We start from the raw sequence: 140,978 nt of genomic DNA on the forward strand, positions 1-140,978 counted from the left end.
TGTTGTTAATTGAAATGCATTCCAGGTGACTACCTCATGAAGCTGGTTGAGAGAATGTCATGAGTGTGCAAGCTGTCATCAAGGCAAAGGGTGGCTACTTTGAACAATCTCAAATATAAAATATATTTTGATTTGTTTAACACTTTTTTGTTTACTATATGATCCCATTTGTGTTATTTCATAGGTTTGATGTCTTCACTATTATTCTACAATGTAGAAAAATAGTAAAAATAAAGAAAAAACATTGAATCAGTAGGTGTGTCCAAACTTTTGACTGGTACTGTATATATTATTTTTCACTGTCTACAGCTTCCTCTGACTACACCCTCTGCACCTATCCTCTTTGCCTGTCCCTCCTACTCTGTACCTGAGTGCTCAACGAAGGATCCGATTACACTACCCAAAATACTAATGTAGACAAAACTGACATGAGATCAGTGTGTAGGGGATGAGGCAGCATCAGCCAACCTGTACCTGAGCAGCAGAGAAGATGTAGAGCAGATAGTGCTGATGAAAGAGCCAACAACACTGCAGCAGTAGCTCCCCTCCACTCGTGGCAGCCATAGCAGGTTGATGACGTGTCTCCAGTTGTGATCTGTTCCGCCACACAAACAGGCTCTCCTGAAGGCTTCTCTGGATAAGAGGACCAGCATGGAGTACAGCAGAATCAACCTGTACACACACACACACACACACTATGTGGTGTTAGTATTTGTTTCAATGCAGGTTCACAGCAGCTCATACTGCAGCAGGAGTGTATTCATCATGGTAACATGGTAACTGTTTAAGAAACAAATGGAAGCAAAAAGAGCAAACGAACTAAACGGGGAGGGACCTCCCTGAAATTTGTCCTATAGAAACTCTCGTTTTCGTTGTAAAATGTGTTCTGTTTGGAGTAAACAGTTTCCCTTGCCAAACGTTTTGCAACGGAATCCGAGTAATGAATACACCCCAGGTGTAGTAAACCAGTCTTACCTGACGTTAACCACGCCAATCAGCTCTTTGGACATAAAGCGCAGCGTGAACACGTTCAGCAGAAAGGTGAGTGCACGAAACATGACCTAAAAATCATCAGGAGCATATTCAGTCACACACAAATAGACATACAAAATATATAAATGTAATCAGTGAACTGTGGAATCGAGATTGCTCTGTAGATGTCTTTCTGCCACTTTAATATTTTACGACTCAATGCCTCAGGGCATCACACACACATGAATCAAATCAACAACTGCTACACAATCTATGCATTCAGAAAAAGTAGCTACACAAGCCGGATCTTTCTTCTACAACGCACTTAAAACTGTCCTCCACACATTACTCTGAGGGAGTGGATATAAGGAATTTCAGCAAGGACACTAGATAGCTGTCATCAAGTGCAAAAATTAGTTTGACATCATAGCTAAATATAATAACTACATTACCTGAAGCAAGACATTGTATGATGCGAGAGTAGAGGCATTTTCCAGCACATCTTGGGAACTCATCTTGCAGTTAACTAGTCCTCCTCCTTACTTGCCTGTATGATGAGGTTTCTCCTGAAAGTGGACCGTGAAAAGGGTCATAATCAAAGATATGGACAGTTCAAATCTGTAGCATTTTTAGTGCCATTGGTCTTTTCTGGTGGCGGGTTTGAACATATCTGACAACAGCTAGTTAGAGAGATTTCTGCTTCATGCACCCAACATCTGTATACATGGAACGTCATTACGTCGATTTCACTACATAAGGCAGTTAACTTATATCGTCAAAAATGTATGAAAACAATTGCATTTTTTATTTTTTTTATTTAAGGATAGGGGTAAGCATAAGGTTAGAAGTGTGGTAAGGTTTAAAATCACATTTTAAGAAGATACATTTTAGAAATAGGCAGGTTTAGTTTTTTATATATATTTTTTGTATATTATAAAGAAATTCCAAATATATAAAATAGAAAAACAAACAGAGTATTCAACAGAGTATACACACATTAGAAACAACAGTCAAGGGAATAAAGTCAATACATTTTATAAAGACCTTGTAAAAATTACAAACATTCAAAGTTTTTATTTATTTTATGTTATGAAAGAAGAAATTGTGTTTATATATTGTTAAATTTCATTCTCAAAAATAACAAACAGAGGCTTTTGACGCTTACATTTTACATTTGTGAATATGGAATTTAGCTAAAATAACAATGACTTGGATTCAAAAGAAAGGCTTTGCATAGACTTTGCTTTACATTGTAAAACAAAATATCACATTTTTAAGGAGAAGAGAAAAATTACATGTGTATATATCTAAAAGAAATTTACAGATACTGTATCTTGCCACAGCTTTTGGGTATAAGAGCAAAGCCAAACTAAATGTAAAAAAGTCTCCGGTTGTTCATTATTGAAGGTACAATAAATATGAATGTATTTTTCTAACTTTTCAAGATCATGTTTAGTAGGGTAGCACTTGTCGACTAATTTATATGAAACGTATGCCATCTTATTAGTTATAAAGAAACTACTGAGAGAGACAAAAAAAAAAAAAATCCTAAAAGCCCATTCCAGAAAGACATGACATATGGGACTGAAACAATATTACATTAAAATAAGGCGTGTATTTTCCTAACGTTGTTAAAAACAGGAGAGAAACATATCTTGCCAGCTGGTGAGTCAGCTCGATCAAGAGATGGTAAAGAAGAGAGCATAGATTTGGATACATCCTTCAAAAGTTAAATAACTACAGAGGGGATTGCATAAAAAACTACAGTAAATTCATTTGGAGTTATCAGTATCTTATGAAAAGCTAAACAATTTGACATAATAAAAGAAAACACCTTAATCATTGATCAAACAGTTGACTCACCAATAGGAGATTGTTTAGGAACCATTTATCAAAAAACAGGGACTTGCCTTTGTATAAAATGCCTGAATCTATTATTCCAGATAAAATATCTGTATGGAGAAAAATTGTGCTTGTAGATCAAAGACCATGCTAAAAGGGATTGTTATGGAAATTAGATGAATTATTCGGGATTTTTTCAATATTGTAATTACACATTAGGAACATTTTGAGGCCACCTAAAGGAGAAAAAACATATCGAGAGATACAATTCCATATACAGCTAGCATTCTTCAGGAATTGCTTAATCCAATTAATCTTGAGTGCTATTCAAAGTGGGAAAATCAAGTAAATTATGACCAACCCTCTTCATAATCACAGATGTCTTGATATAATGTGTCCTGTTCTTCCATACAAGATTAAAAGGCACATTATCAATGTTCTTGCTTATCTGATTTTCGACATGCAGCATACGTGAGCCTGGAAATACCCTCAGCCTTTGTGAGCAATATTCTACCATTCAGAGATAAATCCCTTTGTAACCAATGATTGAGTTTATTTTCAGATTTAGGCGGGTTTACGACTTTGTGGCTGTGGTAACTAGTAACGACCAATATCTATGTTGAAGACCCATTACGTCGCCAGAACGATGTGTACATTATGCAAGTGGCCCGTTAGGTGGCATCGTCACTCCAATATTGATTTTTAGACACAAGAACTAAATCAGAAATGAAGGTAAATTCTCATGGGAATTTAATTTAGATTCAACAATTTGCAGAAAGCAAAGGTATTTGATTGGTTAATCTTGCTAATAGGCAATTTCTTGATAAATTCACTGAGAGTGTGGTTTATAAAACATCACTGTGTTTTGTATGTTCATCACAGAGTGAGTAACACTTGACAAGTGACTAAAGACACTGGGAGTTGATGATTTTTTATTAAGATGTAAAATGGAGACAGTAAAAAAAGCTAATCCTTAGCGCACCAATAATATACGCAACAACAATATACATATAGATCTATATACAGAATCTTGCTAAGTACCACTCAAATAAAGACATTCATATAGCATCATACACAATAAGCACTTATTCACTTACACCAAATCTGTCCCTGTCCCAGATGACGCTACATGGAATGGCAGGGATACCTGTAGTTGCTCAGTCTGAACTTGGTCTTGTTATGGCAAACACAGACCACAACTCCCTCGTACTTGGCTAGTAGATGCAAGGGCTCCCCATGCAGTGACAAACTGAACTTTGATTCAGTTAATCTTTCAAGAGTACGTGACACACATTCAGAGGTTGTTGAGATTGAGAGGTGGTTGGTGTTGGTATGAGGTCTTTATGCATGCAAACAGCTCATTCACACAAAACCCTCTGCATTGACATTTCCATTTCCTCACACACACACACACACACACACACACACACACACACACACACACACACACACAACCATTAAAATATAAGGCCCCTAGTACACCTGGACACTAGCATGCACACAATAACACCTATCTGTACAACAGAGGCCAATTCCTGTATAAGTTTAACTCTTATCATTTCACTAAGTAAGTACCCGAAGAGGAAACTTGTGTTTCTATTACAGTCACAAATACTGAACGTAGAACAGCTCACTCAAGTTGAAGGTTTGATCACATGAATGAAGACACCTTGACAAAGTGACCCTAAAACAGTAGTAATGTAATCCTGGCTTCACCTTTCCCCTATGACCCCAGTGATGTCACTGAGAACTAAGAGCATGGGGATTGGCTGAGAGACCCCTCCGTCACTTTTCCAAGAGGTGCTCCATCTCTGGGTTGATGAAGGAGAAGCCAGCGAAAGCTGATTGGTCCATGGAATCCATGAAGTTCTTGTCACCATGGGAGAGGCGGGGCTTCTCACTGAGGAACTCCCTGTCAAAGTTGCTGCAGTCATTTGGGGCTTTCTGTGATTGGCAGAAGAGATATGCCAATCAGAAGAGAGGATACATGATAGATGGAGACAGTAAGTGATGATTCAAATAATAAACAGCACATGCCGGATTTCTACAGAGCATTCAGTAGTTGAATTACTGTAGATCTTTGACTTGATACACGAATGGCTGTCAGTGACAGCCTCTTCTCCCCTTTGAAACTACCCCAAATATGTTATATTGTGGTAGGTCTATTACAACTGTCCTATATCATCACTATAAAACCTCATGTCTAGACCGTACCACTTTGGGTCTGAAGGGGGGTTCCACCTCCCTTTTCTCGAGGGCAGACCAGCTGATGGTTTTGAAGAAGGGGTGAACACGGATGTTACCCACGATGCCTAGCCTGCGAGTGGAGTCTCTCTCAAACAGCTGCAGGGGCGGAGGAGAGAAACACAGTGAGAAAGGGATAAAAACACACAAAGGAGGAGAGAAACAAATTCAGCGGCAGAATTGGGACACTGTATGGGGGGGGCATACAGACCCTCTCCATCAGGTCCTTGGCCTCCTTGGTGATCCAGCGAGGGTAGTGGGGCGTGTCTGTACGGATAGACTCAAACAGCTCGTCCTCATCATCACCATGGAAGGGGGACTGGCCAATCAGCATCTCGTATAGCAGCACTCCAAACGACCACCAGTCCACAGAGAAGGAGTACTTCTGACCCAGCAGGATCTAAAAGTGACAGGAAGACACAGTGAGTGATATCATCATAGTGAGACCCTCACAGTGATAGTTTTTCAAATAATACCCTATTCCCTATTAAGTGCACTACTCTGGCTCTGGTCAAAAGCAGGGTACTAAATAAGGAATAGGAATAGTTTGAGATAACGCATCCATGTATATGTCTGTGTTCCATACCTCTGGAGCGATGTAGTCAGGAGTCCCACAGAAGGTTGTAGCCTGGTTCTCCCCAAACACGTTCTCCTTACACATGCCAAAGTCTGCTATCTTTACGTGACCACTATGATCCAACATCACATTGTCCAACTTCAGGTCTCTGAGGGCAGAGAGACAAAACAAGTAAGGGAGAGTAGGAGGAAAGATAGGATGGGAAGAAAGGTGTGGTGGGGAAAGGGTGAGAGGTTGACTAGAGTTATGACAGCTAATAATCACATACTCACTGTCCCACAATGTGACACTATCACTATATCAATCCTTGGTGGAGGGGCTCTGGCCATTCTCTTTCATCTGTATGGTAATGTGATTGAGTGAGTGGTTAGTGAGTGTACATTAGAGTGCCGATGATGGTGTTTGTGACTTACCTGTAAATGATCCCTTTGGAGTGCAGAAACTGAAGGCCACAGATGATCTCAGCAGAGTAGAACCTGGAGGGAGGGAGAGAAGAAAGGAGGGAGGAAAAATAAATCTAAACATCACTACACAGTCTAGAGGTCCAGCTAGCTGGCAGCAGAGTACTACTCTATCTCTCCATCTCCCTATTGAGTTGGCCCCTGAACAATGCTGTCTGTCCCTGAGGACTCCAGTCCAGTGTGTAGCTAGCTGCATTACTGAAGATGCCATTTGTATAGAGTGGTACACAGAGGAGGCAGCTGAACAATGGCTGCATACTGTAAGGATGAATGAAACCTGAGAGATGCTCTTGGCCCAGTGGCCCCAGCCTAGCCACAGCTAAAGGATTAGCCGATCTCTGACCTGCTTTTCTTTTCACCTCTGGGGTGGAGGAACTGATTGGGCCTTGATATGGATGGAGAGATTAGGATTAAGAGACTGATTGATTGACAGGAAGTGGATTTTGTGCAGACAGGTTTCTCCCTTGACTCTCACAATCACTAACAAGTACACAGCAAATTGGCCAGTGTTACTTAGTGTTGATTTTTCAGTGTAACATTCTAGTGTTGATTCAGGAGTTACATTAACTCTCTAAGAGTGAAATTAACACTAGTGGTTTTAAAAAAAAAACAGTGTTGGTGTTAATAACATGTGTTGAGTGTGAGATTGTGATTGAGTCAGTTTTACTTTGTGGAGAGTAAAACATTCCCATCAAAACCATGCTCATCATTTTCAGATTTCCCAGCATACTGTAGTAGAGCTGTCACGTTCGTTCTAAAGATGAGTTCCACATGTTTTTAATAAAACCGAAACTCAGCAAAACAAAACAAACAAGCACAAACGAAACGTGAAGCTATACGAATAATGCAGACAGGCAACTAAACATAGAACAGATCCCACACCAGAAAGTAGGAAAAAGGCCTGCCTAAATATGATCCCCAATCAGAGACAACGATAAACAGCTGTCTCTGATTGGGAACCATATCACGCCAACATAGACATACAAAAAACCCTAGACATACAAAAACCTAGAGTACACACCCTGACCTAACCAAAATATATAGAAAACAGAGATATCTAAGGTCAGGGCGTGACAGCAGCTCAATTTTTTAAAGATTGGATATTAAAAACACAAAAAAACACAGTGAATACTACAATAAAGTCTTAAAAAACACAACAGTGAATACTATAGTATTTATACCATAGTATACTAAATCAAATCAAATCCAACTTTATTTCTCACATACACATGGTTAGCAGATATTATTGCGACTGTAGCGATTCCCCAACAACTATCTAATACACACAAATCTAGGGGTGAATGAGAATATGTACATGTAAGAATATGGATGAGAGATGGCCAAGCGGCATAGGCAAGGTGCAGTAGATGGTATAAAATACAGTATATAAACGTCCCTTTTTCAGGACCCTGTCTTTCAAAGATAATTTGTAAAAATCCAAATAACTTCACAGATCTTCATTGTAAAGGGTTTAAACACTGTTTCCCATGCTTGTTCAATGAACCGTAAACAATTAATGAACATGCACCTGTGGAACGGTCGTTAAGACTCTAACAGCTTACAGACGGTAGGCAATTAAGGTCACAGTTATGAAAACTTAGGACAATAAAGAGGCCTTTCTACTGACTCTGAAAAACACCAAAAGAAAGATGCCCAGGGTCCCTGCTCATCTGCGTGAACGTGCCTTAGGCATGCTGCAAGGAGGCATGAGGACTGCAGATGTGGCCAGAGCAATAAATTCCAATGTCTGTACTGTGAGACGCCTAAGACAGCGCTACAGGGAGACAGGATGGACAGCTGATCGTCCTCGCAGTGGCAGACCACATGTAACAACACCTGCACAGGATCAGTACATCCGAACATCACACCTGTGGGACAGGTACAGGATGGCAACAACTGCCCGAGTTACACCAGTAAAACACAATCCCTCCATCAGTGCTCAAACAGTCCGCAATAGGCTGAGAGAGGCTGGACTGAGGGCTTGTAGGCCTGTTGTAAGGCAGGTCCTCACCAGACATCACCGGCAACAACGTCGCCTATGGGCACAAACCGACCCTCGCTGAACCAGACAGGACTGGCAAAAAGTGCTCTTCACAGACGAGTCGTGGTTTTGTCTGTCTCACCAGGGGTGATGGTCGGATTCGCGTTTATCGTCGAAGGAATGAGCGTTACACCGAGGCCTCTACTCTGGAGCGGGATCGATTTGGAGGTGGAGGGTCCGTCATGGTCTGGGGCGGTGTGTCACAGCATCATTGGACTGAGCTTGTTGTCGTTGCAGGCAATCTCAACGCTGTGCGTTACAGGGAAGACATGTGGTACCCTTCCTGCAGGCTCATCCTGACATGACCCTCCAGCATGACAATGCCACCAGCCATACTGCTCGTTCTGTGTGTGATTTCCTGCAAGACAGGAATGTCAGTGTTCTGCCATGGCCAGCAAAGAGCCCGGATCTCAATCCCATTGAGCACGTCTGAGACCTGTTGGATTGGAGGGTGAGGGCTAGGGCCATTCCCCCCAGAAATATCCGGGAACTTGCAGGTGCCTTGGTGGAAGAGTGGGGTAACATCTCACAGCAAGAACTGGCAAATCTGGTGGTCCATGAGGAGGAGATGCACTGTAGTACTTAATGCAGCTGGTGGCCACACCAGATACTGACTGTTACTTTTGATTTTGACACCCCCTTTGTTCAGGGACACATTATTCAATTTCTGTTAGTCACATGTCTGTTGTTGAATCTTGTTATGTGTAAATATTTGTATGAACATGTTAAGTTTGCTGAAAATAAATGCAGTTGACAGTGAGAGGACTTTTTTTTTTTACTGAGTTTACATGTGATATGAGTCATGTAAGATATGTAAACATTATTAAAGTGGCATTATTTAGAGTGCATTGTATAAAGTGACTAGTGATCCATTTATTGAAGTGGCCAATGATACATATGCATGTAGACACGCACGCGCGCACACACACACTGTGTCTGAGGGAACAGCACAATACATGCCAAATGGTGAAGAGGCAACTCTTTTTAAGAAACAGTGTGTATTTACTGTAATGTCTTAAGTGTGATTTAGTCATGGCCCACTGTGTCTGTGCCACTGGGTTAAGAGGTTAGGGTCAGTCAGTGAATACAGGTTCATTATGTTCTGAGATAGTGAAACTCATTGGAAACTCAGCAGTTTACCAATCTGTCCAAGAAACCAAACCAAGACTCCATTCTGCGATGCCAGCTTGTGTGGTGTGCAAACAAACACACGCACAATTGGTTAATGATTAATACAGCGAGAGGGTGAATATCTCTCTCTCTCTCTGAAACTGTCTAGCCCATGCTGGATCAACCGTGTCGAAGTGAATGCCTCCTCATCTCACCTGTCCTGAGCACAGAGGCTATACAGGCTCCCGAGGACTGAACATCTCCATAATCCCAAACTGAGCACCAGTTAGTTTAACATCCAGTTTCAGATACACACTCAGAAGAGCTCAACATTAACGAGACTCTGTACCTCCTCTGTGTTTGACCTCACTCAAACTATCTGAATCTATACACTATCAGTGTTTCTGACAGGTGAAACTCACGTTGCCCTGTAGAGGTCAAAGCGTCCCTTCTCCTGAATATGGAACATCAGGTCTCCTCCATTCAGATACTCCATGACAAAGAACAAGTGTTCCTGTGGACAACACGCTCAACGTCAGGCATCATAACACATAATGTATAGTCCCCAGTACAGTAGTAGTGTAATAAGCTATGAAAGCGAGTTTGTTATGCGTTTATATCACTTCTTATTGGAGACAGCTTTTGTAGACACTTATCTTTTGCTAATGCTAATCAGAAAAAAAACAACGGCTAATCTTTCTGTTGTGTTTTTGCTTCTCTTCAGCACATCACATTGCTATATGTTGCTGTAATAGCCAGATTGACACACAGTAAGAGGACCAAGGAGTGTGTGTAGGGCTAGAGTCCGTACCTTGGACTGGAAGGTGGAGTAGAGGTGTGTGAGGAAGGGGTTGTCCCAGGCCAGGGCCAGGACTCTCTTCTCCACCATGGTACACTCCACATCATCATCCATCAGAACCACGTCTTTCTTCAGAGCCTTCACCGCAAACCACTCCCCCTGACCTTTCAACTCTGCCAGCAGGACCTGGGGAGAGAAGGGTGGGGGACAGTAAGGGGAATAACATGAGAGGAAAATAACAGAATAAAGGAAAGAAGAGAAGAAGACAAGAGAAAACAAAAGAAGAGGGGTGAACCTGATTTAAATATTATATTGGTGGTAATATCGTCCCATAAAGTCTGTTGTGTCTACTGGTGTCCAGTATGTGAACTGTGCTGCTCTAGGATCCTGACTGTCTGCTGTACCAGGCTTACCTTGCCAAAGCTGCCCTTGCCCAGGACCTTGTGAAAAACAAAGTTGTCTACGTTGATGCGTGTCAGGTGGGTGAGGCGAGATGCGGGGTGAGGGCTTGAGCCCTCCCACAGCCTGGCATAGGAGGGGCCGTCTGGGGAACCCACACAGGTCATTCATTATAAAGTCATCATCCCAATCGTCATTATCATCATCATTATTATAATTAACATTACCCCTTATGGAAAAAACACACAAATTTCACAAGTGATCATGTGGAGTGTTCAAAAACACGTTTTCACATGTTAAATCGTGTTTTTTCTGTAAGGGTATATATAAAAACATATTTGTCTTCAAACAATTTACACCAACTTGATTTCAGTGAATTTAACATCACACATCATCATCAAATATGTTCATAAAATCAAACACACACTGACCATCCAGACCACCAATGGAGTTCCTAATGACTTCCTCATAGACCCCTATATCTGGGTCAGGTAGGGTTGGGTCTGAGCGCCGAGAGGAGGATTTCTGAAAAACATACAGGCGACAGATGGAGAGAGAAAATGTTTACAAAAGGGTGATGAGAGGGAGAAGCAAATAAAAACACTTTCCTTTTCACCACTGACACAGCAAAGTCTTCAGTCTTAAATCAACACTAACCATGTTTCCATCCAACTTTTCTACGCGAGTGAAGTCTGATGGAAACGGTACATTTTCCAAGCCAGCCAAAAGGCCGATGGACACAATCTCTACTTCTCTCTCTCTTCATGTCTCTCTACCCCTACCTCCCACTATCGCGCTCACAGAACCGGCACCAGCCCACAACCAGGAACCAGCCACCACCACAAGAGGGAGGAGGGGGGGGCTAAACATCAGACCTTCACCCAGAGCGATCGGACAACAGGCGAATGCCATCACTGACCCCTGGATCTAGGGCTCCCTTGTGTGCCTGCTTGCTCCTCAGGTTGTCATTCCTCCCCTCTGCAGATCCAGCACCAGTCCCAGCACCAATCCAGAACCAATTGGCCAGTCCCAGCACCAGACGAGGAGGGACCAAACACCAGACCTTCAACAGGAGCGAGCGGACCACAGGGGAGTGACACAATTGACCTCTGGGTCTCGGGCAACCTTCCATGGCTGCTTGCTCCTCAGATTGTTGTTTGAATTGTTTATTATTTTGAATTTGATTTGACATTTTAACATGTAATGAATTTTGAAATAACCAAATAAATGGACCTACAATGTAACTAGTTACAGCTCTGGTTTCTCTTTATTATGCCCATCCCTGTGTGGTGGGGATGTCCTGGGGTTGTATCCCTCTCTCTACCATCTTTTTCTATCTGTCTCGCTTGTATTTGATTTGGCAGTGGCTTTACCGCAGCTGGTGCTGTTCCCCTAGTCCATGATCACTCAACACCCCGGAAGCACTTGAGTGGGTTGAGTCACTGATGTGATCTTCCTGTTTGGGTTGGCGCCCCCCCTTGGGTTGTGCCGTGGCGGAGATCTTTGTGGGCTATACTCGGCCGTGTCTCAGGATGGTAAGTTGGTGGTTGAAGATATCCCTCTAGTGGTGTGGGGGCTGTGCTTTGGCAAAGTGGGTGGGGTTATATCCTTCCTGTTTGGCCCTGTCCGGGGGTATCATCGGATGGGGCCACAGTGTCTCCTGACCCCTCCTGTCTCAGCCTCCAGTATTTATGCTGCAGTAGTTTGTGTCGGAGGGCTAGGGTCAGTTTGTTATATCTGGAGTACTTCTCCTGTCTTATCCGGTGTCCTGTGTGAATTTAAGTATGCTCTCTCTAATTCTCTCTTTCTTTCTCTCTCTCTGAGAACCTGAGCCCTATGACCATGCCTCAGGACTACCTGGCATGATGACTCCTTGCTGTCCCCAGTCCACCTGGCCGTGCTGCTGCTCCAGTTTCAACTGTTCTGCCTGTGATTATTATTATTTGACCATGCTGGTCATTTATGAACATTTGAACATCTTGGCCATGTTCTGTTATAATCTCCACCCGGCACAGCCAGAAGAGGACTGGCCTACCCCTCTTAGCCTGGTTTCTCTCTAGGTTTCTTCCTAGGTTTTGGCCTTTCTAGGGAGTTTTTCCTAGCCACCGTGCTTCTACACCTGCATTGCTTGCTGTTTGGAGTTTTAGGCTGGGTTTCTGTACAGCACTTTGAGATATCAGCTGATGTACGAAGGGCTATATAAATACATTTGATTTGATTTGAAGGAAAGGTAACAATGTCTGGACTGGGGCACGAAAATGGCTGGTCCAGTTAAGACCAGATCAAATGGAGTGGGCGGAGTCCAACACCTCCCCAGAACCATCACACTTGGGAACAACAGGTGCTCTGTCCACTACTACAGCATGCCCAAGCTATGCAGGAACTGTGGCCAACTGGGCCATCTGGCCGCAACCTGCACAGCCATCATCTGTAAGATCTGTAAAGACATCCATCCCACCTCAGACTGTATCTCAACACGCCGCTGCAACCTGTGCTGGAAAAGGGGCCACTTCCTACACTGGCAGGGAAAGGGCCATCACCACCAACCCCAACCCCACTAACCCAAATCTCAACCCCAACACCCCACCCGTCCACTAGACAACAACTCCTGAATCAACACTAGAAATGTTACACTGAAAAATCAACACTAGGTAACACTGGCCAATTTGCTGTACCAAACTTGATCTGGACATTTCTGACAAGTAATACCTCTCTTATGGTATGCAATGACTAACATGACAAGAGGAACTGATGATGCGCTAACCAATTTCGAAATTGCACCTTGTGCATTCTACTATTTCAACTCTCAAGCATGGCTGGCCTTTGGATGTACACATAGAGCTAACATTAATAATATGCATGTCAATCTCTCCTGGCTCAAAGTGGAGGAGAGAATGACTTCCTTACTACTTGTATTTGTGAGTGCTATTGATATGTTGAATGCACCAAGCTATCTGTTTAAACTACTGGCACACAGCTCGGACACCCATGCATAACCCACAAGAAATGCCACAAGAGGTCTCTTCACAGTCCCCAAGTCCAGAACAGACTATGGGAGGCGCACAGTACTACATAGAGCCATGACTACATGGAGCTCTATTCCACATCAAGTAACTGATGCCAGCAGTAAAATCAGATAAAAAAACAGATACAAGTACACCTTATGGAACAGCGGGGACTCTGAAGCAACACAAAGATAGACACATGCATACAAACAATAACATACGCAATAAACACACCCTTACACATAGATTTAGTGTTATATATAAGTGGTAGTAGAGTAGAGGCCTGAGGGCACACACTTAATATGTTGAGCAATCTGTTATGAATGTATTGTAATGTTTTTAATATGTATAACTGCCCCAATGTTGCTGGACCCCAGGAAGAGTAGATGCTGCCTTGGCAGAAGCTAACGGGGATCCATAATAAATACAAACAATTCTTATACTGCCAGAAAGATTCAAATCAAATCTCACCTTTCTGGTAAAAAAATGTATACATCGGTGATGTGCAGTCACTTTTGAGGACACAAGCTCAATTACACAGTACAAACATGATAAAAATATGAAAATATGAAAAATCATGTATGACTTTTTTCCTTTTGAAAAAAGTACGGGAATAGGGCTTTAAATTATTTAAATAATTGAAATGATTTCTAAATATACTAACAATCTAATTCTAATTGACTTACTATAATATTTCACCTGTCTTATAACTGTAAAATAAATATGATCATACTTAGTGACAGTACAAAATTGGCACCATTTCATATAACTGACGACAGCGCATTTTCTGTCCATCGTCCTCTGAGCAACGCAGAGACGCCATTCAAATGCCTGCTGACTCATTGCAACTTCAGCTTTAAGCACACATTGATTTTGGCTGTCTGTAACCAAGAGAAAGTGGTCTTGTTCAATTCCACAAAATTATTTTGTATTTTTACATGTTGAGAGCTCTAAATCCATCTGAGAACATCACAGCGAGATGACTGCTTTTGCTTGCAAGAACGTACGTCCACATACACGGGACACACAGACCACATGCCTGCACGCTTGCACATACACACAACAAACTCTCTCACTTACCTGGCTGACTTGAGTAAGCGCTTCAGCTAGTAGTTTCTGGTTGATTCCACAAAGGTTGGCCACTTTATCCTGACACTTATGATGCACATTCATGGCACAATCTACAAGAGAATAGAAAGAGTTACAGTATACTGTATAGGTAAATACAATGACAACACAAACACAACAGACACAGCACACACACAGCTCCTTACCTTCACACTTGAGGCCCTGTTTGACCAGGCCCCACAGCAGACTGCCACAGTGGTCACAGAAGGTGGGACTCATGTAGTTGTGGTTCTTGAAGCGGTGTGGCATGTCAATCTTAAAGCGCTCCTTCTGGAACTGTGATGGACACACACACAACTCATCAACACCCAGATCCATCGGTACCAACTGGGGGCAAAACACCCGCCTGCGAGGGTACCTCATGGCCCTGCGCACCTGTCTCATCATCCCCATTTCTCTTCCTCTCTCTGTCTCTCTCTCTCCTGCCATGCTCTCTCCCCCTCTCCTTTTGTTTTGCATCCCGTGGTGTGATGCTTCCTGTAGTAGTGTCCGTGGGGTTCCTTAGAAGGCCACAGACTGACAGACACACTTTCTCTTGGTCTCCTCTCCTGCTCTATCTCTAGTCTACAGATGGCCTTATTTAAGCCCCTCTCTCACTCAGAACATGCCCCTTCTCACCACTCCTCAGGTGTGAGTGAATGCAGAATCCCTCACTTTTGAATGTAACTAAGCTCAGTTATCTGTGCTCTTTTGTCCACTCTATTGATTAATATTGACTGGAATGTGAGGGGACCTCATCCGATTGGTTGCAGGTCTGATTGATGCCTGCTAGTTTGGACTCTGACCCTATGACACTTCGACAGCTAATGGCATCACAGCTACACACTAAAAACAAATGGTTCTATATAGTTACAAATAATGGTTATTTGGCTGTAACCATAGCAGAACACATTTTGGTGCTATATGGAACCTTTTGTTGAAGGTTCTATAAAGAAACATGTTTAAGTTTCTAAATATAATCTGTATGGAGCTATAAAGAACCCTTTCCTAATGTTCTATAAAACAGGGTTTCCTAAACTCGGTCCTGGGCCCCCCTTGGTGCACATTTTTGTTTTTGCCTGTGCACTACACAGCTGATTCAAATAATTAACTAATCATCAAGCTTTGATTATTTGAATCAGCTGTGTAATGTGAGGGCAAAAAAAACGAAAAGTGCACCAAGGGGGGGCCCAGGACCGAGTTTAGGAAACCCTGCTATGGTTACAACCCTTTTTGGGGTTATATAGAACCCTTTTTTTATGGAGAATGGTTCTACAAAGAACCTTTCTCAATCTCAAAGATTATTTGTAGAACCAGAGAGTTTATTTATTTATGTTGGTGTAATAGCCATATCATATTGTAAAAAATCCATAGATGTTATTATTGTGTTTATTAACAAATTGAATCAGGTGTGCTAACTCTGGAACGGCTGGGGGTCCCTGAGGAGATCATTGAGAACTACTGACTTCTCAATTGACACAAGGCCATACGTGAGTCTTTTACAAGACACAGTAACTGACCATAGTCATATACACTGAGTATACCAAACATTAGGAACACCTCCCTAATATTGAGTTATATCCCCCCTTTTGCCCTCTGTACACCCTCATGGTGTCGAAAACATTCCAAATGGATGTTGGCTGGATGTCCTTTGGGTGGTGGACCATTTTTGAAACACACAGGAAAATGTTGAGCATGAAAACCCCAGCCGCGTTGCAGTTCTTGACAAAAACCTGTGCACCTGGCACCGACCCCTCCTGTCTCAGCCTCCAGTATTTATGCTGCAATAGTGTATGTGTCGGGGGGCTAGGATTAGTCTGTTGTATCTTGAGTATTTCTCATGTCTTATCCGGTGTCCTGTGTAAATTTAAGTATGCTCCCTCTAATTCTCTCTCTCTGAGAACCTGAGCCCTAGGACCATGCCTCAGGACTACCTGGCATGATAACTCCTTGCTGTCCCCAGTCCACCTGGTCATGCTGCTGCTCCAGTTTCAACTGTTCTGCCTGCGGCTATGGAACCCTGACCTGTTCACCAGACGTGCTACCTTGTCCCGGACCTGCTGATTTGGACTCTCTCTCTACCGCACCTGCTGTCTCTAACTCTGAATGATCGGCTATGAAAAGCCAACTGATATTTACCACTGAGGTGCTGACCTGTTGCACCCTCTACAACCACTGTGATTATTATTATCTGACCCTGCTGGTCATCTATGAACATATGAACATCTTGGCCATGTTCTGTTATAATCTCCACCCGGCACAGCCACAAGAGAATTGGCCACCCCTCAGAGCCTGGTTCCTCTCTAGGTTTCTTCTTAGATTCCTGACTTTCTAGGGAGTTTTTCCTAGCCACCGTGCTTCTACACCTGCATTGCTGCTGCTTGGGGTTTAAGCTGGGTTTCTGTACAGCACTTTGTGACATTGGCTGATGTAAAAAGGGCTTCATAAATACATTTGATTGATTAAAATTTGATTACAACCATACCCCATTCAAAGGGACTTACATTTCTTTATTTTTTCCCATTCACTCTCTGAATGGCACACACACGCAATCCATGTCTCAACTGTCTCAAGGCTTAAAAATCCATCTTTAACCTGTCTTCTCCCTTTCATCTACACTGAAATAGATTTACCAAGTGACATCAATAAGGGATCATAGCTTTCACCTGGTCAGTCTATGTCATGGAAAGAGCAGGTGTAGTTAACGTTTTGTATAATCAGTGAATAACATGTAATAGCCTAACTAAACAGATTAGATAAACTGGAATGATACTCACACTCACGGTTGCAGGGAGAGGGAGAAAACTCCACGTTGGACTGACACAGGACAAGTAAATAAGGAAATGTCCTAATCAATGAATGAATAAGTAGTCCCAACGTACCACAGTCTCCCGGCTGTTGGCGGCCGTGCCCGTACACCTGCCAATGATCTTGTCGATGCATTTCTTGTGGATGGCTGCATTGCATTCTGGGAGAGAAGGGATATGGAGTATATTGATGGCAGGTGAGCACCGTTCATACAGGCAGATATGAAAGTCACTGGTAGTGCTGTATAGTCTGCCCTGCAGTGTGGGAGTGGTCATAACTACAGTGTTTATAATGTGTATCTATGATGTTGTGTGCAGTGGTTTGTATAGCAGTAGGTTGTCCATGTTATTGTACACTTACGTCTGCACTTGTAGCCTTGCTTGTTGAGGCCCCTGTAGAATACAAAGGTATAGGAGTGAGAGACTATGGAGGGCCAGTGAAGATGATGATCACCTAATGATTAGGTGTTGTGCTGATGATGAAAGGAGATAAAGTGAGAATGGAGTACATACTGTACAGTCACAACCAAAATTATTGGCAGCCTTGATAAAGACGAGCAAAGAAGATTGTATAAAATAAAGAACATAAATACTGAGCTATTTTGTATGCAAAAAATATGGGGAAATTATATTATTTCATACTAATACAATTGCTCGGAGAAAAAACTTTTTTTAGTCATAAAATAAAATCTAAAAAAAAGATACTTGGCAGAATTATTGGCAGCCCTAACGATTCTCATGAATAAAATCGAACAAAATTGAATCTGCATTAACATTCAGCTTTGTTTGAAGTGAATTTCTGCTTAAGGAACTGTTTGTGGCCTTTCAGGGCTTCCTGTTTCACTGGGGTTAAAGAAGTTGGTCCACTTGTCATCCATCACCATGGGGATAGGCAAAGAACTCGCTAATGAAAAGAGACAAATGGTTTTTGACTTTCATAAAATCAGGCAATGTGTACAAAAAAAACAGACTGAAAAAAACAAACAAATATACAGCTTACCACTATTAGGGAAACAATGAAGAAGTTTATAACCACTGAAACAGTGGATTACTTGCCTGGAAGTGGACCCACGTGTATCTCGTCCCCACGCACAGTGAGGAAGATGGTTTGGGAGGCAAAGAAAAGAGCAATGGCAACAGTTGGAGAATTACAGAACTTGGTCACATCCTGGGGTTGCCAAGTCTCCAAATCTAGAATTAGACGCCACCTCCATGCCAATAGACTATTTGGAAAGGTTGCCATAGAAAAGCCTTTATTGAGAGAAACCAACAAATGTAAACGCCTAGAGTTTGGTAAACGCCATTGGCACTTGGATTAGAACCAGGTGCTATGGTCAGATGAGACACAAATAGAGCTCTTTGGCCACACACACCAGTGGTGGGTTTGGCCTTGAAAGAAGGATGCATATGCAGAAAATAACTGCATGCCTACTGTAAAATATGGTATATTGATGTTATGGGGCTGTTTTGCTTCCACATGAGGCTGTTTTGCTTCCACTGGTCATGGGGCCTTGTTGGGCAGTCCATATGCGCAGACCGAAGAATATCAAGGATCTGGAAAGATGCTGTATGGAGGAATGGACTAACATCCCTCCCAATGTGTTCTTCAATCCCATAAAACATTATAGAACAAGGCTAAGTGCCGCTATTTTTGCTAGGGGAGGGTGCACAAAGTATTGAAAACAGGGGTGCCAATAATTTTGATAGCCATCTTTTTCTCAGAGCAGTTGTATTAGTATTTTTTGGAGCATACAATACAGCTCAGTATTTGTATGCTGTTGATTTTATACACTCTTAGAAAAAAAAGGTGCTATCTACAACCTACTGTAAAAGAGTGAACCCTTTGAAGTGCCCTTTTGGTTTCTACATAGAACCCTTTCCACATTGGGTTCCATATGAAACCCAAAAGGGTTCTACTTGGAACCAAAAAGGGTTCTCCTATGGAGACAAGAAGTCTTTTGGAAGCCTTTTTTTCTAAGAGTGTACAGTATGTTTTGCTAATCTTTATCAAGGTTGCCAATAATTGTGGTTGTGACTGTAGCTGACAGTTGAGCACTGTTTATACAGCAGCAAACGGAGACTCTGTCACCGTCTCTACAGACACCACCTATTCTAGTAGAACACAACACACTACAGCACTTGAAAATAAATTACTAGCAGTGTAAGCGGTGCTGATTTTGCAAATACACTGCTAAATGTTGTGCTGGTATTTCCACACAATGCAGGATTTCTGACCCACTTCCTTAGCCACCAACCCTAAGTCTAAAGTTAGATAGATAGGACACCTGCATTGCTTGCTGTTTGGGGTTTTAGGCTGGGTTTCTGTACAGCACTTTGAGATATCAGCTGATGTACGAAGGGCTATATAAATACATTTGATTTGATTTGAGATAGGAGGAGATTACTAAGACATTATCTAATATTATCTCCCCACTCAGTCTCTCAGCATGAAGTAGACCGACCAAGACGTTGCCACTTAAATTAGATGAATGGAACCGATATTAAAATGGGTAAATATTGAATCACTTCTGTTAGCAAAAAGCGAACAGATAATAGGAGTAAGAGCCAGATGGCTGGACAGACTGAATAACTGACCAGACAAACTCTCTGCAGACGGAGCAGAAGGTGGGCTGTCTGAAGAAGGTGGCGATGAACTCGTGACATTTGACCTCGTGGATCTTGGCCTGTTTGATGGCTCCTCGCCTGCGGTTTATGGTGGGCCCCCCTTCCTCCTCCTTCGTGGGCAGCTTGCCCTCTATGGGTGACAGGGAGAGAAGTGTCAGTGAAGCGCTACAATTTAGAAACATGAATGTAACGTTAGGAACAGTAGGGACAACATTTGGAGTGCCTGGTCCACTGTTAGTATGAGAAAACAGGCAAAACCTTATATAGGAAAGCCAAGAATAGAGAACTATGTTTAGAAAACCGGGATTCATATACAAGACCTGTACATGACTGCAAGAATGTGTGTGCTGTGCTGTCTGCTCTGTCTGTATTCAAGAAGTAAGTGCAGTGAACAGATGAGAACCAAGGGAACAGACAGAAGGCTTCAGTGTGACAAACATCACATAAAAGATACATTCAAAACAGGCCAGGTAGGAAGGGAAAAGTGGAGGATGAGAAGAAGAGAGGTGGGCTTTGTCTCCTGACTCTCACCTGTATCAGTTGCTCCCTCCAAGAAGAACTGCACTGCCATCATCACCTTCCCTGAGGGCTGCAGGTCCACCTGAACACAAACAATCTGTAAATTAGACACATAATTCAGGCAGGAAGGTAGAGAATCCGACTGCAGACCTCCTACCCAAAATTCAGCACGGCCGTTGCCCTTTTTGCAGCGCTCGGCAAGGACGGACACGCCCACTGTGACCTCGGCCAATGGCTCCTCGGCAGTCTTCATCAGCAGCACCTGCAAGACACGCCCCTCGTAGATGTGGGCGTCGAAGCTGGCCTTCCAGGCTGGGAACATGGTGGGCTTCCTCTGAACCAGGGTCTTACCACGCTCTGGAGAGAAGGAGGGAAAGAGGGGGAAGGAGAGAGAAAGGTTAGATAAAGGTTAAAAAGATAAGATAAGAGACTGATTTTTCATACTCTTGTGTAACAATCAAAAAATTTGCACATCTGTACCACACTGGTTACAGGTTACAATGTGATTCTATGGGACAATGGAACTAAAATAGTCCTACTATAACACAGTAATAACTACAGTAATAGTCAGATTCTCACCGGTGGTGAGGGCCTCCTTCATCTTGATGGCACAGAAGGGGGGATCAGAAGGGGCCAGCGGAGACAGCACACCCAGGTCGTAGGAGTTGAAGGCAATCCGCAAGAAGGGCGCCATGGTGATGTGTCACTGGGCCACCTGTTCAAAGACATGGCCAAGCAGAATGTAACCACGGCAACATATTTGCAGTGACATGTCCGTCACTCAGCCTCCTGTTCATACGCACATGACAGCCGTGATTCAGTAACATCACCATCTGTTATGAGGGGTATGCACACACGCACGCAGGCACGCGCATGCAAACACACACATCCACCAGCATCAGTCACATGCTACTAATGTGGATAATTGTTTCATTCATTGTTTCATGAGTCAAAAGTTTGGACACACCTACTCATTTGAGGGTTTTTCTTTATTTTACAATTTTCTACATTGTAAAATAATAGTGAAGACATCAAAACTATGAAATAACACATATAGAATCATGTAGTTACCAAAAAAAGTGTTAAAGAAATCAAAATATATTTTATAGTTGAGATTCTTCAAAGTAGCCACCCTTTGCCTTGATGACAGCTTTGCACACTCTTGGCATTCTCTCAACCAGCTTCATGTGGTGTGCTTTGATAAAAGTTAATTTGTGGAATTTCTTTCCTTCTTAATGCGTTTGAGCGAATCAATTGTGTTTTGACAAGGTAGGGGTGGTATACAGAGTATAGCCCTATTTGGTAAAAGTGTCACAACCTGATCCGTTTCAACCGTCCTTGTGCTTGTCTCCACCCCCCCAGGTGCCGCCCATCTTCCCCATTATTCCCTGTATATTTATACCTGTGTTTTCTGTCTGTCTGTGCCAGTTTGTCTTGTTTGTCAAGTGAACCAGCGTTTTTTCTCCTAGCTCAAGTCAATCCAGCTGTTTTATTGCAGCCTGTTTTTCTCGTCCTCATGGTTCTGACCCTTGCCTGTCCTGGCTCTGAGCCCGCCTGCCTGACCATTCTGCCTGCCCTTGACCTCGAGCCTGCCTGCTGCCCTGTATCGTTTTGGACTCTGACCTGGTTATGAACTCTCGCCTGTCCTGGCTCTGAGCCCGCCTGCCTGACCATTCTGCCTGCCCTTGACCTCGAGCCTGCCTGCTGCCCTGTATCGTTTTGGACTCTGACCTGGTTATGAACTCTCGCCTGTCCTGGCTCTGAGCCCGCCTGCCTGACCATTCTGCCTGCCCTTGACCTCGAGCCTGCCTGCTGCCCTGTATCGTTTTGGACTCTGACCTGGTTATGAACTCTCGCCTGTCCTGGCTCTGAGCCCGCCTGCCTGACCATTCTGCCTGCCCCTGACCTCGAGCCTGCCTGCTGCCCTGTATCGTTTTGGACTCTGACCTGGTTATGAACTCTCGCCTGTCCTGGCTCTGAGCCCGCCTGCCTGACCATTCTGCCTGCCCCTGACCTCGAGCCTGCCTGCTGCCCTGTATCGTTTTGGACTCTGACCTGGTTATGAACTCTCGCCTGTCCTGGCTCTGAGCCCGCCTGCCTGACCATTCTGCTTGCCCCTGACCTCGAGCCTGCCTGCTGCCCTGTATCGTTTTGGACTCTGACCTGGTTATGAACTCTCGCCTGTCCTGGCTCTGAGCCCGCCTGTCTGCTGCCCTGTATCGTTTTGGACTCTGACCTGGTTATGAACTCTCGCCTGTCCCCAACCTGCCTTTTGCCTACTCCTTGGATTATAATAAATACCAGAGCTCAAACCATCTGCCTCCCGTGTCTACATCTGGGTCTCGCCTTGTGTCGTTATAAAAGACCAAGTCCATATGATGGCAAGCTAAAATAAGCAAAGGAAAATGACCATCATTACTTTAAGACATGAAGGTCAAAAAAAAAAAAGTCGGGAAAATTTCAAGAACTTTGAAAGTTTCTTCAAGTGCAGTTGCAAAAACCACCAAAGCACTATGATGAAACTGACTCTCATGAGGACCGCCACAGGAAAGACCCAGAGTTACCTCTGCTGCAGAGGATAAGTTCATTACAGTTAACCGTCTCTCACAACGACCACCACAGGAAAGGAAGACCCAGAGTTACCTCTGCTGCAGAGGATAAGTCATCAGAGTTACCAGCCTCAGAAATTGCAGCCCAAATAAATGCATCACAGAGTTCAAGTAACAGACACATCTCAACATCAACTGTTCAAAGGAGACTGTGTGAATCAGGCCTTCATGGTCAAATTGCTGCAAAGAAACCACTACTCAAGGCCATCAATAAGAAGAGACTTGCTTGGGCCAAGAAACACGAGCAATGGACATTAGACCGGTGGAGATCTGTCCTTTGGTCTGATGAGACCAAATTGGAGATTTTTTGTTCCAACTATCGTGTCTCTGTGAGACACAGAGTAGGTGAATGGATGATCAGCTCATGTGTGGTTCCCACTGTGAAGCATGGGGGAGGAGGTGTGATGGTTGGGGATGCTTTGCTGGTGACACCGTCAGTGATTTATTTAGAATTCAAGGCACACTTAACCAGCATGGTTATCAGAGCATTCTACAGCGATACGCCATCCCATCTGGTTTGTGCTTAGTGGGACTATCATATGTTTTTCAACAGGACAATGACCCAAAACACATCCTCAGATTGTGTAAGGGCTATTTGACCAAGTAGAGTGATGGAGTGCTGCATCATATGACCTGGCCTCCACAATCATCTGACCTCAACCCAATTGAGATGGTTTGGGATGAGTTGGACCGCAGAGGGAAAGAAAAATAGCCAACAAGTGCTGAGGATATGTGGGAACTCCTTCAAGACAGTTGGAAAAGCATTCCAGGTGAAGCTGGTTGAGAGAATGCCAAGAGTGTGCAAAGCTGTCATCAAGGAAAAGGGTGGCTACTTTGAAGAATCTCAAATATAAAATATATTTTGATTTGTTGAACACTCTTTTGGTTACTACATGATTCCATATGTGATATTTCAGTTTGATCTATTCACTATTATTCTGCAATGTAGAAAATAAACAAAAATAAAGGACCCTTGAATGAGTAGGTGTGTCCAAACTTTTGACTGGTACTGTATGTATCCATATGTGTGTATATTACAGGAGGCTGGTGAGGGGAGGACGGCACATAGTAATGTCTGGAATGGAGTCAATGGAATGGCATCAAACACATAGAGCTATTCATTTTACAGTAATGGTTCTATGTATTAACAGTTAACAAGTTATAAATGGTTAATAGTGAATAACAAAGTTCATTTAACTCAACTATGGAAAGAAAATGTATCTGCTTTATCTAGGATGGGAAATCTTAAGTAGATTTTGTGTTCTTAGCGAAGGTAAAACTATGTATTTACTCTTATGTGTTTGATACCATTCCATTAATTCCATTCCAGCCATCACTATGAGCCCGTCCTCCCCAATTAAGGTGCAACCAGCCACCCGTGGTGCAACCAGCCACTATTTATGTGAGTGAGTATATTTGTGTGTGTGTGTGAGTGCGTATGTGGGATAGTGTGTGTGTGCGTGCGTGTGTCAGTGAGTGTGCGTGCGTGCGTGAGTGAGTGAGTGAGTCTAGTTAGCGAGTGAGAGTATGGGTGTGTATGAGAAATAAAGATATTCTGAGTCACCTTAACAAACAGAAACTCTTTCTGTGACATAGGCCTAAACCTACGAATGAGAAACGGAGCTGAGTCAACGCCCTTCTCACATATCTCACATCCACTTGACTTTAACCTTACCTTAGGTTCAACTTAAACTCTGATGGTTCAATCTCACATTAGAAGAACCCTAATCCAAACCAACACACACACATAGCCTACAATAGGAACACAGAAAACATGGCATTTAAGCACTTCGGTCAAGAACAGCTTCATTTATAATTTTGTCAGTGAGAATGTGTGTATGGTGTGAAATGATAGTAGCAGGTGTTGAAGAATGTGTGTGTGTGATCTCTGTGATTCTCTCTGAGTGTACTGTAGCTCTGGTACTGAAGGTATTTCCCTGCATCCTGGGAGGGAGCAAGTCTCAACAAGTCCAAAGTCTAAAGAGGGCTCCTCAACAACATTCCTGTGTTTCTGTTCCCCAGCTTTACACCACCACCCATACACGTCAAAAATATGTCAGAAGACAAAGAAATGATGGCAAAAACAAGGAAAGAAAAAAGAGAAAAAGTAAGAGAGGACAGAAAAATGACAGACAGAGGAATGACATTCAGCATGTATTAAAGCAGGAGTCGATGTGTTCAAGCTTTGAGCTGTGATGATTCCGGGTGTTGATCAATAATAAACTGTGTGTGTGTGTGTGTGTGTGTGTTACCAGGCAATCAGATATTGGTGCCAGCCGCACCAATGTATCGGAAGGAAACACCGTTCAACTGACGACCAAGGTCAACCTGCAAGTGCCCGGCCTGCCACAAGGAGTCACTAGAGCGCGATGAGCCAAGTAAACCCCCCTCCCCGGCCAAACCCTCCCCTAACCTGGACGACACTGGGACAATTGTGCACCGCCCTATAGGACTCCCGATCACGGCCAGTTATGATACAGCCTGGGATCAAACCCAGGTCTGTAGTGACACCTCTAGCACTGTGATGCAGTGCCTTAGACCGCTGTGCCACTCAGAAGGCCCGATCATTTTTTAAAACATGAAATGCTCTATGCATTATGTGGATTGAATGCTGCAACAACACAGAATAAAACAATGAATAAAAGTCCCATGATGGTAGTTACCATTACTGCTTATCACTTATTAACCATCACTTATTGACATGACTTTATTTTAATAAAATATTTCAGTTGTTGTGCATATTACATTTGTTTTATTTGCTGACTTTATTATTTCATTCCAAGTCATCTCATCTCATCTCATCTCATCATCTCATCTCTGTACACCTGCTGTCTATGCTGTCTGACAAAATCACTATTTTATTAGTTATTCAAAGTAAATAAAGCATACTTTTATGACTGTTGAAAACCTACCAGCAATCACTTAGATCATGTATTTTCAGGTAGAGATACCCCACGAAGAAACTGCTCTGTACATCAGTAGCATGTGAGTGAGGGGTGAGCGTGTGTAAACTGCTCTGTACATCAGTAGCATGTGAGTGATGGGTGAGCGTGTGTAAACTACTCTGTACATCAGTAGCATGTGAGTGATGGGTGAGCGTGTGTAAACTGCTCTGTACATCAGTAGCATGTGAGTGAGGGGTGAGCGTGTGTAAACTGCTCTGTACATCAGTAGCATGTGAGTGAGGGGTGAGCGTGTGTAAACTGCTCTGTACATCAGTAGAATGTGAGTGATGGGTGAGCGTGTGTAAACTGCTCTGTACATCAGTAGCATGTGAGTGATGGGTGAGCGTGTGTAAACTGCTCTGTACATCAGTAGCATGTGAGTGATGGGTGAGCGTGTGTAAACTGCTCTGTACATCAGTAGCATGTGAGTGATGGGTGAGCGTGTGTAAACTGCTCTGCACATCAGTAGCATGTGAGTGATGGGTGAGCGTGTGTAAACTGCTCTGTACATCAGTAGCATGTGAGTGATGGGTGAGCGTGTGTAAACTGCTCTGTACATCAGTAGCATGTGAGTGATGGGTGAGCGTGTGTAAACTGCTCTGTACATCAGTAGCATGTGAGTGATGGGTGAGCGTGTGTAAACTGCTCTGTACATCAGTAGCATGTGAGTGATGGGTGAGCGTGTGTAAACTGCTCTGTACATCAGTAGCATGTGAGTGATGGGTGAGCGTGTGTAAACTGCTCTGTACATCAGTAGCATGTGAGTGATGGGTGAGCGTGTGTAAACTGCTCTGTACATCAGTAGCATGTGAGTGATGGGTGAGCGTGTGTAAACTGCTCTGTACATCAGTAGCATGTGAGTGAGGGGTGAGCGTGTGTAAACTGCTCTGTACATCAGTAGCATGTGAGTGATGGGTGAGCGTGTGTAAACTACTCTGTACATCAGTAGCATGTGAGTGATGGGTGAGCGTGTGTAAACTGCTCTGCTATGTATCCTCTTGATCGCACATCCTTCTGTCTCTTACGTAGCAGGAGTAAAATAAACTCAGACCGTACAAGTAGACGCAAAATGGATTATGGTCATTGTAGTTAATTCTGATGTTTTCTGCGCTAAACTATGTAAAACATTGGCCTGTTGGAAACTACAACTCACTACTATATCACACAGTTCTGGCATGATCTAATTTATCTCCAGAAAAGGTGCAGCGCAGTGTGCACATTGAGCTCACATTAAAAAAACGAACTAAATGGAATTCAAATAGGTTGGTCAATTAGTTGTTTAAAAAACTAAAAATAACTGATATTTCGGTTAATCGCTCAGCACTATAATCTTGTCCACCAGCCGGTTCTCTCTCTCTCTCTGTATGTGGTAGCAATGAGCCTGGCTGTGAGCTCATATTCCTTTCCATATCGCTTTCTTTCTTCCTCCTCTCCCATCGCCTGTGTCCACTGTCCACCTCCCTCTCCAAACACTTTGTTTGTTTATAGTATGACAATCTAGTGAATCACAGCAACTGTGTTGAATAAACATATGCATATTGTCCCAATGCAGTCATGCATTCACACATCATCCCCTTCTGACTCACAGACAGCTGACTGACAGCACCTCAGACAATGACATCACACAGCTGTGCTACAGTACACTGGCCATCATTAGCCTGGCAAACTGTGGCAGAGCTTTTTGGTAAATGACTAGCGCAGACTGGAAACATGTAAGTTACTAGTCAGCCATGGGTAGCCAGGTGTATTTACAAGGCTGTAGAGGATTCTATTACAGCACACAACGAAACTGTGATAAATAAGCATCACACATCCTATCAAATCACGTGGGTCTTAAAGCTGGACTCATTAGCAGTGAAACTGCCATGTCCATTTGCGATATCACAACAAAGACAGTTCTTCCCCATTGGACATCATTGCACATGTGGGAAAACAGAGTTTATATTCCATTTTTGTTTTACCAATATGCTGGATGCTCCTTTCCTCCTTCCATAAACAAAACAAAAACAGTAACAAATGCGCCTGGGGCGACCATTGGCGCTGTTTCACCTAATGTGGATTCCAGCTTTAAACCGAACACTAATAGTGTGTCTGCTTGCGTGCGTGCGTGCGTGCGTGCGTGCGTGAGCGCATGTGTGGGCGGAGTGTGAAACTGTGTGTTAGTCCAAACTTTTATGTAGAGAATACAGATCTGGACAGGGAAGTGAAGCATCATTGCATCATCACCCTGTGGAGATCAAACAACGCAACAACGGTAGACTCATGCTAGTAGACATGCAAGCACACACACCATACACAGAGACAAACACTTATTATAGCTGAGAGACCGTCACACAAGCTTAAATAACCCCTCTGACACACACACACACACACACTAGTGAGACAGCAGTCCTGGAACAAGCTCATACGATCTATGGCAGTCATGGTTATTTCTTTCACAGCAGACCACTTCTAGTAGACCCTGCAGGAGACAAGACCTGTAGTAGACTGTAGAGGACCTGGACTCTAATCTCCTCCTTCGTAACTCAAGGCTACTGGGCCAGTAGTGTACTGTACAATTTTCACTTGGGACATGTCCCCCCACATTCTGAAATTGCATTTGTCCCCCCCCCACATTCTGAAATTGCATTTGTCCCCCCCCCCCCCAGTTTTATCATTAAAATGTGATCCAAAACGAAGCCAGGGTGTGCTTTAGGACCATGCGGACGCCTCAGAGCGGTCTGGTAGGCTGTTTGGAGTGTTCATCTGACCTGATAAAAATATATATATGTCCCCGTCCACCTTTTGTGTTACCATCTATAGTGCAATTGATCCTATAAAGTTGAAGTCTGTCACCAAACCAACGGGCGAGAACAAATACTTATGATCTAACAGAGAGACCGAGATGAAGGGAGAGAGGGAGAGATGGATGAACGGAGAGCGAGCGGTAATGACTACAGGCCTTCTTACACAGACTCATAACTCAAAATCTAATGGGGCCATTCAAAGTGACCACTATTCAGCCTGTTAATCTATGACATAACATCTCCAGTGCAGTCACAGCCAAAGCCATGCAGCTAGTGAGCTGAACAATGTTCCAGTCGGGGTATGATCTTCTGATTGTTGAGCAGCGCAAATAAACACGCACGCACACTCACACAATGGGCAACACTCCAGGCAATGAAAGTGAAGCGTATGGATAAAGCTGATCACCCTCTGTGATGGAGGCTGCAACACGATGATCAGTCCAGTCTTTATAGTGGGACACAACGGAATAAGATATTAAAGAGTCCATTTACTCCATGCACCGGAACACACACACACACACGCACACACACACACACACACACACACACACTTCCTTTTGAGAAGAATGAGATCAGTGTCTTCAACATCATCATCTGATCAGTTCAAGTTGGTCAACAGCTGGGTGTGCAGAGATCATGTCTCCTTCTTGTTTCATCTTTGCACTGTTAGTTGGATGTGAATGTGCTTCACCAAATCCAGTAGGCATTGTGATTGGGCCCAGTGGTGACTCACAATGCAACATGAAAGGGGGATTCCCTTAGCAAGCAAACCTGCATACAAAAGGGCCCCGGGGGACCAAAGTTTCACAGTCAAGTACCTTTCATTTCAACAGTTATTAGCCAACAACAAACATGCAGAATTGGTCATGAAATGTAAAGTAATTGGGAAATGAATTGAACAGTGTTGATAAGTGGATGCCTTTAAAACGGTTTCTCCATCAATGCCTTCTCACTGGGCACAGACATCAATTCAACGTGTCGTGATCTTGAGAAACTCCAGAGCGCTTTGGAAGCAAGGTAGGCTATTATGTACAGTATCATCACTCTTTTCTACAAATAGAAAATAATAGTTTCTTGATGTCTCATAATTGAGAAAAGTCTGGATTTCAATGACAGTCTGTTCATAAAAAGACCCCGGCGTTTACAGTTTAGAAACATTTGAAGTATTCGTCAAGGCCAACGTTCTCTTGAAGGATTCATTCGTCTCTTGCACGTCATGAAACTGTAGGTTACTGTGTAATTTTTTTTATCTGGAATGTGGCGCATGTCAGTGCCCGCCATAAACAACAGATAACATTACAGTTGTAGGCTAGTACTCGAAATACTAGTACGCTATTCACGCAAGTGCAACTACTAGTAAAAAGTATAAAAGCTATTTAAGCATTCAATAATCAACCCTGAAAAACTTCTCAAACTAGGTTGCAAAACGCAACAAAACCGAAAAAAGTTACAAAAATATATTTCCTCAATTGGCCGAATGACCGAAAGTCATTTTCCGTTGACTTACCTCGTCTTGCAAACGTGTGGATTATTTCTTGTTTCGTGAGTTTTCTTGTTCTTGTCTTCCCTTCAGTTTCTCGTCTGTGATTCCGTCGATCGAGGAAGTAAGCTACTGCTCGCTTGCTCTCAGGCTTCTCCGCAGACTGTAGCGAAGTGACGTCGACCATACACACACACGCACGCACACACACACGCACGCACTATACTGCACTGCACTGCGGATGCAGAAGTCTTTGCGGCAACCCAGAATACACGGGTCCATGTCCTCTTTTGGTTTCACTGATTATTGGTCATCTCCTGACTCCTGTGTGACATTGATCCATTGTATAGGCATCATAAAACATTTATGCCAATTGGTGATAATAATGAATTGCCCTCTTTTAACTCCAAGTTCTTCAACTCTTAGCTTTACAACAGTGCTTAGTCAAGTCTGCCTCCACTTCCCTATTGAATTCTACAGTTTTTTATACCGTGACTTTTTTAAGCCTTTCTCAATATTGGCAGCGCTGTGAGTATGTCTGTCCTAGATCGCTGTATGCGGGATGAGTATGTCTGTTCCAGATCGCTGTATGGGGGACCGTTATGGAAAAAAACACTTTTCACATGTGACATTTCCACATGTTTTGCACAGGTGAAATAATCTAAAACAATGTGTTTTTCGAAAACTTCACATGTGATGATATTTCACATGAAGTTTCACATGTGATCGCATAACCTTTCACAAGTGAATTACACATTTTCACATGAAATTTCCCAGGTGATGCCTTGCAATCAAATATAGTTGTTATGATACACACACAGTGCTTTTTTAATTTATTTTTTTACATATTTGACACACTTTGAATATGTTTACAGTAATAACTATTTAACATGTCCTTACCTGGGATTTGAACTCACAAATGCTTGGAACACTGCATTCCAATCATCCTGCTATCCCACCATGTCTATTACTGATTTCACCTTTATTCCTACACTTTTGGACTTCAAAGTACATCCCAGCTTTGATAAAAAAATACACTCAAGAAAAAGTATTATTTATCATAGGGATTCAGGTGTAACATTAAAGCAGACAAATATGCACCACCAACATTATACAGCTAGACAGAAAACACTCAAATTGAGGAAATAAATCAATGTAAGTGCAGAGATGTATTGAATGCGTATACATACTTTGTGGCACAGCAGAAAGGTCAGTGTACCTCACATCCAGAAGATTTGAGTTCAAATTCCAGGTGGGGTCATACTTTAGCTGAATAGCGATAACACATGAAACATGAAAATAACCTCCAGGCTGTGTAAGGGCTATTTGACCAAGAAGGAGAGTGATGGAGTGCTGCATCAGATGACCTGGGCACCACAATCACCCGACCTCAACCCAATTCAGATGGTTTGGGATGAGTGGGACTGCAGAGTGAAAGAAAAGCAGCCAACAAGTGCTCGGCATATATCGGAACTCCTTCATGACGACTGGAAAAGCATTCCAGGTGAAGCTGGTTGATAGAAAGCCAAGAGTGTGCAAAGCTGTCATCAATGCAAAGGGTAGCTACTTCGAAGAATCTGAAATATTATTTATATTTTATTTGTTTAACCCTTTTTTGGTTACTACATGATTCCATGTGTATTATTTCATAGTTTTGATGTCTTCACTATTATTCTACAATGTAGAAAATAGTGAAAATAAAGAAAACCCCTGGAATGAGTAGGTGTGTCCAAACTTTTAACTGGTACTGTACATGTGCGGAGAATCTAGCATAATAGTAAAATGTTCTACCCATCACATTCAATTTAATGCTCGACTCGTAACCATTTGGGAGGTGGAAATTTACTAGTTGTGAAGTCGTAAATACTAGTTGGATGCATTCATGTGCTTTGAACTTGTTGAGAAATGCTGATTGCCTAATGGCCAACAAGCTGCATTAACCATCTGCGCCGGTGTAGTACCTCGTGGAGTGGGAGGGGTACGGTCCGGAGGAGAGATGCTGGGTTCCGGTGGAGGATGTGTTGGACCCGTCAATGCTGCGGGAGTTCCATCGTCTCCGTCCGGATCGCCCTGCGCCTCGCCCTCCGGGTCGTCCCCGAGGCCGGCGTTGGCGCGCTGCTGGAGCCGCGCGTCAAGGAGGGGTACTGTCACGACTTCCGCCGAAGTCGGGTCCTCTACTTGTTTGGCGGGACTTGGCGGTCGCCGTCGCCGGTCTTCTAGCCATCGTCGATCCACTTTTCATTTTCCATGTGTTTTGTCTTGTTTTTCCTCACACCTGGTTTCAATTCCCTCAATTACTTGTTGTGTACTTAACCCTCTGTTCCCCCCATGTCTTTGTGTGGGATTGTTTATTGTAGTGCTTGTACACGTTCCCCGTGAGCGCACAACGGGTTATTTTTGTGCCCATGTATCTTGTTGTTCTGGATGCCGTTGGTTTTGCTAAATAAATCTCCGGTTATCACCCAGTTCTGCTCTCCTGCGCCTGACTTCTCTGCCACCAATTACGCACCACGCTACACCAGGTGTCTTATAGAATGTGAAAAAAGTATTGCACAGTCCTGACAACTCACTTAACTATTCCTGAGATTTTCACTTACTAGAAACAATTTGAATACCAAACTCACAAACATTATAATAATTACTGTACACACACTTCTTTTCAAATTTCCATAGAATGTGCTAAGTTTGACAGCCATTTCGTTAAGTACCAGGAAGATAAAGTGGCCAAGGTCTCTCCCCCACACATGTGATATCATTGAAAAGCCCAGAACAACATGACTTAATACAGTGGCTTGTATGGCCTCTGAGGTACGGACCAAGAACTGATGTCCACTACAGAGGACAACAATGAATTGCTGAGTATTACAATGACAAACTAAATATTGTATGGCTGTTTTGTAGTACTTTAACAAGGCTGCAGAACTGACAGTTTTGTGTTTATGAAAATAATGCAGCAGAGTACATTAACTTGAATGACACACCAAGAGACAAAAAGTGTTAGCTAAAAGCTACATCTCCAAAAAGCTACACCTGCAATCTTCTGCCGCTGCTACAGTATGCTGCCAATCAGCAGGTGATGTGCATGTTGTCAACAGAAGAGCCAGTGAAGGTACAGTAGGTTACTGACAAGGATTGTTAGTAGCAGTGTGTGTCTTGTAGGTTACTGGCAATGTTTTGCCAGTATTAATGTGAATTTTACACTGACTTACTAGGTAAGAAATGACAAATTCACAGAAAAGAATTGCCATTAATTTACTTACAAAGTTTGCAGAAGAGGCAGTATCAAAATAAGTGCATAATTTGCATCGCCATAACCAACTGCTACAACACTTCCACTGACGGTTGGCACAAATGCACATTTATTTGACCATGCCCCGAAATATGCTAATGTTCCCTACTAGTATATTTCCCCCACTTACAGTTAAAGTCAGAAGTTTACATACACCTTAGCCAAATGCATTTAAACTCAGTTTTTCACAATTCCTGACATTTAATCCTAGTAAAAATTCCCTGTCTTAGGTCAGTTAGGATCACCACTTTATTTTAAGAATGTGAAATGTCAGAATAACAGTAGATAATGATTTATTTCAGCTTTCATTTCTTTCATCACATTCCCAGTGGGTCAGAAGTTTACAGACACTCAATGTATTTGGTAGCATTGCTTTTAAATTGTTTAACTTGGGTCAAATGTTTTGGGTAGCATTCCACAAGCTTCCCACAATAAGTTGGGTGAATTTTGGCCCATTCCTCCTGACAAAGCTGGTGTAACTGAAACAGGTTTGTAGGCCTCTTTGCTCGCACACACTTTTTCAGTTCTGCCCACACATTTTCCATAGGATTGAGGTCAGGGCTTTGTGATGGCCACACCAATACCATGACTATGCTGTCCTTAAGCCATTTTGCCACAAATTTGGAAGTATGCATGATGCTGCCACCCCTGTGCTTCACGGTTGGGATGGTGTTCTTTGGCTTGCAAGCCTCCCCCTTTTCCTCCAAACATAACGATGGTCATTATGGCCAACCAGTTCTATTTTTGTTTCATCAGACCAGAGGACATTTCTCTAAAAAGTACAATCTTTGTCCCCATGTGCAGTTGCAAACCGTAGTCTGGCTTTTTTTATGGCAGTTTTGGAGCAGTGGCTTCTTCCTTGCTGAGCGGCCTTTCAGGTTATGTCGATATAGGACTTGTTTTACTGTGGATATAGATACTTTTGTAGCTGTTTCCTCCAGTATCTTCACAAGGTCCTTTGCTGTTGTTCTGGGATTGATTTGCAGTTTTCGCACCAAAGTATGTTCATCTCTAGGAGACAGAATGCGTCTCCTTCCAGAGCCGTATGACGGCTATGTGGTCCCATGGTGTTTATACTTGCATACTATTGTTTGTACAGATGAACATGGTACCTTCAGGCATTTGGAAATTGCTCCCAAGGATGAACCAGACTTGTGGAGGTCTACAATTTTTTTTCTGAGGTCTTTGCTGATTTCTTTTGATTTTCCCACGATGTCAAGCAAAGGCACTGAGTTTGACAGTAGGCCTTGAAATACGTCCACAGGTTCACCTCCAATTGACTCAAATGATGTCAATGAGCCTATTAGACGCTTCTAAAGCCATGACATCATTTTCTGGAATTTTCCAAGCTGTTTAAAGGCACAGTCAACTTAGTGTATGTATCACACTGGAATTGTGATACAGTAAACTATAAGTGAAATAATATGTCTGTAAACAACTGTTGGAAAAATGACTTGTGTCATGCACAAAGTAGATGCCCTAACCGACTTGCCAAAATTATAGTTTGTTAACATCTAACTGTGAAGTGGTTGAAAAACTAGTTTTAACAACTCCAACCTAAGTGTATGTAAACTTTCGACTTCAAATGTATATTTCAAAGCGCACTATGCCCACAATGCCCCATAAAGGTAAAGCAAAAACATGTTTTATTTATTTTTGCAAATATATTAAAATTAAAAAAACTTCAATATCACATTTACATAAGTATTCAGACCCTTTGTTGAAGCCCTTTTGGCAGTTATTACAGCCTCAAGTCTAATTGGGAATGACTCTACAAGCTTGGAACACCTGTATTTGGGGAGTTTATCCCATTATTCTCTGCAGATCCTCCTTAGCTCTGTCAGTTTGGATGGGGAGCGTTGCTGCACAGCTATTTTCAGGTCTCTCCAGAGATCGGGTTCAAGTCCAGGCTCTGGCTGGGCCACTTAAGGACATTCAGGGACTTTTCCCAAAGCCACTCCTGCGTTGTCTTTGCCGTGTCCCTATCACTGAAAAACATCCCCACAGCACCTCCCTGACCAAGACCCTTCTCACCCATTTGCTCAGTTTGGCTGGACGGCCAGCTCTGGGGAGGAAGAGTCTTGGTGGTTCCAAACTTCTTCCATTTAAGAATGATAGAGACCACTGCGTTCTTGGGAACTTTCAATGCTGCAAACACGTCCCTCGACACAATCCTGTCTCGGAGCTCTATGGACAATTCCTTTAACTGCATGGCTTGGTTTTTGCTCTGACATGCACCGTCAACTGTGGGATGTTATATGGACAGGTGTGTGCCTTTCCAAATCATGTACAATCAATTGAGTTGCAGAAACATCTCAATGATGATCAATGGAAACAGGATGCACCTGAGCTCAATTTTGAGTCTCATAGCAAAGGGTCTGAAAACTTACTGTACGTAAATAAGGTATTTATGTTTGTTATTTTTAATACATTTGCAAACATTAAAAATGTTGAGATTTTGCATCTCCATGTTGTCACATGTATTTCACACGAGATCGTGTTTTCACATGTTCACCTGTTGTCACATGTAGTTTCACGGTATCACATGTTGAGATTTTGCATCCCCATGTTGTCACATGTATTTCACATTAATTTCACATGAGATCATGTGCTTACATGTGCTAGCATGTCACGTGTAGTGTTATGTTATCACATTTACTTCACATTGAATCACATGAGATCACACAAGATCACGTGTAGATAATCTGAAATTCGGGTGTTTTTTCTGTGTGGGAAAAAGACCTGGGCTGAGTTTTACATAAAGTCCTGGTGTGTGTGGGTTTGGATCACGCGGCTCGGCTGCGGGGGTAGTCTGGCTTGGGCAGAACTCTGAGGATGTGGAGGTGGTAGAGTTGGCTGCTGCTGAGGCTACCACTGTACCTCAGGCTAAACTGGCACCAAAACTGTAAATGGTTGAACATCATCCAATGTTTAGGCTTCAAGTGCAGATACTCCCCACACTCATGTGCGCACACGCAATGCAGTAGCAAGTGCACACACAGACGCATGCACGTAGACACACACACACACACACACATCATTAACTACTAAAGACCATCACAGAGATTAGCGCGCAGTATTTCGGCAGTATAAATATGTCTATTATCCCTACATAGAGGCTTAATTATAGATGGATTAATTAAACTGTGTGTGTGTGGGGGGGTCCCCTGCTGTAAGATGAGACCTCTGTGGGACAGGGAGGTACAGGTATGTGTCACTGCTCTACTCCAATCATGATTACATAACAGGGAGATCCTGACTCATGACAGAACTGGGGAATTCCTCACCTTACACAACTCTGTGGGTGTGTGGAACTCAGCTTCTGACTCTGACTCTGGGGTGCAGAACATGGAGGTAAATTTAGCATGTGGAGATTACATTGAGCGATGGCTTCCTGATGGATCTGGCTCCACACAGCTGACTCCCCCAGCTCTGCACTGACATACATGGCTCTAATTCTCTAATAGGTCACAGCTAGCTCGAGGTCACAGAGGCGGAGGTAAATGGCACCATATTCATTTTTAGGGCACTTCTTTTGACCAGAGCCCATATAGCTCTGTTCAAAGGTAGTGCACTATATAGGGACTAGGGTTACATTTGGGACATAAGCATGGTTACTGGGAACAATCACACCCAGAGGGTCCATGATGTACTTTCTGACTCCTCTGCCTCTGACTCGTGGCACTACTATCTCTTCTATAGTATTTATACCGAGTCTCTTGGGTAAGTTAATGAGAGTCGCTCTGTGGTAATGTGATCAGTGATTCATTGTTTGATTAAATTGACTGGAGAGGAAACCCTGTCATAGTGGTGCGCGTAATGACCCTTTGCGTTGTTATGAAAGCCCAGCCATTCAATTCCTAATGCTAATGACACCCAGCCAATAGGATACTTACGTAAATCCCCACAGGGACAGTTAATACCACCCAGCACCACTACAGACAGACATAGCATGAGTCTCAAATGACAATCTATTCTCTATATAGTGGACTACTTTTGAACAGATCCCTATGAGCCCTGGTCAAAAGTAGTGCACTCGGGAATAGGGTGCCATCTGGGTCACAACCATAGACACAGGCGCCTGTCCTCAGAGCTGGGCTTTAAACGTAATGTGTGTTTGTGTGCATATCGGGGGTGTTTGATGAAAGCTGAAGACAAGTATATTTGATCTAACTTATCTGATCTTTAGTGGTTTCCCTCAGCGCTGCTCGCATGTTTAGAGTTCTCTCTCTGCAGACTAACATTGCTGAAACAGAGTATGGAAACCATAACACACTCCATGTATAGATAACACAGGGCCGGGGGGTTGAGGGGCTTATTTTCTTCCTATTTGTCTGTTTGTTTCAGGGAGGGAGAGAGGGGGGATTCTAAAAGTGGACTGGTGAAAGGATGGCGGAATGGAGGGAGAGGAAGAGGTGTGACTTGTCAGTGTGGGCTGCATGTAGAGTCACTAAAGTGGGACATACAGCTTGTCCCTCTCTTCTTCCACCCTCCTCTACCTCTCCTCCCCTCTCCTGTTCTCCTCTCTCTCTCCACTGCATTGCGGACGAACACGGGACAAGGTGCAGACCCAGAAATGTCAAGCTAATGTCATGAGGATGTATTTGCTCTTTTTTTCTCAATCTCTTTCTTTCCTCTCTTTCTCTTTCACAGCTCCAGTTCTATGACTCTTTAAGTCTCTGTAAATGGGTTAAACCACCTCCTACATCCCCACTGGTGATGCTTTCTCTTTTTGAACATAAAGCAGCAGAAAAAAACACATTTGGGTAATACTTGACAGGAAGATGAGGGTGTATATGGTAACCAATGGCAATATGAGTTTCAGAACTGCATTTGAAGCTAGTGCACAGACACACACGGCTCTTTCGCCTCTCTGATGAGTGCCTTAGAAAGCTTATCCTTGCTATCATGTGTGTGTCAACGTGAATTTGGCCATGAGTTCACACAAGGCAGCTCTCACTTTGTCATCCTCTAAGGTCAGAAGGAATATGTTTACTTCCTTATAGATATTTGAGCAATCTTTAACAGTTTGCTGTGCATTTGAGAGACAATAGCCTGAGAGACAATTAGAGCCGAGGGCAGCGGACTTTATTGAGCTGTTCTATTCTGTGGCATTGATGAGTCGCATGCTTCGCTCTCTGTGCCTCATGCCTGGGGCATGTGTGTGTGTGTGTGTGTGTTTGGGTTATGACGCTGCTACAGTACCATCCCACTATAACAGCGTATCCTCCCACCCCCGACCTCCATCCTAAAACAAGCAGTGTACTCAACACTCAGTCAGTGTCAGTAATGAGGACACAGAGAAAAACTAAGATGACTACAGATGTAGAATCTTAATTTGATCACTATTTTGCTACTGAGAATTTTCCTGCGCCTTACATCAATTCACAAAAAACCCTCACTAACACAAAAATATTTTCTGCAGAAACAGGATTTGAACATTTAGTCCATAATGTTGCTTGATTGATGGTTAACAGTCAAGGATGGTCAGATAAATGCACTTTTAACAATATTGCACTTTTCATGTAACCTAATTTTGGCCAGCTAACCATCAATCAAGCAACATTATGGACTAAATGTTCAAATCCTGTTTCTGCAGACAATATTTTATATTATTTTGCTGCGACAATACAAATTAAGAGCCTACATCTGTATTAGAACTGACCTCCCTCTTCTCTCTTTTTAGGTCTCACTTCTCCACCCCACTACTTCTTACTTGTACAGACATCACAATTGTTATATCACCTTGTTTATTATTGCCCTGTCCCGTCTCTATTGTGATGATCACTAATCTCTCACATTCAGTGTTTCCTTTGAGACAGTTTGGGCGCATGGAATACAAAAATTGCATTTTTGGTATTGATACAATATAGACTAAAGAACAGATGGCCAATAGGGGCCAGAATTAGAATACTGAAGGTATTATAGGCTGATAAAGAAAACAAAAACAGTCAAGGATGGTCAGATAAATGTCATATTATTACCTGGCACTTCCCTCTTTGATCATGTACATGCCTGCCTCATGATTGATACATCTGCTGAGCAAATGATCAGTACTGTGAATAATAACTGAAGTACAGTAACAGCATCAACAGTAGCTATTAGCACAACCTAGTTGCTAATGAAGTGTTTACCAAAACCCCCAAGCCGGATAATAGGAACAGGAGCAGCAGGTACCAGGGGAGGGGTTTGTATCTAGAGAGGGAAGAACTGGAGCAAATGAATGGTCATTAGTCAAAAAGAGTAGGAATCACTGGAGTGGTATGCAGTATGAGTAGAGCATGGAGTTTTTCTTGCTCAGATCTGGAAAAACCCCTGGCCCTATGTAATAGGTATGAGTAAGTATGATGAAACCTGCATGAACTAAAGAGGACCTCACCAACAGCCTTACAACTGAGAAACAGGATACGTTGTGAAACAGAAAGAGAGATAGACAAAAAATAATGAGGAAGAGTTGAAATAATGTGGGGATACTGTTGAAGAAAGTAACGAGAAAGAGAGGGACCCTGGGAGAGGGAAAGAAGGAGAGCACTGGATGATGAAGGATGCAGCCTATATAGAACAAGGTGTCTGCAACTTTCAGTTACCCCAGAAAACAAACTTTCCCCCCTCACTATTCTGGGTCAGGAAGCCTCAAGGGAGAGGTAAGGAACAGAGCAGTGCTGCCATTTCTCCTGCCCTACTCTCCTATACTGCATACTGCTGCCTGTCTGTCTGTATCACCCAGGCCCTGCTGCTCGCTCTGCTGAAGCCCTCACAGTGATCTGAAACCAGATACATTGCACTTCTGCTTTATTAGTGCAGTTACAGTTATACACAGACACAGTTGAAATACGTGTGGGAGTATAAATAGCCCACAGAGACTTTAGTTTATTTTTGAGTCTTTTGTTTGGGCATGCCTTTTGTATTTTTCCTTTTTGTACATATTTATGTTCTCATCATCTTCTGAACAAATAATAATCCACTTGGACAACCAAGAGTTGAAGAGAGACAGAGCTGGTCCTGGACCACAGTAAGGTTGCCGTCTCCCTGAGCACATGTACAGTACATTCAGGTGAACAGCACACTATTCTCATGCTTAAGTTCAAAGTCAGAATGCGCACAGGGAGAAATAGTTGTATATTATCTTTTTTTGCACACTTTTAGTTATTTTACTACTGTAATGTCAATGTCTCTCCCGAGCCCGTACGGGAGTTGTAGCGACGAGACAAGATAGTAGCTACTAAACAATTGGATACCACGAAATTGGGGAGAAAAAGGTGTAAAATAAAAATAAATAAAAAATAAAAATGACTGAAGATTTTGGGAACTTTGGTAAATTACCAGTAGCTTTGCAACCCTAGCACAGGGTAATTAGAAGAAATCACACAAACTGACACATGCAAAGGATATCCGACCTTAGTCACTTTAGTTGTCTGAGAAACCCCCACGGTTTGAAATAAATAACTCATCCAGTACAAAGTCCACTACAGTAGTTATGGCTAATAGCAGGGTTTCACATCAGGGAAACCACTCTCATTATAAAGCTGAGCTGTGGCTTGATACAAATAGGAATTTGACATGTTATGTAACTTAATGTTGAAGTCTCTTTTTTGTCATTGATCTGATATAACTGATATATCCATGGTTAGCTAACTCCAGGCACTGGGCTTAGTGAGTTTGGCACAGGTCGACCAAGACACAGGATTAAAGAATAACATTTAGGAGAAGAGTGCACTTACATTCCACTTTCAGTTCCATTCTCATATCAGTGCAAATAAAGCAAAACAATATTTGCCTATCAAAATCTACATGTATTTACATGAACTAGTTGCTGTATGCAAGGCCATTTCAGAAAATACAGTACATGACAAAAATGCATAGCAAAGAAACACACTAAATGCAAAAAAAACAAGACAAATCATTTAATCACAATGTTGTTTTTAAGGTTAGTTTCAGGACTGTTCGTTTCAGGACTGAAGCCCAGCTGAGCATTCTATGCAATGCAGTCTAAACACACACGTATAAAAAAAGGTGTTATCTAGAACCTAAAAGGGTTCTTCGACTGTCCCCATAGGAGAACACTTTGAAGAACCCTTTTTGGTTCCAGGCAGAACCCTTTTGGTTCCATGTAGGACCCTTTTCACAGAGAGTTCTTCATGTAACCCAAGAGGGTTCTACTTGGAGCCCAAAAAGGTTAAACCTGGAACCAAAAAGGGTTCTCTTATAGGGACAGCCAAAGAACCCTTTTAGAACCCTTTTTTTCTAAGAGTGTAGGTGCTGATTAAGATTTTGTCTGAAGTGCATTACTGTGGCTTGGAAACAACATTTCAAAAGGAGGCAAATGATTAGTAGGAAAAGCTTTTGTCATCATTGTGATGTCACCAGATTGACTTGAGATGCAGTATAACTTTAGCTAGCTAGGTAAAATTGGGGGGAGAGCACTGACATTTTTGCTAGCTAACATTAGCATTTCTAGCTATTTCTGAGGGACCATGTCCATGTTACGTCAGCCCTGTGTCCCCTCGGCCCTATGTTCCCACAGCCCTATGCTCCATGTCCCTATGTTCCCTGGGCCCTATGTTCCCTGGGCCCTATGTTCCCTGGGCCCTATGTTCCCTGGGCCCTATGTTCCCTGGGCCCTATGTTCCCTGGGCCCTATGTTCCCTGGGCCCTATGTTCCCTGGGCCCTATGTTCCCTGGGCCCTATGTTCCCTGGGCCCTATGTTCCCACAGCCCTATGTTCCCACAGCCCTATGTTCCCACAGCCCTATGGGGGGGGGGGGGGGGGGGGGGGGGGGGTTGTATGCCTACCACTTTGAAGATGCAAAATATTTTTTCTTGTGAAACAAACAAGAAATAACACAAAAAATATTGGCACATCTAGCCACTGGTGCACAACTGAGCAAAAGGACAAGTACATTAGAGTGTCTAGTTTGAGAAACAGACTAATCACAAGTCCTCAACTGGCAGCTTCATTAAATAGTACCCGCAAAACTCCAGTCTCAACATCAACAGTGAAGAGGCGACTCCAGTATGCTGGCCTCCTAGGCAGAGTTCCTCTGTCCAGTGTCTGTGTTATTTTGCCCATCTTAATATTTGATTTTTATTGGCCAGTCTGCGATATGGCTTTTTCTTTGCAACTCAACTAGTCGAAAGAAGGCCAGCTTTATTGCTTCTTTAATCAGAACAACAGTTTTCAGCTGTGCTAACATAATTGCAAAAGGGTTTTCTAATGATCAATTAGCCTTTTAAAATGATAAACTCAGATTAGCTAACACAACGTGCCATTGGAACACAGGAGTGATGGTTGCTGATAATGGGCCTCTGTACGCCTATGTAGATATTCCACAAAAAAATCAGCCGTTTCTAGCTACAATAGTTATTTACAACATTAGTAAGGTCTACACTGTATTTCTGATCAATTTGATGTTATTTTAATGGACAAAAACTGTGCTTTTCTTTAAAAAAAACAAGGACATTTCTAAGTGACACTAAACTTTTGAACAGAAGTGCATTTCAGTTACTTTTGAGTATTTTGTGTAATTTGTATTCCACTGGCCTTAACTACAAAGAAATGTATTTTGCAATAAGTTACACAATTTCAAAATACAAAATACTTTTCTACACCATTTTTTATAGCGACTCACACTTCTGTGGGCTCCTATCACCCCAAATGTACTGCATTTGTATCAGAAGTGTGATGGCACTATGGTGTGATAAAAATGTCTGCTAAATGACCAAAATGTTATGTGAAAATGAACACTTACAAATCACACTGGGTATTTGATTAAAATAGAAATGCATTTATGCCAATTGTGATTGAAATTGGTTTAGTGGGTACTGAGGGAACATAGGACTGAGGGAACACAGGGCCCAGGGAACATAGGGCTGAGGGAACACAGGGCCCAGGGAACATAGGGCTGAGGAAACATAGGGCTGGGGGAATATAGGGCTCTGGGAACATAGGTTGAGGGATCATATGGCCCAGGGAACATAGGGCTGAGGGAACAAACTTTTCTAGCTCAAGGCAACATTGCCATCTCTCTAAAGTAAACTTGACGACATCATAATGATGGCAAAGTTGTTTTCTACGAATTATTTGTATACTTTAGCAATGTCATCGTATTTCCAGGCTTCTATAGCGTAATTTTCATGAAACAGTCATTAGCCCTCGTTCAGAAAGACTGACCATTAACCATCAGTCGGACATCAATATGCTGCGAGATCTAACAACGATGATAATATCAGCAACAACCGAATGAGGTGCCATCCATGAATAGTCATCCTTTGAGCAGAACCTGTGCTTTAAAATGTCAGGCATTAAGGTACGTGAAGCTGGCTAAGTCGAGTGCAGGAAAGTGTTCTGATAAAATAAAGACATTGAGAATTCATTCAGTAAGTAGTGCCATATTGGTTTAGAAAGGCTGTCTTGCACTGTGAACATGACAGCACATATTGGGTCTAATGGGAGGGGGGTGAATGAACCCACCATCTCAAACCTTGGTGGATGACGTAATAATACATCTCCATACATCTCCATGTATTATTACATCATCCACCAAGGTTTGAGATGGTGGGTTCATTCACCCCCCTCCCATTAGACCCAATATGTGCTGTCATGTTCACAGTGCAAGACAGCCTTTCTAAACCAATATGGCACACAACCTTTATGCTTCTGACATCACATTAAAACAACGGTCACGTTGGCATGTGGTCAACGTGTATTAATAACAGATTCAGCATTTTCATAACCTCTGGATGTAGGTTACACCCTAGTAGTACATGCAGTTTAATAACATTTACTGTTACTGTTCACTGAAAAAAATCTAGTTGTTTCAACTAATTATTATTAAGTAACACAGCCTTTTCTTCTGTTTACTCAACTGTTTGTGTTATCTGAACAACTACAAAAATTGTTGGCCCAAACTTAGCTCCAACTTGTGAAAACTTAGGCAAAAATTCAGTCAATTTAAATGTAAATTATTATTTGGGCATCTTAACTAAAAAAAAGCTGGGCAACTGGTTACACACAGAGACAGTGCTTTTAACATGCAATGTTTTCAACTTACAAATTTGACACGTTGACATCATTATCTACCATGCATGTTCATTTATACAGAAATTATTCATATAGCAGATGCTCTTATCCAGAGCAATTATGGTTAAGTGCCTTGATTTAGGGCACATTGACAGATTTTTCAACTAGTAGGCTCGGTGATTTAAACCAGTGACCTTTCGGTTACTGGCCCAACGCTCTCAACTGCTAGGCTACCTGCCATCCCCACGTCCCCATTATTCAACATGTGCTCACCTGGGATTTGAACGCACAACCTTTTGGCTCATGGCATTCCAATCTTCCTGCTACACCACCATGTCTGTGTCAGTTCTCAGTTAATTTGACTATTCTCTCATCATTGATTTGATTTACTTGTTTCAGCCATTTGATGGTTTTCTGTCTGGTTGTTTAATGTTGGTGGGCAATATTACTCTGTTTTAATGTTACTCCTTAATCCAGCGTTTCCCAAACTCGATCCTCTGGACCCCAAGGGGTGCACGTTTTGTTTTTTGTCCTAACACTACACAGCTGATTCAAATGATCAAAGCTTGATGATTAGTTGATTACTTGAATCAGCTGTGTAGTGCCAGGGTGAAAGCCAAAACGTGCACCCCTTGGGGTCCCGAGGAGTGAGTTTAGGAAACCCCGACTTAATCACTATGATAAATCAAATATTTTTTCTTGAGTGTACTTTTAATAGAGCTGAGATTTACTTTGAGGTGCAAAGTGTAGCAATGCAGGTGAAATCAGTCATTGACACAGACATGGTGGCTCAGCGTGCACTAAGAGGTTGTGTCTTCAAATCACAGGTGAGGACATTTTCAATACTGCAAGGGCTCTCCAGAGGGTGGTGCACAACGCATCACCGGGGGCCCACTGCTTGCCCTCCATGACACCTACAGCACCCGATGTCACAGGAAGGCCAACAAGATCATCAAGGACATCAACCACCCGAGCCACTGCCTGTTCACACCACTATCAACCAGAAGGCGAGGTCAGTACAGGTGCATCAAAGCTGGGACCGAGAGACTGAAAAACAGCTTCTATCTCAAGGCCATCAGACTGCTAAACAGCAATCAGGAACTCAGAGAGGCTGCTGCCCACATTGAGACCCAATCACTGGACATTTTAATAAATGGATCACTAGTCACAATGCCACTTTAATAATGTTTACATATCTTGGATGACTCATATCACATGTATATACTGTATTTTATACCATCTACTGCACCATGTCTATTCCCCTCGGCCATCGCTCATCCATATACTTATATGTACATATTCTCATTCACCCCTTTAGATTTGTGTGTATTAGGTAGTTGTTGGGAATTGTTAGATTACTTGTTAGATATTACTGCACTGTCGGAACTAGAAGCACAAGCATTTCGCTACACTCGCATTAACATCTGCTAACCATATGTATGTGATCAATAAAGTGTTATTTTATTTGATATGAATTCCTGTATATATGAACATGCAAAATGTAATCAAGTTTGTGCCCCCCAAAAAATTGGGTTCAGGTAACACTCTGCCCGAAAAGTCTGTGGAAACTGTTATTTAATAATAACTAGTTGAAACAACTACATTGTTTTTACAGTGTTCTTAATTCAAATAAAATAAGATATCCCCAAAAAATATGAATGTAATTTTCATTCCATTTGTATAAGTAATCCAGAGTGGTTAATGCCATGAAACACTGGAGGGAGAGTCATAGGTAGCCTTGGTGGAATTTTCCAGAAGGGTACGTATCTGGGACAGTTTCTCTCTTGGCTCTAGGCATCACACCTGCTGTAGCAGCGGGATGGGGACGTTGGAAGATGACAAAGTAGGTGAGCGTGTCCCCTCCTTTAAGAACACCATGTCTTGTTCTCTCCTCTCCCAGTCCACACAGTAAGACACAACCGTCACAGCTGACTAAAGGCAAAATGAGCATCTTCCTCCTCTTCCCTTTTTGTTTTACATTCAGGCATTCTGAGGGATGGCTATGTGTAGTAGGAGAGTGGCAGCGAGGACTCCAGGGTAAGTCTGAAAGGTGAGTTATAGGGCGCGTTCCTCTGTCCAGGCGTTGCTGACGCCTGCCAGATCTTATAACGCCTGGATAGGTATTTTACGTATCAGCCAACCACATCATATGTTATAGAAATCTGTCCGTCGATGACACAGTCAATGACGTGGCACGCAATCATTGGTTGATACATGCAACGTCTGAGCAGTGGAACGCAACCACAGTCTCGACAAACCACCCAAGATGGCCACTGCTATAAAACTGTGGCTTCCTCCATGGCATTCACCCATCTGGATAGAGAAGAAAGTGCTGACTGTAATAACATTGTAATAACAATATGATTGTTGTGTTGATGCTGTTGTCAATGTGAGTCACACTTATGAGGTTACTGAATGAGGCCTGTAACTGGGGCCAGGAGTTCTACCTCACTAAGTAAAAGGATAAAGGCTATAACTTGGGCCCATAGTTTCTCCTGGTCAGATCATGTGGTCATAAAAGGTGCAGTGCAGAGCTCACCTCTCAGCAGTGTGGTTGTTCTCGGCCTTAAAGGTGTAGTACAGGGTCTTCTTGTGGTACAGCTCAAAGACGTTGGTTGTCTCCTCTCCCCCTGGCCTGTCAGGCAGCTTCACTGTGAAGCCCAACAGAGGCAAACTCTCAGACGCTACCTTCTCCTGAAGAGAGAGAGAGAGAGAGGTGAAGAGAGGGAGAGAGAGAGGGGGGAGAGAGAGACAGAGAGTAATACAGACAGAAAGAGACCAGCATAGTCTTCAGGGTGTAGTTTGTGGGGGTTTTGTGTAGGGGTGTAAGTAACGGCTTGCCAAATCCATGGTTCGGTACGTATTGCTGTTTTGGGGTCATGGTTTCGGTACAAAATGAAATGCCAACAGTTACTGTAGTTAATTGTTGATGACTTAATCAAATACAAAGTGTTGGTATTCCTGATTCCATATATGATCATGAGTCATATAATGTCTGATGAGAGTACAATCAGGAACATCAATACTTTGTATTTTCTTAAATGAAAACACAAGATTACTCAACAACACAAAAATAAAAAAACAATATGCATGTGAAATCAATATGTAAACATGGCTCAGACATTGTATAGGCCTATGCTATAATGTTTTCTTACAAAGAGAAAAAGATTAGTACTTGTGTGACTCTCATAAAGGGGGCATGTCTCTAGCGCGATAATTCTCATTTACCACTCCGGGGTAATGTGATGGGCTGTCACTGTTATACATCTTCTTCAGGATTGGTGGGTCCCCTGCAGGACGGTAGAGCTAACGTAGGCTAATGCGATTAGCATGAGGTTGTAAGTAACAAGAACATTTCCCAGGACATAGACATTTCTGATATTGGCAGAAAGCTTAAATTCTTGTTAATCTAAATGCACTGTCCAATTTACAGTAGCTATTACAGTGAAATAATACCATGCTATTGTTTGAGGAGAGTGCACAGTTTTGAACATGAAAAGTTATTAATACACAAATTAGGCACATTTGGGCAGTCTTGATACAACATTTTTAACAGAAATGCAATGTTTCATTGGATCAGTCTGAAACTTTGCACATACACTGCTGCTATCTAGTGGCCAAAATATAAATTTCACCTGGGCTGGAATAATAGATAAAGGTCTGTCTCTTGCATTTTTGATGGTACAAAAAAAATACAAAAAAACTTTTTTCTCTTAGATCTTTTACCAGATCTAATGTGTTTTATTCTCCTACATTCCTTTCACATTTCCACAAAATTCAAAGTGTTTCCTTTCAAATTGTACCAAGAATATGCATTCCTTGCTTCAGGGCCTGAGGTACAGCCAGTTAGATTTGGGTATGTCATTTAAGCGAAAATATAAAAAAAGGGGTTGATCCTTAACTTCATAAGAAGATGTTTTAATTAAGTAGCTCTCTATAGCCCTGGAGGTTCATCCATCTGTAGCAAGCGCAACACATGGTGCATTGGCCAATTCACTGGCAACTTCGACTTTAGCTTGCTTATATAGAGCGGGTACTACCTGTTTGCTGAAATTGGTGCAAGAGAGCTAATTTCGTAACGTGGCTTGAATACTTTCATGAGGCGCTGGACACTGGCGTAACGCAATTTCTCTGGACCCTACCCTTTTCCTAAAATACAAAATTGAATGTGTCAGCCAGACAGCTACTCACAAAGTATAGACTACCGATCGCTGTCCATGGTGCTGAAATTGCGACGTCTATGTAGCTGCCTATCGAATCGACGATAGGCTTTCTGTTGTGCCAGGGCATATAGCCTATAGCTTTGCTTCAGCTAATGGATAAATGTTTATTGCCACATTTTCTCATGTTAAGCCTAACATTTCACGAAGCTATACACGGTGTCGCAATACTGACATTTAGACTGCTGGCTGGCGGTAACAATGTAATTACAGTAATTTAAGTTGTAAATTCAAATAATGCAGATTGCAAAATGTATTTTTGATGCATAATCTACCAATCGATTTAAAAATTACATATACAACTGTCCTGTATAGGCTACCTAAACCTGCATGACATGAGTCCTCCTCATGCTTTCTCCCAGCTTGTGTAACATTATAGCTTCCGTCGCTCTCCTTGCCCCTACCTGGGCTCGAACCAGGGACCCTCGGCACACACTTTGGGCAGCCTAGTGGTTAGACCGTTGGACTAGCAGGCGAAAGGTTGCAAGTTCAAATCCCTGAGCTGATAAGGTACAAATCTGTCGTTCTTCCCCTGAACAGGCAGTTAACCCACTGTTCCTAGGCAGTCATTGAAAATAAGAATTTGTTCTTAACTGACTTGCCTAGTTAAATAAAGGTAAAATAAATCTAAAAAACATCAACAACGGACACCCACGAAGCATCACGCCACAAAAGCTGCAGCCCTTGCAGAGCAAGGGGAACAACTACTTCAAGGTCTCAGAGCGATTGACGTCACCGATTGAAACGCTATTAGCGCGCACCACCACTAACTATCTAGCCATTTCACATCGGTAACACTTGGAAAGAAAGTTGTTGTGAATAAAACCAGTCTATTAATGAAAGTAGTTAATAGTAATAGTACAGTAATAGTACAGTCAGTCCACCCTCAAAACACTAGCTTACTAGGGATTGTTTCCTTATGCAGTGTATCCTTTAGCTATACAGTATTTAACTGGTATTTATACACTTTTTATAAAAAATACAAATAGCCTAACAATTCTCCTGAAGTATTCCTAGCTGCCTCTCTCTGACTGTCTCTTTTTCTCTTTCTTTCTTGAAAAGAGAAAGTAGCTACAGTATGCTACTGCATTGCCTTGAATGTTCGTGTGCAAACCACGGCCTGTAGGCGTAGGTTGCAGCCCGACTATTTTCTATACTAAGTATTGACAACACAGACAGTCTTTCCTGAGACATTGTATATTAAATGTCCATTGTGCTGCACACAATTTAAACTATACCAGAGATAAGGGACTGCTGATATTGCAACCACACAACTCAAACGCTGGTTCACCAGTATGAACGAAATTGTGATTTTTTTTGTTTGAGCCCTCAAGAACTGTTGCCCGCTAAAGATGATAATCTGTTTGCATCTGCCTATGTATTGGCTGTCCAGCAGCCAGACGACATGTCCCCAGAGCTTCTATTACAGTTAATCTCTTTCCGTAACATGCTAAGGCCGGCAATTAAGGAGAATGAGAGGCTCAGTTAAAGTGAGAGAACTACCTAAGAAGCATTATGACCAATGATAGGCGCATGGGCCCCTCAGGGGTGGGGGGCAGCCGCCGCCCCTCACCCCTCCCTTGCGTCCAGTGTGCTAGTAGTGCTGAAACCCCCTATTCTCAACCAAAGAGAATGGGCGCATATCTGCGGATAAAAACATACCTATCTCTCTTGTAATTTCTTTGGTCAGAATCAGTTGAGAGGGGCTGCTTGAATGCAGAGTGAAGAGAAAATGTTATGTTGATGTTTTTTTTGCGTTTCCGTCTGGATCCGGTGGTAGGAATACTGAGGTGATGTCGGCATAAATGTGTCAACATCTTTCAGGTGTTGGTAGCTGCATAGGCTATTCTCGTTGAGCAGTGTCAACATAATCTCTCTGTCCATCGCTGTTGTAATTTACTGGGAGGCCAAAATGTTCCCAAACTGTAGATTTAAACGATGATGGATCCTCCTGGTTTATTAACCCCACCACTCTCCATCGTACAGAACTAGTTCCCGGCTCCACCTCACAAAAGGATCGTTTGAAATGCGGCAATAAATATTAGAATTTTGATTACAAAGTGCGCATAGGCTCTAATTTTTTTTTTTCAGATCAGATTAACAGCAGTTTAGCCTAGGGTTTTATTTTTTAAATATATTGTTTTATGTATTCATTCGGGTTCACAGTGCGGACCGAACTGACGTCCCCATACCGAACAGTTCGTTACAAATACAATTACAGTTACACACCTAGTTTTGTGAATACAAGTACAGTTACACCCCTAGTTTTGTGAATGCATGTACCATAGTCCCCTAGTTTTGTGAATGCATGTACCATAGTCCCCTAGTTTTGTGAATACATGTACCATAGTCCCCTAGTTTTGTGAATACATGTACCATAGTCCCATAGCTTTGTGAATACATGTACCATAGTCCCCTAGTTTTGTGAATACATGTACCATAGTCCCCTAGTTTTGTGAATACATGCACCATAGTCCCCTAGCTTTGTGAATACATGTACCATAGTCCCCTAGTTTTGTGAATACATGTACCATAGTCCCCTAGCTTTGTGAATACATTTACCATAGTCCCCTAGTTTTGTGAATACATGTACCATAGTCCCCTAGTTTTGTGAATACATGTACCATAGTCCCCTAGCTTTGTGAATACATTTACCATAGTCCCCTAGTTTTGTGAATACATGTACCATAGTCCCCTAGTTTTGTGAATACATGTACCATAGTCCCCTAGCTTTGTGAATACATTTACCATAGTCCCCTAGTTTTGTGAATACATGTACCATAGTCCCCTAGTTTTGTGAATACATGTACCATAGTCCCCTAGTTTTGTGAATACATGTACCATAGTCCCCTAGTTTTGTGAATACATGTACCATAGTCCCCTAGTTTTGTGAATACATGTACCATAGTCCCCTAGTTTTGTGAATACATGTACCATAGTCCCCTAGTTTTGTGAATACATGTACCATAGTCCCCTAGTTTTGTGAATACATGTACCATAGTCCCCTAGTTTTGTGAATACATGTACCATAGTCCCCTAGTTTTGTGAATACATGTACCATAGTCCCCTAGTTTTGTGAATACATGTACCATAGTCCCCTAGTTTTGTGAATACATGTACCATAGTCCCCTAGTTTTGTGAATACATGTACCATAGTCCCCTAGTTTTGTGAATACATGTACCATAGTCCCCTAGTTTTGTGAATACATTTACCATAGTCCCCTAGTTTTGTGAATACATGTACCATAGTCCCCTAGTTTTGTGAATACATGTACCATAGTCCCCTAGTTTTGTGAATACATGTACCATAGTCCCCTAGTTTTGTGAATACATGTACCATAGTCCCCTAGTTTTGTGAATACATGTACCATAGTCCCCTAGTTTTGTGAATACATGTACCATAGTCCCCTAGTTTTGTGAATACATGTACCATAGTCCCCTAGTTTTGTGAATACATGTACCATAGTCCCCTAGTTTTGTGGGCATTCAGAAACTAAGAAAGTGGAGCTATACTAGAGAAACTCAATGCTCTTTCTCCATCTGAGTTGGGTATGTGTAAGTTACAGATTTACAGGGAGCGGTGTTGTAGGGGTGAGGTGTGTGTGAGGGTTCAGGTTTAAGGGGAGCGTGTGTTCCCCCTCACCTCGCGGGCCTGGTAGGTGTAAAGCACCTTGTCTTTGAGTTGGAACCACAACCTCTTCCAGTTCCTCTTGCTCCTCTTACTGCGCTGTAGAGTACCACTCATAGAGCCCTCCTCTGACACACTCGCCTGGAGACAACACAGGAACAGCCATTAGTTAGATACATAACAGTGCACAGCGAAAAGTATACTGCGACTTACTCAGTACAACCAAGGTGCATGAATTGAAGACCAAAATTATTGATATTTTTGCTGAATTTTCTATAATAATTTTCTACAATGATAGATTCTTACAATGATCTTATAATTCTAACATCGTAATTTGGGTCCAATAATAAAGGAGTACTTTTCAAATGGATAACAGTACAGGACTGAGTAATGCAGCTACAGCAGGATGTGGACAATGGTTTTCGCAATGTCAATGTCAACAACCAATTCCCTGCTCATTTGGTAGAATAGGAGTGGTGTGTGTGTGTGGATACCTGGCTCAGAGATGCGGTGCCCTTGCGGTGTCTCCACAGGCTGGGAGGGTGAATGTTCTGGAAGACGGCAGAGAGAGGGCGGCCGGAGCGGCGGTTAGAACGAGGACTGTCAGTACCACTCGCCCCAGACACATCTCCTACGGTGGCAGAGAACACCTTAATACTGGACTCACACACATTCAATGTGCTCCAGTAGTCAAGAGGGGCATGTACAGTATAGTACAGTACAGTGCAGTACAGTATAGTACAGTACAGTACAGTACAGTACAGTGCAGTACAGTACAATATGGTATAGTACAGTATAGTACAACACATTATAGTATAGTACAGTACAGTATAGTACAATACAAAACAGTAAAAGGCAGGAGGCGTAGTGTACCTCTCTTCTTGAGCTCGCTGTAACAGTGGTCACACACTTTGGCCATGTGGTCCTTCAGGTACTTCAGAGGGTATCTGTTCCTGGAGCAGCTCCGACACACAATCTGAGTAGAGCAAGACCAAGACCAGGACACGTCAGAACACTAAACACACACAGGTCAGACCATAGACTACCATACCATCCAGCCACATCATACTGCACAAAACTATGCCTCTAATTAACATAGCCATTCCTTTAAAACATTTTCATTCCATGTGTGTGTGTGTGTGAGAGAGACTCACCCTCCCGCAGGCGTGGCAGTGGTGTCTGCGCAGTGTGAGGCTGAAGTCTGAGGTGCAATTCATACACATCATCACATGGGATACAGGCACCAGAGTAGGAGCCTTCTCCCCCAGGGACAGCCACAGACGCTCTCTGGCCTGGGAAAGAGAAAGGACAATATAGTTTCAACATGCGGCTACCACACTAGACTTCACAGTCACACTGAGGAGACAGGCTGCAATGCTATGTAACTTTAGAAAATGTATGAGTATTGGTTTGCTATTGTCATTGAGTGGGGAGCATAACTATGTTATTGCTAAAATGACATTTAATGTAGGCACCGTCTCCCAGTCAAAGTCGTCCTTACCTCTCCAGAGCAGCTGCTGAAAGTTCCAGGTCCTCTGGCGTGGTCAGACACTGTCCGACTCAGAGTGTGGAACCAGTCCTCTCTCTCACTACAGGAGCTGCACAGGGACACACAGAGCACAGGTCATTAAGCCCTCTTACTGTACGTAGTCTCATTTACCAGTAATGTCCCACTGGGCACAGATGTCAATTCAACATCTATTCTACAGTACGTTGATTCAACGTAATGTTACTGAAATGACGTGGAAACTTTGATTCAACCAGTGTGTGTCCAGTGGGGTGTTTGACTATCTTACTTTTAGAGGTATAAATGGCCCGGAGTGGTCTAGATACGTGGTCAGAAAAATAACACTGACACTACTTGTAAAAGAGCCTAGAAGCCTGGCACAAGAGACATCACTATACTTCATTCACTGTTGAGACTGTAAAATTGGTGACCACGAGAACTGTGAACCCCAATCATTATTCCAACCAAGGTGTATGTATTAGTGTGACGCACCTGGCTGCCAAGGTGATGGAGATGTCTGCTCCCTCAATCCTCAGAGCGTTCTGCACATCCTCTATGATGGGTTTACTGACCTGGAACATCAATCATCAACAGCACATGACATAGACTGATGAGGAATCAGTGAGAGAGAGGACAGATAGGTTTAAAAAGGGAAGCGAGAATGAGAGGATGGTGTGAGAGAGAAAGAGAGAGAGAGAGAGAGAGAGAGAGAGAGAGAGAGAGAGAGAGAGAGAGAGAGGGAGAGGATGGTGAGTGGCAAAGTGAGAAGTTAGGGAGGGACAAAGAATAAGTGAGAGGGAGTGAAAAAGATAGAGACAAAGTTCAAGAGATGGGGGCGAGAGGGGAAAAAATGTGAGTGAGGGGAATGAGTGATGGGGAGGGGGACTCTGACCTTCATCCCAGTCAGTAGGAGGGTGTTCTTCAGTCTGTATTTCCCGTCCTGCTGAGGGTAGGTGTACAGCAGCACATCATTCATCTGTTAACACACAAACACACTCATTATTCACTGACAAGCCTCAGAATCAAGCATACTTTCATGTTTTATTCTCAAAGCCAATGAACAAGATAATACTAAAACATTCCACTGATTCAGCTGTTGGACAGAACAAGTGCACAGAGAAATTAAACCATGTGAAATGCATACATGGACTTATTCTCAGTACTAAAATCCTTTTGACATTATGCCTGCATGCTAACTGACCACACGATGGCGGTCTAAACTAAGAGGAAACTATCAGTTCTTTTAGGAGGAATCGGGCTGTTTTAGTGATCATCATTTCATCAGATTTGATCACGTTTGTCAAGACGTTGACCAATGTTGGTTACCGCCTTTCAAAATGTGTTGCATTAAGGGTATATACATTTTTCCACTCGCGACTACAGGTCGACTGCATGACCTTTACAACAACCATGTGATCAAAGTTCATAATCTTTCAACTGCAGTCAACTGGACATTTCTGCAGTTTCTCCTCACCAACTGCAACTTGAAGTAGGAACTGAAGGATTGTGGGACACTACCTTCTTCTGTTTTTTTGGACTCAAAAGGCACTACATGCTCATAAATGGTTGATGTCGCCACCTGTCATTGGTTATTAGCAATGCATGTTTACTGTTTTGGTTGGATGACTATTTAGAGCTTAAATACATCTTCATCCTTACAATCTATGTACATAGACCTACATGTGATCCACATTTCTAACATAAATAAATGAAATATTAATGAGCAAGTTGCCCAGACACCAGTCGTGGGGTTAATACCAAATACATTAGACTGCTTGGCTTATCACTTTTCATAGTGTTTACCCAGTAATTATGTGAACTGATGTACATGTAGTCTAATCATTTTCATAGTGTTTACCCAGTATGTGAACTGATGTACACATTGTCTAATCCTTCTCATAGTGTTCACCCAGTAATTTATGTGAACTGATGTACACATTGTCTAATCCTTCTCATAGTGTTCACTCAGTAATTTATGTGAACTGATGTACATGTAGTCTAATCCTTTTCATAGTGTTTACCCAGTAATTTATGTGAACTGATGTACATGTAGTCTAATCCTTTTCATAGTGTTTACCCAGTAATTTATGTGAACTGATGTACATGTAGTCTAATCCTTTTCATAGTGTTTACCCAGTCATTTATGTGAACTGATGTACATGTAGTCTAATCCTTTTCATAGTGTTTACCCAGTAATTTATGTGAACTGATGTACATGTAGTCTAATCCTTTTCATAGTGTTTACCCAGTAATTTATGTGAACTGATGTACATGTAGTCTAATCCTTTTCATAGTGTTTACCCAGTAATTTATGTGAACTGATGTACATGTAATCTAATCCTTCTCAGTGTTTACCCAGTAATTTATGTGAACTGATGTACATGTAGTCTAATCCTTTTCATAGTGTTTACCCAGTAATTTATGTGAACTGATGTACGTGTAGTCTAATCCTTTTCATAGTGTTTACCCAGTCATTTATGTGAACTGATGTACATGTAGTCTAATCCTTTTCATAGTGTTTACCCAGTCATTTATGTGAACTGATGTACATGTAGTCTAATCCTTTTCATAGTGTTTACCCAGTAATTTATGTGAACTGATGTACATGTAGTCTAATCCTTTTCATAGTGTTTACCCAGTCATTTATGTGAACTGATGTACATGTAGTCTAATCCTTTTCATAGTGTTTACCCAGTCATTTATGTGAACTGATGTACATGTAGTCTAATCCTTTTCATAGTGTTTACCCAGTAATTTATGTGAACTGATGTACATGTAGTCTAATCCTTTTCATAGTGTTTACCCAGTAATTTATGTGAACTGATGTACATGTAGTCTAATCCTTTTCATAGTGTTTACCCAGTAATTTATGTGAACTGATGTACGTGTAGTCTAATCCTTTTCATAGTGTTTACCCAGTAATTTATGTGAACTGATGTACGTGTAGTCTAATCCTTTTCATAGTGTTTACCCAGTAATTTATGTGAACTGATGTACATGTAGTCTAATCCTTTTCATAGTGTTTACCCAGTAACTTATGTGAACTGGTATATATGTATTGTGTTATCTTTTTCTGTACAGTGAGTGTTTTGTCCTTCATGTGATTTAATCAAATTCTGTTATTTACATGCTTAATGACAAAAGCAACATACAAGTTGAGAATTAGGGGAAAGGGTGATACCTAGTCAGTTGTACAGCTGAATGCCTTCAACTGAAATGTGTCTTCCACATTTAACCCAACCCCTCTGAATCAGAGAGGTGCGGGGGGCTGCTTTAATCGACATCCACGTCTTCAGTGCCTGGGGAACATAGGGTTAACTGCCTTGCTCAGGGACAGAACAACGTTTGTACATTGTCAGCTCAGGGATTCGATCCAGCAAACGTTTGGTTACTGGCCCAATGCTCTAACCACTAGGCTACCTGCCAAAAGGCTGTTTTTGCAGCATATGGATAATGTGATGCTGACATGCAAACATTTACCATACAGTAAGAATCTTGGTGGACTCCATTTAATCACATCCTCCCCACAGAAAGTTTTGGAGGTTTCATTTCGAGGGTGTGGCCTATGCGTTTCTGGGCCTGCTTTTCAGGCTCTCCCGATTGCCCCACACCTTTTGTATGGTGGTGGAGGCGACTTTGGCACCGATGCGGTGCCAAGTGATCAGAGTATTGACCTTTCTGGATGATTGGCTGGTCGTAGCGGAGTCGAGGGAACAGGTGGAGCTCCACACTGCCACGCTACTTTCTCATATTCTGGGGTTCATAGTGAGCCAAAAGAAAATGAGTTTGACTCCAGCTCAGTGCGTTCAGTTTCTGGATCATGTTGTGGACTCGGTTCTGAATCATGCATCTGGCTCCATCTGCCACGGTTTCAACTGGGGCACTCAGTGCCGTTTCGCTTGTGCCTGTGTTTATTGGGTCTGATGGCCCCTATGATAGCTGTGGTGCCTCTTGGACTTCTGTTGATACGTCTGTTTCAGCTCTGGGTGATTGCTACACATCTGGACGCATCGCGCCACTGCCATTGGTTGCTCAAGGTATCCTCCTCGTGCCTAAGGGCATTGACTACTTGGACGGACCATCGACTGCTATTGCAGGGAGTTCTTATAGGCCGGATAGCGTCCCGAAGGATGATCATGACAGACGCATCCTTACTGGGATGTGGAGCACCATGTGTGGTTTACTCGGGAAAGGGGTTTTGGTCAACAGCACAAAGGGCTCTGCATATCAATTACCTAAAGCTACTGACAGGTTTGCTAGCGCTGAAGCGTGTACTTCCGATGTTGGAGGGCCAGCATGTGTTGATAAGGTCCGGCAACAGGACAGCGGTGATGTACACCTGGCCTATTATCTGCTCGTATGGAGCAGCGCACATTTCCTCTCGGGCAGGGCAAGTATCTTTCTGGATTTCTCAACGTGGGTGCGGTTCTACTTTCCAGGGGGTCCTATCTCTACGGAGAGGAGAGTTCAGTTCGGCAGGCCCGACGTAGATCTTTACGCATCACGAGAAAATGAGCATTGTTGTCTATTCCTCTCAATGAGGGATATGGGCACTCCGTTAGGAACGAATGCTTTGGTGGCCTCGGCCCCTTATCAGCGGCCTGGGACCCTGCTCTATGTGTTTCCTCCAGGGGACCTGATTCCGGCCACCATGCAGAGGGTCCGTTAGGAGGGTCTGTTGTTGATTCTGGTGGCACCCCGTTGGCACAGACAACCCTGGTTCCCAGAGATCATACGTCTGTTGGGCGGGAACCCACGGAGGGTTCCGTGTCATCGGAATCTATTGTCCCAGGCACACGGGAAAGTTTGGCACCCACGAACGCAGATATGGGATCTGTGGTTTTGGCCCCTGAAGGTTGAATTTGACGGCTAGGGGTTTACCTTCGAACGTGAATACAACTATACAGTCGTCACGTGCACCCTCTACAAGAGGCTATACAAAACATAAGAACACCTTCTCTTTCCATAATATAGACTGACAAGGTGAATCCAGGTGAAAGCTATGATCCCTTATTGATGTCACTTGTTAAATCCACTTCAATCAGTGTAGATGAAGGGGAGGAGACAGGTTAAATAAGTATTTTTAAGCCTTGATGAGATTGAGACATGGATTGTGTATGTGTGACATCCAGAGGGTGAATGGGCAAGACCAGAAATGTAAGTGCCTCCGAATGGGGTATGGTAGTAAGTGCCAGTTGCACCAGTTTGTATCAAGAACTGCAACACTGCTGGGTTTTTCACACTCAACAGTTTCCTGTGTGTATCAAGAATGGTCCTCCACCCAAAGGACATCCAGCCAACTTGACACAACTATGTGAAGCATTGGAGTCAACATGGGCCAGCATCCCTGTAGAATGCTTTCGACACCTTGTAGAGTCCATGCCTCGATGAATTGATTGACGGCTCTACCCCGAGGTGTCATCCTCTGCTGGTGCGGCTCCTGAAAGGCGTGACTCAGCTCAGAACAGTGTCTAAGCCTATGGCACCGACCTGGACACTTCAGGTGAATATGATTGGCAGTTGACTCCCCATAATATGTTATACCTCGTTCCCTCATTCAGAGAAGTGTAGTTATATTCAGAACTGTACGTTTTTCTGATCGCATGACATGTGCCCTACTCATCATTCCACTGAGACCCTGAGCACACCCTAACTTCACTTCCTTGACAAAGCGAGAGTACTCTGTTGTAGAAAAACATTAAATGGACGATTATAGTTGTGTATGTCATCATGAGTGGATTGACAGCCTATAGCTTCAGTGTTTATTCTTACATGTTTAAGGGATTTCCCACAAGCAGTTCCTACAGCTTTTCCTATAAGATTTGAAATTAAGTTTTATCCTGTTGGATAATATTTCCAAATATGATTGAGTAAATCGCCTTAAATCCCTCTAGTTTGACAACAGTGACTTATTAAACATAAAAGTTGACTAATACTGGGGTATAAATAGATGTGAATAAAGGTCATTGGTCATTCGAGGATAGGCATCATTTTGGATTAGCTTTTCATTTTCAGATTATGTTTGTCTTTCTTTAAAGCTAGAATCCGCAGTTTAAACAATAACAAAGCCAACACCATGTCTCTGTTGGTAAAAGGTCATCGGCCTGGGGAAATGTGCCCACTCTCAAATTCAAAGACAGAGCTGTGGGTGCAACGACTGACCATCCATGATATCAAAATGATTTGAGGATATAATGTTTGTTTACATTTACTTTGTTTACAAACATTGGAGTAAAACAAGCGTATATTTTGGGTTCTGGTGGCAATAGGTATACAACTTTAATTTATATGTCCAAAATGTATGTAGCAACTGCAGATTGACCCTTTAACTCTCTAACTATTCTTTCTATCTTTGTTTACCGCCACTGAGAGGGCTGGACATTTGAAAAAAGATCGAAATCCCCTTTTATCCTGTAATTATATGTCATAGTAAACCATTCCTTGTTTTATGCTCTTTCTCTTCTGCTCACATCCCTCTCTCTCACTCTGAGATGGCACAGTCAGAGTGTTCTGTTGGCATGGTTACAGAGGGGGCGTGCGCTGCCAGGCTGCTAAAGAATGGCCTGTCTGAAGTCGTTACTCTATTTAGAGTCGTTACTCTGTCTTTATAAATTACACCCCCCCCCATCCTCCTCCTCATCCTCCTCTCCTACCCCAGATAGGTGACCCATACTACCCTATCATGAGTGTAGATGTAGGGTTGCTTAGGATGCATGTGTTCTTTTTTAGAAAGATGACAGTATCTAGGTGGGGGCAGTAATGAGTAATGATACACATTTTGATTAACATGGTGTGGTAAAACAATAGTAGGACATCCATGTGAACATCTACTGATCTACATACTAAGTATTACACATTTCTATCTTCCTCTATTTCTTAAAGACAGTTATGATTGGACGAACTAACAAAAAGAGGTTTAAATAGTGGAGTTTTCTCCAGGTCTAGTGTGTGTGGCTGTATCAGCAGTGTTGAACAGAAAAACTACCAGGTTTAGTGTGTATGGCTGTATCAGCATTGTTCAAATGAACGAGTATCTGGTCTAGGGGGTATGTGTGTGTGTGGGTGTATGAGGAGTGTTCCTGAGGTTCCCTGTCCCCTCAGTAAAGAGCAGTTCAGGAAGCGCCCATTCAGAAACATCCTGCCAGGAAACTGCTCTCTCAATAGCAGGGTCTGGGAGGACCAGGCCATAGATATAGTGCAAACAGAACAGAACTGCTGCTTCTCCCTTTCACATTTACATGGCAGAAGATGGTGCATAGTTGTGTAGTCATAATGACAAGTGAGATGACCATGTTAAAATTAGAGCAAATTGTGATTGACAATTCTGTTAAACAATGGTATTTTTAGCCTAAAAACCCCATTGCTTGTTCTGTCAGTTGTATATCTATAGGTTTGTGCTGGTGAGTGTCCTACCCTCCCACCAAAAGGAAGTGACATTTACCAGAAACAGGTGGCGTGGCTGTCTGAACTTCCTGCTGACCTTCATCAGAGTGCCCTCCTTCACAAACACCTGAGAACAACACACACACACACACACACACACACACACAGGGTCAGACATAGGGTTACAAAATTCCTGGTCGAAGGAATCCCCGAACTCATAGAAAATAAGCAGGAAATCCAGAATCCTCCAACCAGAATTTCTGGAAAACCAGGGAATTTAATAAACATGTATTTATTTATTTTTAGAGAATTTTATAACCCTAGTTAGACAAAGTAGATTACATAGCAATTGGGGGCAGTCAGTGGGAAGTATTCGGCAGTTTTAACATTGAATCAAGAAAGTTGGAGAGAGGGCTTTTAAAGAGTCCTTTAAGAGTGTGTGCCTGCTCTACTCCACCCCACCTAGACACAAAGAGAGGGCCAGGGGATTCCCAGCTGACTGGTTATATAAAGGGCGACACGGGTGGGATGGAGAGGTGGAGGGTGCCCGGAGCCCTGGGTAGAAACAATGGTGTTATCAGGCAGGACGGAGCTCACCCTGCCAGGCTGGAGCAGATCCCTCTGGCCTCGAACACTGTACTCTATGTTGACCAGACGCAACAGGTTCTCCTGAGAGAGAGGGAGAGAGAGAGAGAGAGAGCTTGTATGAGAGATTATGCCAACATTCCATGTTAAACAATAACAATAACTAAAAGATAAAACGTTGTGCATCCCACAACACTGACTGTACACGCTAACACACACACAGGCAGAAAGGCAGGCATATAGGCAGATAGACAGACAGACAGGCAGGCATATAGACAGATAGACAGGCATGCAGGCAGGCAGGCAGGCAGGCAGGCAGGCAGGCAGGCAGGCAGGCAGGCAGGCAGGCAGGCAGGCAGGCAGGCAGACAGGCAGACAGGCAGACAGGCAGACAGGCAGACAGGCAGACAGACAGGCAGGCAGGCAGGAATGTACGCAAGCACTCACGCACACATAATGTACACACACCATGTTGGAGGAACTGTCACAAACACTCGTCTTCGCACTTGAAACTCACCCCATGTTTCAAACTGTCATTGGCTTGATCCGCAACGTCTGATACTATCACCAGTGCGGCTGAGAGAGAGGAGACAGTGAAAATAGAAAAGTAAAGGGGTGTTAAAACAAAAATCAAAACGTACAGAGAACCAGAGAGGGACAGAGACCATTCTCATCTTTCATGACCAGTACATGTTCCACCCTTTTATCTAAGAAAATGTAGCCTATTTCAGAACAAAGTAGCCATTTTCATTCGCGATAGCAATACATTAAAACATACATTTATTTTGCAAGCTCCAACATCCCTTTTGAAAACATTGACAAAATGCACTCATTCATTAACACAAATGTATCCTATAGAACGGAGGTGCAGTCTGGTAAAAAAAACTGAAAGAATCTCCATAATAACGGACGAATCCACTGACACACAAGACTATATTTTGTAGGAGAGCTGGATGTAGACAAATTGTTCTGGCTGATACAGTATATTTGCAGGCAGTGTATTATTCAACAATGTCAGTACAACAAGGGGGAAATTGTGATGTAGATATTTGGGGGGACGAGGGGTGTTTTCAGGGGTATATGGAGGGGTATTTTAACCAAAAATATTTTGTATTATTATTATTAAGGGGGGGAGGGGATGGGGGGGGACAGCTAACTTCCTTGATTTCACAACATTTGCTTTATAAAAAAATGAGTCAGAATTTATTTTCTGCAATTCTACACATTTTGCCATGGGGCAGAGAGAAAAACGTGCAATTCATGTCATGCTATTCTTCATATTTTGCCATGAGGATGAGAAAACATTTTGCAGTTTCAAAGCTAATTTCCTGTTACTCTACAAATTGTTCCATGAGGCTGAGAGAACATTTTGTTTTAAAGTAACTGTCCAGTGAAAATCTCACTTTTAAAAGTTCATATTCTGTTAACTCATCCAAATAATGTTGTTGACTCATCCTATACTGGTATTTGTGGCCAAAGCATAAATTGGAGAAAAAAACAACAAAACAATCACCTCAAACTTGTATCTCGAACAGACCATTTAAAAAATGCTTGATATTTCCTCATAGAGGATGATGTCATCCTCCTGAGGAGGATGAGCTGGCCAATCAGTGTTCTACTCGCATTAATATTTTTTATGACCGGTATATACCCATACCATTCTGATGTTGGGGTACGCCCACACCATTCCAACACAGAAAAGCTGCTTTTTAACATAATTAAGGAAAACTATTTCACTCATATTGTAATTAATTATCGGTCATATTTAATAGAAATCTGGAAACACTGGACACTTAATACATTTTCATATATTTTTTACCCTTTTTTCATGATATCCAATTTGTAGTTACAGTCTTGTCCCCTCGCTGCAACTCCTGTATGGACTCGGGAGAGGTGAAGGTTGAGAGCCATGTGTCCTCCGAAACACGATCCTGCCAAGCCCCACTGCTTCTTGACACCCTGCTCGCTTAACCTGGAAGCCAGCCGCACCAATGTCTCGGACGAAACACCTTACAACTGGCGACCATGTCAGCGTGCATGCGTTGCTAGAGCACGATGGGACAAGGACATCCCGGCTGGCCAAACCTTCCCCTAACCCGGACAATGCTGGGCCAATTGTGCGCCGCCTCATGGGTCTCCTGGTCGCGGACAGCAGCGACAGAGCCAGGGATCGAACCCGGTTGTCTAGTGACGCCTTAGACCGCTGCGCCACTCGGGAGGCATTGGACACATACTTTAAAGTTAAACTTTGGCCAAAAACGCAACAATAACTTTCAACTTTATAACTGATCAATGCACCATCATACCAGGTCATTTAATGTTAAAAAAATGTATGAATAAGATACTTGACTACAGAAGTACCATTTCCTACCAATCTCTACAGCTTCTGTCCAAAAACAAATAATGTGGAATGACGTCAACACATACTGGAGGAGTTACTGGCTAGCTACAATTGGCTAGTTTAGTTAACAAACTAGCTACGTCGGTCATGGCGCGCATGACCAGAATGACACATCGATGAACCACCAAAGGCACACCCCATTTTTGTATGAAAATTGAGAAAGAGGATAAGTTGGACCCTTTTTTGTGCCCAATGTCGACCGTTAAAGCTAATTTCCTGCAATTCTACACATTTTGCCATTGCTTATGATGTGTTCATATGCTATCTGGGGGGGGGCATATTTTTAAAGAAAGTATTGAGGGGATGAATCGACCTGTTCTGAATATATCCTCTGTGGCAATTTCGCCTATGTGAGTACCTGTACTTTTACAAATGCTTTGTGAAGGTGGAGAAGCATTTCTCTCCAAATACTGTGGTCTTAACAGAATTGTTAACAGAACAGCCCACTCCTGTACTCCATGTTCACCCATGACTGCATGGCCACACACGCCTTCAACTCAATCATCAAGTTTGCAGACCATACAACAGTAGTAGGCCTCATTAACAACAATGACGAGACAGCCTACAGGGGGAGGTGAGAGCCAGGAAAATAACCTCTCACCCAACGTCAACAAAACAAAGGAGCTTATCAGGGACTTCAGGAAATGGCAGGGGGAGCACCCCCCTATCCACATCGAGGGGACGGCAGTGGAGAAGGTGGAAAGCTTCAAGTTCCTCGGCGTACACATCACTGACGCACTGAAATGGTCCACCCACACAGACAGTGTGGTGAAGAAGGCGCAACAGCGCCTCTTCAACCTCAGGAGGCTGAAGAAATTTAGATTGGCAGCTAAAACCCTCAAACTCTTTTACAGATGCACAATTGAGAGCATTCTGTCAGGCTGTATCACCGCCTGGTACGGCAACTGCACCGCCTGCTACCGCAGGGCTCTCCAGAGGGTGGTGCGGTCTGCATAAAGCATCACTGTGGGAAAACTACCTGCCCTCCATGACAACTATAGCACCCGATGTCACAGGAAGGCCAAAAAGATCATCAAGGACAACAACCATCTGAGCCACTGCCTGTTCACCCCGGTATCATCCATAAGGCAAGGTCAGTACAGGTGAATCAAAGCTGGGACCGAGAAACTGAAAAACAGGTTCTATCTCAAGGCCATCAGACTAGACTGTTAAATAGCCATCACTAGTACATTAGAGGCTGCTGCCCTATATACATAGACTTGAAATCACTGGCCACTTTAATAATGGAAGACTTGTCAATTTAATAATGTTTACATATTTTTCATTACTCATCTCATATGTATATACTGTATTCTTTTCCATTCTACTGTATCTTAGTCTATGCCGCTCTGACATTGCTCATCCAAATATTTATATATTTTTAATTCCATTCCTTTACTTTAGATTTGTGTTTATTATTGTGAAATATTTTTCACATCGTATTCGTTAGAAAATCAAAATTGTCTTGGGCCTTCTTCTGAGACACCGTAATGTGTTATTATTTCAGATGGCTGTCTATCCTGTCTTTCCGTTTATAATCTAATGCTAAATTGCAGGTTTTGCAGAATATATTATTGTAAAATGCTTACTTACAAGCTCTTAACAATGCAGTTAGAGTTATAGATAGAGTTAGAGTTAATACAAGATTTACTACATAAACTATAGTAAAACATGAAAATCACAAGGTACAAAAGAAATGTACATAACAATAACAAGGATACATACAGGGGGTACCGGTACCGAGTCAATATGCGGGGGTACAGGTTAATCGAGGTCATTTGTAAAGGGACTATGCATAGATAATAAACAGCGAGTAGCAGCAGTGTCAAAACAAAAGGAGGGGGGTTCAATGTAAATAGTCCGGTGGCCATTTGATTAGTTTAATTGTTCAGCAGTCTTATAGCTTGGGGGTAGAAGCTGTTAAGGAGTCTTTTGGTCCGAGACTTGGCGCTCCAGTACTGCCTGCCGTGCAGTAGCAGAGAGAACAGTCTATGACTTAGCTGACTGGAGTCTTTGACACTTTTTTGGGCCTTCCTCTGACACCAACTTATATAGGTCCTGGATGTCAGGAAGCTTGGCCCCAGTGATGTATTGGGCCATACGCACTACCATCTGTAGCGCCGCCATACCAGGCAATAATACAACCGGTCAGGATGATCTCGATGTTGCAGCAGTAGAACTTTTTGAGGATCTGGGGACCCATGGCAAATCTTTTCAGTCTCCTGAGGGGAAAAAGGTGTTGTTGTGCCCTCTTCACAACTGGCTTGGTGTGTTCGGACCATGATCATTTGTTGGTGATGTGGACAACAAGGAACATAAAACTCTATAAACAGTTTACTGGTAGCATTCACCTACGGTAGTAACACACTTGAGAAAGTCCACAGAATTGAAAAGTAATGAATTAAACAACCATGTCTCTGTCACTAACAAATACAGTCATGGGTGGTAACTTTACAATTCACTTTAAAAGGCAATTAGATTGGGGGCGTGGCTTACTGGGGGCGTGGCTTTCAACTAATTATTTTTGGCCACCCGTGAGTGGAAGTGTTGTAGCAGTTTATGTGGTCTTTGGTTGTGTTAATTAAATACTGAGTATGTCTGCTGCTAATTATGATGCCTTTGTAAATCTTTCATAAAAACTAATTTGCAAACGGCAAACTAAATGTTGTTGTGTTGTCCTTATTCCAACACTGAAATACTGACCTTGGGGTGTAATAATAAAAAATACTATATGAGATGTTATTGCACAACACTGAAAGTGTTAATTTCCTTAACACTGATAAAGTGTAACAGTGTGGACCTGATTTAACACTGGAGAATTTGCTGTGCACAGACACACACAGACCAGAGGGGCCAAAGATAGCACAGTAGCTACCCACTCGTGAATTACATATACAGTACACAGAGACAAGACAGCCAAAATGTCTCCCTAGTGACTTACCCACACACAAAGAAAAACATAGGGTAAAATGGCTCCCCTGTGAGTTACTCAAAATGCCAAATGAGCCCAAATAAATCCCTTATAAACACATACAAACAGAGCCGACATGGCCCTCTTGTGAATAATGCAATACAGACTAAGGAGGTATTATAAACTGGGTGGTTCAAGCCCTGGATGGTGATTGGCTGACAGCCGTGGTATATCAGACCGTATACCACGGGTATGACAAAACATGTATTTTTACTGCTCTAATTACTTTTGTAACCAGTTTATAATAGCAATAAGGCACCTCAGGGTTTGTGGTTTATGGCCAATATACCACAGCTAATGGCTGTATCCATGTACTCTGCGTTGCGTCATGCATAAGAACATGCCATGGTATATTGGCCATATACCACACCTCCTCGGGACGTATTGCTTAACTATACCATGGCTAGTGCTTATAGCAGAGCTCCACTGTACCTTGTGTATCTTCGTATTCTTTGGAGTCTGGGGAGAGGTTGTTCAGGTAATCTGGAGGATGAGGAAAACAAACAGCAGCAATTGAGAAAAGATACATGGCAATTGATTGAACCACAGTAAGATGAGACAGAAAGAGATCATTTTCATCATATACAATTTTTATGTATAAATGTTTTGATATACAGTACCGGTCAAAAGTTTGGACACACCTACTCATTCAAGGGTTTTTCTTATTTCTTTATATTTTCTACATTGTAGAATAATAGGGAAGACATCAACACTATGAAATAACACATTTGGAATCATGTAGTACCAATAAAAGTGTTAAACAAATCAAAATACATTTTATATTTGAGATTCTTCAAAGCAGCCACCCTTGGCCTTGATGACAGCTTTGCACACTCTTGGCATTCTTTTATCCAGCTTCACCTGGAATGCTTTTCCAACAATCTTGAAGGAGTTCCCACATATGCTGAGCACTTGTTGGCTGCTTTTTCTTCACTCTGCGATCCAACTCATCCCAAACTATCTCAACTGGGTTGAGGTCGGGTGATTATGGAGGCCAGGTCATCTGATGCAGTACTCCATCACTATCCTTCTTGGTCACATAGCCTTTACACAGTCTGGAGGTGTGTTTTGGGTCATTGTCCTGTTGAAAAACAAATTATAGTCTCACTAAGCTCAAACCAGATGGGATGGCGTATCGCTGAATGCAGAATGCTGTGGTTGAGATGTGTCTGTTACTTTAACTCTGGGAAGCATTTATTTGGACTGCAATCTGAGGTGCAATTAACTCTAATGACCTTATCCTCTGCAGCATAGGTAACTCTGGGTCTTCCTTTCCTTTGGCGATCCTCCTGAGAGCCAGTTTCATCGTAGCGCTTGATGGTTTTTGCGACTACACTTGAAGAAACTTGAAAAGTTCTTGACATTTTCCGGATTGACTGACCTTCACGTCTTGAAGTAATGATGGACTGTAATTTCTCTTTGCATATTTAATCTCAATTATAACATTTACTTTGATTTGTTTAATACTTTTTTGGTTACTACATAATTCCATATGTGTTATTTTATAGTTGTGATGTCTTCACTATTATTCTACAATGTAGAAATTAGAAAAAATAAAGAAAAACCCTGGAATGAGTAGGTGTGTCCAAACTTTTGACTGGTACAGTACATAATCAAAAATGATTGACACGCGCACGCACACACTTACCATTGAGGAGCATGCAGTATTGAGCCACCCGTACGATGACCTGCAGAAGCTGGTGTTTGAGAGAGACATTGTCTCCTGCCGGACTCTGCTGCTGGGAAAAACAGACAGACATGTTACTGATAGCCTACACATAACACAAAGCTATTTCCTATATCCATATCTTTCCAAAAATTCTTCATTGTTACAGTAAGAGAAAGGTTGACCAAATTATGAGCTTTTGCACCGACAGATGAGTAGACAGACAGAGAAAATAAAAAGAAAGGGAGAAAATGAGCGGGTGGCAGGAGGATAGACCTGTGTAAATTGCACTCCACACTCTTAAAAGTGAAGGTGCCTTTGAAGAACCTTTTGGGTTGCCATACCGGCGGAACCTATCCATTTTAAAAAGGTTCCTTGTACTACCCCTCTGAAAAGAATGCTAGAGGAAACACTGTGTAAAGGTTCAAACCTTTCTGTGATGGGAGGTGTTCAATGTTGAACCTTTTTACAGGCATGAACAGTCAAAATCATGAAATGTAATGATATTTGGATGAAACCAGATCAAAGTATGATGACCAAAGTATGAAAAATGACTGACTGTTGCTTCTACATAATGTTTCTGGTCCCCTTCCGCATGTCAAACACGTGGATTCAGGAGGCGGGATTGTTAAGGGGATAGGGTGAGGTAACCCTAACTCAAAAATGTGAATACACCAATGGTAACATGATATTCTCTTACCCAATTCAAATAAGTACCACCTTGTAACCAACATCAGAGAAGGCGTGTTTGCAGAGGGGTGGGGCTTATATAGCTAGATCGCTACTCTACTGGTGCCAAAATATGTCTGTAGGGTGTCAGAAAATATAATTAAAAGCTTACCCTATTCATTTATGGCAAAGATACTTATATTTCCCATTTCATCTGTGTTTGGTGTTAGCTAGTTACAGGTTAGCTAGATCTCCAGCCAGCATGGAACAAAAGGGGAGGAGGGTCATTCAAAACTCTGACGGAGTTGTCAGGTCAACACAACCGTCAGTGATGTGAACCACATCCGAAGACACATACCAAACAGGAGATATATTATATTTAAAAAAAATACATAATTGATGAAATTTCAATGTTCTTTGAGTTGCTTTGTGTATTGCCAAACTTGCTTGAGACTATTTTACTGCAACACTGCTCACTACATCCAAGTTTATTGACATAGGCATCTCAAAGTGCTGTCAGTCAAGGTGAGCTCATGAATAAAAGCTCCCCGCCCACTAAGCCTGTCTTTTCAAACTTCCTGGCACTTAGCAATGAGAGAAAAAGTACTTTTCACAAAAACACAATGGGTGATATTTTAGTCAAAAGGCTATTTACAGTTGAAGTCGGAAGTTTACATACACCTTAGCCAAATACATTTAAACTCAGTTTTTCACAATTCCTGACATTTAATCGTAGTAGAAATTCCCTGTCTTAGGTCAGTTAGGATCACCACTTTATTTTAAGAATGTGAAATGTCAGAATAATAGTAGAGAGAAGGATTTATTTCAGCTTTTATTTCTGTCATCACATTCCCAGTGGGTCAGAATGTAACGGTTTTCTTTAGGTGAAAGAGAGTCGGACCAAAATGCAGCGTGGTATTCTTGATACATGTTTAATGACGACGAAAAAAACAAAAACGTAACGTGAAAATCTATACAGTCTATTTGGTGCAAACAAACACAGAGACAGGAACAATCACCCATGAAACACTCAAAGAATATGGCTGCCTAAATATGGTTCCCAATCAGAGACAACGATAAACACCTGCCTCTGATTGAGAACCACCAGACAGCCATAGACTATGCAAGAAAACCCCACTAAGCCACAATCCCAAAACCTACGAAAAACCCCAAGACAAAACACACCACATAATAAACTCATGTCACACCCTGGCCTAACCAAAATAATAAAGAAAACACAGAATACTAAGACCAGGGTGTGACACAGAAGTTTACATACACTCAATTAGTATTTGGTAGCATTGCCTTTAAATTGTTTAACTTGGGTCAAACGTTTTGGGTAGCCTTCCACAAGCTTCCCACAATATGTTGGGTGAAGTTTGGCCCATTCCTCCAGACAGAGCTGGTGTAACTGAGTCAGGTTTGTAGGCCTCCTTGCTCGCACATGCTTTTTCAGTTCTGTGCAAACGTTTTATAGGATGAGGTCAGGGCTTTATGATGGCCTCTCCAATACCTTGACTTTTTTGTCCTTAAGCCATTTTCCACAACTTTGGAAGTATGCTTGGGGTCATTGTCCATTTGGAAGACCTTTAACTTCCTGACTGATGTCTTGAGATGTTGCTTCAACATATCCACATAATTTTCCTCCTTCATGATGCCATCTATTTTGTGAAGTGCACCAGTCCCTCCTGCAGCAAAGCACCCCCACAACATGATGCTGCCACCCCCGTGCTTCACGGTTGGGATGGTGTTCTTTGGCTTGCAAGCCTCCCCCTTTTTCCTCCAAACATAACGTTTGTCATTATGGCCAACAGTTCTATTTTTGTTTCATCAAACCAGAGGATATTTCTCAAAAAAGTACAATCTTTGTCCCCATGTGCAGTTGCAAAACGTAATCTGGCTTTTTTATGGAGGTTTTGGAGCAGTGGCTTCTTCCTTGCTGAGTGGCCTTTAAGGTTATGTCGATATAGGATTTGTTTTACTGTGGATATAGATACGTTGTACCTGTTTCCTCCAGCATCTTCACATGGTCCTTTGCTGTTCTGGTATTCACCTCTAGGAGACAGAATGCGTCTCCTTGCTGAGCGGTATGACGGCTGCGTGGTCCCATGGTGTTTATACGTGCGTACTATTGCTTGTACAGATGAACGCGGTACCTTCAGGCATTTGGAAATTGCCCCAAGGATGAACCAGACTTGTGGGGGTCTACAATATTCTTTGCTGATTTCTTTTGATTTTCCCACGATGTCAAGCAAAGAGGCACTGAGTTTGAAAGTAGGCCTTGAAATACATCCACAGGTACACCTCCAATTGACTCAAATTATGTCAATTAGCCTATAAGAAGCTTCTACAGCCATGACATCATTTTCTGGAATTTTCCAAGCTGTTTAAAGGCACAGTCAACTTAGTGTATGTAAACTTCTGATCCACTGGAATTGTGATACAGTGAATTATAAGTGAAATAATCTGTCTGTAAACAATTGTTGGAAAAATCACTTGTGTCATGCACAAAGTAGATGTCCTAACCGACTTGCCAAAACTATAGTTTGTTTACAAGAAATGTGTGGAGTGGTTGAAAAACGAGTTTTAATGACTCCAACATAAGTGTATGTAAACTTCCAACTTCAACTGTTCGGGACCTTTAATAATATATTGTAGAGGTGGCAGCCTATCAGACGGGAGGTGTGGCAGAGTTATTTTAGGTCATTCCTGTTTATCATGTTCAGTTGGTACACTGCAAATTAAAATGTTCCTTGAATATTTATGCATATTAAACATTCTAATATAATATTGACATTGCTGCGTACATACAGTAATAAAGTGTTAACTAATCCAACTTTGGGATTTGATTAGGCACTTTAAGAACTCATACGCCTCTGATACCTTCATTGAAGATACTAGCAATAGTTCCTTGAGGAACTCTAGGGATTCCTTGATGATCACCAGGTTTCCTCAAGTCACCACTAATTCTAAGAGTTTCAGAAGAATTACAAGTCACTTATGTGACAAGCCAGTGCCAATATCTCAACATAGTGCTGGTCAGCACTTATAGTCCCTACAGTGCCCTCCAGAAACATCCCTATACACTTGCACTTTTACACACACAAACAAGCATGTACACACACATACACACACACACATCCATGATCACACTTCCCCCCACATACAGCATGGGTCACAAATCAATGCCAAAGTCCTGGCAGAGCAATATGTTGATTTGATAGGGGAGTTTTAAAGACTGACCATCTGCTAATTAGCTTTTCTTATCTTCTTCACCAGCAGCTAGACAACAGCAATGCAACCAAAGACAAACACCCTACTGTACAGTAACATAGACCATATCAGCTCTCTCTCTCTCTCTCTCTCTCTCTCTCTGTCTCTCTGTCTCTGTGCATGCTGGGAGTTTTGGAGTTTGAGTGTTTGGTGTGGAGGGCTCTGTCCTAACTATCTTTCTTGATTCTGTCCTTGGTCTTTTCTTTCAATTTTATTTTCTATGGTGGAGGGCTAATGCATGATTTGTTTTAGCGGTATCCACAGTCTTTTTCAAAGTTAGGGTGGACGAGGACAGAGTTAGTTTCCTGAGGTTTGAAAGGTGTGGTGTGCGCGATGGCTTCTCACCCGGGCGTGGAGGAGACGCTGTCTATACGGCATGGATTCAGGTGTGTTCCTGAGAATGGAGTTAAAGTGCAGGAGGTTCTGCTTGCAGTTTGTGAACAGGTAGGAGCTGATTTTATACATTCCGCTTCTAGAATGAACAAAGCTGTGGTTGTGTTCATGAAAAGAGCACATTTGGTTGGTAGGCTAATTGCTAGTGGAATATTTGTAAGGGGTGTGTTGGTGCCAATTTGACCTCTTTCTACCCCTTTGACAAGGGTGGTAGTTGCAAATTTGCCTCAGTTTATTAAGGATGATCAAATCAGGAAAGAGCTGAGTCATTTTGGTAAGTTTGCTAGCGTTTTTCGTGTACTGTCGGCAGGTTTTCAGGCAGATGTCGTTAAGCACATGGTTTCGTTCAGTGAGACAAGTGTTTATGTTTCTGAATAACAATGAGCAACAGCTAAATGTGCATTTTAAAGTGTGGCTCTACGCAGGGTTTGCTAGCACAGATAGTCTACAGTGTTTTGAGTGTGGGGATTTGGGGCATAAGAGCTTTGCGTGCCCACATAAAGGCCATAGACAAGGTGAGGGCACAAGCGCCAGTGGGGGAAATCGAGGTCAACGTGCAGGGGGCAATGAGATGCGGACAGCAGAGGCTGGGCCTAGTCATGCCAGGGATGGTGGTGTAGATGAAGCTGGGCCTAGTCAGGCTAGAGATGGTGGTGTAGATGAGACTGGGTCTAGTCATGCTATGGATGGTGGTGTTGCGGAGGCTGGGTCTAGTCATGCTATGGATGGTGGTGTAGATGAGACTGGGTCTAGTCATGCTATGGATGGTGGTGTTGCGGAGGCTGGGTCTAGTCATGCTATGGATGGTGGTGTAGATGAGGCGGGGTCTAGCCATGCTATGGATGGTGGTGTAGATGAGGCTGGGTCTAGTCATGCTATGGATGGTGGTGTAGATGAGACTGGGTCTAGTCATGCTATGGATGGTGGTGTTGCGGAGGCTGGGTCTAGTCATGCTATGGATGGTGGTGTAGATGAGGCGGGGTCTAGTCATGTTATGGATGGTGGTGTAGCGGAGTCTGGGTCTAGTCAGGCTAGAGATGGTGGTGTAGATGAGACTGGGTCTAGTCATGCTATGGATGGTGGTGTTGCGGAGGCTGGGTCTAGTCATGCTATGGATGGTGGTGTAGATGAGGCGGGGTCTAGTCATGTTATGGATGGTGGTGTAGCGGAGTCTGGGTCTAGTCATGCTATGGAGGGTTGTGTAGATGAGGCTGGGTCTAGTCAGGTTATGCTAGTGGATGAGGAGAGTATAGTAGGGAAGTGTAAGAGACTAGGGGGGAGGAGGAGGGTGTCAAGCGGAAAAGGAAAAAGGAAGTGGTCTAAGGCACCATGGAACCTTTGCCTGTTGCTGGGGGGGAGGCCCTGACCAGAGAGGAAGGGCAGGTGGTCAGGATGGGAGATGAGGAGGAAAGTGAGTCTGAGGAAGAGGATGATGAGGAGTTATTTTTTTCAGACTCCTCTTCAATGGGTCCGGAGCTGACAGCTAGTCAAGTAGAAGGGTCAAAGTTCACATTGAAGGAACTGACAAGGTTCCTGAATGAGACCAAGGGGAAAAAAGTTAATATTGAGGCTTTTTTTCAGATCCGAGAAAGTTTGTAAGATCAGCACAACATGCTATGAAAAATGAGGGGCATGGTGTCCTCTCACCCAGGAAATGATTTAGGTTGAGGAAGTGGGTCACAACAGTGCATAAGGGTCTACCTTCAGACACTGTTTAGATGTATAGTTTCTTTCTGGCACGGGGGCTTTTTGAGCTTTGCTATTGGTTTCTTTCTTTGCTGGCTTTTCTCCCACTTATTATGGAGACTCTTTGGGTAGGATCGCTTAATATAAATGGTGCCAGAGATGCGGGAAAGAGGAGTGTGTTGGGTATATATTTAAAACAAAAATAAGTACAGGTTGTTTCTGCAGGAGACGCATGTATTGAATAAAGTCAATTAGGGGCTCTAGTGGAAAAGGGTAAGTGTGTTGAGCCATGGGACAAATTTTAGTGCAGGGGTGGCAGTCCTTTTTGTACCGTGTCTGTCTGTAAAAATTTGCTCCTCAAAGGTGGTGTGTAGGGGTAGGCTGCTTGTTGAAAAAGCAGAAATTAACAACATGGGTTTTGTCTTTACAAATGTGTATGAGCCTAACACAGGGAGAGAGAGGGGGGTTCTATTTGGGTGTCTTAGACAGGAACTGTCACAGTTAGCACCTGAGGAGCTGGTGGTCGGCGGGGACTGGAACTGTACAATGGATTTTACGAAAGACAGAAATGGGGAAGAGCCTCATTCAGTGTCAGTGGGGGTGTTAACTTCTTATGTCTGCAGGGGCAGTATGGAGTATCTTGGATGAAAGGTGCCCAGAGGTGCCCAGAGTCAACGGCCTGCTCCTCAGTCTCAATTGCTAATATATGCATATTATTATTATTATTGGATAGAACGCACTGTGAAGTTTCTAAAACTGTTTGAATGATGTCTGTGAGTATAACAGAACTCATATGGCAGGCAAAAACCTGAGAAGAAATCCAAACAGGAAGTGGAAAATCTGAGGTTGGTCGATTTTCAACCCAGACCCTATTGAATACACAGTGGGATAAAAGGCATGGATTTCTTTACGATGCATTACAGCCACAAAGGAGATGCCGCTGCGAAATTCGAGGCATTATCAAGTGCTGGTCAAATTGTGAATGAGAGACTATTGGAGTGTGTACAGCCTGTGCAACAAAAAAAAACAAAGAAGAGCTCATGCCTTTCAAATCATTATTAGAGTCTCATCATGCAGCCTTACAATGTATTAAACATCAAAACATATAGCACAATGTTTGTTGAACAACTAAAGTTACATTAATAACTATAAATTACCCATATAGGAGTACCTATTTATAACTGCTCAACACAGAATAGCTGCATGTGCCACTCCCTCAAATCGTTTGGAGAAAATATTTACATTTTATTAAGCTTTGTTCAATTGTATTCTTCAAACTATAGAAAAATAAAAAAGAATGCCACGGAATTCAGAGCAAAACTTGTCTGCTAAATGAACTAGTGTAGCCCACTAGTTTTTTTTAAATAGACTACATTTTCTTCATATCCTGTTTCTTTACTTACTTACTTACTTACTTACTGACTGTATTGTCCCCATGGGGAAATTTTGTTGCAGTGTCATGTACACGTTTAAAGTGGCGTTTAAATACAAAACAAAATTGACAATACAACTTTCATAACAGTTACGCACCAATAAAAATAATAATAGTAAGAAATAAGAAATAAAACATTACATAAAAAATAAGAAAAGACTAGCCTGCTGGCCTTACGGAGTCAATGGGAACATTCCCCGAGCTATTTAGGAGGGATATCACACCTGGCACAAATGATTGTCTCGTTCTGTTTTTCCTGCTGAGGGGTGCCCATACCTGCGCCCAGAGAGGAGTAATTCAAAGTCCAGGCACAGGGGGTGACTTGGGTCTAAAATGATTTTGTGAGCCTTACGGAGGGCCCTGACCTTAAAGATCTTATCCAGGCCTGTCGGTTTGACTCCAAGTACCTTGCTTGCTGTGGTAATAATCCTTCTCAGCATGTTTCTCTGGCTGACAGTGGCATTGCCAAACCAATTTTAGACCTGTCTAAAATAAATAATGGATTTATTGTGAAGATGTAGGCTATATTACATGGATTTATTAGACTTTTTAAAATGTAGATGTTCCAAAGGTCTGCATAAGTGGCTTGTAAGCTATGTGTGGAAGCCAGGAATTGCAAAATGTGTTTATGTTAATTAACGGTCCATTACCGTGAGAAACACAGTTATTTGATTTGATTCGATATTTGCTTGACAATCACTGGCTGACAAAATGTCTTGACTGCCACAGCCCTAGGCTTGTACACAGAGAAGTGCACCACCCAAGTGTCCCAACTCTCTGGATAAGTAGTGTTTCTCTCCTGGATGTGGACAGTCACCATGTGAATCTATATGTCAGCTCAGTCCTTCATATCACTGCAGGTCAAGAAGGTGAGTCCTACAGTGTGTTTACATTCACCAAGATCACATTTTCAGATCTGTCTATTTGTTTGTCAGTATTTCAGAAACAACATAACCATAGACGAGGTTCAACCATTAGGTTAACTGGTTAATTGTAATAGCTTAAAATGTAAGTTTGATCATTAGCGTAAATTTGTTATGAATAAAACAAACTATGGTGTATATTGTACATTCAAAACAAATCCCGAATGTTCATAAGAAAACTACATCTAAGGTTTACGTGCTCTGTGTCTCTATAGGCTGTATTCTGTCAGGCACTTCCTCTTCTCTGAAGGAGATCAATGCCTACCCAGGACAGTCTGTGCTCCTGGACTGACCCCCGTGCTAAACCTCCCAGATTCACATGAACTAAATTCAGAAGTGAACCCAGAGTATTCTCTACAGAGACGGAGTGAAGCTGTTTACTGAGAACCTCTTTGTCCTCCTCTTACACCTCACTGAGGAGGATCAGGGTTGGGACAGGTGTCAAATCAGTGACCGAATACAGAAACATCAGCCTTACTGTTAAAGGTAAGACATTTGATTCTGATCTACCATCTTTTCAACATTCCATTGTAGTCATCTCATTTAGGAGAATACATTTTATACAAACTCCTCATGAAAGTCAGGACATTATGATTACAAAACACTGCTGCAGATTACATGAATTTACACAAACATACAGACAGTAGCATTGTATGTAGCCTGCTAGAACAACCAGTGTCTTCATAAACGCGTATCCCAAAGTGTATATGTTTGAATGGCATTCAAATATATTGCATCTAGAAAGTGCACACCTACTTACTATAACAGTGCCTCTGTATAAGTGCTATAAACAGTTTTGACTTGACTTTGACATCTGACCTCATATTGGCGGACGATTGCTGAGAAGGCGGGCGAGGTCCGGCAGCTTTCGTCCAGCAGGCTCATGCTGCGGTCGTAGTGGCCAATGTAAGTCGTAAAGACCACAAACTCTGACTTCCTGGATAGGATGACATCGGCAATCCTCTGGCTCTCCTCCCTGAAGGAAGAGAAAGAATGGGATGAAGACAAAAAAACAGGGAGTGAAATGATGGAGTGCACACTAGACACTGGGCTCAGTATGCAGCAGACACATTACTAAATTGTTAATAAATTGTTAACCAAATAGTTACCTGGACTATCTGCATTGACCCTCGTTGCCATAACTCTTTTGACTCATCACATATGCTGCTGCTACTGTTTATTATCTATCCTGTTGCCTAGTCACTTTACCCCTACCTACATGTACAGTTTACATATCTACCTAAATTACCTTGTACCTACGCAAATCGACTCTGTACTGGTATCCTGTGTATATAGCCAAGTTATCGTTACTTATTGTGTATTTATTCCTTGTGCTAATATTTTTCTATATTTTTGTCTCTGCATTGTTGCGAAGGCCCATAAGTAAGCATTTCACTGTTAGTTTACGCATGTGACATACAACATTTGATTTGTCAGCCCTTGAGTTGTGTATATGTCAGCTGAGGCTCCTCTAGTGGAGGTGGACTAAAGTAGCCAGCATACTACTTTAATACATATAACACTAGTCACTTTAATAATGTCACTTTAATAATATTTACATATCTTACATTACTAATTTCAAAATTGCCTGATACTTGGTGGAATTCATTATGCCATCAATCTTAACCAGTGCCCCTGGACCTCTGGAATTAAAACAGCCCCAAAACATCACTGACCACCCTCCATATTTCACCGTGGGTATGAGGTGCCTCTCCTTGTATGCATCTCAGTTTCGACACCAAACATGCCGATGCTGTATCTGACCAAAACTTTTAATTTTGGTCTCATCTGACCAGAACACCTTCTTCCAGTCATATTTTAAATGACGTTTGGCAAACTCCAAGCACTTGCGTCTGTGTCTTGTGGTCAGAAAGGGCTTTCTTCTGGCAACCCTTCCAAAGAGCCTGTGGTTGTGGAGGTGGCATCTGATGGTGCTTTTTGAAACCTGGTGACCCCAAGACGCCACCAAGGCCTGCAATTCTTTCACAGTGATTCTTGGGGATTTTGTTGCTTCTCTCACCATCCTCCTCCCTATCCTGGGGGGCAAAATGCATTTGCGTCCTCTACCCATGAGGTTTTCAACTGTTCCATATCTTTAGCATTTTTTTATATTTGCCCTGACAGTGCTCTATGGTATATTCAATCGGTTGTGGATCTTCTTGTAGCCATTACCAGATTTATGAAGGTCTACGACCATCTGTCTCTTTTGAAATGCCAGTTCTTTTGTTTTCTTCATGGTGTTGGATGACAGTGGGATATTGTGTGTGGGTTACCTCATTTTTATACCCTAGTGAAACAGGAAGTGATGTAATGTCTCAATATAGTTCCTTAAGACTTAGATAAACTTAAATAAGTGGAATTTAATTTGTGGTTTAATTTTGGTAGATGTTATTTCCAATCATCTTTAAGTGTGCCATTAATTGTGAAACCTTGATTTGGAGGACATTGATTTTTAATTAAATCAATCAATTATTTTGGTTGATTCCATTGAAACATTAATAAAGTATCGTATTTCTCACATGTTGGTATTTTGAGTTTATCTCTATATTTATTTTGTTTATATTTGTTTAACTTCTTTGGGGTAGGGGGCAGTATTGGGTAGCTTGGATGAAATACGAGCCCAAATTAAGCTGCCTGCTACTCAGCCGTAAAAGCTAGAATATGCATATAATTAGTAAATTCGGATAGAAAACACTCTGAAGTTACTAAAACTGTTTGAATGATGTCTGTGATTATAACAGAACTCATATGGCAGGCAAAAACCTGAGTAAAAATCCAACCCGGAAGGTTGGTAGTTTTTGAACTCAGCCCCTATTGAAGAGACCGTGGGATATTAGTTATGTTTCACTTCCCAAGGCTTCCACTAGATGTCAACAGTATTTAGAAACCGTTTTGAGGATTCTACTATAAAGGAAGGCGTTGAGTGAGTGGTCTGGCAGAGTGCCACAGCCTCGGTCTGGCGCGCTCACGTGAAAGGTAGCTACGTTCCACTTAATTTGTACAGACAAAGGAATTGTCCGGTTGAAGCATTAATTAAGTTTTATGTTAAAAACATCCTAAAGATTGATTCCATACTTAGTTTGGCATGAACTTTTCGTCCGACGTTCGGCGCGACCTGAACGCGCTTTTGGATTTGTTTACCAAATGCCCTAACAAAAGAAGATATTTGGACATAACTGATGGACATTATCGAACAAATCAAACATTTATGGTGGAACTGGGATTCCTGGGAGTGCATTCTGATGAAGATCATCAAATGTAAGTGAATATTTAAAATGCTATTTCTGAGTAATGTTGACTACCCAATATGGCGGGTATCTTTTTGGCTGCTTTGTTGTCTAAAGGCTGTACTCAGATTATTGCATGGTTTGCTTTCTCCGTAAAGTTAAAAATAAATCTGACGCAGCGGTTGCATTAAGGAGAAATGTATCTAAAGTTCCATGTATAATAGTCGTATCTTGTTATCGTATCAATGTTAATTAAGAGTTTTTCTGTAATTTGATGGGGCTCTAAGTGTCATGTTCTGACCTTAGTTCCTTTTTTATGTCTTTATGTTAGGTTAGTCAGGGCGTGAGTTGGGGTGGGTAGTCTATGTTATTTTTTCTAGGTTGTTATATTTCTATGTGTTTGGCCTAGTATGGTTCTCAATCAGAGGCAGGTGTCGTTCGTTGTCTCTGATTGAGAATCATACTTAGGTAGCCTGTTTTCCCCATTTTGGTTGTGGGTGTTTAATTTCTGTTTAGTGTCTGTTCACCTGGCAGAACTGTTTCGTTTCTCTTCGTTATTATTTTGTGTAGTGTTCAGTTTGTTCAATTAAAACATGACGAACACTTACCACGCTGAATTTTGGTCCTCCTCTCCTTCCACCAATGAGAAGCGTTACACTAAGCTAAATCACCGCATGTTTTAGAACTACTGAACGTAACGCGCCAATGTAAACTCTGATTTTTTTATATGAATATGAACTTTATCAAACAAAACATACATGTATTGTGTAACATGAAGTCCTATGAGTGTCATCTGATGAATATCATCAAAGGTTAGTGATTCATTTTATCTTTATTTCTGCTTTTTGTGACTCCTCTCTTTGGCTGGAAAATGGCTGTATTTTTCTGTGGCTTGGTGGTGACCTAACATAATCTTTTGTGGTGATTTCACTGTAAATCCTTTTTGAAATCAGACACTGGCTGGATTAATGAGAATTGTATCTTTAAAATGGTGTAAGATACTTGTATGCTTGAGGAATTTTAATTATGAGATTTTTTTTGTTTTGAATTTGGTGCCCTGCACTTTCACTGGCTGTTGCGGGAACCCCAGTCCTAGACCGGTTAAGCATTATTTGTGCATTGCCAGTCAGGGGTGCCAGTAATTTTGTAGCCTATATATATATATATATATATATTATATATATACTGTATTCTATACTATCTACTGTATCTTAGTCTATGCCGCTCTGACATTGCTCATCCATATATGTATATACTCTTAATTCCATTACTTTACTTAGATTTGTGTGTATTAGGTATTTGTTGCAAAATTGTTAGATATTACTTGTAAGATATTGCTGCACTGTCGGAACTAAAAGCCAAAGCATTTTGCTACATCTGCAATAACATCTGCTGAACACATGTATGTGAGCAATACAATTTGATTTGATTTGTGTATATGGTGTGCAGTCAATATCTCACCACTGTCGGATGCGATTCTCTAACTCGGTGAGGATTCTGCGGTGCAGAGTGTAAACATCGGGCAGCTCGTTGAGGATCTCTCTCAGCCGCTCCTCCTCCAGCACAGGATCCCCCTCATCCCCTACTGCAGCCCCCACCGCCTCCCTGAAGTCCTGACACAGAGACAAAGATGATTTCACCATATGGGTTATTAATAAACTGTACATGATACACACTCAACGTATGAATTCGACAAGTGCTTCCAGTCCTGGCTGGACGACTCCTCCATTCACATAACTAAAATGATAACTTCCAATTCAGTGAGCATTCTGTCTGTCTGTGTTATGATGTCTATTTTTAGACTGACTATAAATGACTGCATGAAGTAGCCAGTTAGCATATAATGTACAGAGCACAGAACATTAGATTATCTCTATACGCCATGAGAAGTAAGTAGGATTTCTACGGTATGTTTACCAGCTTCCCTATGTACAGTATAGTACAGCACCCTGTCAATGACTGGGAGAGGGGCATTACCACATTCTGTGATGGAATTTTCATTACATCTTACAATTACGTCTCATTGATCACAACAATTGTTCTCAACCAGTATTTTAGAAATAATACAGTGTAAAATTGCTGTGTCATTCCATTAACCACGTTGGAATGTTGAATCAGTCCCAAGGCAAGAGCTGACCTACTTTTTAAAGCGCCATACCAATCCAAGCCTGGTTTCTCAGGAAAGAGGTGACAGACAAGGCCTTGTGATGTAATGCAGCGAGAAGTGAACCGAGATGAACTTTGACCACAGAAGGGTTGCCTTCCCTTGCCTTCTCTCAGAAATGTGCAATGAACCACTTACTCTCCCCCAAAATAGGATAGGCTTCTCTGCTGCTGAAAACACTTCTACACAGCTAATGCAGACAGTGCTGTTCTCCAGTCTGTAGGTACCCCTCCATTACATAATTCAAAGCCATCCCAATGATTCTATCTTGTCTGAGTGATTCACACGATTTGACGTCACCACAGACAAAAAATGTTATGTCTGCCAAGATCTGAACATGCTTTTGCTTGTGTACCTATTACTGTACCAACCATATCACTTTATACAACGGATGGGTCTAATCCTATCATTGAAGAACCAGATAAAACATTTTAGCAGACATGTCATATGAGGGTGGTGGACATCTCATGGATATGGGAGAGTCATAGCATGAATACATAGTTATTGTATACATAGTTATTGTATACATTACATATATAGAATGTGTGAACATGTAGGCTGAGAAAACTTTTAATATATGAACACACATGAAGCAAGTACTTTGTACTTTGAGGTGTTATGCCTTTTTAGGGCTTTTAGGCTCCAACTCCTCTCCTAATGTACCAAAAGTCTGTGGGTTATGTCATTGTAAATACATTGGAGAAAGACTGCCACTTAAACACTGTGTTCAATGTCATGACTGTCCTGTGAGGATTCAAATGGGTCAGATCAGCTTGGCAATGGATGACAGTAACCAGTCCTTCTCTCACCCACAAAAGAGGGGGGGGGGGGAACTGGGCCAGTTTGACAGCTCACACTCTGTCATAAATTAAAGGAGAGGAGATCCAGATAGATCTCCCTCCAAAATCCACCAAGGAATGTGCTTTGTTAACAGACTTTTTCCCACTAAACAATATTTCTAACAAAAGAACGTGGGGAATGGTCAGAGATGATCTATAGAAAACTAATGTCAAATTGTTATGTATTTTGTCATGTTATTCAAAAGGTTATAAAGGAAATACTGTAACTTAAATTATATACACTACATGTATGAAGTCTCCATACTTAACGTTGTATAAGAAATATGAAAAATTATGAAAATACTTCTGTTAAGATAGGAATGTGATTTTAGGAGCCATAAGATAATTTGTCTCCTAAATCTTTGAATAGCATGTAGCCACACCCTGAGTGAGGTCAGAGAGCGTGTCAGCCAGACGGAGCCATCCCCTTCAGCCAGAGTGCATAAAAGGATTTGTGGAGAAATTAACAGTAGACCAGGAAATGTGAAGTGGTAGTTAAACTTTTGAAATGGTTGGAACTTTGAACCTCAACACGAGGTGAAGAAAATAAACTCACCTCCCAGACCAGAAAGGTGTGTATAGAGCTGCAGCTCACGTCCAGAGTGGTTTGAACCTTGAATATCAACACCCGGAAGCGGAGAGAAGCTCACCTTCCAAACAATCACTGGTACGGCTGATTAGCCATCCTACCATCCTACTACTCTTGTCAAATCATTGTATCCTACTACTCTCATCGCCAATGGGAACTGTCTACACAGCTGGCTACCCTATCTTCCATGGAGCATCTTCCAGAGTGAACAACAGTAGAAGATGGGAAAGGGGAGACCACTTTCGGACAATCAGAGCTATACAAGCGTGTCGCTGAAAGGCCAACAACCTTGCTGGGGAGGGTGGGTTCTGACAGTGATAAACGGTGAGCGAAGGCATACACACATAAATACGTTCATGATTTCTAATTCTAAAGAGGTGGCGGTTCTTGTGCAAAGTACACGATTATTGTGAGAATAGTTTCTAAAATGTATAAATGATGTGTCTCACTTTATTTTTCTCTCTCTCTCCCTCTCCATGTTGTTTTGTAAAAAGCCACCATATTGTGTCAGTCCACTAGGGACTTTTTCTCATGTATTGAGTGTGTAAGTTTATTCTGTGTTATTATTTAGTTAGCTATAAAATAAATAATTAAACCAATTTGTGTAGTATTGAATTCATAAGTAAGGCTGGGGTTTTTGCAGATCCAAGAAGGTTATGACTGTTCAGAATGACGATATGATAAGAGGTTATCATTAATACGTTGACTGCTTTATGGATGTGATAGGTAAAGACCTTTAGAGTTTAAATCGGGAGATGGTAACTCTTTAAACAACTTCTCTCATGGTGCCCCAAATTCCTAATGAGTTAATTGTTACATTGTTAATTTAATCGGGTAACAATTAAACATAGTTGATTCGATAAATATAAGTAATCAGATTAATGAAAGTAAAGTCACATTAGTTTGTAATACCTTCAAAATTGAATTAAAGTACAGTGGTTGGTGGGGCTCTACTTGGGGAAAGTGGTTCACAGAGAGACAAAAGTGAGATGAGTGGAGGCACCACACATACTTCAGGGAAGTGTCTGATGCCCTCTCAGCCACCTTCACCCTCAGATAGAGCCCCATCTCCACTCTCACCAATGACCACCATTGGCTATAATGGCAAACAAGGAATAATAATGACTCGACACCCTCTCCTAATTTGTCCAGAACTCTTATTCATTTTACAGCAGGTTTGCAAGTCACAAAAATAAATACAAGTACATTGTATTATAGATACATCCTTCCTTCCCTCTCTCCCAAGCCAAGTTTCCAACTGTTATCTATTCACAACAACCCACGTCTATGACGGTGAAATGCCTGTTTACCGTTCTATCTGAGAAATCACTGCACATCCACTGTCCCATCAGCCCAGCCAGGCAATTCATAAACTGGATCTCCACTGTAAAAAGCATCTAGACATTATTTCCCCTTGCTTCTAGCCTAGCATTGGGATTGCAAGAGAGGGGATTGGTATAAACCTTGTTGTCTGCCTCTCCGATCCATCTCCTGTATCTTTCTCCTACCAACTCATAACTCAACGCCCAATGACAGGGAGCTTTCCTGGAGCAGAGTTTGCTACATGAAGGTGAGAGGAAATCTAATCCATCTAGAAATACATGTCTGGTTCAGAGACGTCTTCATTACCTACCTCCTGGAGAAGCTTGAGGGCTTTCACATGTCTGCAGAGAGAGAATTGAGGCACTGTCAGGTTTACATGTGCAGATGAATGTAAAAATGCATTCATTTACAGGTTATTAAGGTGAAACAACAAGGTGAAAAGGACATAACAATGTTACAGAGTAAAAGAGTTACAATGATGCTGATTAGTAGTGTTATATGTGATACTCAGGTCACTCACAATCTCTCAGTGTCCACCAGCTCTTTGGCAATGTAGAAGGCTCTGGATCGACCGTCGGTCTGTAAAGAACAACATTATCAGTAACAAATCTCTATGGAATAGCAAACATAATATAATAACAATATCTTGGTTTTGAAAACTTACCCGTCTGTCATATGTGTTATCTGCTCCTCCCTCCTCCTCCTCAGAGGTTTGTTCTTTGTCCTCCTCCTCCACTGTCCCGCCCCCAGCCTCAACCTCTGACCCGCCAGGTGAACCAACAGCTATGGCGCACACGGTGTAGGCTTCTGTATAGGCACTGAGAGGACAGGACCAGATGAGAGCATCCGTATAGAGATGTAGGATCTTAATTTGATCACCCTGTTGCAGGTGAACTTTCCTACATGTAAAACATGTAGTGTATTTGAGGTTAAAAAAAGGTTTCTGAAGTTTGTAATTTCCACTCTAAATTTCAGACTTGATTTTCTCTTACGAAAAATGTATCGTCAGTTATAATACACATAATAATCCACATTTCCCGTTGCTGCAGGATTATTTTCCTGCTGTAGCAATCTGGCTCAAATTAAGATCCTACTGTAGTGTAGTTCACACATACATGTCAACTAATACACATTCAAACATTAAAATATGTATGTTAACAAACACACACACCATACAGTGACAGTTTTGTCAGTGCAGTTTTCTGAAATCTGGCAAATGATGAGGGTGAGCCAGTGAAGGAAGGAATGAGAGGAGAGAGAGGAGAGACAATAAACCCATCAAATATATTACTAAACCAAAGGACATTTACAGAGAGGCATTATGAAGCTGTAACTCATCTGATGGGCAGTGGATCTAATTCATAAAATCCCAAACTCTGATCATTAGCAAGATAAAAATAAAAAAAACAACATAAAAACCATCCTGAGATTAATATGAAGGTGGGAGACAGAGTGAGACAGCTTGTCTTCAGCTAGGATCCATTTTCAAACCAACACAGAGAGGGCTGGTAACGCTTTTTTATAGGAAATGAAGAGGAACATGCCTGATGAATGGAAAGGAGGATTAATCAACCCCAGAGTGATCTCTCATAGGTCACGGTGTCAGGCCTTCTGCCATTTTCAAACCAACACAGAGAGGGCTGGAAACGCTTTTTTATAGGAAATGAAGAGGAACATGCCTGATGAATGGAAAGGAGGATTAATCAACCCCAGAGTGATCTCTCATAGGTCACGGTGTCAGGCCTTCTGCCATTTTCAAACCAACACAGAGAGGGCTGGTAACGCTTTTTTATAGGAAATGAAGAGGAACATGTCTGATCAATGGAAAGGAGGATTAATCAACCCCAGAGTGATCTCTCATAGGTCACGGTGTCAGGCCTTCTGCCATGATGAATGGCTAATACAACTCAACGTTTCTCAGGGAAACAAATTAAAAACCATTCAGGAAGAGAACAATGACATTGTTAGAGACATTTTTCAAGATTCTATCTGCCCATTCCAATGTACAGTATGGCATTTCCATCAGGAATGTCTTTATCTACAGACCACAACATGAAGTATTATCTTTATACAGCATTGACAGTACATTTACACTGAGTGTACAAAACATAAGGACTCCCTGCTATTTCCATTACATAGACTGACCAGGTGAATCCAGGTGAAAGCTATGATCCCTTATTGATGTCACTTGTTAAATCCACTTCAATCAGTGTAGATGAAGGGGAGGAGACAGGCTAAAGAAAGATTTTGAAGCCTTGAGACAATTGAGACACGGATTGTGTATATGTGCCATTCAGAGGGTGAATGGGCAAGACTGTTGTAATAATAGCAGGTTATATGGAGGAACATCAGACATATGGAGAGCGACAACGTGATATTATGAGAAGAGATGAGAGGTCTTTTTAGTGTGGGGAAAGACCACCAATAAACCTAGAGTGCCTCCAGCGGCACAGCCATACCCAGGCCATGGACCAGCATCAATGGGATGGGATGCAGTTAATAGTGGTGTCCTCGACTAAATCGGAACAAAGGTACCGATTGAATCAGTTCCCAGTTTTCAGCTTCCAAATCATTTCCAACCAAAAACACATCTTAATCTCTGCATGTTACAACTTTGTCCCTTAACCATGGAAATAGCATCCGGTCTCTGCAGCCTCTGTGCTATAATGTTTTATTACAGGCAAAGAACAAATCTACAGTGGCGAATTACAAAAGGGGATAACAAATTATACTTCCCCGCTTCCCCAGGCTCTTTGTGAGCTTATTTGTTTGACCTGCTGATAGTGGAAGGGTGAGTATCCACTGGTCAGTGACCTCAAATATACTGAAGGACTTGGTTTCTCGGATAGTAATTATTCTAGTGGCGAAATTAGTAAAGATACCTGTAAAGAAGGCTGGAGTAACAAATAATTGTGCCTCAGTATGTTAAGTGAGATCCACCGTAGATTATTTCACATTGAAAATCACAGTAGCAGGGGGGTTTAGAAACCATCACACCTACTCAATGCTATCACAAGAGGTGTACCCGGCGCTTGACTGTTTCTGCGTTCAACACCACAAACAAGTCAAGACCTGTATGTACTGTAAAGCCCTTTAAAGTCCTCCACCCCTTCTCCGGCATTTCCCGTAAACAGAGAAATGGACGCTCAAAGGCAGGACACTTCCTCCCCAGGGATGACCTGACAATGACCTCACAGGCCCCACACCCAGGCCTTCCTGTAGCCAACACCTAGCCTATGGGCAGGGTTCCTGACCACTGCTGACCAACCTCTAGCCAACACCTACAGGCAGAGCCCCTGACCACTGTTGACCAACCTCAAGTTTCAAATTCAAGTTTTATTAGTGGTATGTACGGGATACACATGGTTTACACCGTCCAAAGAAATGCTTACTTGCTGGTTCCTTCTCGATAAATGCAACAACAATAAGAAATAATAAAAGATAAGAATACGAACATACAGTAAACGGCTCAGTAGAATATAATAAACATTTTAGCATATGTACAATATAGGAACATTTACACATGTTTTGGGGAAGGAGAAATTAGGGGGGCAAGTGTTTCAATTGTGCAGTATTTAGCAATCATAATAATATTCTGGTAGCAGCAGTTGTGATGTGTATGTAGCATGAATGTGTGTGTGTGTGTGTGTGTGTGAGTGAGTGAGTGAGTGAGTGAGTGAGTGAGTGAGTGAGTGAGTGAGTGAGTGAGAGTACATGTGTGGTCAGCCCAGTTCAAGTGTTCAGCAGTCTGATGGCTTGTAGATATAAACGTTCTCTGAGCCTGTTGGTATCAGACCTCATGCTCTGATATCATCAGCCCGATGGTAAGGGAGTGAACAGCTCGTGGCTGGGGTGTGTGGTGTACTTGACGATGCTGCGGGCTTTCCTCGGGCACCGTTTGGAGTAGATGTCCTGGATGGGTGGGAGCACGGTCCATGTACTGGGCAGTCTTCACCAACCGCTAGAGGCCCTTGCTGTCGTGGACGGAGCAATTCCTGTACTAGGCCGTGATGCAACTGGTCAGGAGGACGCTCTCAATGGTGCAGCAGTAGTATTTGGAGAGGAATTATTCAGCCACCTTAGGAAGTAGAGATGCTGTTGCACCCTCTTGACAAGTGTGGTGGTGTTGTTGGTCCATGTCAAGTCCTCGGGGAACAGAACAGAAAACTGTAAAATAACAAATTATTTGAGGAACAGAACCCAAACCAAAAATGTAAATATTATGTTCTGTTTGATTTTTTTTTTAAAGCATGGGAACCGATTATCAACGTACTTTCACGTTTTTTTATAGTCCCGCAAAAATAGCTTTTTTTTTATTCAAACCTGTGTAGAACATTATTTTGCCAGTCTACCATAAAGAACTGATTGGTGGAGGGCTGCAGAGATGGTTGTCCTTCTGGAAGTTTCTTCCATCTCCACAAAGGAGCTCTGTCAGAGTGACCATCGGGTTCTTGGTCACCTCCCTGACCAAGGTCCTTCTCCCCCGATTGCTTAGTTTGGCTGGACGACCAGCTGTAGGAAGAGTCTTGGTGGTTCCAAACTTCTTCAATTTAAGAATGATGGAGGCCACTGTGTTGTTGGGGACCTTCAATGCTGCAGAAATGTTTTGGTGCCCTTCCACAGATCTGTGCCTCGACACAATCCTCTCTGAGTTCTACGGAAAATTCCTTCGACCTCATGGCTTTGTTTTTGCTCTGACATGACCTGTCAACTGTGGGACCTTATATATATATAGACAGGTGTGTGCCTTTCCAAATCCTGTCCAATCAATTGAATTTATCACAGGTGGACTCCAATCAAGTTGTAGAAACATCTCAATGATGATCAATGGAAACAGGATGCACCTGAGCTCAATTTTGAGTCTCATAGGAAAGGGTCTGAATACTTATGTAAATAAGGTATTTTTGTTTTTTATATTTAAAACATTTGCTAAAATAAAAAAATTACTGTTTTCGCTTGGTTATTATGGGGAATTGTGTGTAGATTGCTGAAGGGAAAAAAACAACTTAATCCATTTTAGAATTAGGCTGTAATGTAACAAAATGTGGAAATGTCAAGGGGCCTGAATACTTTCTGAAGGACATAAAAAAGCTTTTTTTTTAAACCAGGAAATCAGCTCCAAGTGATTTTAATATAAGAAATCTGTTCCAAAGTATTCCCACGCATAATAAAGGGGCAAGAGGTGACCGTATACAAATGTAAGCAAGGTTTGAAATGATTATGTTTTAGTCAAACATTATATTCGGCTTCTTGCGGTCAATTTGCAGTCTACAAATTATTTGTCATTATGGTCCGGCCCCCCGACCATCCACTCAAGAAAAAATCGGCCTGTGGCTGAATCTAGTCGATGATCCCTGTCCTACTGTCACGTTCTGACCTTTATTTCCTTTGTTTTGTCATTATTTAGTATGGTCAGGGCGTGAGTTGGGGTGGGCAGTCTATGTTTGTTTTTCTATGATTTGGGTATTTCTATGTTTCGGCCTAGTATGGTTCTCAATCAGAGGCAGGTGTCATTAGTTGTCTCTGATTGAGAATCATACTTAGGTAGCCTGGGTTTCACTGTGTGTTTGTGGGTGATTGTTCCTGTCTTTGTGTTTGTGGCACCAGATAGGACTGTTTTGGTTTTTTCACGTTTCTTGTTTTGTAGAGTGTTGTACTTTCATCTTTATTAAAGATGCACAAAACTAACCACGCTGCATTTTGGTCCGCCAAAAGGACACCCCAAAACACTATGAACAGCATCAGCTCTAGGAAAGTGTTAATTTAAGTCTGAATTTGCAACACCCTTGGTGTTAGGGACTCAACACTCTTGGGGTGTTAGTTTATCAACACTGAAAGTGTTAGTTTAACACTATTTCGGTGGGTCATATTATACACACTAAAAAAGTGTTCAATTGAACAATGTGGGTATTAACATTTGCAGTGCACCAATATGTCACCTTAATGCTGGGGTGTCAAACAAATTTTGCACCAAATTTTGCATCCGGTCTTCAACGAGGTCCAGAGGGCTGCACTGATTTTTGGACACTGTCAAGAAACTGTATGACAGCTGGACACTGTCAAGAAACTGTATGAATATAGGTCCATTATAATATCTACACAGTTTCCATTTGGTTTTAGTCATTTTTAAGTATATTGATTTTTTTACTCAAACCACCTGCAGGCCGGATTGGACCCCCTTGAGGACCGGATCGCATGTTTGACACCCCTGCGTTAATGTGAACTGAACATCTTTTGGATGCTTGTGATGCAACAACATGCAACAGCATCACCAATTCAGAGGATTGAGAGTCCTGTGTATCAAAACACCCTTGTGTTTAACTCCCATACACCTCCAGAATAGTAAACATGGCTACTATACTGCATTGCTGAGGGCAACACATCATAGAGCTAACAGAATACTGAGATTGCATCTCCCAATCTTCTTTCTGATTACCTGCCTGGAAGGAAGAGTGATGAGTCCAAAATGTTCTGAAAATTAATCATCCGGGGAGGTCTGTATAATACCTTAGGTAGCCATCCAAAGCAAACTATGACCTGCCAAAATGAATTGATATATGCATTCCTCAATGATGAACTAATTCCTACTGTATGTGACTGAACCTGTAAGCACAACTTCCAAGCAGTCTCCACCAGTCCTGCGGCCCCACGGTCTCCTTTATGTCATGTGCAATATGATGACTATAATGCTTAATGAAGATTATAGGGATAGGGTTGTGTGTATGTGTGTGTGTGTGTGTGTGTGTGTGTGTGTGTGTGTGTGTGTGTGTGTGTGTGTGTGTGTGTGTGTGTGTGTGTGTGTGTGTGTGTGTGTGTGTGTGTGTGTGTGTGTGTGTGTGTGTGGTGTGTGTGTGTGTGTGTGACTGACCACTGTGTGGTCAAGGCAGCAAGGGACCCTCCCTTAGGAACAGTTCTAAATCCCTTATCCCTAGGGATAACACACACAACGGGGACACAGTAATCAAAAAGACTAGTGCTCTGTATAAGAGGTGGCAGGGATCACTAATATTACAACCGGGAGCATCTATCTACTTCAGTGGTTCACTCTCATACAGTACACACATAACCCACCATACATTAAAAAAATGAATGTTACAAGTGTGTTGTATGTTACATGAATATTACAAGTGTGTTACCAGTGCAAACTATACACCTTGAGATCTAAGGCAGATGTAAAAGTTAACTCAAATTTACCCATACCTTTCAGGCTCTTGCTCAGGCGACTGAGCTTTTCTCTCAAACCCAGGGAAGCTACTCATATCCACGTAACCATCAGTGTCATTGGCAGAGGACAGCACCCGACTCGTGTGGTCAAAGAACTCTGCAAAGGTCCCAGGTCGTACAGGCCTCCGGGAAGGGATCTGGATGTTCTCATAGTCGGAGCTGAGGGTCTGGGCAGGGATATTCTCGTAGTCTGACATGTCAGTGTTGGGAAAGGAGATGGAGCGGGGCTTGGTCAGAGGGAGGGGGGTGTAGGGGGCGCGGGAGCGGTCCTCAAAGGACTCCACCCGTGCCACACTGCGGTTGAGGAAGGCCACGGAACCCCCTTTTCTCTTCCCATCCTTATAGAACAGAAAGGTGGAGGGGGAGTCCGGAGAGCGCTGGGGCTTACTGACCATCCGGGACTTGAGTTGCGGGGAGCTGCCTGTGCTGCGCCTCTCTAAATCAAGGACCCTGGCAGGGCCGTGGTGGCTGGACTCAGGGGAGGACCTGGAGGAGGACACATTGACGTCCACCAGCAGCTTGCTCTCTGTCTTCCTCCTGAACTTCAGCATCAGGAAGCGCTTGAAGGAGGACTTCTTCTTTTTCTGCCTGTCTGGGGAGTCCCCCTCGATGAACAGGGATGGAGAGCTCTTGGTGATGGGCTTCTTGGTGATGTATGCTAGCTCAAAGGGAGGAGGGATGTCCACCATTGAAGTAGGGGTGGACAGGCCGCTGGAGGGCAGGGGACTTTGCTGGGTGAAGCTTCCAGAAGAGCCCATAACACAGGGCAGGGAGAGGCTGTCCTCCCTCCTTTCCCCTGGGGAACTCTGGCCCTCCCTGTACACACACAGGGGCAGGTCCCGTCCCTCCATGGAGAAGGAGCGGGGGTACAGGAGAAAGCGATGTTGTTTGGATGAGCTCTTGGCCCAGGTTGAGTTTAACATGGGACTGCTGCTCAGCGCGGGTCCGCTCCGGTCCAATTCCACCTCGCAGTAGTTCTGAAGGTGGAACTCGGAGCCCGCCTCCTCAGGAACCGTATCAGGCACGTAACCAGGCACTTTCCCTGACAACGACCGGGACCTGGTCACAATGGATTTTCTGTCAAAAGGCAGGAAATTCTCCCCCTCTGAGTCCAGGCCTGCCTCTTCGTAGACATGCTCATCACTAAGGTTACCTTCTATGTCAGTTGTCTCATCCAGGTAGGGAATGATGTGGCCCTCAAGGTCCTCCTCATCCCTGAACACATCAGAGTCATCTGGGGAGCGCAGCTGGCTGTCAGAGAAAGATGAGGCCTGGGAGGTGTCTGTGTCCGCTGGCACAGAGATGGACACCAGCCTGAAACGGGGCTGGTTGTTACTCTGGTTCAAGAAAGCCTCCACCCTCTGGACTACAGGCATCCTTCTCTGACATGAACCTGTCATGTTCTCCCTGTCGTCATCATCGTCGTCATCGTCATCTCCTATCTCGACGTAGTCCTCAGAAGAGACACACTCAATATGACCCATGTCCTCACACAGGGAGTCATCGTCACCTATGGCTGCGTACTCACTGGGCTCCGTGGTCTCTGTTGTGACCAGCGAAGATTCTTCCGGTGTGCTCTCACTCTCTGCTGATCCGTCACCTTTGCCCTCTGCAGGGCTCTGCTCTGGATCCACAATGTCCTCAGTTGAGATGTAGTAGGGTTCCAGGCTAGGGTCAACTGCTTCCTCCTCTGTGTTGAAAAGTTGTTTTGCTTTATGTTTGCTGTGTTGGCGCTCACCCTCTTCCATACTGTACTGAACAGTCATGGGCTCTTCATCAATTATGGAATATGGTTGATACCTTTGTGTTCTCTCCTCCGAGGGACCAATGACATCATATCCAAAGTCCTCCTGTAGGACATTGGTAGGACTACCAGGGTAAGGTGAGGATTCCTCTACTTCCCCTTCATCCTCCTCCTTGAAGGATGAAGGCTCTTGGGTAACAAGGTCCTCCTCTACGTTGTCTTTGACGAGGAGATCTATGTGTTCCTCAGAGAGAGATTCTGTTTCTGTATCTGCTGTGGTTTCAGCTGCTTCTTCTTCTGCTTCTTCTTCCTCTATTTGGTGCTCTTCCTCCACATTCTCCTTGTTTTCTTTCCCAGGCCAAGTTTCACAGAAGTAGCATGCTGCCTCCTCCTCCTCAATGCTGGTGATAGAGAAGCCATCTGTGTCGGCCAGCGCCTCGCCAGCATAGCAGCCCTCTGTGTCAATCTCATCAGTGATGTCCGTGTCGATTATCTCCACCGAGTCCCCTGAATAAATTGTGAATCCAGCATCACTGACCACCAGTGTGTCCAGAGAATCCACCTCCTCTGCTTGAACATTGTCAGTTAACCTCCAGTCCTCCTCTTTCTCCTGAATCATCTCCTCCTCCTTCTCCGGTTCCATCTGCTCTTCATAACCATTCTCAGGATCGTTGACCCCTGAACTGAGAGAGTATGAGTCATACTGAGGTTCCACTGGCTCCTCCTCCTCTAGCCCCTTCCCTCCACTCAGACAGTCCTCTGGCTTGTTCTCCTCGTCCAGGTCCTCGTCTGAGGACAGCAGGTCCCCGTTGGTGCAACCCTCCTGGGCGTTGTTGTAGAGTAGGGAGGAGTCGCGCTCCTCAGGGTCATGTGGTACTGTGGGTTTGGGGGCGATGGGAGGTTTGGGGCCCCTGGCTAAGGAACAGGGCCGGGACATGAGGGGGGAAGGAAGCTTGAAGGTGAGGTGACTCACAAGTTTTGGTTTAGGAGCAAGAGGAGGCTTCTTAAAATCTGAAAACAAAACAAAAGACATCATCATGAGCTACTACTAGATATATCCAAACAAGATAATGGATTATTCAAAATTTACAGGGGGGGGGGAAATTGTGAGGTTAGCAGTCTGCACAAAAAACAAATGTTATCGTTAAACTCAAATTCTGATTAAACTGATTCCTAAAAAAAAACATTGTTTATGGATTTTGTTTTTTAAATGGTATTATATGTATTAATGATATTATGAATTTAAACGGAGGAGTTACGTCACATATGCAGTTAGTGAAAATATATGGGAATATCTCCTCAATCTAAACTTACAACCAATTGATTGCAGCACTACCACAAAAAATGGAGGAGGCAAGTGGATAAGGGAGAAGGTAAGGAACTTATCTGCCTGCCATATATTACACATACAAATTGGCTGAAAGGAACTGGCATAAATATAAAAATATACCAGTTTCATCTGAGGACAACAATGTTGACAGCTGTGCCATACAGGTTGCAAGGTAAATAGGATATTTTTGATGTACCAATTCCATGGCACATGGTTTTGAACCGGTACAAAATAATACCCTTGACTCAACAATTACAGTTTTTCACAATTCCTGACATTTAATCCTAGTAATAATTCCCTGTCTTAGGTCAGTTAGGATCACCACTTAATTTTAAGAATGTGAAATGTCAGAATAATAGTTGAGAGAATGATTTATTGCAGCTTTTATTTCTTTCATCACATTCGGTAGCATTGCCTTTAATTGTTTAACTTGGGTCAAACGTTTCAGGTAGCCTTCCACAAGCTTCCCACAATAAGTTGGGTGAATTTTGGCCCATTCCTCCTGACAGAGCTGGTGTACCTGAGTCAGGTTTGTAGGCCTCCTTAATCAAACATGCTATTTCAGTTCTGCCCACACATTTTCTGAAGGTTTGATGTCAGGGCTTTGTGGTGGCCACTCCAATACCTTGACTTTGTTGTCCTTAAGCCATTTTGCCACAACTTTGGAAGTATGTTTGGGGTCATTGTCCATTTGGAAGACCCATTTGCGACCAAGCTTTATCTTCCTGACTGATGTCTTGAGATGTTGCTTCAACATATCCACATAATTTCCCTTCCTCATGACGCCATCTATTTTGTGAAGTGCACCAGTTCCTCCTGCAGCAAAGCACCCCCACAACATGATTATGCCACCCCCCTGATTCACGGTTGGGATGGTGTTCTTTGGCTTGCAAGCATCCCCAAACATAACGTTCCTCCAAACATAACGATGGTCATTATGGCCAAACAGTTCTATTTTTGTTTCATCAGACCAGAGAACATTTCTCCAAAGTACGTAGTCTCCGTAGTCTGGCTTCTTATTGAGGTTTTTGAGCAGTGACTTCTTCCTTGCTGAACGGCCTTTCAGGTTTTGTCGATATAGGACTCGTTTTACTGTGGATGTAGATACTTTTGTACCTGTTTCCTCCAGCATCTTCACAAGGTCCTTTGCTGTTATTCTGGGATTGATTTGTACTTTTCCACCAAAGTACGTTCATCTCTAGGAGACAGAATGCATCATCTTCCTGAGCGGTATGACGGCTGCGTGTTCCCACGGTGTTTATACTTGTGTACTATTGTTTGTACAGATGAACATGGTACCTTCAGGCGTTTGGAAATTTCTCCCAAGGATGAACCAGACTTGTGAAGGTCAAAATTTTTTGGCTGATTTCTTTTGATTTTCCCATGATGTCAAGCAAAGAGGCACTATGTTTGAAGGTAGGCCTTGAAATACATCCACAGGTACACCTCCAATTGACTCAAATTAAGTCAATTAGCCTATCAGAAGCTTCTAAAGCCATGACATCATTTTCTGGAATTTTCCAAGCTGTTTAAAGACACAGTCGACTTAGTGTATGTAAACTTCTGACCCACTGGATCTGTAATACAGTGAATTATAAGTGAAATAATCTGTCTGTAAACAATTGTTGGAAAAATGACTTGTGTCATGTACAAAGTAGATGTCCCAACCGACTTGCCAAAACTATAGTTTCTTAACAAGAAATTTGTGGTGTGGTTGAAAAATGAGTTTTAATGACTCCAACCTAAGTGTATGTAAACTTCCGACTTTAAAGCACACAATACACACAATGCCCCATAAAGATAAACTGTACGTATTGTGCATTAAATAACATATGCGCAGAACATAATCCGGATCCGTAACTTGAGAAAGAAGTTTCCAGAGGGGCTTCAAATGGGGGTTCCCTAAAGTCTACTGATTACAATGATAAACAATATGACATTCTGTATTTTGTCAATTTCAAGCAATGTGACAAGAAACCTTACTTAATTCCATGTACTTAGAATGTTGAAAATTTAACAATGGACATGAAACCATTCCAATAGAATTCTACCATTTTCAATAGGATGTATAGGACGTAATACTTAGGCTAAGATTACTTATTTTTCAAGCACTGTTCTAGTACGTGCTATCATTCTAATCCACAGATATCATACAGTTTTACGTTTATATTTTACCTTAAAGTACTCTTTTTATGCACTATGGTTTTTGAATTCTCTTACTTTGTAAACAACTTAAAGTTTTGGAAAATAAAACCCCTAATATTTTCACCCCTACATAGTTGTCTTTCATTGCCTCCTTGTTCATCCCCTTCATATGGCGGGAGCGGTGGGGTGGTCAGTAGAGGGCAATGAGTAGAGGTTAAAGGACTTTTTTTCTCTTAACCAAAAACCAAGATGACCAACAAAGGACAAGCCAGGGTGACGACCACTGAATATCCAGGAGAAGACTGTTGCAGGACTGTTTATAAAAGCAATAAGGCAACTCAGGGGTTGGTGGTATATGGCCATTATACCACAGCTAAGGGCTATATCCAGGCACTCCATGTTGCGCATAAGAACAGCCTTTAGCCATAGCATATTGGCCATATACCACACCTCTGGCCTCATTGCTTAATTGTACAGCAGCTGATGAAACTAACACTGTAAAAGTGTGAAAAAATGTGATCAGTGGAATTTCCTGATAGTTGCTAGTTGAAAATACAATCTAGTATTAGAATGTACCAGAGACTACCAAAATAGAGCATGTTCGACAAAACAAAAATCTTAACCACCCCACACTGGCTTCCCAGATGCAAATATACTTTTGTAGGATAGCCAGAGGCAAAGTCATTATCTGCCAGGTGATTGGCTGAGCCTTCTTGGGTGTGTGACATCACTCCGAGCCCTTACCAAAACACAAAAGACATTGCAGACAATTTATCTTGCCTCGAATCTAAAACCAGTAGTAACCAACAACTTTCAGGACAGTTATCTTAAAATTAAAATACATATCTAATATTCCCGCATGCCAATAACATTGTCGCAAAGGAGGGCTTGCTAGCTAGCTACAAGGTTTGAGGTACCTCAGCCGTTTTCTTATGAAACAGTTCAGCTAGTGACGCTGGCTAGCTAACCTTAGCTAGATTGCGTCTAGACTTGGGAGCTCATGGTCATGTCTAGATGGGATGCAGCTTTTGTCAAATTGCCGTAAAAAAATGTTGCTTATTTGCTAACCTTAACCTTTTTCCTAAACTAATAATACTACTATCTTAATTATCCTAACCTGCTACGTAAGTTCTCCTAAACCTGCTACGAAAAGTCAATTTTGACAAAAGCTGTATCCCTTTTAGACCATACCGTCGCTCATGGACACATCATAGGCTTCAGGAGCCAGCTGCAGATGTGATTCCACCATGGGCAACAATAACTGGCTACTAGTTTGTTTTTAGACAAATATATTCAACTCATAGCTAGTTTATCCAGTGACCACTGCATTTAGAAGATTAGCTACCGACTGAAATGTAGCTAGCTAGCATGCTGGCTCACACTGGCCATGCAGTAGCCAACTAGCTAGCTAACAGTTAGCTTATCGTGGACACCAAACGACAACACTAGCTAGACTTGGGAGCTCATGGGCACACGGGCTACAATAGTAAACTAGTTAAAGATGATAACACCATGGGAAACAATAATTGGCTAGTTTGTTTTCAGACAAATATGTTCAAGTCATAGTTAGTTTATCCACTGACCACCACATTTAGGATACCTAAATGACTTAAATGTAGCTAGCTAGCTCACTGGCCAGGCAGTGGCCATTACTATCCAATAAATTGTGGATTTCGTATTCTTTGATACATTTGGGATAACATCAAGCAACAGACAGTTTGTGTAAATATAAAAATAAGGATTAGTGGACTCCTCTTATGAATGATCGAACAGTGAAACTAAAATAGATTGGTGAGGCTTTCATTTATTTCCCAATGAATTAAGCTGAAGGTAGGTTTCTCACGTCATTCGGTTCTTACTGTCTCAACCAATCACCCAAAATAACTTATGAATATTAATTACTTTGCCTCCGGCTATCCTACGAATGTAAATTTCGCTTCCCAGACTGCTTCCAATCATTAAAATGTTCCTTACTGAAAGGGGCAATCTGCAGTTGCTACATCCATTTTTGGTTTTCTAAATGAATTAATAAATGCCTCATAAGCTAAGTTCAACAGTCGTACCCCATCAGAACCCAAAATATAAGCTTGTTTTACTCCAAATGTTTGTAAACAAAGTAAATATAAACAAACACTGTATAGGCTCAAACATAGTTAAAACTATCATTTTCATCGCATGGATGTTCAGGCCTTCATCCATAGCTCAGTCTATGAATTTGAGAGTGGTTACATTTTTCCAGCCCCATCCCTCAGCTTTTAACCCGAAACAGGGGCAGAGAGGACCCTGCGTTATCATTTCAACTGCGGATTGTCCCCTTAAATTAGTGTACCAAGTTTGATCATTTTATCACAAAATGCATGATTATTTCCCCTATCCGCTGGACTAGGGCACCTGGGAAGCGTATTGGCAGTGAATACTTTGCTTAGAGGGACACAAGTTAACACTGAAGGATTTACTAAAGGATTTCCCCAAGTCACTTTCTGCAACTCACCGGAGAGAAGCCCCTCTCATAGACTGTTTTTGCTCCTTTGAAGTTGTGAGTTTCAAGGGACAAAAAAACTAAAGACAAAATAAAACATTTGACAGCATAACTGGTCAAACAGGACACAGAAGGACATTACATAAGGACATTACATTACATTTATATGATCCAGTGGAGGCTGCTGGGGGAAGGACGGCTCATAATGGCTGGAACGAAGTAAATGGAATGGCATCATGGAAACCATGTGTTTGATGTATTTGAAACCATTCCACCAACTCCGCACCAGCCATTACCATGAGCCCGTCCTCCCCAATTCAGGTGCCACCAGCCTCCTGTGATAAGATCTCCTCAACATAACCTGAGGAAAACAGCACCCCTGGCTGTACCTTGAAGAACCAATCAGATTCTCAACAAAGCAGCAATGTGACAAGCATCATACAGGCTTACTTAGTCCTTGTAAACTGTCCCCATAATTACAACAGAACAATGCCATTGAAAAACTTATCACAAATCTATAATGCGCATTATCAAAAGAATATCTGGTGTCTATAAATTCATAATCACTCATGTGTTTCGATATTAGATAAATCGATTATCCTATATATTAGATATATTTTTAGACCACCAACAGTCATTTCCCTTAACACTACATCATAGAAAGCCTAACTACTGCACTGTAGTTGTTCACAGTTTCAGATATAGACTAAAGACCTAGTGACTCTTTTCACACTTGGGATTTCAATGATTGAAATAATAAGATTGGAATTGCATTACCAGTTCTATATCTAAACAACAATTTGACCTCTATTTGGCTAGCCAACCACGCCTATAGGTTATCCCAGTCTGTGGCATTATGATCCCAGGTCTTGTCAACTTCCACAAATTGTAGGCAGCACAAGTCCGTCCCCCTCCCTTCACACAGAGTCCCTTTCCCGTTTTGTTATGGGTAGGACACATTCTTACAGTCCTTTTTTTATCGGGATAAAACAACTCAGACAATGCAGCGTTTTATTATGAAATGAACAAATGTTGTCAAGACCTAGGGCCTATTTGATTAGAAGGCTACATTTGTTCAAATCGAAGTGCTCTCATACCTGTATCCATTTTCAGGAACCATCCGCGCGAGCATCCGAACCATTTATCGTTCATTAATCCTTGTGAGAAAGCAACATCTATATTCCAGACCACACGTATTCCGAGAAACAGAAAGGAAAGCTATTCAGAGACCAGAAAGGTAAAACAATAACCTCAGTTTTATGTCATTTTTATTGTGTCAAGTTACTTTCCAGCTGTAGCGGTCCTCGACTGGTGGCGCGTGCATATGTGGTGAGAGTCGCGACTGAACATATGCTGGAGACTGGGAACTGAGCGCAGGAGGAGTTCCCTGGCGTTTCCTGAGGAGGAACCCACTGGTCACAAACTGGTTGAATCAACGTTGTTTCAACGTAATTTGTCAACGTATTGTGACATGGAATCTACGTGGAAAATGCATTGGATATTAATGGCAACTGTTGTTTTGAGGGTGAAATCATGGTAACCTAATTTTAACATAGACAAACCTTATATAAATTGTTGAATTTGTACCTTTAAAACAACATCAAATCTTTAACATTATATCCACAATCATAAAAATAAACAATAAATTGGACAGCACCTTCCACTGGAGAATGTATCTATGTGCAGCTCCACTTTGGTCTCCATCCAGGGTTTTAATCAATCCCTGTTTAGCTATGATATTACCAATGTGATATCATACAAATTATTGTTGAGAGTTCTCCACCAGTCTTGGGGAGATAGTCAGCAGGTAGCTGACTAGTGGTGTATTCAGCAGCCCTATGGTCTGGGAGTAGAATCTAATCTATAATCTATTGGCCAGATTTACATTTTTTTCCCTATACTGCCTGCATCTGATTGATGCAAACAAGGAAAACAGGCCATGGCTTGGATGGCTCATCCCTACTATGGGGTCCCTGATGATCTTCTTGGCCTTCCTGCAACACCTGGTATTGTATTTGTCCTGGAGGGCAGGCAGTGTGCATCCAATGGTGCATTTGGGTGAGCGTACCACCCTCTGTAGTGCCTTGCCTAGTGCCTTTGAAATGCAACAGTTGTATTGGAAGTGGTTGGCAATCGAATGCTGTGTGTGGTTGTCTATGTGGGTGATTGAGTGAGAAAGACACAGAGCCGAACCAATCAGTGAAGAAGCACAGCCCTTCATTATCGACTCATCATGCAGACAACGTATAGATATTCTTTCCAGACTCTGAAGTCAGGAGGACTTTGAGTTATGTGTTAGCCAGACTAGTGTGACTGTAAGCTAACTTACAATTATAAAGTATTTATTGAATCCTGGCAGCTCAGAGACATCCAGCTAAAAACAGAATGTGTGGGATCCCAGAGACTGCTGCTATTTGGACATGATTTCCTGCCCATACATCTGAAGTCTGATTGGAGGACAGAAGTCCCTTAAAACGTTTCTGCATAACAGGAAATTGCACTCCCTGTTTCCTGCACAACGAGGCTCCACTTCCTTAGCAACTGATGGACAAAACTGGCACATTTTAACCCATTGGAGAGTTGAAACTTAAAAACATGAGGTAACATATTTTGTCTCCTAAAGTAGTCACCTGATGATAGGATACACCAAAAATGGTTTATTTTCCATTACAACAATGAAATAACGTGTTTTCCTATTGTGGTACAAACTGATATACAGTACCTATTAACCACATTCAGCAGTTTCATAATTATACCATCTCTTTTAACTGCAGCTATTTTGATCCATGTGTACTGAACTGACTTTACCTCACTCTGTATCTCTCAGGGGTAAAGAGTGTGACACATGGACTTGCAAGCGTGTGAGCGCATGCACACACACACACACACACACACACACACGCACACACACACACGTTCGGCTGTAGAGGTAATCCCACTCTCTACTCACTGTTACTTGCGGTTCAGAGAGAGGCTAAGCCTGCACAGAAGGCATTGCTGGGTTCTGCCCAGGGCCACCAAAGGGAAATGCCAGGATTACAGCGTTCCCAACAACCATTCCCCCCTGCTGTGACATTGCACATGACTGGATATTGGATAAACTGCCTTTGCCTGAGAAAGGGCCAGGGTGCGCCATCTTTCCTCTCTCTCTTTCTTTCTCTCTCTCTCTCTCTCTCTCTGGTTCATTTGGTTCATTTTCTTTCCCTAATGTGTTAAACTGTGGAATAACGCAGGGCAACTGCCTTGGGCCACTTCTTTACTTAATATATACCAACGACCTTCCCTATGCCTTGGTTGAAACTCAAGCTACTATATTTGCAGATGATACTACAATTTATGCAGCAAGACAATCAGTACAGCAGGCTTTACAAGGAGATTTGGAGAATATCAGGAAGTGGGTTTGCCAAAACAAACTTGTTTTAAACACCAAGAAAACCAAAGTTATGTTGGTCTGTTCAACTCGGAAAAGGCCAAAACAGCATGGGATACAATTAAGTATGGGAGGAGTACAAATTGAAGAAGTGGCAGAAACCAAACTATTGGGAGTGCAGCTAGACAACTGCTTATCATGGTCGTCTCAAATAACTAATCTATGTAAGTTAAAAAAAATATTAAAACAGCATGCATAATCAGGATAGCTAAATATTTACCAGGAAAAATTATTCAGAAAATAACACAAGCATTAATTGAGAGTCAGGTGAACTGCTGTTCGGTGGTCTGGGGAAATGCATCATCTAGTGAAGTTAGGAGGCTGCAGAATGCACAGAATAAAGCAGCAAGGATTGTTTTAAGGCGGAGATAAGGTTCTTCTGTTGCAGTCATGCGCAGTGTTCTTGGTTGGTTATCAATCGACAAGATAATTGAAAAAAACATGCTTATTTTATTTTATAATATACATCATTTAAAATGGCCAAGTTCTATTCACAACGTTATTCAGTTGGTAAGAGACAGACATTCCGTAAATACTAGGAATAGATTGTCCACCATCTATGCGTTATCCAGACAGAAAAGAGAAATAGGCAAAAGAACATTTCGATTTAGAGCAATAAAGAAATGTAATAAATTAACTGAGCAAACTAGAAACCTTTCAATATATACATTTAAACATTATTTTAAAACAATTTAAATATAGTATATAGAAATGTTGTGGGACTATAGTAGATGAAGAATCAATATTTTTTAGATTGAGTATTTATTGGGATATTATGCTAGTATATTATGCATGTTTGTAGTAGTGTGTTATATGTGAAAGTGTGTTTGTATTATAAATTGTATTTTAATGTTTAAGGACTCTTGGAAGATTAGTCCAAATGGGGACTAAAAGAGATCCAAATCAAATCTCTCTCTCTCTCTCTCTCTCTCTCTCTCTCTCTCTCTCTCTCTCACACACAACACTGAAAGGTAAAAAAAAAAATCTGGCCACATCACAGCCGGCCTGGGGACTTCTGCAGATATAATTCAACATGCAAAATACATAAATAAGTCCCATTGCTGGCAGCATTACAAGACGAGAGACATCAGGGCACAGCAGAAAAAATACATTAGACCTGACTGGTAAATGAAAAAAGATCTCAAGCCCAGTCGAGTGCTCCCAGCCTCAAACTAGAGGAGGCACCAGCCCTGGGTTCCACTAAGTTAGACCTGGCCAAAATATGTCACCCACACTGATCCTCTAACACATTAACTAAAACATCCTTGAGTGCCCAATGACCAAAACCTCCCAACTGTATATCTGCAGAATTCTCCTGTTTGTACTTTTGAATCAGGAGTACCGTGCATGCACAGACAACCAGTCCACATAATATGAAGCGAATCTGGGCATGACACCTCTGTTTTCAACAGTCCCCCAACCGAGGCTAAGCATAGTGTTACTAGCAGAACAGATTGTTCTGCTCATTTAAAAACATTACATGTTGTTACCTTTGACCCGTTTTGTTGGTCCAATAAGTATGTTTTTATATTGACTCAATGAAGGGCAGGGAGGTGGGCTCAGAGAGCAGACCTGCTCTGTGGCGTGAGAGAATAATGACGGATCTCCTGATAAACAAGGGGCTGCAGATGTGGAGCATGAAAACATGTTTTGGGCTCATACAAAAACACACACAGACAGACAGACACACACACACAGCCATCCCTGCCTCCAGAAGGGAAACGGATCTGAAAGAGGGAAAACAGGCCACTAAGTCCAATGCTGCTGATCTCAGGGCTGGAGCACAACCCTCTCACAGAGACGGATGTGAAGTGTTCTGGTCAACATGCCAGCTCCACAAACTAGTCTGAGGCCAGTGTTGTGGAACACCTCTGCTGTTACAGAGCAGGTTGTTGGTGGTGTTCTGTGTGCAGCCAGCTGTGGTGTTACTGCTGGGGTGTTCTGTGTGCAGACAGCTGTGGTGTTACAGAGCAGGTTGTTGGGGTGTTCTGTGTGCAGACAGCTGTGGTGTTACAGAGCAGGTTGTTGGGGTGTTCTGTGTGCAGCCAGCTGTGCTGTTACAGAGCAGGTTGTTGGGGTGTTCTGTGTGCAGCCAGCTGTGGTGTTACAGAGCAGGTTGTTGGGGTGTTCTGTGTGCAGCCAGCTGTGGTGTTACAGAGCAGGTTGTTGGGGTGTTCTGTGTGCAGCCAGCTGTGGTGTTACAGAGCAGGTTGTTGGGGTGTTCTGTGTGCAGCCAGCTGTGGTGTTACAGAGCAGGTTGATGGGGTGTTCTGTGTGCAGCCAGCTGTGGTGTTAAGAGCAGGTTGTTAGTGGTGTTCTGTGTGCAGCCAGCTGTGGTGTTACAGAGCAGGTTGTTGGGGTGTTCTGTGTGCAGCCAGCTGTGGTGTTACAGAGCAGGTTGTTGTGGTGTTCTGTGTGCAGCCAGCTGTGGTGTTACAGAGCAGGTTGTTGGGGTGTTCTGTGTGCAGCCAGCTGTGGTGTTACAGAGCAGGTTGTTGGGGTGTTCTGTGTGCAGTCAGCTGTGGTGTTACAGAGCAGGTTGTTGGGGTGTTCTGTGTGCAGCCAGCTGTGGTGTTACAGAGCAGGTTGTTGGGGTGTTCTGTGTGCAGCCAGCTGTGGTGTTACAGAGCAGGTTGTTGGGGTGTTCTGTGTGCAGCCAGCTGTGGTGTTACAGAGCAGGTTGTTGGGGTGTTATGTGTGCAGCCAGCTGTGGTGTTACAGAGCAGGTTGTTGGGGTGTTCTGTGTGCAGCCAGCTGTGGTGTTACAGAGCAGGTTGTTGGGGTGTTCTGTGTGCAGCCAGCTGTGGTGTTACAGAGCAGGTTGTTGGGGTGTTCTGTGTGCAGCCAGCTGTGGTGTTACAGAGCAGGTTGTTGGGGTGTTATGTGTGCAGCCAGCTGTGGTGTTACAGAGCAGGTTGTTGGGGTGTTCTGTGTGCAGCCAGCTGTGGTGTTACAGAGCAGGTTGTTGGGGTGTTCTGTGTGCAGCCAGCTGTGGTGTTACAGAGCAGGTTGTTGGGGTGTTCTGTGTGCAGCCAGCTGTGGTGTTAAGAGCAGGTTGTTGGGGTGTTATGTGTGCAGCCAGCTGTGGTGTTACAGAGCAGGTTGTTGGGGTGTTCTGTGTGCAGCCAGCTGTGGTGTTACAGAGCAGGTTGTTGGTGGTGTTCTGTGTGCAGCCAGCTGTGGTGTTACAGAGCAGGTTGTTGGGGTGTTCTGTGTGCAGCCAGCTGTGGTGTTACAGAGCAGGTTGTTGGGGTGTTCTGTGTGCAGCCAGCTGTGGTGTTACAGAGCAGGTTGTTGGGGTGTTCTGTGTGCAGCCAGCTGTGGTGTTACAGAGCAGGTAGTTGGGGTGTTCTGTTTGCAGCCAGCTGTGGTGTTACAGAGCAGGTTGTTGGGGTGTTCTGTGTGCAGCCAGCTGTGGTGTTACAGAGCAGGTTGTTGGGGTGTTCTGTGTGCAGCCAGCTGTGCTGTTACAGAGCAGGTTGTTGGGGTGTTCTGTGTGCAGCCAGCTGTGGTGTTACAGAGCAGGTAGTTGGGGTGTTCTGTGTGCAGTCAGCTGTGGTGTTACAGAGCAGGTTGTTGGGGTGTTCTGTGTGCAGCCAGCTGTGGTGTTACAGAGCAGGTTGTTGGGGTGTTCTGTGTGCAGCCAGCTGTGGTGTTACAGAGCAGGTTGTTGGGGTGTTCTGTGTGCAGCCAGCTGTGGTGTTACAGAGCAGGTTGTTGGGGTGTTATGTGTGCAGCCAGCTGTGGTGTTACAGAGCAGGTTGTTGGGGTGTTATGTGTGCAGCCAGCTGTGGTGTTACAGAGCAGGTTGTTGGGGTGTTCTGTGTGCAGCCAGCTGTGGTGTTACAGAGCAGGTTGTTGGTGGTGTTCTGTGTGCAGCCAGCTGTGGTGTTACAGAGCAGGTTGTTGGGGTGTTCTGTGTGCAGCCAGCTGTGGTGTTACAGAGCAGGTTGTTGGGGTGTTCTGTGTGCAGCCAGCTGTGGTGTTACAGAGCAGGTTGTTGGGGTGTTCTGTGTGCAGCCAGCTGTGGTGTTACAGAGCAGGTAGTTGGGGTGTTCTGTTTGCAGCCAGCTGTGGTGTTACAGAGCAGGTTGTTGGGGTGTTCTGTGTGCAGCCAGCTGTGGTGTTACAGAGCAGGTTGTTGGGGTGTTCTGTGTGCAGCCAGCTGTGGTGTTACAGAGCAGGTAGTTGGGGTGTTCTGTTTGCAGCCAGCTGTGGTGTTACAGAGCAGGTTGTTGGGGTGTTCTGTGTGCAGCCAGCTGTGGTGTTACAGAGCAGGTTGTTGGGGTGTTCTGTGTGCAGCCAGCTGTGCTGTTACAGAGCAGGTTGTTGGGGTGTTCTGTGTGCAGCCAGCTGTGGTGTTACAGAGCAGGTTGTTGGGGTGTTCTGTGTGCAGTCAGCTGTGGTGTTACAGAGCAGGTTGTTGGGGTGTTCTGTGTGCAGCCAGCTGTGGTGTTACAGAGCAGGTTGTTGGGGTGTTCTGTGTGCAGCCAGCTGTGGTGTTACAGAGCAGGTTGTTGGGGTGTTCTGTGTGCAGCCAGCTGTGGTGTTACAGAGCAGGTTGTTGGGGTGTTATGTGTGCAGCCAGCTGTGGTGTTACAGAGCAGGTTGTTGGGGTGTTATGTGTGCAGCCAGCTGTGGTGTTACAGAGCAGGTTGTTGGGGTGTTCTGTGTGCAGCCAGCTGTGGTGTTACAGAGCAGGTTGTTGGTGGTGTTCTGTGTGCAGCCAGCTGTGGTGTTACAGAGCAGGTTGTTGGGGTGTTCTGTGTGCAGCCAGCTGTGGTGTTACAGAGCAGGTTGTTGGGGTGTTCTGTGTGCAGCCAGCTGTGGTGTTACAGAGCAGGTTGTTGGGGTGTTCTGTGTGCAGCCAGCTGTGGTGTTACAGAGCAGGTAGTTGGGGTGTTCTGTTTGCAGCCAGCTGTGGTGTTACAGAGCAGGTTGTTGGGGTGTTCTGTGTGCAGCCAGCTGTGGTGTTACAGAGCAGGTAGTTGGGGTGTTCTGTTTGCAGCCAGCTGTGGTGTTACAGAGCAGGTTGTTGAGGTGGGAGGAGCAGAGTGATTAATGGACAGACCTATTCAATCTGGCTGCTACACCACATACAGTGATTAGGTACACCTGCAAATCAGCATCTAGAATCAGGGAGTAAGGAAAAGACTGTGTGAGAGAGAGACAGACAGAGAGAGGGGGGGGGGGGGAGATAGAGTGGAGGACAGCTCTTGAACCCCATCAATAAAACTGCCCTTTATTACAAAGCCTTGTTCTCCTGGTAGTAATGGAAGGGACCTACTGACCCCACCAAATGGCATGTATTTGTCCACAATATGTTACCAGGGGATTTTAACATTACATTGATGGTTTTGAGTTGTTCTCTTTCAGAGCAGGAAATACTTACAATGAACCAGCCTTATAGAACAATCACGTGGGGTGATTTTACAATAATCACCCTCTTGTAGGAACAGGTGTTATTTAGAGCCACTGAAAAACAATGAGAGCACAGTCCAACCAAGAGCCAGCAAAATCACTCCTTCACAGTTGGATTTCAGGCCATGCATCGAAGAGGCATATGAGCACGATGCTTGGTGTTCTGGCTTAGCTTAATCATACTATGCACAATGGTCTGATGCTGAAGTTTTCCAGAGCTAAAATGTATGATAAAGTGGGGGAATCCCTCCACTGTGTGTGTGTGTGTGTGTGTGTGTGTCTCCCTCAGCACTACACTCCATTGGCTGTCTGTCTCCTGTCTGCATCACGCCATATTTTTTATAATTATTAATTATTTAACTAGGCAAGTCAGTTATTTTCAATGACGGCCTAGGATCAGTGGGTTAACTGCCTGTTCAGGGGCAGAACGACAGATTTGTACCTTGTCAGCTCAGGGATTTGAACTTGCAACCTTTCAGTTACTTGGCCAATGCTCTAACCACTAGGCTAGAAGAGGGAGAGGGTGCGCACTTCTTCTTTCTCCTGCTCTGAGAGAAAACAATAACAATGTGTCTTTAAAAAAGAACTCCCTCTTGATATACTCTTTCCTGTGACTCTTTTCACATCTATCAGAAAAAAATGGCCAAGGATTGAGGGAGGGTACGGATTCCAAACCTGTAAACATATCTTCTTTCTCTCTTCTTTCTCTTTTCATCTGAACCAATAGCATTTGTACGTGTGATAGTTCTGGCCAGAGCAGTAATGTATTGGGTCCCTCAGTCTATGATATTACAGATTCATTTCTAAATATGACAAGTGTCACAAAGGAGTGCTGGTTATAAAAGAAAGATAACAACAAGTCATCATTTACAGCGCTAACATCAAACTACTTCTGTTAAAAACCCAAGTAGTTGATGTGGATTACACCAGCCGTGATTCAACAGTAACTGTTTTGCAGGTGGGGACAAAAGTGTGTCAAGGGGTTGAAGTGTGTTCCTGTAAATACACTTTTATCTGTCATCATATCTATTGTGTGAGCCTGGGAGTCTATTCAAATGTTTTCCCACTGGGCCACGCTGACCATAAAATACAGTCACACTTTCGCAGTATTGAAAATGACAGAAAATATTTATGTAACAATGTAAGCAAACACTCATGCTCACGCATAAATACAGACACCCACGCAAACTGAATGAAAACATGTTTGTTCTACTTGAACTGTGCTCTTGGCTGGCACAGCTATGCTGAGTGTAGCATGGATGTCTGTCCTGTCAGCTTTACAGTGGGAATAGAAATGGTAGGATGGATGTCTGTCCTGTCAGCTTTACAGTGGGAATAGAAATGGTAGCATGGATGTCTGTCCTGTCAGCTTTACAGTGGGAATAGAAATGGTAGCATAGATATCTGTCCTGTCAGCTTTACAGGGGGAATAGAAATGGTAGCATGGATGTCTGTCCTGTCAGCTTTTACAGTGGGAATAGAAATGGTAGCATGGATGTCTGTCCTGTCAGCTTTACAGTGGGAATAGAAGTGGTAGCATGGATGTCTGTCCTGTCAGCTTTACAGTGGGAATAGAAATGGTAGGATGGATGTCTGTCCTGTCAGGTTTACAGTGGGAATAGAAATGGTAGCATGGATGTCTGTCCTGTCAGCTTTACAGTGGGAATAGAAATGGTAGGATGGATGTCTGTCCTGTCAGGTTTACAGTGGGAATAGAAATGGTAGGATGGATGTCTGTCCTGTCAGGTTTACAGTGGGAATAGAAATGGTAGGATGGATGTCTGTCCTGTCAGGTTTACAGTGGGAATAGAAATGGTAGGATGGATGTCTGTCCTGTCAGCAGTGGGGAGAGTAAAGAGGTGCTGACTGAACTTCTAGTCGTGTCATGGTGGGCTAAATATAATTTCACATCACATCACGGGAAAATAAGGAAGAAAACACAGCTGGGTTGTTGTTGTTGTACTTCTGTAATACCTTCCTGACCTTCGTACAATGACCATGGGACATTCCCTTGCTCTCTTTCCTCTCTTTCTCTCTGGATTTTTCAGCAAATATGTTTTTTTAATGTTCTGATTAAGCTACTGGTGAGAAAAACAGCTGCCTCAGAATAGTTTTTGATGAATAGAACTTTATTGAATTACAGTGGACCCACTGACACATGGGAAAAAGGTATCAGGATGAGGTATCTTATCACAGATAAGAACAACACTTGATTTGAAGGGTCTTTGTTAAAGAAACAAGAAACCTAACAGAGACAATTTCTTGATCTATTAACATTGCTTACCCTCATAAATGACGATTATGGTGAAAACATACACATATGTCTGTCAGGCGCATTCTTCGAATTGCAAATTAATGTTATTTTAAAGCTGTTTAAAAACATTCCTGCACTAAATCGTGGAAGGCAAACAAAATAGCATCAGGACAAGTAAAGTACTAAAATAGCAACCACAAAACAGCATGGTGTGCATGCAATTTCAACCCCTGAACAATAAACAATGGACTAAGAAAGGTCAAACTGTCTCTCTGTGTGTGTGTGTGTGGGGAGGGGGGGGGGGGGGGTGTTACGGTTGTAGCTGCTTGTCCTTGGAATGGTTTCAGTACTGGACCTGTCCTCTCATAAGTGTTGTACTGGACCTGTCCTCTCATAAGTGTTGTACAGGACCTGTCCTCTCATAAGTGTTGTACTGGACCTGTCCTCTCATAAGTGTTGTACTGGACCTGTCCTCTCATAAGTGTTGTACTGGACCTGTCCTCTCATAAGTGTTGTACTGGACCTGTCCTCTCATAAGTGTTGTACTGGACCTCTCATATCATAAGTGTTGTACTGGACCTGTCCTCTCATATCATAAGTGTTGTACTGGACCTGTCCTCTCATAAGTGTTGTACAGGACCTGTCCTCTCATAAGTGTTGTACTGGACCTGTCCTCTCATAAGTGTTGCACTGGACCTGTCCTCTCATAAGTGTTGTACTGGACCTGTCCTCTCATAAGTGTTGTACTGGACCTCTCATATCATAAGTGTTGTACTGGACCTGTCCTCTCATAAGTGTTGTACAGGACCTGTCCTCTCATATGTGTTGTACTGGACCTGTCCTCTCATAAGTGTTGTACAGGACCTGTCCTCTCATAAGTGTTGTACTGGACCTGTCCTCTCATAAGTGTTGTACAGGACCTGTCCTCTCATATCATAAGTGTTGTACTGGACCTGTCCTCTCATAAGTGTTGTACAGGACATGTCCTCTCATAAGTGTTGTACTGGACCTGTCCTCTCATAAGTGTTGTACTGGACCTGTCCTCTCATAAGTGTTGTACTGGACCTGTCCTCTCATAAGTGTTGTACTGGACCTGTCCTCTCATAAGTGTTGTACAGGACCTGTCCTCTCATAAGTGTTGTACTGGACCTGTCCTCTCATAAGTGTTGTACAGGACCTGTCCTCTCATATCATAAGTGTTGTACTGGACCTGTCCTCTCATAAGTGTTGTACAGGACATGTCCTCTCATAAGTGTTGTACTGGACCTGTCCTCTCATAAGTGTTGTACTGGACCTGTCCTCTCATAAGTGTTGTACTGGACCTGTCCTCTCATAAGTGTTGTACTGGACCTGTCCTCTCATAAGTGTTGTACAGGACCTGTCCTCTCATAAGTGTTGTACTGGACCTGTCCTCTCATAAGTGTTGTACAGGACCTGTCCTCTCATATCATAAGTGTTGTACTGGACCTGTCCTCTCATAAGTGTTGTACAGGACATGTCCTCTCATAAGTGTTGTACTGGACCTGTCCTCTCATAAGTGTTGTACTGGACCTGTCCTCTCATAAGTGTTGTACTGGACCTGTCCTCTCATAAGTGTTGTACTGGACCTGTCCTCTCATAAGTGTTGTACTGGACCTGTCCTCTCATAAGTGTTGTACTGGACCTGTCCTCTCATAAGTGTTGTACAGGACCTGTCCTCTCATAAGTGTTGTACTGGACCTGTCCTCTCATAAGTGTTGTACTGGACCTGTGGTGCTTGGTTGAGTGATGAGCCTTCACCGGCACCATCAACTCTCAACACACACAACAATTATCCCTGGTTAAAATACTAATTACATTTGCAGGTGAGACTATGGTAAAGGTTCTGCTTTAGAACACGAGGCCCTGGATCTTGTGACTAGGGTCATAACCTGGCCTTGAGTATGATCTTCACAAGGGCCATCACTTTTAAGTAATTCATCACAATTGATTTAAGTGCCAACTCTTCATTTACACAATATGGCCTCTGACTTGAGCATGCTGTTGTGAGCAGCGGCCAATAAAACTGCAGGGGATTAACCTGAGCTAACCTTTCATCACATGTGTATGTGCATGTACGTGTGTGTGTGTGTGTGTGTGTGTATGAGTGCGTGCACGTGCATCTGAGTCTGTGTGCGTGTGTGTTTGGGATGCAGAGAGGTGGAGAAGTGCACCGGACAGTTATCACGCTGAAGTAATGGATGTCCAATCCAGGCGATAATCAGAATCCCAGCAGCTCCATAAGGACTATAGAGCCCAGCCTTCAAGTACAGCAGAGCGGCCAAAAGCAGTGGACAGGTGGGATTGATCCTGGCATATTCATGAAGTGAGTTCTACAAATTCTTTATCTCCAACGGAGGACACCATGGGGTTAGTTCCACCGGTAGCCTATAGACTGTTTTCCCATAGAGACCACAGAGACAAGATAATCAAACAGACTTTTAAATGCATTCATAGGCTTCCCTCACTGGCTTTATCACTGGAGGAGATAACCCCGTTGCCATGCTCACCAGAGTCGTAGAATGCCATGACAGTGGTCTATGTTGGTAAGCCTAGAGAAATTGAGATCAATTGTGGTATGGGTCAGCTAGTGTGCTTCCTGGGTTAATTGAATCAGAGATGCCCTCTGTGCCAAGCGGAGGAGAACTCAGTACATTGGCAGATTATCTGCTGTTTCCAACCATTTACTCATTAGTTATCAACTTCACTTCACCATGAATGGCACCCAACCCAGTATAAGGAAAGTACTATTTCCATTTAAACTTCCTGCCATCAAATGCTTAAACTGTTTTAGGTTGGTTCTGTCAGTGACATTCAGGTGGTTTTGACAATGAAAGGGAGATAGAGAGATAAGAGCAGCAGGGAGTCCCAGTCAGTCTTGGTGCAACTGTTCATTATCATTATATTTGGTTGTTTGTTTCATAGAGAAACCATTAATCTCCCCCTGAAAGACACATTGAGACGCAAACCACATTAAAACTGCTTTAGGACTTCACAATCAATATTGGTTTTGGGCCTGTAGGAGCCACATCATCACTGCCATGAGGTGTTAGTCACGGATCCTCCTTATCTGCACCTCATTTGGGATTCTCCCTGGGAAAACCGTGTTGGAATGCCTTAATAAAGCCATGCAGGCTGGGAATAAAGAGCAGGTCGATATCTGGGCTCCCATCCATCTGCCTGAGAGGGGAGCAACATGAGAGAGTGCCACTGTCTGGCATCTACATTGAGTATACCAAACATTAGGAGCACCTTCCAAATATTGAGTTGCTTAAAAATCTTTCTTTAGCCTGTCTCCTCCCCTTCATCTACACTGATTGAAGTGGATTTAACAAGTGACATCAATAAGGGATCATAGCTTCACCTGGATTCACCTGGCCAGTCTGTCATAAAGAAGTACTCCGTGTATGTCACCATTAGACTAAACTCTGCTTTTATTTGTAGCACTAAATCTACATTAAACACAAACTCCGTCATTTGAGTCATGTCATTGGTGCAATTGAACATTCATCTATCAGTATTTGTCTTAAGTGCTTTTCACAGTACTGAGCCGAGCTGAGCCAAACCAAGCTGGCCTGGTTACACATCCACCATATCTGCTGGAAGTGTGCCCAAAAAGACAATTGTTTAAAAAGAAAATATCCAAGCCAGCACAGTTTGGTTTGGGTCGGCCCTGTAGTGTAAAAAGGATAATAGACCCTCCAGAATAGCCTAGCTGTTCAGGGTGCCATAAACATTCTAAGGTATCAGCAAGCCCAAAACAGTATACTAAAACTTTCTTTAATCACACTCTAATGTTGTTGCAACATCAAATCCCTCATGTCATCTCAACACAGCTCATGTCTCCTCAACCAAGGTCTTAGCCTCTCCAGAAACACCAGCTGGCAGAGAGAGAGAGAGATCGCGCACTGATGGTTTTCTTCTTCTTCCCTCAACCCCTCCTCCTCTCTTTCTCTTTTCCTTTTTCCTTTTACGTCAGCAGAATTTACGAGTCCATTACGAGCGTGCGTGCTGTACGAGCGTGCGTGCTGTACGAGCGTGCGTGCTGTGCCCACAGCGCTCAGCACTCTGCTAATCTCTTTATCTGCCAGCGTGAGGAACAGGCCACGAAGGACGACAGATACACCACCTGGAAGACAAACGGCCTGTCGACTTCCCATTTCAGCTGAACACAGAAGTATACAAACGCTCTTTCTGCAATTTGTTACATCTCAGTTTAAACACCTTAACTGCTCTCTTTTGGATAGATTTCCAGGTACTTAGGGGATCAATTGAAACCAGTTTGTATTCTTGGAATCGTCCTTACCGTATCATCCACGAGGGCAGGATCTCATTTGTGGGCAACAAAGGTTTAAAAGGGCTAAATTACTAACTTTTCCTTGCAAAGCCACAGTATAGGACCTGAAGGTCCTAGGCTAGTGCCTTGGTTGGGGAAGCCTGCTCCTCCTCACCACACAGAGGGAACAACAGAACCAGTGAGGAGAAATAAAACACTAGGAAATGTTTATCAAACTGTGAAGGCATTATTTACTACATGAATCCAGCAGCCTCACACTGTGAGTTGTATCATAGCCAAATGGATTCATCACATTATCCACAGGGCCTCTTTTCTCTTTGTCTCTCTGTCTCGCTCTGATCCATCTGCTACTGGGATGTACTGGGGAGACACCGCTGCAGATCTGCCATCAGCCCTACTGGTGCCAGCCTGCATTACATATGCTGATTTTAGGCTGCTCTACACAGCCAGGTCACCCATGGTACAAGTCATTATTCAACGTCCATTCATGTCTGAGGACGTTGGCAGATGAAACTGTCCACTAGGGGCAACAGTGAGCGATGTTGCCTTCAGGTAGGTTTCAATTTAGCTAGGGTGTTGTGGACGGGATGGCGGATGGGCGTAAGCATCTGTCTCTGGTGCCAAAGGTTGCATCTCTGAATCCATCTGCCTCTGGTGCCAAAGGTTGCATCTCTGAATCCATCTGCCTCTGGTGCCAAAGGTTGCATCTCTGAATCCATCTGCCTCTGGTGCCAAAGGTTGCATCTCTGAATCCATCTGCCTCTGCTGCCAAAGGTTGCATCTCTGAATCCATCTGCCTCTGATGCCAAAGGTTGCATCTCTGAATCCATCTGCCTCTGGTGCCAAAGGTTGCATGTTCAAATCTAGCAATAGAAAGTTGTTTTTAAGATTTTTACCTTAATCATTTGGAGTTAATACCGAACCTAAAGATTTCGGAGTTAATGGCTAAACTTAACCCTAACCTTAAAACGTTTGGAGTTAATGCCTAAACTTAACCTTAAACACTTTGAAATTTGACATTTGAGAAACATGGATAAACGTCTAATTCTGAGGTGATACTGTGAGAGCTAGTTGGCTTTACACAACACAGCAGGAGAGTATTTTTACGGTGAGCCTCCATACTGGCTGGAGAGTCACAGCGGTTGTGGGAGAATTAGCCTGTGTTGCGCTTTCTAACTCATTATGACTCTCTGTGCGGTGATGGAGGGACAGATCCTTAAGGTCTGGACCGCCTGCTGAACCAGTTATTAGAGGCCATGCAGTATGAACTGGGCACACCACGCCATTTCAACGCGGATAATGGGTAAATATTTCGAGACGTTGATCAATGATATTTCAACCTATACTCACACACACAGCCAAAAGGTAGTTGAATTTCCAATGTGCTATCCTTATGCTTTCAACCATCTACAGGCACAACCATATTCAAATGGGAAAAAAACGTCGGATTTTTGGTTTAGTTGTCACCCAAATGTCTATCACTGGGCTTTCAAAATATTTAAAAGCACAGCAAAGTTCAAATGAGAATACAATGTCAGATATTTTGTTTATTTATACAACGGATTGTTTTATCACTGTGCTTCATCTAATAGCAGAACCAAATGACCTGGATTGCAGTTTAGATTACATGGTGCTAGTGATCAATGCCGTTCGAGATTCTTCGCAGGTTATTACATCAATTGTGAAAATCTCCACAGACCTGCGACGACCTATGCATGCTATCTTGGACATGCATGTTTTATATGATTACATAAGAGAAATGTATATGTTTATCTTCTGGGTCATTCCACCTCAAAAAGCACAAGAAAGTGGTTTTCGACACCAACCATCTCAGATGGTTCTGAAAATATTTCTGTAATTAGTAACAGATACGATTAGCATTCCTGAAACATTATTTTGTTGCTATTACATTTTATATATAATTGGAAATTAAGCTAATTAATTGCACCCAAATTGGCCATTTTAATTTATAGAATTCAGATGATATTCAATAAATAAAGTACTCAACATCCAATTTGGACCAAACTAATAAAATAATTGTCAAAGGCCAACCACGGACCCCCCACAGCCCATGCCAATCAAACCCTAACAACCAGTATACAGTATTAGCTCTCTATGTTTGACAAGTAGCATGAAGCTGTGACTTGGTGTATTGCATCTTCTCCATACGATGTCATGTATTCCCTATCAATCTGGTGGTGTTTATTCCCCCGGTTAGAGAAATCACTCATTGAAGTCACTTGCATTATTTAAAATAATATGGCCAATTTGCACAATTTGCTTAATTTCTCAGAGATCAAATAAAACGTAAACAAAATAATGTTTCAGGAATGCAAATCGTGTCTATTTCTAACTACAAAAAACTATTTCCAAACCATCTGAGATGATGGGTGTCATGGCTTGCTGGAAATACATATATTTATTTGTTATAAAACCAAATATCAACATGTCAAGGAGATGTATCTTTTGCTTGCATAGTTCCATCTGTACCACTGACTTAGTCTATCACTAAATATCATTACATTTGAAATCAACTAGTGCTTGAAGCCCTAGGCCTATTGTATTGTCTATTTCTTGTTGAATTCTGGGTTGAATTGAAACAATAGCTTTTGATGACTTGCAAATGCTATATAGACCTAAATGCCATCAAATAAATTCAAATGTTATTTGTCACATGCACCGAATACAACAGGTATGGCTACCCGAAACGTTTGACCCAAGTTAAACAATTTAAAGGCAATGCTACCAAATACTAATTGAGTGTATGTAAACTTCTGACCCACTGGGAATGTGATTAAATAAATAAAAGTTGCAATAAATCATTCTCTCTACTATTACTCTGACATTTCATATTCTTAAAATAAAGTGGTGATCCTAAATTACCTAAGACAGGGCATTTTTACTAGGATTAAATGTCAGGAATTGTGAAAAACTGAGTTTAAATGTATTTGGCTTAAAGGTTTATGTAAACTTCTGACTTCAACTGTACATGCAGGTAGGGTTGTTAAAGTGGCAATGCATAGATAATAAAAGAGAGTAGTAGCAGCGTGGGGGGGGGGGGGGGAATAGTCTGGGTAGCCATTTGATTAGCTGATCGGGAGTCTTATGGCTTGGGGGTAGAAGCTGTTTAGAAGCCTCTTGGACCTAGACTTGGCGCTCCGGTACCGCTTGCCGTGCGGTAACAGAGAGAGCAGTCTATGACTAGGATGGATGGAGTCTTCCTCTGACACCGTCTGATATAGAGGTCCTGGATCGCAGGGAGCTTGGCCCCTGTGATGTTCTGGGCCGTACGCAATACCCTCTGTGGTGCCTTACGGTCGGAGGCCGAGCAGTTGCCATACCAGGCAGTGGTGAAACCTGTCAGGATGCTCTCGATGATGCAGCTGTAAAAATATTTTTAGGATCTGAGGACCCATGCCAAATTCTTTCAGTCTCCCGAGGGGGGAATAGGTTTTGTCGTGCCCTCTTTATGACTTTCTTGGTGTGCTTGGACCATGTTAGTTTGTTGTTGATGTGGAGACCAAGTAACTTGAAGCTCCCAACCTGCTCCACTACAGCCCAATCGAGTAGAATAGGGGCGTGCACAGTCCTCTTTTTCCTGTAGTCCACAATCATCTCCTTTGTCTTGATCACGTTGAGGGAGAGGTTGTTGTCCTTGCACCACATGGTCAAGTCTCTGACCTCCTTCCTATAGGATGTCTCATCCTTGTCGGTGATCAGGCCTTGCACCACATGTTGTGTCATCAGCAAACTTAATGATGGTGTTGGAGTTGTGCCTGGCCGTGCAGTCATGAGTGAACAGGAGTGCAGGAGGGGACTGAGCACGCACTCCTGAGGGGCCCGCGTTTTGAGGATCAGCGTGGCGGATGTGTTGTTACCTACCCTTACCACCTGGGAGTGGCCCGTCAGGAAGTCTAGGATCCAGTTGCAGAGGGAGCTGTTTAGTCCCAGGGTCCTTAGCTTGGTGATGGGTTTTGAGGATGAATAGCATTCTCACATAGGTGTTCCTTTTGTCCAGGTGGGAAAGCAGTGTGGAGTGCAATAGAGATTTGTGGATCTGTTGGTGTGGTATGCGAATTGGAGTGGGTCTAGGGTTTCTGGGATAATGGTGTTGATGTGAGCCATGATCAGCCTTTGAAAGCATTTCATGGCTACATACATGAGTGCTACAGGTCTGTAGTCATTTAGGCAGGTTACCTTAGTGTTCTTGGGCACAGGGACTATGGTGGTCTGCTTGAAACATGTTGGTATTACAGACTCAGACAAGGAGAGGTGGAAAATGTCAGTGAAGACACTTGCCAGTTGGTCAGCGCATGCTTGGAGTACACGTCCTGGTAATCTGTCTGAATGTTGACCTGTTTAAAGGTCTTACTCACATCGGCTGCGGAGAGCGTGATCACACGGTAATCCGGAACAGTTGATGCTCTCATGCATGTTTCAGTGTTACTTGCCTCGAAGCGAGCATGGAAGTTATTTAGCTCGTCTGGTAGGCTCGTGTCACTGGGCAGCTCTCGGCTGTGCTTCCCTTTGTAGTCTGTAATAGTTTGCAAGCCCTGCCACATCCAAAGAGCGTCGGAGCCAGTGTAGTACAATTCGATCTTAGTACTGTATTGATGCTTTGCCTGTTTGATGGTTCGTTGGAGGGCATAGCGGGATTTCTTATAAGCTTCCGGGTTAGAGTCCCGCTCCTTGAAAGCGGCAGCGCTACCCTTTAGCTCAGTTCGAGTGTTGCCTGTAATCCATGGCTTCTGGTTGGGGTATGTACATACAGTCAGTGTGGGGACGACATCCTCGATGCACTTATTGATAAAGCCAGTGACTGATGTGGTGTACTTCTCAATGCCATCGGAAGAATCCCAGAACATGTTCCAGTCTGTGCTAGCAAAACAGTCCTGTAGTTTAGCATCTGCTTCATCTGACCACTTTTTGTATTGGCCCGAGTCACTGGTGCTTCCTGCTTTAATTTTAGCTTGTAAGCAGGAATCAGGAGGATATAGTTATGGTCAGATTTGACAAATGGAGGACGAGCTTATCTGCAGCTTATTATAAGATACTCCACCTCATGCGAGCAAAACTTTGAGACTTCCTTAGATATCGTGCACCAACTGTTGTTTACATAAATGCATAGGCCCCCGCCCCGTATCTTATCAGAGGCTGCTGTAATTGCAAACAAAGGTTTCTGTACCAAATATTAAGTTCTGCTTTTCTGATGTATCAAATACTTATGTCATACAATAAAATGCTAATGAATTACTTAAAAATCATACAATGTGATTTTCTGGATTTTTGTTTTAGATTCCGTATCTCACAGTTGAAGTGTACCTATGATAAAAATAACAGACCTCTATGTAGGAAAACCTGCAAAATCAGCAGTGTATCAAATACTTGTTCTCCCCACTGTACGTGCCTTCAGTTCGTCCTATTTATATTCTAGCTATTGATTGTTAGCTAGCAGAACAGAGGGCAAGGGCAGATTAGCCACTCGTCGTCTGGTCCTCACAAGGCACCCTGATCTTTTGCCTCTGAATCTCTGTTTCCTTCTCCAGCAAATCACGGAGATCGGTGTCACGTCTAATCAAGGTGGGTGGAATCAGGCGCAGAGAGCAGATAGCAATATAGAGTTTATTCTCCGGTGAACAAAACACGGTCAACCCAAACACACACAGGGTGAAATTATCCAACACAGGATAACAGACTAACCGGAGAATAAGAAACACAAAAACACCGATAGACGAAATGAATGACAACATAAACAATCCCGCACAAAACAAGGGTGGGACAACCTACATTATATACAGACACTAATTAACTAAACAACACACAGGTGCAACCAATCAGACAAAACCAACAGATACACGAAAAGGGAACGGTAGTGGCTAGTAGGACGGTGACGACGACCGCCGAGCACCGCCCGAACGGGCAGGAGAGCCAACCTCGGCGGAAGTCGTGACAATCGGGGCCTGGTCGGGTGTCAACAGTGTATCCCTTGCGTCCGACTCATTGAAGAAAATCTCTTCGTCCAGTTTAAGGTGAGCAATCCCCGTTCTGATGTTTAGAAGCTCTTTTTGGTCATAGGAGATGGTAGCAGCAACATTATTGATGATATATGAGTGATAAAGTATGGTCACATTTCATTTGCTCTGTTAAACCTTCCCTTTCGAATGACTTCGATAGCAACAGTGAATCTATTTAGTTGGGGAAGTGGAGACCTTTCAACAATCATTCTCATGCTAGCACGTTGGTAATAGTCAATGATAAAACCCTGGGTGCAAGACCAAAAGGTAAAGCTGTAGATAGATCTATTTTCCAGTAGGAGGTGCTGCACAACCTATAGATTTTTGTCTGATAGTGAATATAATGTTGACGAGTTGACGTTGTTTTAAAGGTAGAAATTCTACATATTTTATGCAATGTTTGTCTATATTGAAATTTGGTTACCATGATGATATAATCCTGTGCTTGATATTTTCACCCTAAAAAAAAACAGTTAATTAATTATTTCAAATCCAATGTATTTTCCACGTAGATTCCACGTCACAATATATTGACAAATTACGTTGAAACAACATGGATTCAACCAGTTTGTGTTTAGTGGGACACGACTGAAATGAACATTTACAGAAACTTTTGTGACAACACTTAAACTACTTTAGTAAAGCAACTCTTATCTGTAGTGATAAAAACTGTTTTATTCCTCTCCTCTGTCCAAGGCTGATTGCCGTGTTTGCGTTTTATGATGCCATGACTGTTTATGTAAGCGTGTGATGAATGGATGTGTGTGATTGGCAGGGTATGTGTAGGCATGTGTACATGCTTACATTTACATTTTTGTCATTTAGCAGATGCTCTTATCCAGAGCGACATACAGTAGTGAGTGCATACATATTTGTGCTATGTCGACTCACTGCCCTCCTGTCTGACTGACTGATTCCCATGGGGCATTCTCTGAAAAGGTCTGGTTTATACCCTGCATCGATTTGCATTCACCCTCTCTTTCTCCCTTTCTTTATCGCTCCTTTTCTCAGTGAGACATCAGCCCCCATTGTCCACCTGCTTATCATCTGATGATGTGGGCATGTCCAATGTCAGCAAGGATACCCTTCGGTTTATCTGAAAACGTGGCACTAGATGATAACACTCTGAAATCCTCCCCTATGTCCTATAGTCTTCTCTAAGACACGGTAGATTTCAAATGGGTGTGACCCCAACCAGATGTATGGATGTTGGCATTGCCTGTCCACCTCATGACTTACTTGACTTAAGCTCTTGGCTTCTATGGAACATAGGACATTGACAAATGTCCTCCATCACACTTAGTTTGGGACAGGTTTTTCCAGGTCACACTAATTGAGGCCTCTCTTTCATTTCTACCTGGACGTCTCTCCTCCAAGTGTTTCTGGGTCACCCTCCTCGTGAGATAGGCTTATATGAGACAAGGAGCTAGGTTAGCTCCAAAGCTGTTGTAGCATTTAGCTTACAGTTTCCATTAAGGATTCAACTAGAGGTAACCACTGTTTCTGGCATGGAGATAATGACTGAAGAGTTACTATGCAGGAGTAGATCATTGAGGTTAATTAAAACACAAACTAACCAGCCAACTTTCAAAGGCATGCAAATATAATGGGAAATCTCACTAACACCATGTCCAGTGTTATGTCTCTGAGACTTTGACAGGATCCCATTCCATCCCTAGAAACCTAAAATTTGTTAGACACAGGGGTCTCTCTTTATGACCCATGTCCTTTGACCCACCCATGCCCCTCTATCAAAACATTGCAACATCAACCCGCATTAGCATGTGGGAATTCCATCCTTGACATCAATTAAGTCAATCAAGGAAGTGATCCCTGTTGTGATAACATGGCCTACTGACATATGATGCGTTAGACACAAGGTCACACTGAAGACACACACCACCACTAACCCAGAGTGTCCCTGCTCCACTCGCCTTATCAATGCTAACCCTGGTTGGGGACTTATAAATGGTGTTGGAAAACCCATGGGCAAAACAAGGAAACGCTTAAGTCAGGTGGATCAATGCTGACATAATCCATCAGACATGTCTCCAGGCTCTTTCATAGAACCTGCATTGCAGTAGAAGTCATCCCTCTATCTCTCTCTACCTCCAGCGGTCGCTGAGTGCATCAGGATCCCTCTGGTCTTATCTGGGTGCTTTGACACTTCAGTGAATACAACCTTGTGTAGTGTTATGACATTACCTGCCAAATGTTCTTATGAATCTGTAGTATTGATAGTACCTGAGATGTGCCACAATATGAGGGGAGCGTCGGGGGCACCGTCGGGAGCATTATTTCAATAACAAGAGTAGGCAGTTGTATGCAATGGTGACATCATGTATAATTTTAGTGTGTATTTAATGTTTAATATGCACGTTATAGATGACCTATAGTTTGGGCTATTCCCCCTTTCTTAAGAGCTGTGGAGACACTCCTTCAGGAAAAACACAATATGTCATGATCAGCCATTCTAGCTTTCACAGCATTTATTACGACTACCACCTCAGCCATTTTGGCTCCATGTACTTTCATATTGCTAGTTTTATTGCGTCTCATGCCTGTGAAATGGCATTCACGAGGAGCAGCCATACCGGAAACATGTTCCATCTGCCCCCATCTTCCCTGCACCGCAATAAAGAGGCCATTGATCGTGGTCCCTGCTCAATGCTAGAGGACATAAGACAGGGGGATTACCAGGGTAGATGTGTCAGATACTGGCTGCCCTCCATCCCATCTCCATATATCCCCCACTCATAAAGGCTCCATTAGCTCCTGTTGTGGTCCGGATGGGACAGACGTTAAAACAGACCAACTGTGACGAGTGTTCAATAAAGAGGCGCAAACCAACACCACTGTGCTCTTTGTGTGTGTGTGTGTGTGTTTGGTTTTACTATTGGATAGTTAAACAAGGAAAATTCTGACAAGTGTGGACATTTCGCCGGTCCCCAAAAATAAAAAGGTTATTTTAGGCGGCTTAGGGGTTAGGGTTTCGGGTTAAGTTTAGGGGTAGGGAAAATAGGATTTTGAATCGGAATCAATTGTTTGGTCCCCACAAGGATAGTAAAACAAACGCGTGCGTGCGTGCGTGCGTGCGTGCGTGTGTTTCTTTACAGCAGATCAGGGAATGTTTATTCTTGTAGTGGGAGCAGGAGGATCGGGTCCATCCCCTTTACTGTGTCCTGCTGGCTGATTCTGAGCAGGCTACTTGGCTTCCCAGCCCCTGCATCACTCAAGCAGAGCTCAGTGACAAACTAAAACTACAGTCCACTTTAAGTCATTGGTCACAGGTCTGCTGGCTTTACAGGCCAATGGGAGGCTCTCGCGTACTGTTTTCCATTTCATCCATCACAGCATTGATCTGAAACAGCCCAATCCTTATAAACACTCAAACAAGCACACTGATACATCCATACTCAAACATATACACACTCTTTCTGATGCCAATACACACTATCCTTTACGCTCCTGTTAATGCCTTTACTTTAAGAGCTGGAGAGTGTTATTGAGTTAACACGTGTCCATTAGCCTGTGTGAATGTATTGATTTTATCGCAAAACATGTTAAATGATCACACTGACTGAGCCAAAAAATGTGAATCAAGTGTCATGTTAACCCACATGCAGAATCTGGGACAGCCCTTGGCTGTTTGACCAGTCAATGAGCAAGGTGATGGGGTCCTATGTGGTTCTATGCCAGACACCCCAGTTTGTAGTCATGGGGCAGGAAGTTGTCCTTGGCATGGTCACTCTGTGTTTTGGCAATCTCCTTCAGGATGTTGGTCTTCCTGAAGCTGTAGCTAATCAGAGCACCCACATTACTATAGAATACTACAGTACTAACTATAGAATTCTCTAGTATACTGTAGAATACTATACTACACACTTTAGCATCTCTCTATCATGTGTAGTACATACTATATAATGTTGTAATATACTGTAGAATACTAGAGTAAATACTACAGTATCATACCCACAAAAAAGATTGCAGTAAATACTACAGTAATGTCCGCAAAAACACTACAGTACGCAAAAACACTACACTTTTTTAACTATACGAAATACTGCAATATTTCATTTGCATATACCCTTCCCCATATCCCAATCTGTGCCACCCATAAGTGACAAACCTACATGCCAAGTATAGACCATATTGTGTTCCATACAGATTATAGACAAGATCTGAAGTGCTAAACGAGCTGTCCTACCTACCTATCGACCTAGCTACAGGTTATGGAAAATGTACTCTTTATATATTTGTCAAACATAATAAAACAAAACACTATATTAAATACTACAGTATACTACGGTCTGTAAAAGCACTACAGTAAATCCTACAGTATACCACAGTAAAGTCTGCAAAAACAGAATACTATAGTATTTTTTTCATGTGGGCACTGTCTCACCGAAAATCTACTTTCCCGCTGTGTACAATTGTGGACACATGACCCATTGCACACATAGGGAGAGAAGACAGTAGAGTGTGTTAGGTTGGGAAAGAGAAATAAAAATAGAGGAAAATTAAACATTTGAATATGGTTTTGGTTATTAACCACAACTTTAAGGCAAAAATACTGAAAGTCTTATTACGTGGCCATCTAGTACATAATAGTACAGAGAAAGTCATTTCACTGTATATTCATCTATCTGCACAATAACATAGAAACACACCTTATTTACATGTCAAAAGAAATATATGGCTTGATGTTTTTCATCTGAGCCCAGTGCGGTCATTGTGTGTGTCACTCTCTGCTCTTATTAGGTTGAGTTATTCAGTCATAACCTTCATTAAGTGGCCTTTTCTTTATTGTTGTGTGCATTCTGCCCTGCACTGCATTATATTTTCATGAATGTGCATATTAAATTTCCCTGCATCACTCTGTGAGGTCCGGTCACTGCATCCCCCCCCACCCCCCCTCCCTCCGCTCTTTCTCAAATGTGCCCTGGCAGCAACCCATAAATCCATCTTCATAAATGGGAGTGCAGACAAACACACACAGACAGTCACAGTCCCACACGCACACACACACAAACATTTGAACTTTGAGCCATTTAGCAGACTTACAGTTAGTTCATTAATCTTAAGATAGTTAGGTGGGACAACCACATATCACAGGCATAGTATGCACACATTTCCTCAATAAAGTAGTTATCAACAAAGGCAGAGCTAGAAGGGGGGGGGGGGGGGGTCAAGTGCAAGTGTTGTTTGCTGCAAACACACAAACAGTAACAAACATTACAAACACACACACACAGATGGTGACAGAGCTTTCACTGTCTAAGTGAGTGTTTCCCAGTCTGTTGGGCCGGTCTCACCAGAGGAAAATGGAAAAAGAAGTGGGAAAACACATGGTCACATGGGAGTCGGCCCTCAACCAGACCAGGAAGAGCCCCATACAGACGATACACAAAACACTCACAGAATGTGTCTCAATACTATAACACAGACTAATGTTCCTTGTCTTCTTTCCTTCATGAGAGAACTGGATAGGTTTTCACCATATTGCCTCCACCTTTCAAGTGTTGCCAGGTCAGTGATCATGGAGGACAGGACACAAGGAGAGAAAGTCAAAATTGTTAAGAGACAACTATAGCACCCTAGCCATCAGTAGGACAGTGATGTCATACACTGTCACAACCATTATCAACTCCTTCCAAAACCCCTGTTCCTCCTTGTGCCCCCACCCCAGTCGTATACCAGAAGTGTTCCGGGTCCCACGTCGTGCCTCTGGACCAGAACAAGAAGTGGTGTCTGTCGTATTTCACCTGCCTGAACAGGTACTGAGAACTCTGTCACAAACATAATGAAGTGATAATGCCAGAGAACCCGATGTCTGAAGGATGTGTTGGCACGGGTGTTGTTAAAAACCTTGATTTAACTAGACACATTTTTTAAACCTTTATTTAACTAGGCAAGTCAGTTAAAAACAAATTGTTATTTACAATGACGGCCTACCCAGGCTAAAACCTAACCCAGACAGCGCTGGGCCAATTGTGCGCTGCCTTAAGGGACTCCCAATCACGACCGGTTGTGATACAGCCCAGGATCGAACCAGGGTCTGTAGTGACGCCTCTAGCACTGATGCAGTGCCTTAGACCACTGCACCACTCAGGAGCCCTAATGATGTCCAATAAATTGAATTTACCACAGGTGGACTCCAATCAAGTTGTAGAAACATCTCAAGGAAAATCAATGGGAACAGGATGCACCTGAGCTCAATTTCGAGTCTCCTAGCAAAAGGTCTGAATACTTATGTAAATAAGGTATTCTGTTTTCGCTTTGTCAGTACGGGGCATTGTGTGTAGATTGCTGAGGATTTGTATTTATTTAATCCATTTTAGAATAAGGCTGTAACGTAACAAAATGTGGAAAAGTCAAGGGGTCTGAATATTTTCCGAAGGCACTGTACATTCAGAGCCACATTCCTGTAAAGCTAGAGCAGATCTCATGTTAAATGAGACCATTCTCATTTAACCATTCGACACCATTCTGTATACTTCTGGCCCTTCTTTGGACACTGTGTTAACTAACCTCCAGATGATCTTCAATGCCATTCAACTCTCCTTCCGTGGCCTCCAACTGCTCTTAAATGCTAGTAAAACTAAACGCATGCTATTCAACCGATCGCTGCCTGCACCTGCCCACCCGTCCAACATCACTACTCTGGATGGTTCTGACTTAGAATATGTGGACAACTACAAATACCTAGGTGTCTGGTTAGACTGTAAACTCTCCTTCCAGACTTGCATTAAGCATCTCCAATCCAAAATCAAATCTAGAATCGGCTTCCTATTTCGCAACAAAGCATCCTTCACTCATGCTGCCAAACATACCCTCGTAGAACTGACTATCCTACCGATCCTCAACTTGTCATTATTTAACCAGGTAGGCCGGTTGAGAACAAGTTCTCAGTTAAAACTGCGACCTGGCCAAGATAAAGAAAAGTAGTGCGACACAAACAACAACACTGAGTTACACATGGAATAAACAACCGTACAGTCAATAACACAATAGAAAAAATCGATATACAGTGTGTGCAAATGAGGTAAGATTAGGGATGTAAGGCAATAAATAGGCCATAGTGGAGAAGTAATTACAATTTAGCAATTAAACACTGGAGTGATAGATGTGCAGAAGATGAATGTGCAAGTAGAGATACTGGGGTGTAAAAGAGCAAAAAACTAAAATAACTATATGGGGATGAGGTAGTTGGATGGGTTATTTACAGATGGCTATGTACAGGTGCAATGATCTGTGAGCTGCTCTGATGGTCGGTGATCTGTTTGTTAACTTGGCTTCTGAAGACCTTAGAAAGGCAGGGTAGGATAGATATACAGTGGGGCAAAAAAGTATTTAGTCAGCCACCAATTGTGCAAGTTCTCCCACTTAAAAAGATGAGAGAGGCCTGTAATTTTCAGCATAGGTACACTTCAACTATGACAGACAAAATGTGAAAAAAATCCAGAAAATCACATTGTAGGATTTTTAATGAATTTATTTGCAAATTATGGTGGAAAATAAGTATTGGTCTTTATTTATTTTTCCTTCCTTGGTCTTTTCTGGGCTCTATGGCACCATGTTGCTCCCTCGTTTGTTGAAACAACACTGAGCACAATATTAAGACAAAATACATTTATTTGCAGTGGTGTAAAGTATTTAAGTAAAAAATAGTTTAATGTACTACTTAAGTAGTGTTTTGGGGTATCTGTACTTTACTAATCATATTTTTTACAACTTTTGTGATGTTGGGTGCGTTCTTAAATTCACTCTGGAGTGCCCTAACGCGCACTGTGTCGTTGTAGCGCTTCGCTTTGGGTGCGTTCAGAACGCACACTGGGCTGACCGAGGAGTAGGATTGATCCGAGCGATCTGACCTCACAACGGCGGTCAAGGCACCCAAGCTAACTGGCTAACGTTGCCTAGCTTGCTAGCTACTTCCAGACACAATTTACAGAACACATCACTCTGACCATTTTACTCGCCCTAGCAGAGCTGGTTAGGCTGTTATCCAGAGCGTTGGTGACTGTAACTGTGCTGCTGGCAACAATTGAATTACACTTTTTTTGTTGACGCTTACTGACAACGGGTGTTGAGCGTTCGTCAATTCATCAGTTAGTCTACGATCTGGCACACTCACTCACAGACAAGAGTGCTCTGAAATCGGAGTACACAGGCAGAGCGAATTTACGAATGCACCCATCATTGAAGAAAAGTCCTGTCTCTTGATGATGTCATTAGTGGCCTACCTGCTACTGCAATATGATTATTTTATTGTAACAACATAATTTCAATGAATTCTGAAATTATATGGAACCATTTGCATCGATAACATTAAATTACTGATTGAAATGTAAAATATATATTTTAGGGTATTAAAATAATTGTCCTCAATTCATATTGGCAAACTGAAATTAAAGGAAGTACGTGTAAGCAGTGAGCACATATTACACTGCCTTTTAATGGTAAGATATATAAACATATAAAAAGTTGGAGGGGAAAAAAAGTGGTGATTTTACCTGATCTACAGTACTTCAGAGGTGCATTCAAAACGGTTTAAACATGGAATAAGTGGTACACAATTGAGAGCCTTGTTGGTAAAGTTTATATGATTGTGATTATCTGTGTGTGTGTATATATATATATATATAAGTATTAACTCACACGGCATAAATAACTCTAATACAATCTAATAATCAGAAATATTAAAGTTCCCTTTCATTCTCTGTTTGAAGAAGCTAAACATTTTCCACGTTAGTGTCATTTCCCTGACCTGTCTTCCTGATGGGACAAACACACCTGCCTCCTTGTCAAGCACATGAAATAGACCAGAGGAGGTCATGCCAGGCCAGTGAGTACTCCGTTGGATTGAAAAACGTTTAAAACACTCAACATTACACATTCTGAACACACCTACAGTCTGGTGGCTCATAAAACAATGGTAAATGGGCACAGCGCCATCTAGAGCATGTCAGTCAAACCTTCCTCACCTAAAGCTATATCCCAACACTGAATATACACTACTCAAAAAATAAAGGGAACACTGAAATAACACATCCTAGATCTGAATGAATGAAACATTCTTATTAAATACTTTTTTCTTTACATAGTTGAATGTGCTGACAACAAAATCACACAAAAATGATCAATGGAAATCAAATGTATCAACCCATGGAGATCTGGATTTGGAGTCACACTCAAAATTAAAGTGGAAAACCACGGGCTCATCCTCATGGAGTCTGTTTCTGACCGTTTGAGCAGACACATGCACATTTATGGCCTGCTGGGGGTCATTTTGCAGGGCTCTGGCAGTGCTCCTCCTGCTCCTCCTTGCACAAAGGCAGAGGTAGTGGTCCTGCTGCTGGGTTGTTGCCCTCCTACGGCCTCCTCCACATCTCCTGATGTACTGGCCTGTCTCCTGGTAGCGCCTCCATGCTCTGGACACTACGCTGACAGACACAGCAAACCTTCTTGCCACAGCTCGCATTGATGTGCCATCCTGGATGAGTTGCACTACCTGAGCCACTTGTGTGGGTTGTAGACTCAGTCTCTTGCTACCACTAGAGTGAAAGCACCGCCAGCATTCAAGTGACCAAAACATCAGCCAGGAAGCATAGGAACTGACAAGTGGTCTGTGGTCACCACCTGCAGAACCACTCCTTTATTGGGGGTGTCTTGCTAATTGCCTATAATTTCTACCTGTTGCCTATTCCATTTGAACAACAGCATGTGAAATTTATTGTCAATCAGTGTTGCTTCCTAAGTGGACAGTTTGATTTCACAGAAGTGTGATAGACTTGGAGTTACATTGTGTTGTTTAAGTGTTCCCTTTATTTTTTTGAGCAGTGTATATTCCATAGATCCATTTAAATGATCACAGGTAATTGCATATGTTTGAATATAATGACAAGCATCCAGAGACGTCTCAATGCCTGTACTTACCCAGAAAACAGCTATTACATCGTGGCTGATCCTCGGTATTGTCCTGTCACTCAAAACACACAATCACCACACATGTACAAGATCAGCAGTCTAAATCCAAGATCAGATTACGAAAACGGGTCCATCTCTTTGGTGCCCTCTGAGGGGTTTAAAGATCATGGTAACGTCACTATAGTCTAACACCCATCGACGTTGTTTGTGTGTTTGGGTTAGTTTAATACAGGTGTGTCTGTGAGTATCAAGCAGAGTTCTTGCTGAAGGGCAGCATGTTATCCAGGCTCTGGGAAGGGAGCTGGGTCTGAGGCTGAGGGGGGCACTGGGGCTGAGTTTGGGGCTGCATACTGAAGTTGAGGAAGATACTGAAGGTGAAAGGGTGGAGGTGCAAATCGGGACTGAAATGGGGAAGCAAACTGAGGGTATATTGGTGGGGGGGGTGTGTATTGGGGTTGGGGCTGTTGGGAGGGTACTAAGGTGGGGGGTTGAGGGGGGCACTGAGGGGCTGGAGGTGCATTTTGGGGTTGGACAGTGTTTTGGTGCTGACCAGGGGATCAAATCAAATCAAAGTTTATTTGTCATGTGCGCCGAATACAACATACTTACAGGCTCAAACCAATAGTGCAAAAAAGGTGTTGGGTACACAACAGGTAAGTAAAGAAATAAAACAGTAAAAAAACAGGCTATATACAGTAGCGAGGCTATATACAGACACCAGTTAGTCAGGCTGATTGAGGTACCATGTACATGTAGATATGGTTAAAGTGACTATGCATATATGATGAACAGAGAGTAGCAGTAGCGTAAAAGAGGGGTTGGCTGGTGGCGGGACACAATGCAGATAGCCTGGTTAGCCAATGTGTGGGAGCACTGGTTGGTCGGCCCAATTGAGGTAGTATGTACATGAATGTATAGTTAAAGTGACTATGCATATATGATAAACAGAGTAGCAGCAGCATAAAAAGAGGGGTTGGGAGGGGCTCACAATGCAAATAGTCCTGGTAGCCATTTGATTACATGTTCAGGAGTCTTATGGCTTGGGGGAAAAAAACTGTTGAGAAGCCTTTTTGTCCGAGACTTGGTACTCCAGTACCGCTTGCCATGAGGTAGTAGAGAGAACAGTCTATGACTGGGGTGGCTGGGGTCTTTGACCATTTTTAGAGCCTTCCTCTGACACTGCCTGGTGTAGAGGTCCTGGATGGCAGGCAGCTTAGCCCCAGTGATGTACTGGGCCATTCGCACTACCCTCTGTAGTTCCTTTGTGGCCAGAGGCCGAGCAATTGCCGTACCAGGCAGTGATGCAACCATGCTCTCGATGTTGCAGCTATAGAACCTTTTGAGGATCTCAGGACCCATGTCAAATCTTTTTAGTTTCCTGAGGGGGAATAGGCTTTGTCGTGCCCTCTTTACGACTGTCTTAGTATGTTTGGACCATTCTAGTTTGTTGTTGATGTGGACACCGAGGAACTTGAAGCTCTCAACCTGCTCCACTACAGCCCCGTAGATGAGAATGGGGGCGTGCTTGGTCCTCCTTTTCCTGTAGTCCACAATCATCTCCTTAGTCTTGGCTACGTTGAGGGATAGGTTGTTATTCTGGCACCACACGGCCAGGTCTCTGACCTCCTCCCTATAGGCTGTCTCGTCGTTGTCTTTGATCAGGCCTACCACTGATGTGTCGTCTGCAAACTTAATAATGGTGTTTGAGTCGTGCCTGGCCATACAGTCGTGGGTGAACAGGGAGTACAGGAGGGGACTGAGCACGCACCCCTGTGGAGCTAGTGTTGAGGATCAGCGTGGCAGATGTGTTGCTACCTACACTCACCACCTGGGGGCGGCCCGTCAGGAAGTCCAGGATCCAGTTGCAGAGGGAGGTATTTAGTCCCAGGATCCTTAGCTTAGTGATGAGTTTTGAGGGTACTATGGTGTTGAACGCTGAGCTGTAGTCAATGAATAGCATTATGGGTTGAGAGGGTACAGGGGTAGTTGACTGGGGCTAGGGTAAATAACCACTTTTGGGCTTGGCCTGGGGTAGCTATGCCCTCCACCCTGCCCCTCTGACCACATGAAGGCCATTTTGGGTTTGTCCTGCTCCCGTTTGGCCCATTTCCCGTAGCCCTGTCTCTTATCGTAACTGAAGTACACAGAGGGAGGAGTGAACTCTGACTCCCTATCATCCTGCCGCCGACTCGTCCACTTGCCAAAAAAGTCCACTAGGAAAGGAGTGTTGTCAAATTGAAAAAAGAGAAGACAGTTAGTTAATGATCTAACACTCCAGGCAGCATACAACTCTTTGGTGTCTCACTGGAGGAAATTACCAGAGATGATCTGACAGGCGTTGACTACAGCAAGCAGTCCTTGGTTACACCTGGAACTTTCCTGCTCTACTTTGCCATGTTATACATGTTATACATGTTATGCCAGTGGGTGGCAGTGATTCATCAATGATCACCATTCATTCTAAAAAAAAAAGATCCATGCCAATCGTGTCAACCAGAAACAAGGAGTAGTGTTTACCTTTGCCCCTGTCCCACTCCCTGATGTGGGGTACTCCTGACTTGGTGTCTCTCCTCTGTTGGATCTCTACCTCCAACTTCTTCACTGCAGGGGCCTCCTCATGGGCTTCATCCTCTTCTGAAGGAAGTAATATAAGAGACAACACTTACAACAGTATTCACTACAGTCAAAAGTATATACATAGAGCAGTATACAGTCATAGCCATACAATCTAGCCTGATCAGGTATCATTGTCTCCAATGCTGTATAATTGTGGGAGGTTCCTCTAACCTTGTTTGGGTCCAGCTCCCTGGTCGTTCTGTGTTCCGTCCAGCTTAGTCTTCATCTTCCTTTGCCTCACCTTGGCCAACTGAGCGTTCAGCAGCGCCTTCCTGTTCTCCTTCAACTGCTCCCTCTTACTGCGCTGGTCTGTCGTCTGAGAGAAAGAGAGGGAGAGAAAGGGAGAGAGATAATTCATCTTTAAAAAAAATTGAATTAATGTCGACAATATGCTTCAAACTCAGTCATTTAAATGAACTGATAAGTGATATAAGAATGTCTAATCTCAGGGGTTGCGGAGGCTGAGAGTAACTCACCTGGTGTCTGAGCATGTCCAGAGTATCTGTTTCCTGCGCTGCTCCTGGTCCTGAGAAAATGTAAAGTAGCCCACATCCAGCTCATGGGCCTCTGACATGGACAGACAGTAAAAGAAGAGGGAGGAAAAATAGCAGTGTGAGAGATGGAGGAAGAGGCAAGAGATCAGAGAAGAGACAAGTCAATCCACAGAGAACACACCTCTCAGGGTTTGGTTAAAAAAGTACAGTAAATACAGTTTGATTACTGTATCTATGAAACCAGTGCCATGTCAACGTTGCTCCCTGATGTCCTCGTAGTGGATTCGTCCCACAGGACTGTTCATGGCCTCCTCCCTCTCCCAGACTTGCCTCTGCAGCTCTCTACGCATGTCCTCTGATAGTCGGTCCTTTTCAGGCGGGTCACGTCTGTGTACAAACATTAAAAAAAGAAGCTCAAAACAGTATTGTCACTAACATCTTCTTCTATGAACAAACTTACATTCACCTCCATGTTTGATCAGAGTAAAATATACCCTTTTCCCTGAAAGTCTTGGTCCGCATGATTCTCTCTCTTCTTGTCAATAATCTTCTGGGTGAAATCCACCAGGAAAAGTCCCTCTGTCTCCTCATCTGACACAATGGAAAAGAGGACTGTAATTCCAATGCAGTATCCTAGCTTGCTATGTGTTAGCGTGCAGGCTAGATAAGTTACCGGCGTTATCTAATGAGCTAGCTATGGTTCACACACTGGTGACAGAAAATGTGACAATATTAATTATTGTAAACAAGTCAACGATGAAGCAGTCACTGCATATTGCTTATTCTTTTTATCCATGGTTGTTAGATTTCGATATATCAGCTCAAAGCCAGCTAGCTAGTGGAACGCAACCAATTTACAACTCGGAAGCAGCCGAGTTGTTTGGTTCACGTGATAATTTAAGGGTTGCTAGCTAAGTAGATTCAGGACTGCCACCTAGCGGTGTGGAGTAAGCAACTGGCAGTCAAAAAAAGATTGATGCTTTCAATGTTGGCATAATTCGTTTCTGGTTATAATGGATTCAGGCTCTTGAACATGCAGTTATGTAATATATGTATATGTATATCAGACCAAGTATAGACAGAGATTGTTCTTTTACTATGTCTCATGTATCAAATCAAATGTTATTTGTCACATGCTTCGTAAACAACAGGCGTAGACTTACAGTGAAATGCTTAACGTTACTCACTGATTATTTTCCAACAATGCAGAGTTAAAGATAAAATATATATATATATATATATATATATATATATATATATATATCGTATAACCAGAAACATACCATTTCGATGCTTATAATGATGCACAACATTCTGCCCATTACAGCTGACAAAAAACGGAAAAACTGAAAGTTGAGATAATGTGTTCTTGGCATATTTCAGTACATAGGACAGTGAATATGTATTTTGTAGAAATGCAGAATATTTCTGTTGATGGACCAGCAAACAGTTGCTCAGGTATGAGTACACATTCTAAAAGGGTCTAAAGCCCACATGACAGTGTGGTGTCATCATAATAGTAGGATTAAAGGTGATAATCAGCAAGAACATTTCTGTTATCAGGTTGCAACTGTGCTATTCTTGTTCTTTTATCTATTCAAACACTTGAACAATCCATCAAATCCCCAGTTCCATCAACCATGACTCTATTTGCTTTAATGTGCAAACATAGAAGCAAATATGTGTTTGGATTCCAAATGTCTCAGAGGTAAACATAAGAATAGGTATATAAGGTGAAAAGAGACCCTAGTCCAACCATATCAATGTCCAAGGTATATCTGGTGAGTATAACAATTAGTTTTCAATAAATAAGATATCAGAGGAGATTATATTTAGGTTTGGTATCTCGATTCATTTATACACAAGTAAAATGTATGTCATATTGTGCCATAGGAATGCTTTGGATAAAAGCATCACAATATACAGTGCTTTAAAATGTTATTAATTTGTATTTGGTGAGTTCTCTCTACAAAGCGCAAACAGCCATCCATCATGCCACTGAAGAGAAACACAGGTCTCATGATACTGATGCTGTGTACTCTGGCTCTGTGGGCCAAGTCAGTCAGTGCTGGCTCCAGCTTCCTCAGCCCCTCCCAGAAACCACAGGTAAGACAGGTAAGGTGTAGCAGACGTGTGTGTTTGTGAGTAAGGTTTACGAATTGTGTGTAAAATGTGTGTGAGTAATGTTATACTAAATGTGTGAATAAGGTAGTGTGTGACTCACTGTCACGGCCTGGCCCTGCAGGGTAAAGGGAAGCCCCCTCGAGTTGGTCGGCGAGACATTGAGAGCTTTGCTGAGCTGTTTGAGGGTCCCCTTCACCAGGAAGACAAACACAATACGGTAAGTGACACATGCACATGGATTTACCTCTTGAAAATAGCTCTACAAATCCAACACTGCTGCTGAACCCAAATCAACCCAATGCCCCTACCATCCACCCAGCCTAAGTCTCTCACTGTTGCTGCCTGTTGTAGACCCCCCTTAGCTCCCAGCTGTGCCCTGGACACCATATGTGAATTGATTGCCCCTCATCTATCTTCAGAGTTCGTTCTGTTAGGTGACCTAAACTGGGATATGCTTAACACCCCGGCAGACCTACAATCTAAGCTAGACACCCTCAATCTCACACAAATGATCAAGGAACCCACCAGGTACAACCCAAAATCTGTAAACATGGGCACCCTCATAGATATTATCCTGACCAAATTGCCCTCCAAATACACCTATGCTGTTTTTAATCAGGATCTCAGCGATCACTGCCTCATTGCCTGGATCCACTATGTTTTTATTTACTTTTCTGCTCTTTTGCACACCAGTATTTCTACTTGCACATCATCATCTGCACATCTATCACTCCAGTGTTAATTAGCTGAATTGTAATTACTTGCTACTATGGCCTATTTATTGCCTTACCTCCTCACGCCATATGCACACACTGTACATTGTGTTATTGACTGTAAGTTTGTTTATTCCATGTGTAACTCTGTGTTGTTGTTCGTGTCACACTGCTTTGCTTTATCTTGGCCAGGTCGCAGTTGTAAATGAGAACTTGTTCTCAACCGGCCTACCTGGTTAAATAAAGGTGAAATTTTAAAAAAAGGGTCTAAAATGGCTTTATTAACATGTTGCTTTCAAAACCACATAACATGCCAAGGGATGTTAAGGGCTAGGTTTAATTTGGATACTGATCAGCTCTGCCTGTTCTCAGATCAAGGCTCCTTTTGAGATGGGCATCACCATGAGTGAGGAGGAGTTCCAGGAGTATGGTGCCGTGCTGCAGAAGATCCTGCAGGACGTCCTGGGAGACACTGCCACTGCAGGTGCCCTGCGATGACATTTGAACTTACATACAGCACTACTACTCTAGTTGGATAGAGACCGTGGCGATTTTAGAATGTAAATCTTGGTGAGGCAAACTCAACTTTTATTTAATGCATAGCAGCAAAGCCACAACACAACACTAAACAAGACATTAATTGCACTATAACACAACACAACACTAAACAAGACATTAATTGCACTATAACGGTGACAAATGGTGCCCACAAACTGTTAGGGCCTACATAAAGCTGTCCCAATAGCAGAGTCCCAACAGCAGCCCCAACACCTTACCACTGCTACACCTGGTTATCAGCTGAGCCTTGTCTGTCAGCGAAACAGTTCATTCAGCCTCATTTGCTACATTTATTTTTTTTTAAACAGCTAATATGGTTGACTTGCTTATACAAATGTGGTTTTTACTGACAATTGAGATGTACATACTATTATACAAGGGAACGGATAAGAGGTAATCCGTAATTTCGATTAAGACATTAATGAGCGAGCTAAGACAGATGTAGTCAATATAACTATCTGTTCAGTATTTTCTAAATGTACAGTAACAGAATTCAGAACAATTGTCCAGTGTCTGTGTTCTTTTGCTCATCTTAATATTTTATTGGCCAGTCTGAGATATGGCTTTTTCTTTAACTCTGCCTAGAAGGCCAGCATCCTGGAGTTGCCTCTTCACTGTTGACGTTGAGACTGGAGTTTTGCGGGTACTATTTAATGAAGCTGCCAGTTGAGGACTTGTGAGGCATCTGTTTCTCAAACTAGACACTGTAATGTACTTGTCCTCTTGCTCATTTGTGCACCGGGGCCTCCCACTCCTCTTTCTATTCTGGTTAAAGTCAGTTTGCGCTGTTCTGTGAAGGGAGTAGTATACAGCATTGACCGAGATCTTCAGTTTCTTGGAAATTTCTCAAATGGAACAGCCTTCATTTCTCAGAAAAATAATAGACATTTTGAGCCTGTAATCGAACCCACAAATGCTGATGCTCCAGATACTCCACTAGTCTAAAGAAGGCCAGTTTTATTGCTTCTTTAATCAGAACAGTTTTCAGCTGTGCTAAAATAATTGCAAAAGGGTTTTCTAATGATCAATTAGCCTTTTAAAATTATGAACTTGGATTAGCTAATGCAACGTGCCATTAGAACACAGATGGTTGCTGATAATGTACGCCTATGTAGATATCCATTTTAAAAAATCAGCCGTTTCCAGCTACAAGTCATTTACAAATTTAACTGCCTACACTGTATTTCTGATAATTTTGATGTTATTTTAATGGACAAAAAAATTGCTTGAACGGTGGTGTACATTCAGCCCTGAATGACAGGTTGCCACTGGATAGCGATACACTGCCTGTTCATGATGGTAGCTATAACAACTCATTAGCACATATTTGGAGTTAACCATATTTGAATGAACAGTCATCTGTCAAATCTAAACCATCAGACAGACAGCTAGCTGAGTGCATTAAATGTTCCAGAGCAGCATTGTTTAAAATCATGTTTTTGTGTTTCAGAATGATCACAACTTGGCATAGACACGGAATACAAAGAACCTCCATTCCCTGTTCTCCAACTTTCCTTTCTCAACTTGTCTTATACCCAATGTACTGTGTGAACATCGTTTGAATTGTAAAAGATGAATAAAATAACACTGCTTCCTTACTCCCTGGGTCATTTTGGGTCTTTGAACAGATCTGTCATCCTTATCTTCAAAGAGTTCTCTAGTAAAAATACTTTCTTAGGTCGTGGCTCATAACGGCAAAACATCTGAATTTGAGCACCAATAGAATATGAAACAGCCCATCGATCTCACTAAATCTGCCAGAAATAATTATTCTTATAAGTTCCCTCAGCTGTTTCCTGCAAGTTTAACTCATTTGTTCTGGTCAGATTACAGTCACGGTGCAGTGAATAGGACGCTTGACATAATCCTGTGAAACATGCTAAATTATGACCATGTATTCATTGAAGGAAAGAACCCTCTCATTGTGTCTTGTTTAATATCGGTTTCAGGTCAGCTGAAGAGGCTGCTACTCAGACCTGGGGAACTTAGGCACCTCTGGCAGTGCGCTGTGGGCCACGTGTTTTATTAGGTTGTATTAGAAGGCCTCGTCTCTAACTCCAGGCTGCCCTTCCAACAAGAGTGTACTCGCATATCCGGACCTATAGACAACAGGCTCAAGTAGAACACAAAACAGTTACATGGGAGACGTGTGCCCTTGAATAACTCAAAATCATGAGTTTCTCTGGGTTCAGTAGAGGCACTTAGGTACCATTCACACATTGAACCTATTGTCCTAGCAGCTTTTCCACTTTGATCTGGTGTGATGGTAGTGTCTCTCTGGATGTGTCACTGGGTGCTCCTGTCAATCATTCTCAAATGGAAGTGCTGAAGCTACTCTCTTTCTTAACCCATCTCTGACTGCTCACAGGAAGTGGCTAATGTACAGGCCACTCAGCCACTTCATGTCTATTAAATCAACCTTATTTCTCCCTAACAGCAGATGTTCAGCCTGGTTCCCCCCATACAAAACACTACAGAAAGATGTATAAGACAAGGCCCTATATGGAAATTCTACTCAGTTGCCCTCTAGTCTATACAAACCCCTGCAACCCCTTTACGCGCATAACATCGTTCCTTAGTGTACCAGACTTGAAGCATACACAATTCCTTCCCATCAAACTACACATAAGGACTGAATTGACACCAGTGGAACTAAGGTTTAACTTCAAAA

The 140,978-nt window shown here is 42.7% G+C and overlaps 4 protein-coding genes across 9 annotated transcripts; 1 reads left to right on the forward strand and 3 right to left on the reverse strand.

Moving 5' to 3' along the window:
- Positions 1-3,729: 3,729 nt before the first annotated feature.
- prkcda (protein kinase C, delta a) lies at positions 3,730-30,919 on the reverse strand. The gene is made up of 18 exons (XM_021569252.3): positions 30,356-30,919; positions 21,088-21,223; positions 20,666-20,865; positions 20,521-20,590; positions 19,960-20,119; positions 17,726-17,757; positions 17,440-17,525; positions 14,725-14,854; positions 14,531-14,631; positions 10,877-10,970; positions 10,460-10,590; positions 10,059-10,232; positions 9,670-9,761; positions 6,049-6,111; positions 5,645-5,783; positions 5,270-5,458; positions 5,029-5,157; positions 3,730-4,758 (listed from the first exon to the last, which is right to left on the reverse strand). Exons 2-18 carry the CDS (start codon positions 21,200-21,202, stop codon positions 4,600-4,602), a joined length of 2,064 nt encoding a protein of 687 aa, XP_021424927.1. The 5' UTR covers positions 21,203-21,223; positions 30,356-30,919; the 3' UTR covers positions 3,730-4,599.
- Positions 30,920-46,603: 15,684 nt separating this feature from the next.
- On the reverse strand, positions 46,604-101,916 carry fgd5b (FYVE, RhoGEF and PH domain containing 5b). 3 transcript variants are annotated; one of them, XM_036950384.2, is made up of 21 exons: positions 101,536-101,916; positions 92,717-95,495; positions 86,181-86,334; positions 86,037-86,095; positions 85,827-85,857; positions 82,063-82,214; positions 78,194-78,350; positions 68,981-69,068; positions 67,765-67,815; positions 62,478-62,536; positions 61,973-62,044; positions 61,434-61,502; positions 54,885-54,968; positions 54,485-54,564; positions 53,987-54,083; positions 53,640-53,777; positions 53,359-53,461; positions 52,980-53,116; positions 52,528-52,626; positions 47,177-47,331; positions 46,604-46,950 (listed from the first exon to the last, which is right to left on the reverse strand). In XM_036950384.2, the coding sequence occupies exons 1-21, from the start codon at positions 101,588-101,590 to the stop codon at positions 46,914-46,916; spliced, it is 4,656 nt and encodes a 1,551-aa protein (XP_036806279.1). In that variant the 5' UTR covers positions 101,591-101,916; the 3' UTR covers positions 46,604-46,913. The 3 variants fall into 3 exon arrangements, with proteins under 3 accessions (XP_036806279.1, XP_021424928.2, XP_090061839.1); XM_021569253.3 differs by having other exon boundaries at positions 52,501-52,626; XM_090205713.1 differs by lacking the exons at positions 46,604-46,950; positions 47,177-47,331; positions 52,528-52,626; ... (14 more) ...; positions 86,037-86,095; positions 86,181-86,334 and adding an exon at positions 88,835-89,683.
- A 28,688-nt stretch (positions 101,917-130,604) lies between these two features.
- Positions 130,605-139,905, forward strand: ghrl (ghrelin and obestatin prepropeptide). 4 transcript variants are annotated; one of them, XM_021567408.3, is made up of 5 exons: positions 130,605-130,720; positions 136,873-137,018; positions 137,158-137,253; positions 138,122-138,233; positions 139,758-139,905. In XM_021567408.3, the coding sequence occupies exons 1-5, from the start codon at positions 130,654-130,656 to the stop codon at positions 139,760-139,762; spliced, it is 426 nt and encodes a 141-aa protein (XP_021423083.3). In that variant the 5' UTR covers positions 130,605-130,653; the 3' UTR covers positions 139,763-139,905. The 4 variants fall into 4 exon arrangements, with proteins under 4 accessions (XP_021423083.3, XP_021423081.3, NP_001118060.1 ...); XM_021567406.3 differs by having other exon boundaries at positions 130,620-130,720; positions 136,873-137,027; NM_001124588.2 differs by lacking the exon at positions 130,605-130,720 and adding an exon at positions 136,670-136,693 and having other exon boundaries at positions 136,873-137,027; positions 139,758-139,904.
- On the reverse strand, positions 132,360-135,708 carry ccdc174 (coiled-coil domain containing 174). Its single transcript, XM_090206551.1, is given in 8 exon segments — positions 132,360-134,015; positions 134,320-134,436; positions 134,590-134,734; positions 134,895-134,920; positions 134,923-134,985; positions 135,169-135,299; positions 135,407-135,594; positions 135,682-135,708. Coding segments are annotated over 8 exon segments (951 nt in total). The 3' UTR covers positions 132,360-133,761.
- Positions 139,906-140,978: the final 1,073 nt, after the last annotated feature.

This window comes from Oncorhynchus mykiss, chromosome 17 (genome assembly GCF_057628025.1).
Source record: "Oncorhynchus mykiss isolate SJ-2025 chromosome 17, ASM5762802v1, whole genome shotgun sequence".
Lineage (NCBI taxonomy): Eukaryota > Metazoa > Chordata > Actinopteri > Salmoniformes > Salmonidae > Oncorhynchus > Oncorhynchus mykiss.

Coding starts and splice junctions, on each gene's coding strand:
- fgd5b (XM_021569253.3), bottom strand. CDS start 101,590: ATGAACGATAAATGGTTCGGATGCTCGCGCGGATGGTTCCTGAAAATG. Junction 86,096..86,180: donor ATAACACATATGACAGACGG/GTAAGTTTTCAA, acceptor TGTTCTTTACAG/ACCGACGGTCGATCCAGAGC. Junction 67,816..68,980: donor ATACTGCATGCTCCTCAATG/GTAAGTGTGTGC, acceptor CTCATCCTCCAG/ATTACCTGAACAACCTCTCC.
- ghrl (XM_021567406.3), top strand. CDS start 130,654: ATGGGACAAACACACCTGCCTCCTTGTCAAGCACATGAAATAGACCAG. Junction 130,721..136,872: donor GAGGAGGTCATGCCAGGCCA/GTGAGTACTCCG, acceptor GTATTTGGTGAG/TTCTCTCTACAAAGCGCAAA. Junction 137,028..137,157: donor AGAAACCACAGGTAAGACAG/GTAAGGTGTAGC, acceptor CTGGCCCTGCAG/GGTAAAGGGAAGCCCCCTCG.
- prkcda (XM_021569252.3), bottom strand. CDS start 21,202: ATGGCGCCCTTCTTGCGGATTGCCTTCAACTCCTACGACCTGGGTGTG. Junction 10,591..10,876: donor CTCCATTGGTGGTCTGGATG/GTCAGTGTGTGT, acceptor TGGGTTCCCCAG/ACGGCCCCTCCTATGCCAGG. Junction 5,784..6,048: donor TCCAAAGGGATCATTTACAG/GTAAGTCACAAA, acceptor CTCTGCCCTCAG/AGACCTGAAGTTGGACAATG.